This window comes from Anopheles coustani, chromosome X, assembly GCF_943734705.1.
Source record: "Anopheles coustani chromosome X, idAnoCousDA_361_x.2, whole genome shotgun sequence".
Lineage (NCBI taxonomy): Eukaryota > Metazoa > Arthropoda > Insecta > Diptera > Culicidae > Anopheles > Anopheles coustani.
Window position 1 is genome coordinate 8,718,290 of NC_071290.1, and position 121,896 is coordinate 8,840,185.

The 121,896-nt window shown below is 47.2% G+C and overlaps 3 protein-coding genes across 4 annotated transcripts; 2 read left to right on the forward strand and 1 right to left on the reverse strand.

Annotated features, from left to right (window-relative positions):
* Positions 1-4,804: 4,804 nt before the first annotated feature.
* Positions 4,805-7,329, forward strand: LOC131269636 (small ribosomal subunit protein uS8A). Its single transcript, XM_058272100.1, has 3 exons — positions 4,805-4,893; positions 5,489-5,812; positions 6,835-7,329. Exons 2-3 carry the CDS (start codon positions 5,514-5,516, stop codon positions 6,926-6,928), a joined length of 393 nt encoding a protein of 130 aa, XP_058128083.1. The 5' UTR covers positions 4,805-4,893; positions 5,489-5,513; the 3' UTR covers positions 6,929-7,329.
* A 935-nt stretch (positions 7,330-8,264) lies between these two features.
* LOC131268619 (molybdenum cofactor sulfurase) lies at positions 8,265-11,885 on the forward strand. Of its 2 annotated transcripts, none has more exons than XM_058270846.1 (5): positions 8,265-8,329; positions 8,393-8,437; positions 8,588-8,937; positions 9,135-9,789; positions 9,860-11,885. In XM_058270846.1, the coding sequence occupies exons 3-5, from the start codon at positions 8,865-8,867 to the stop codon at positions 11,490-11,492; spliced, it is 2,361 nt and encodes a 786-aa protein (XP_058126829.1). In that variant the 5' UTR covers positions 8,265-8,329; positions 8,393-8,437; positions 8,588-8,864; the 3' UTR covers positions 11,493-11,885. The 2 variants fall into 2 exon arrangements, with proteins under 2 accessions (XP_058126829.1, XP_058126830.1); XM_058270847.1 differs by having other exon boundaries at positions 8,317-8,329; positions 8,393-8,514.
* Positions 11,886-18,876: 6,991 nt separating this feature from the next.
* Positions 18,877-121,574, reverse strand: LOC131269016 (protein encore). The gene is made up of 11 exons (XM_058271325.1): positions 119,906-121,574; positions 117,815-119,203; positions 110,545-110,733; positions 23,355-25,432; positions 22,705-23,271; positions 22,367-22,608; positions 21,911-22,287; positions 20,934-20,966; positions 20,506-20,797; positions 20,298-20,424; positions 18,877-20,218 (listed from the first exon to the last, which is right to left on the reverse strand). The coding sequence occupies exons 1-11, from the start codon at positions 120,182-120,184 to the stop codon at positions 18,997-18,999; spliced, it is 6,795 nt and encodes a 2,264-aa protein (XP_058127308.1). The 5' UTR covers positions 120,185-121,574; the 3' UTR covers positions 18,877-18,996.
* Positions 121,575-121,896: the final 322 nt, after the last annotated feature.

The following is a 121,896-nucleotide window of genomic DNA, read 5'->3' on the forward strand; positions in this document are numbered from 1 at the left end:
TTTCTCACTCCCTTATATCACGGCAAGTCGTATTTGTTTATCTTTTTTTTTATTCATTTATTTATTTACTTATTTACTTTATATTTACTTTATATCATTTACTTCATACATTTATTTATTTATTTATTTTTTTTTATTGATTTACCTTTTATTTATTAATTTTTTTAATTTATTTATGTCGTCAAACAAGTAGACCTACCAAAAACTGAAAGATAACTTATGTCTAGGTTAAGTTAAAACAGTTTAATTGAGGATAAGAATTACCAATGGATGGTTGTTTTGGTATTGATTTTGCCATTGTTTACAGGATGGCAGCTACTAAAAATTTACTTACATCTCTTAAAGAGGTGATTAAAGATTGTGTGATGGACTTGTTGTTACGTGCAAGCTTGAAACACTTCACTTTTATTTATCTTAAACTAGTTTACTTACTTATGAGACTGAGTTACGAATCAATGCATGTACTGATAAGAAACATTTAACTCTTGTTGATATATTTGTATTGGTCAGCTGAATTCGAACTCCACTCCAGCAAGCTCCAGAACACGATTTGTAGGAGTCCTCCAGTGAAGGTTTAATATCATTTTTAGCATCTTGTTTGCTCTGATTTGGACCTTTTTGTGTGTGTGCTCGCACACTGCGAGCATACTGGAGATGCACAAAGTATGCATTTTATTGTTTTATATATCAGTAATTTGTTTTAGGAATTGAGCTTTAATTTTCTATTTTCTGATGTTTCTTAATTGCCGAGACGGTACATAAAAATTTAGTTTAGTTTAGTTTAGGATGTGTACGGTGACCAAACAATACTGCAGTATTCAAAAATCGATCGAACATAGTATTGTATAACGTTTTTAATGTATATTGGAAACTTAGACTACAACGTTTTATAAATCAAAGAATATTAGTAGCTCTTCGTCTTATAACGTTGTTCGGAGGAATTAATGTAAATTTGGAGTCTAGAATGACTATGAAGTCTCTTACTTTCTCTATCTTATGTTCAATTGTAACAAGCTTTATTATACCATGTGTAGAGTTTATTGATTTCTTATTTCTTTATTAACGGCTTTGGTCTCAAGAAAGAGTTACATATTCAAGCGTAAATTCGAGGAGATTTGTAGATGTTGAATGGGCTTTAAAAAGTCCGAGCAGCATAGTAGTTCATTCGTGTTTAGTTTGATCAAAACATGTTTTGTTAATGATGCAAATGTCAGGGGTTTCCTTTTTTCCACGGGTTTCCTTTTTTTTTAATTGTAAGGATGTGACAGCTTCTCTTAAATTGATTAGAAAAATCGGTGGGATCCCATCAGGGCCAGAACCTTTAGAGATAACTTCCACCCTTGCGAACACTCTTCGCCTTCCACGATACGCTCACAACTGATCATTCCACTTTCCGTTTTTCCTTTCAGGAGATAGTATTGGGCACAATGCTGGTATACTACATCGGGTCTATGCCTATTGTTGTGCCCTTTCAATTGGAAACGCTGATACTACACGGCATCCTATCCGGTCACCACGAACCAGTGGTGATCCGCGTCGATGATGACCATCCGTGTTTCGACACCATTCGGATGGATGTCCTATACACCCAAAACTGGCGGGTGCTCATGATCAACCCGGAGCGGCACCAGGCGCACATGCGGTATAGGTTTAGCTGCAACCCGTTCGACTGCGAACACATCAAGCACAGCTTCGGACCTTGGCTCGCCACCGACGATCGCGAACCCAGCGATGAGTAAAGCTCCAGTAAGTACCAAACCAAACCTTTTTTTCGATTCGATCTTATGCATGAGACTACTTTTGAGCTTACTACATATACTCTGTGCAGTTACTGTGAGATCACCATGATTTTAAAAGAGTCTTTTAGAAAATTAACTCCCCCTCGACCATAAATGAATAATAATAATAGTTAATAAACTTTTGCCACAAAATTAATATATTATTGCTCTAATTTAGTCGTAATCGATGGTAAATGTACAAATTTATCCTTAACGAAGCTTGTTGTTGGATTAAAATCAATTCTTATAAACAAATATTATGAAAACCGATTGTGCTAAAAATGTTCTAATACGCTTGGCAGTCAAAGTGTTAACACGTGGTCAGTTTGGATGTACTTTGTTTAGAGAACAAATACCATTGTTTGCTTTTTTAACAAAAAACTACACGGGCTCAGATTAATTTTTCATATAAATGTTAAATTCTAACGAAAGTACCTCTTACTAATAACTATGTAAATTGAACTTTATACATATAACATAGTCCATGCTTACGATGAAGTCAATACTGCAGTAAACCTTGATACCGCTTTTTCTTGGCTTTGTGTTTTGTATTATCGCTTCACGTCTCCCATAGCATGTTTATGAAACTATATGTTTTTTATCTAGAACACATGATGTTCCAGTTTACCTTCGAACAACTTTAGTACAAAAAACCGATTTGGTATTTTCTCTTATTGTTTGCAAGCAGACAGCGAGTGTTACATCTTGATGAAACAACATCACCAAAACCAATGCATTTGTCGTGCTGGCACTTTACTTGAAGCGAGCAGAAGAAACAAACACTGCAGATCAACAATCAATCATTGCAACTGTTGCAAACTGTGCACGAAATAGTACTTATCCATAGCTGATCCAAACCGAACGTGATAGATCTTTTTACTTGTGCCATTTTTTTTTTTTTTTTTTTTGTAACACATCTAATATAATATAAAATGTTTCCCGCATGGGCTTTACCTTGAATCAAATGATAAATATTAGAAACTGTAACACGAACAACGAAAGAATAGATGGATGAAAGAAGATCTTTCTCTAATATGTTATACACTACCGAATAACATGATTAAACATTACGTAAAATCAACTTATTCAATTTTCATTCAACGAACAATTTTAAGTAGCGTAGAGGACTGCTACGGCAACCTAATAATTAAATTAAAATTCAATTTCAACAATTATTACTTGGGAATGGTATGAATTTTATAACAAACATTATTCAATGAAATTTTTCAATTTTTCAATTTTTTCAATTCATTTTTTTTTCAATTTTTATACATAACATATAGGATAGTTTAATGAAATATTTTTATACATAACATATAGGATAGGAGTTCCGGATCTTTGGAATAGTGATAATCATTTAAATGAGTAAATATTGTTTAAAAACAAAATTGTTCAATTCAAAGTCAAGCAGAATTTTAACGGAAACATGAATGACTAAAACGCTGGAGAACCATGATTATTTCACTGAACATAACTTTTTAACAAATTGTGGTGCTATTTCTATCATCATATTCATTAACAACACATTGTGAAGCTTATTTGAAATCAATCGCAGATTAAAACCAAATGAAGTTTTTAATGAAACATTTCCATTATTAACATATGGGAGAGGTATTCCGAATTTTTGTGATAGTAACACACAACCAAACAACATATGTGTGAGTGAATATTTAGCATAAGTGTTTATTGTTCTTTATTACTCATGAACTCATTGTGAAGCGGAAAGCATAAACAGAATCAAAGCCTACTAATCAGTAATTAAATACGATTTATTATTAACGGAGGAGGAGTTGAGATGAGAGAGAAATGAGATGATATACAATATACATTTTCAAATGAACATTACAACATAACATCACATTGAAAAGGGAAAAGCTTAATTGAAATAAATGGCAGATAAATTCCATGTAATTTTTTAATGAAACATTTTCACCACAGAGGAGATAATTGTTGGATAGCTGTAATTAAAATAATAAGCAAAACTAAAATGAGTTAATTTTTTTTCATCACCAAAATAACCAGTTTGGAATTACTATACGGCTGAGGAATCGTTATAGCTTCATTGAATATTACTCATAACGAACACATTGTGAACGAGAAAGCTTATTTCAAATTACTAACGGCTATGTATTTTTTATTAAAACATTTCTATTATTAATATAAAAGACAGGCGATCCGGATCCTAACGATAATACCAAACAACCAAATATAAACCGAAATATTGACCATTACTTTTCAATAATCCTTTGGAATGATATAATTTCAATAATCAACGTGACTCGTAAACAACACATTGTCAGCGATAAATTGAGCGTAAATTTTAAATTGAAATTAAATGACCAAATATCTGCAGTAACATTTCTTGCCATTGAACATTATTTATATATTAGTCTAACATATTATGAAGGGGAAAGCTTATATGAAATGAATAGCAGATGAAGCCATTGTAATGTTTATACTTTTCATTATTATACTCAATATTATGCATAAATAACACATTGATAACGCTACAGATTGAATAAAATCAATAAAAGGTTGAATCCACAAAAAAACAAACGTATTGTTAATTGTTCCGTTATGTCCTTTTTTATCGGTCCGATCTACTACTATCAACTCTGAGAATTTTGAAGATTCACAGCTGAAAAGCTTTTTATTCTATTATGCATCGACAAGAAATTTTAAAAGAAAATCCCAAAAATCTAACCGCGTGACCACATTAGGCGTACCATACCAAAAACTTGGTACGGTCGAGTGACAGCGTACCAGAGCCGATGGTGCGCTAGAAAGAGAGAAAAAACGGTTTTTACCACCTGGGCCGCACCAGTTTTTTGGTATGGTACGCCTAATGTAGTCACGCGGTAATGTGGTCACGCGGTAACAGTAATTTGAAACAGCGTCATCTGTTGGGCAAAAATCATACACTATCCGACACCTGTGAAAAGGTTCATCGAAGCAACCCTACCAAAAGGCGCTTCCGCTTTCGACTGTCAAAATGCCGGCAGTCGACCTACATCTGACGTCTTTAACGTCAACGCGCCAAGCGTGGCAACCGCTTCCTGTTCTTTTACGAGCGAGTCTTCGGCAACGTACGTCGTGTCAACGCGTGCACAGTGAGGTAAATGGATGAAATTTGGAATGAAACTGCAGCTGGCTTCTGGAAGGATGCCGTGCACTCGACGCAGTTGATGCTGGTGCGGCAGTGGCGTGCAGAAAGCGTTTGTTTTCACCCGGTGGTACGAGGAAAATATGCAACCATCTCCAGCGCCCTACGTCGTGTTGTGATGTGCAGCCATCGTTTTCGGTGCTCCGGTACTAGCGTTGTTTACCCGCGTTGGAGAGCAGAAAAATGAGGGTGCATTGGCCCCGAAGTGAGCGGTGTTTCAATCATCCGCACCCAAGGATCATCATCAATCAAAGGCCAGCTTGTCGGTAATGTCGAACGTTGATCGCTGCCGTTGTGGTTATGGTGGTTAAGCGGTGCCGATGGCGGCGGCACGCGATTGTAAGGAAGAAGTTCTCCATCAACAAAAGCATTGCGGCCAACACGATCAACTAAACCCGTAGCACGATATGTTTCTAGTGCCAGTGCCGAATCGTTCACGTACCACCGGGTCGAAATCAAATCACACACCCCACCCAACACTGCTGTCCCTTTGCTAGCAGCACCCATTGGCAAACCTACTAATAACTCTTTTTTTTACCACCCGCAGTGAACTGTAAGACGAGTTCCCAACCATGGTCCGTATCAGCGTGCTAGCCGATGCCCTCAAGAGCATCAACAATGCGGAAAAGCGCGGCAAACGACAGGTGCTCATCCGGCCGAACTCGAAGGTCATTGTAAAGTTCCTGACCGTTATGATGAAGCACGGTTACATTGGCGAGTTCGAGATCGTGGACGATCACCGCTCGGGCAAGGTGGTGGTCAACCTGACCGGACGCCTCAACAAGGCCGGCATCATTTCGCCCCGGTTCGACGTTAAGCTGGACGACATCGAACGGTGGACGAATACGCTGCTGCCCTCCCGCCAGTTCGGGTAAGTTTTCCCATCCTCTGCACGGCCAGTGTGCAGGCCTTTCCGATTCAGTGCTCATTTTAATGTTACCTGGTTTCTCAAAGTAATCTACGCCAGCGCGCACAGGCTTGAAATGTCATTCTTTTTATCTCAAAGAAATGATACTTATATGAGGTAACATTTTTAAGTAACTTGAATCAACTCTAACAACAATGTCAAATTGTGCTAGCATTTGGACTTTTGAAATCATTTGACCCGTAACTGGAAACCAATGACGGGCTTGTGGAAAAATTCGTCACAACCTATAGAATATTTATAACAATCACTCAAATCTACACGACGTACATCAATTCGAATAAGCGTTCGGGATGTCTATGCCTTCTTCATTACAATGTTACCGTTTCCTTTCCATGAAGCGGTAATGATACACGCTTAGGGGGCTATAGAAAAACACATCCACCTTTTAATCCCGGGTCGACGATCGCCCACGTTGGTCCGATTCAAAGGAATGGATACATCGATCTTACATACGAGATGTACGTCATGTTTATAAGCAATTTGCAATTTAGAAGTTTGGTCATTATATGCCTTCTTTACTTGTTTATATTACTGCTTGAACCAAAAATGAGAGGTAGTAATGGTACACTTAGGGGGCTAGAGAATGTTGTGAAAAACACATCCACCTGTTAATCCCGGGACGGCGATAAACAAACCCACGTTGTTCCGATTCATAGGACTGGATACATGACTTGATTTATGAAATGCAATCGACTCAAATACCCGGATAAATATGAATCAATCTTTAAAACCGTCTTTAAGATAGCTGGCCTTTTATATTAGCAAGGGTTTTCTATAGGCCTCGCAACCATGGTATTCGATTGCTTTGACTACGAACGAGTGTGCATTCCGATAGTTAATTCGGTTGTCTAGACTAGAACATTGAAAATTGTGGCTCAATTGATTGTGTTTATATAAATTTGTTTCTTCGTATGCACGATTGTTAACGGTGTCTCTTTTCTCCCATCTCTTCATTTTCGTCACAGATACGTCGTTCTCACAACAAGTGGAGGAATCATGGATCACGAGGAGGCCAGGAGGAAGCATCTCGGTGGCAAGATTCTAGGATACTTCTTCTAACAACCTATCACAAACCCCCGCCGCCTCTGGAGTTTTGCAGAGAGTGTGTGTGTGTGTGTCTGTGTGTTTTGGGCACACGGTGGGAACACAAGCGCGCATTTCACGTCACAATCACACCTTCGCGACTGCCGACCGATGCGAGGAAGAGTAGGAGAAGCGGCTGAAGGAGCCTTGTCCTTGAAGCTAAAAAGGGTTCCTTTCTTCGCTGTTTCATTTCATTTGTACTTTTTTTTTGTCTGCTTTGGTTCCGCCGCGTTTTTCCCCTGCTACGGTGTACCGTACACATTTGAACCGAAACAGCAAGAAACTCGATTACGTTATGAAGTGCAAATGGGCTTAGCATGAATTGATAAACAAAACGTGTGAAATAAAGTGCGCATTTGAACCTACCGTTAAAAGAAGAGCGTAGTGTTTATTTCGAGAAAATGTTGTACTTACGCAACGTCGTAATGTTGCTTAATAATCGTTTTCTTCTCTGCGTTTCCAGTCAACTGTTTTATATTGTGTTATCGAAATATTATCTTCCGTCCTGAAGTGAAAATAAAATAGTTGCTGCTCTTTTTGCCCAATCCTTTGCCACTTTGAAGGCAGTTTAACAAATCAGTGGTTCTAAACATATTGATCAAATATAAATGTCGGATTGTGCGTGTAACAAGTTTGGTAGCTTTTTTAGCTCGTACAGCCTGAAGAATCTACACCATAGCGATTTTCGCATAATAATAGTTTTCCAGCCATACTTACAGTATCCTTTTCCAAAGTGATTGTACCGATTTATTCTATGAAAATACAAAGTTTTGTATGCTCCTAAGCAATATTTTTCGATAAATTTTGTATCTTTTAACCCTCAAAATTCTACTTTAGATGTGAGCGTATAAACTAGCCTATAACGCCTACCCTGCCATTTTCACCGTGTACATGCTTGGAAATTCAGTTCGAAACTGACAGGAAAATGTATACTACAGCTAAATTGCTAAACATACTCTAGAAAACCTAAAATGTCTAGAAATGTATCATCCAACATAGAAGTTAGTGGCCAAAGCTCGAAACAAACCACAATTCAACTGATAATGCTGTAAGTGTTGCTACAATAACTACTGCAGTAGAAACAAAGTAAAAGCAATACAGTAGAGTAGCAACATAACATAATATTCTACTTGTTTCAAGCAACCATTACATTAGACAAATTAGCAGTAAATTTAATATGGCAAACATGAACTATTTAGTTCTATCTCAATTTTGTAAAAATACAGCAACTTGCTTTTCAAATATTAAATCAACTGTCAAAAGTGAAGGGAAACAGAAAGCTACCATAAACTGCCCCCCTTTTTGCACAGATCTTGGTACAAAAGTATGACAGTTTAAAATGTTATGAGTTCGTGTATCATAACATGAAATCTAAATGTAGGTATTTAAACGAAATCTCCAATGTGAAATGCTATTACAAACAAATATTTATTTCTGAAGGTAATCCTCATCAACATTCAAGTGCGGGGCATCAAAGTCTCGAAAGTGAGTATGATCTTTGAAAACAACTATCATTATCTACCTCAGCTACCTATAGCGACAGGCATTGACCGGTGCATCGTGTACGTGGTTCGATTGGAGTTGGAAGATGTGATCAAATATTCACTAAATGATTGTTTTTGTTATTCTTCGCAGCTTACTTGACGGCTTATCAGCCTCCCCTGCTTATTATGTACGAACGAGTTGATTTTCTACGATGATATTACAATTTTGACCATGGGGTGGACGTCAATCTGAAGCGGAAGACAAATTGTGCCTTTTTTTTAAGCGAATCGTTTGTAAACTTAGTACCGATATCGAGGAGGTACTTATATACACCTCTCGGTAATATTTTATCTGAGTCGAGCTCAGCTATCAGGTGACAAGGCAGCATTTGTGTGTGGTAAAATAGTTTATTATCTTGCACCGCGCAATGATGGAGTTCAGCAGCGAGTATAGCACGGAGGAGTTGCTAAAAATTGAGCAGGAATTTGGCCGCCTGAAAGGTAAGAGCAAATATCATCAGTGCTATTTGGATTCGTTATTTGTTCAATGATTTTTTCAAGCAAACTAACCTTTATAAAGTGCCTTCTTTAGTGTAGCATTTTGTTTTGTCTGTTCTCTGGAAGCTTACAGTTAAAATCTTTTTTTTTTGTGAAATTGGTTGAAAAATGACTGATTCTATTTTTAATACCTTCTACAGGAAAATGTTACCTTGACCATGCTGGCACGGCGTTATACGGTGAATCGCAGCTCCGTGCGGTTCAGGAGCTGCTCGCGAGACACCTGTTCTGCAATCCACACACCAGCCGAACGATGGAGGACATGGTGGACCTGGTACGGTACCGTGTATTGCGATGGTTTAACACCCGCGCTTCCGAATACGAGCTAGTGTTCACATCCGGCACCACCGGTGCGTTGAAGCTCATCGGAGAGTCGTTCCAGTTCCGTTCGCCCTCGACCCCGACCGAAACTGCCGAGCCCGGGGCGTTCGTATTCTTGCGAGAAAGTCATACGTCTGTGCTGGGCATGCGCGAGATCGTACAAACCGATCGAATTCACCCGGTGGAACGGACCGACCTGTTGCAGGCACTCCAACGGTCCGGCGAGGGACCTCCGGTTCCGGACTGCCAACGGACGCGCCCCTCGCTGCTTGTCTTCCCCGCCCAATGCAACTTTAACGGTACCAAGTATCCACTGGCGTTATGCGGAACGGTAGAACAGAGTGGATTGGACGGGTTTGACCGGGACCGGTTTCACGTGTGCCTTGATGCAGCTAGCTACGTTTCGACCAGCCCGCTGAATCTTACGCGCTACAAACCAAGCTTTGTATGTGTATCGTTCTACAAAATATTCGGGTAGGGCAACATTTCTATCGTCGAGACGTGTGCTCTTATTATAGTTATTTGATATTTTATTCCATTTTAGGTATCCCACTGGCCTCGGAGCACTTCTGGTTCGCAAGGACGTCGAGCACCTGTTGCTGCCGGGAAAACGCTACTACGGCGGAGGTACGGTGAAAATCGCAATAAGCGGTCCGGGCGGGTTCCACGTGAAACGCGATACGCTGGCGGAGCGCTTTGAGGACGGCACGTTAAACTTTTTGGCCGTTTGTTCGCTGCTTCCCTGCATGGATACGCTCGAGCGGCTGATCGGTCCGTCGCCGATGGACCGCATCCAGCGGCACACGTTTGCGCTAGCGCGCTACTGCCACAACCGTCTGCGGCAGCTCGAGCACACCAATGGCACGCCGGTGGTCGAGCTGTACCACGATAGCGCGTTTGAGGACGCAGACACGCAGGGTGCGATTATAAACTTCAACGTACGGAACGACGATGGCACCTACGTCGGTTACGCCGAAGTCGCCTGCATGGCCGCGAACCACAGCATCTACCTGCGGACGGGGTGCTTCTGCAATCCGGGTGCGTGCCAGCGCCACTTCGGGCTAACCGACACCGACATCCTGCGCCAGTACCAAGCGGGACACGTATGCGGCGACGCAAACGATCTCGTCGACGGGAAGCCAACCGGGTCGGTTCGCGTCTCGTTCGGTTACTGCACGCGTGCGGCGGACATCGACCAGCTGGTGGCGATGCTAGCCGGTTGCTACATCCGCCGTACCACCAAGGGCCCACTGGTGTCGCGTGCAAACATCGCTGCGCTGTACAAGAGCTACGACAAGCCCCGGCTGGTGCAGATTTGCCTTTACCCGCTGAAATCGTGCGGTGCATTCCGCGTCGACCGTGGCGGCGACGATGTTAGCTGGCCGCTTTCGAGCACGGGCCTGCGCTACGACCGTGAGTTCGTGGTCGTTGACGACCACGGCACGGCAATGACGCAAAAGAAGCTGCCCGGTATGTGCCGCATTCGACCGACGATTGATCTGCAGCTCTGCCAGCTAACGCTCGAGCATCCCGACGCTGACGAAAAGATCGTTATCGATTTGCGCTACCCAAACCAGGAACAGGAGCGACACGACGACATGGCGCACATTCAGCTATGCCAGACGAAAGTGTGCACGGATGCGGTGAGCGGGATGGACTGCGGTGATGAGGTCGCCGAATGGATTTCCCTTGCGCTCGGCATTTCCGGCCTACGGTTGCTGCGCCAGTCACCGAACGAGGCCCGCGTCCAACGGCGAACGGCGAAGGAGTTGTCGCTCAACAACCAGGCGCAGCTGCTGCTTGTCAATCGCGCTTCCGTCCGCTGGCTCAGCGAGAAGGTGGACGATTGGGGCGGGCACGAGCAAGCCCCACCGCTGGACGCGCTTGTTCAGCGTTTCCGGGGAAATTTGATCATTGAATCCACCCGCCCGCTGGAAGAGCTGGACTGGCGCCGGCTACTGATCGGCGACTGCCAATTTACGGTCGATGGCCCATGCACTCGCTGTCAGATGATCTGCATCGATCAGGAAACCGGCAACCGGACGGCCGAACCGCTGCGCACGATAAGTCGGGAATTTGAAGGGAAGCTGCGCTTCGGTATCTACATGTCGCATGCGAATCTGGAGCCGGGTGCGATGCTCAGCTGCGGAGACAAGATAACGGGTTTAATAGAGTAGCAAAACATTCCCACTACGTAACTGTTTGATTTCGGTTTCGGACTACTTTGTTTATGCCAAAGGACCATTTCGAGTGGCAAATTGTTAGGCATAGGAAAACGGTGCTAGTTTTTAAAACGTTTCCAACGTTGCTTGAGTAACAAGTCCTGCCTTACTATCGCATAAGCGCACTCCGGGTGATTGGTTGCACAAGAAGCGCTGCACGGCGGCCTTCGTTAGCGTTCTGAACGCTTCTCCACATTCTGCCGATTGTCTGGGAAAGCGTCAATAAATAGATCCCTTACTATGAGCAAAACAAATGTATGTAAGAAGTTTTGTTTTTACTTTGGACGAGCGACTTAACACATTTCATTTAAATAATAAATCGTGGTATGCGCCAATTTTGAGACGCGATATGTATGTTATGTTTTTTTGCTTAATGTGTTGATTCCTTTTGTGTTGAATTTTTACATTTTCCAGCTTTTCATTTGTAGTTTTTTTTTATCTTTTTTCACCTAAATCTTGTTTGCCCCAAAAGGAACCAATTATCCCATGACTTCGTTAAGTTTGGCTCAGCAGTTTCTTAGTTTTAGTTTGCAAATTGTATATTTGATTGTTTTATATAGATAAAAGCCACTCTTACCCATTTTTCCGGCTTTTCCTTGGGAAAATTTTAGTTTTTGGGGAAAAGGAACAAATTATATTAGCGTCACGCAGATACAAACATTCATTTTTATATATTTATAGAGAAGTATATTATAAATTAACGGAAAGAATGATCAATGGAAGAAAAGAAGTTAAATGTTTAATATAGAAGAGGGGATATGGTTTAGCAAGTGGATACCGAGTGCTGTTCCCGTTCGATTGTTCATTCTATTTCTAGCTCTCTTTCATTCGGTGGCAACGATCGAAGATCACCAGCGTTATCAATGGTTATCGATTGTCAATTGGGCAGAACGAGAAAGCATGAGAAAAACACTGGTGGACTGACACTTTTCGACCGACGCGAGTCATGGATTCTGCGGTCTCTAGGGACCGACGTGGCGTGAAAGAAAACCGTCAGTCCCGTCACCGGCAGCCCCCAGCACAGTGGTTCAGCTAGAGCGGCGCTTCGGTCATCCGAATTATATACAGTTTTTCGATTTCAAGACAATAATTAACCAAGAATGTGAATTAGATTTTCCCAATCTGGATCCAACGTTGCCATAGCATTACCATGGTAATTTTGGGCCGATTTTTGGGGTTGACAATTTCAATTTTTTTTACCAAAAGCGATGGATTTCAAGCAGTTTAACTTACCTAACACCCTGTTTTCGGATAAACTGGAATATTTTCGGATAATTTAAAGCTTTTTTTCTACTGTTTTTGGATAAAATTGCAATGTTTAACTTACCGTCATAAATCTTTTTGCATAAAATGCTATATTTCCGGATTATTAAAAGTTGTTTTCCTTACCAAAATAACTCTTTTCGGATAATTAAACATTGGTTAGCTTACCTACTTTCCAGATATTTTCGGATTGAGGAAGATTTTTCGAGCTGAAAAATTCAATTTTCGAAAAATCTATTGTTTTAGGGATTTTCCCGGAGTAAAAACCTGAAAACGATGGTGATATTTTTGTAAAACAAAATGCTAAAATATTATTTAAAAAAATATATTTTCGGATAATCTAAAGCCGTTTTACTTACCTACTTCCCATATATTTTCGGATTGAGATCGATTTTTTGAGCTGAAAAATAAAAACTTGAAAACGATGGTGATATTTTTGTATAAAAAATAAAATATTATTTGAAAAAAAGTAAATTTAAAAAATATTTATACATTTTAGGTTCGGATTTAGATAACATAAATTATATTCGGATTCGGTTGTCAACCAGTGCAATAAAAAGGAGGGAAAACACGTTACGTTGATATAATTTTTCAAATAATTTTATTTTCTTTCTCTCTTTCTCTCTCTCCCTCGCTCTCTATCCACCCGCTCCGTACTCTACGGTCTGTGTATGCTTTTCGGTTTTTCTTTCTTTTCCTTCGCCGAGGTTGTATTTCTGTCGTTCCACGCCTTATTTATTTCTTTGTTTATTTTACGGCGCACAACTTAATCCGGTTTGCTGCAGCATCGTGCAATCCTTTTCGTTACCAATTGTTTTTGTTTGTTTGTTTGTTTGTTTGTTTGTTTGTCGTGTTTGTTTGCTCACTTTTTATAACTTCCTCCATCAGCCAGCATCTGATTCCGCGTACATCCCCTATCATTGTTGTTTTTGTTTTGTTTTACATTTGTTTAAATAATTACGCCCTTTCGTCCCTTCAGTTTATGCTGCAGCAGTCCCTCTCCTTCATGCTTGCTCGGTTTTAGACCTTAGTATTTGCACACCGTTCTCCTACTTGATTTACTTGACTGTTATACTCGCTCACATACACACACACACACATGTGTGTGCAAAACTATTCCTTACGGGGTATCGTTTAATGCTACTTTTACTTTTTCTTTAATCTGCTGCCTCCTTGTTTCCATATTCTAGGAATGATGTAATAATCTTGGCCATTGCTTTTTATGTCCCTATGTATATCTATATATATTTAAATATATATATATATAAACGAACCGAACGTTTGTTGCAAATCGACACCTTCTTCGTCCGGGTATATCCTCCTTCCCCCAGCATTACATATCTCTTCGCTATCTTCTGTGTTATCTGCTCTGCTGCTTTCATTCTGCGTTTGCGAGTTATTTTTCTCTCTTATTTGGTTGGTTTATCCCTTCCTTTCCGCAGCTTCCGTTTTCCCCAACAGGGCACTTTTCCTGGAAGACGTGCGCCTCTTGGGGAACTCGAAACCGAATTTCCCACGTGAGCACGTTCTATGTTTCGCGCCATATGCACTCCCCCTCTTTTGCGAAACCCCCTTTCCCTGTCTTGCAGAAAAGGGGCTAGAAAGACGTGTCTGGGGAGAGAGTGTGTGACTGTGATACATGCACACATACACACGACCAAACACACACAAACATACACGTACACATACCCGTGTGCCAGGTTGTGGGTTGGCTCGTATTTTTAAGGACCCTTTCAAAAAAACGGTTATACTTTGCTTTTGGGTGCCCTTTCTGTCCCATGGACCGTTATTTTCGCCCGTAACTTTTTCCTGGTTGTAAGTTTGTATGTGTATCTGTGTCTGTGGGTGTGTTTAGTGTGTTTGGTTTGCTTCTAACACACTTGTAGTGTATGCTTTCGGGGTTCGCGCTTCTTTCTAATATTCTGTGTTTATGTTTATTTGCTTGCCTTATGGTTTTCATATACTATCGGTCGCTAAACTTCCTTGCTAATCTTCTTCAGCTTCTTCATCTTCTTCTTCTTCTTTGCTTTAACTTACGTGTATTATTCACACACACGCACGCACGCACATACATCGCATACATCCCTTGTGCTGGCGGTCAGCGGTCCACTCTATCACACTCTAATGTTCGTCACCTTTAATCATCTCCTGCTATTTGAAAACTACTCGCTACTCTAGGGGTTACTTTGTTAATTTTCTTGTTTTCTTAATATCTTGCGTTCGTCGCTACTTCTGCGCATCCCTCTGGGTGCCCTCTCGTCATTTGTATGCATTTTTGACTCGTTTCAGTTTTTCTTTTTGAATGTTTCCGTCTACCGTTCGCCGTTCGCCTGTTCGCTAAACTGCTACAATTGAATTGCGGGCGCGTTTCCGGCTCGGTTAAGCCCATCCCTTCGCTTTGGGGATAACATTGTTTTGATCACGATTTTGTCTGCTTTTGGGGTTTTACTGATTTCACACGATTTTGAATATACATCTCCTCGTACCGCCAGCACCTACTGTGTTGTTTTTTTTCGGTTTGATTTTTGATTTGCTCACCATCGCGATCACCTTGTCTGCAGCACCATCATCCGCTCCGTACGCGCTTAAGAAGAACTATTGGCGTTGCTTTACTGATACTGATTGACTCCTTAAGCATAGTGTAATATCGTTTCCCTTGCTGTTGCTGGTTTTCGTGTTTTGTTTTTATGTTTTGTGTATTGCCTTTCGTGGTGACTTGGTATTGCTTTGCTGTATGTTTTCGTTCTTTGGTTGAGATTCTTCCCGAATACCGGACTCGTGTCAACCTCGCCAAGTGTCTGATTGTACCCTTCGTGAACCGCCCACCCATTGGCCAGGCTAAAATGGTTTAACTCAAAACAACGGTTGTGCTGAAACGAAACAAATCGTCACGAAAGTGTAGCTGTGAAATAAAAGTCTGCAAATGGAAAAAAAACAACTGAAAATAAACAGAAGAAATGTAATAAACAACGCAACGGTGGTAGAAAATGTAATCCAAAGTAAGCGAACGGAGCGAACCTAAAATACAACTAGCAAGAGCAAACGAAAAACAAAAGAGTGTGGCTAAAGATTCGATTATATTTTTTTGTTTTACTTTATTTTTATGTAAAAAAAAGAGTCCGCGTTTATGCTGAGGGGGGGTGTGTGGCTTGTAATGTATTTTGCTAGACGGCCCTGTTTTTCTCCCTCCCCCACGGGCCGTTCCCATTCCCTTTCGCGGGAGGACGCGGGGAAAATTGTATTTAACGGTCGCGTCGTACGGTTGTCCCGCCCGTTAAGCTTTTTCTTCTTGAACTAATCTCACCTAATTACGTCTGACGAGCTACCACGCTAGCGTGGGATTTTATAGATTAAAAAAAACTGACTATTGAATAAATAATATTTAGTTAAAGGTAATACGCAATTAAATTAAATTAAACTAACCCTACACATCTAGTTCACACTCCGGCCTCTGACTGCACCTACTAATATGTGCAGCACACGCCGTACTGTTTTCCTTCTCCCTTCGTCTCGCCTTCTATTTACTAATTGCTGCTCAAACACGTCGTGAATCAGCTGCGCACGCGTTTCCGAGCGTTTACACATTTACCTAGTTACTTTTCACAACGTGCTCTTTGATTTTTTTTATACGAGTTCGTATGCCTAATGCGGTTGGTTTCCGTTTGCTTTTGTCGAGCGATATCTTTCCTTGGCAATAATGTTCCATTCCATTTTCTCCCCCCGGGATGCTAGCTAATTTATATTTGCCTGACGGTGCAAAGTTTCCTATCCACGAATCGAGAAGTGATTCGTTCATTTTGCGTTTGAGACCTTAAACACAGACACTCTCTACCGCTGTCCGGATCTTACTCTGAAACCCATCCGGGCGGAAGAGGATGGCCTCCAAGCAACCGTTCCAAACATGGTATGAAACAGACGGGACCGGCATCGAGAGCGTGGGACGGATGTAGGATGCTAGAAATGATGTAGGGATGTTGTTTGCTGTTATGTTCTGTACCAAAAACCCCGTTTACGAAAGCTTCATCAAGTGGCGCGAGAGGGGGAAAGATTGGGAAAAGTTCGGGCCCATCCATAATGTGTCCGCACAAGCCTGCTTGTCAAGACGACATTGAGAGATCACACCTTGATATGAAATGCCTAAGGTTTGTTAATGTTTGTGAGGGAAATGTAACTTGAGATTTGTTTTCAGTGAAAGCAAGTGATTTAAAGAGAATTTAGGAAACCTTTCGGAAACCCCGATAGTCGATTTGTAATTCTACCTCTATTGAATCGATTTACAACTCTCTTATTTCATGTCCTATGTTTTTCAATTGAAAATGTCTCCGTTTTCTCCGTGGTTATACACGACAACTAAAATATTTGGTCCAGTTTCGGTACTTTTCGATATGGGATCAACATTTTTAACTAAAGAGTGATAAAACTAACTAAAAAACGACTCGAAAGCAGTTGCCAATGATGGGAAAAATTTTCAAAAACCATTTTCAGAGCATACATATAAAAAGTAGAGGGGGTAGTAGTAAGGGGACGGCGATCGGAAGGAAGTTTAAACGGTGAGATGAAAGGGCTGACATAGAGCGCCACCGGATAAAGATTTCCGTAAACTACTAGAAGTGGGTTTGCAAAAGAAACTCTCGGTGTTTGTGTTTTGGTTACTTTTATGGTACAGTGAACAAAGGTGAGATGAGCATGCCTAAAGTGTTGCTGGATGTGCCCCAGTCCGAACCCCGGCTGCGTGTCGGGGTTGGAACCATACATACGTATGTATGTATAAAATATAATAATACATAAACAATCTATTCGTCCCACGTTGGACCGAAGCTAGGCTGTACACGATACAAATAAACACGTCGCACGAATTTAAGGTACTATAATACAAATGATCCAACCGCACGAGGTGAGAAGTGAGTTCGATCCCTGCACTTCGCTCGTACACACACGTTCCTATCTTACACATTTCGTTGACCGCACCGTTTGGGGGAACCGCGGTTCGGCGATGAAATAAATGCATTTTGTTTTTAACTTTGTCAGTCCTGCCAGTAAACCTTCCTATCGCTTGTCTGCTGCCGTTTCCGGCTCGTGCACATACCAACACAATCCTCTCTCGGTTTTAACCGTACACACCTCGCCAACCCTGGTAGTGTTTCGCAACCCCTCGGGAGCCCAGATGAGGCGAACCGTTATCATGATGACATACTTTGGAATGTGCACGTTTAGTATGTATCATGTTGTGAGATGGTGTGTGCGTGTGGGAGGATGAGACACACACAATTGTGCACACAATAAGGAGTCTGTAAATGAGCCTGTCGGTTCGGGTCGAGTGTTCGATGTTTCCACTCATCACGGCGTGCGTGAAGGAGAAGCCGCAAATGAAACCGAAAATGAAACAAAACAGAGAAAAGAACGAATAAAACTGTTCGCGTTAAAAATAAGACAGCCTGGTTGTATGGGGGGTGGTGGTGGTGGTGGTGGATGTTTGGCTGGACAGCATAAGCCGGCCTCGATCAGTCCGATACTCGATTAGTTATTAGATCCTAGTTATCGAATAAATACAGTTTCATGTGACTCTGACGGGTTGAACACGGTGGACGTCGTCGCAGGTTGCTGCCGTGACCCTTGGTTGCCGCCGGTGCCTCACTCAGCCATCGATTTTCGCCTCGTCGCGTTGCTAATTGCGCTATGTGCTTTTGATTCCTGATTCGATTTCATATTGCTGTGCTCGATCGTGGCTCGAACCTCGCTTCGAATGGGGGAGAGGGGGGTCCACGGTTCGGTCGGTGTTCCCTTTCCCGGGGGTATACAGATTGGATGACGTGGTTGCCTTGGGTGGAAAGCCGAGAGCCCACCGGAGGTGCTTACAATCTGGTGGACGATGGTGTAAATGCTAGCGAATCCGCTGCGTACTCGCGCTCGAGGCGACAGTTGTGTGGTGTTGTCCCTTTGATTTTCGCTCTAGTGTCGGGTCGTCGTGTCTGGTAGGTGGTGGTATTGGAAGTGAAACACTGCCGGCTCGTTGCGAGCCGGTGCGCGCTGTGCACATAACCTCGTTTCGCGCTCAGTCATCGTCCTCGATGACGATCAGTGGCGTCGTCGTTACTGGGTGCACATTGCTGCTGCCGGTGCCGGTGGCCACACAGGTGGCGATGGTGGTAGTGGTGCCACTACCGCCGAGCTCTACCGAGCCGCCACCCGCCGACTATCATCGGGACTGACAGGTGTCCTCCTTTTTGTGCATATCGATGGAGACGGGTAGCGCGGAGCCGGCTGGTGGTGGACCAGCCGAACCCGGACCGGACACTCCACCTGGGCCTCCACCCATACCACCGGGCCCGCCCGCGCCCGGCATCGGTCCATTGCTCGTCGCGGACGCGGGATGTGTTTGGGCTTTGTGCGGACCGCCGGATGGATCTCGGCCACCTCCGCCACCGCCCGAACCAGCACCGCCAGGCGTTCCGGGTCCGGGACCGGTAGGAGGTCCGCCACCACCACCGGGATTGCCTCCTCCTCCTCCCGCACCGCCACCACCGGGCCCGGACGGCATACGATGGTGGGGCGGGGGCTGTTGCTGCTGCTGCGGCGGTGGCACCGGGCTTGGCTCCTTGCCGCGGAAGTGTGCCGCCGTTTGGGCTGCGTACAGGAGCGACGCCTTCGCTTCCTCCGCCCGATAAGCGTCCATCAGCGGGTTGTAGCGTAGCGGGTGGTGTAGCGAGTCAAGCCGGTAGTCCCGGAACGGATCCGGACCCCAGGAGCCGTGCGGCGGGAAGTGCGTCGGCAGGCCCATCGTCGGGGGTAGCATCGTGCGCGATAGGTGCCCCCCAGGGAGCATGTGCACCGCCGGATGCCGCCCGGTCATGTACGGGTGCGGCATCATCGAGGGATGGTAGCGCGGATCGCTGGCGACGGCCGCCGCATGGCTGCGCATCAGCAGCTCGTCGTCCTTGCGCGGTTCCTCCTTGATCCGGATGTCGAGCTCGGTGCCGTTGCGCAGCGGCGACCGGTCCCGGTTGATCGAGGCGGCCGCGTTGGCGGCTGCGACTGCTGCGGCCGCGGCCGCTGCCTTCGACTCCCGCTGCTGCTGGTGCAGCATCCGCTCGCGCTCCATCTCACGCCGCTCCATCTCGCGCCGTTCCTTCTCCTTGCGCTCGCGCTCCCGCTCCCGCTCCCGTTCCCGCTCGCGCTCCTGCTGCTCCTTGCGCAGTTTCTCCTCGCGCTCGCGCTCCCGCTGCTTCTCGCGCTCCTCGCGCTCCCGCCGTTGCCGCTCGCGCTCCCGCTCCTCGCGCTCCCGCTGGCGTTCGCGTTCCTCCGCCTCACGGCGCGCGTTCTCCGCCACCAGGCCCGGGTCCTGCTTGATCGGTGGCCACCCCGCACCACCCGGCGGCTGCGGACCCTGCTGGTACGCACCGACACCGCGTGGCAACGCGCTACATGGAAACAAAAAGTGTAAGTGTCAGTGATGTACGAGATACGCTCTCAGCACCAGCATTCACGGTGGACACTCACCTGCGCCAGGGATCGTGCATCGCACCCGGCATCTGCGAACCGATCGGAATGTCGCGCGAGAAGGGCGAAAGGCCACTGAACGGCGAGCCACCGTACGGCGAGGCGTACCGACCGAACGGGGACACTCCTGCAAACAAAGCGAACGTAGAATGGTTGAGAAGGCTGGCCGAATGGGCGTCCGTAGCGGCGGTTGCGTGGCGTTCCTCACCTATGTGGCTGCCCGGGGAGCTCATGTAGCTGGGCGGCAGCGGGGCAGAATCGTACGGGCCCGGCCGCCCCGGAAGGCCTGCTGGTGGAAAGGTGGACGAGGGCAGATCGTGCGGGCGCACGAGCCCGGCCGCGGCGGCGGCGGCTGCCGACGGTGGGTACATGTGCGACGGTGGCCGCAGCATCTCCGACGCCGTCTTGATCGAGGCCGCCTTGTCCGGGTTCTGCTTCGCCTGGTGATGGTAGATCTCCCACGCGATCCGCACGTGCATCGCGTTCCACTTGCCCGTTTTCTGCAAAAGTCAAAGAACCAAACGAACGGTTATAACCCCAGTGCCACAAAAGCGCGAAACGCGACCGGGAAAAAACAAACAAACACAAACGGTGTTGCATGGTGGTGGATGGTGCCGGAGATCCCCGGTAACCTACCTTCTTGTTCGGGTCGACCGGTGGCGCCTGTTGCTTTGGACGACGATGAGAAGAAGCGTGTGGGTGATGGATGGTTGAGTGTGGTGGTGGTGGTGGTGGATGATGGTGGTAATGGCGATGATCATGATCGAGTTGTTGATGGTTATGGCGAAAAGCATGGAAAACATTCAAAAAAACAAACAAACAAACAAACAAACAAACAATGTATGAATGAATTGATTAAGCTGCAAACTGAAACTTGATGCTCAGAAGAGAAGGAGGCGCGCTTCTCAAAACAATTTATTAAACTGAAAGGGATCGGCAAAGTAAATGTTTTGCTGCTACAGCGCAAAGCCCAGCGGAAAAGAGAAGTGTCAAAACATTGACAGACCGAGTAGAAAGAGAAAGCTTTCCGATTTCGCAAGAAGAAGGTTATATTTTCAGAAGACTGGTTGATGTTGAGGATAGTGAAAATTTTACACTGATTAACGTTTGCATTAAAAACAAAATAGACAATTTTCCACGACTTTACAAGCAAAAACGGAAAACGCTAGCAACTTTCTGTTAAAAGCAAAATAAAGAGAAGCATTTCTTTTAAATTTAGAACATGTTTGACAACTGTATTATTTAAACTGAATCCACGGTGACTAAAACATTAGCCGGCCAAACTAAAACAGGCCGGCTTACTGGCCGTCGGAATATTTTTTTAAAGTACTTAAAAGATGTATCTTTACAATAAAATTTACTTCGTTCAGTTAACTTGGTAAACTTTTTTCTTATCGTCAATGAAAATTTGTCTATTTTTGTTAATGCAAACGCTACGAACGCAGACTTTTTGATGTAGAGGATAGAGAAACTGATAGACTGATGACATTGTAAATAGTACAAGCAATGAGCTGCGCAATAAAACTCATTAACGGTGATCCGAAATGCAATGATCGTCGATGGGTCGATGAATGTGGAATGTGCAGACGTCACGAGCGGAAAAGGGAACCTACCTTCGGCACGAACGACTGGAGGTGGCTCGGCGGCACAAACTGGGTGGGACCGCTGAGCCCCGGGTGGAGCAAACCGGGCGGGTAGCCGGCGTACGGTGGCATGCCGAGCCCGGTGCGGTAGAACGGCGAGTCGACGGCGCCGATCTTCGGCACGTCCTTGAAGAGGGGCGGCGGAAAGAGGGCGGGCGCACCGCCAGCCGCTCCCGGTAGCAGCGGCTGATGCTGGTGCTGGTGCTGGTGCAGGTGCGTGTGCTGATGCTGATGGTGGTGCAGCTCCTGGCGCAGGTAGGGTGGCCCGGGTTGAACCGCCGTCAGCCCGCTGCGGTCGAGAAACCGGTTGTCCAGCTCGCGCCGCAGCATATCGGCTTGGTCGGACACTGGAAGCAGGCAGAAGAGGAAGAAGAGCATGAGTGTTGCGGTGGGCGTGGAGTGGGGATCGCGGGTGAACGGGGTTACCTTTCGTCGAGAAGAGAGATTCGGCCGAGAATGGGTGCGGATGGGGTGCCGGCGGGGGCTGCGTGCTGGCCGGCGAGGCGACGCTGCTGGACGAGACGGGCACGGAGCTGCCGGCGGAGACGGTCGTGGGCGGGGGGATCGGCGTGGCGAACAGGGGCGTCGGAAAGGACGATGGCGACGAGACGGCGATCGACGAGCTGCTCGAGGTGACCATCGACACCGACGGCAGCTGCTGGTGCGAGCTGGCGCTGGCCGAGGAGGCGGCGGCGGAGGACGCGGAGGAGGAGGAGGTCGGGATCGAGGTGCCGCTGGCAGCGGCCGCCACCGCCGCGGCCGACGGGGAAGGTGGCGTCGGGCGCGAGTGTTGATGCGGATGCGATGGCGGCGGAGGCGGCGGCGGCTGATGGTGGGGTTGATGGTGGTGCGGGTGATGTTGGTGGTGGTGCGATCCGGCCGCCGCGGCTGCCGAGGACGAGGAAGAACTGTGTCCACCGCCGCCGGCCATGGCGGGCGAGTGGGAGTGCGGGTGCGTGAGCGGTACGGTGGGCTGGCCGGTGGGGGCAGCGGCACTTGGCGGCCACCCGGGAGGCACTACCCCGGCGCCCGCACCGGACGCCGACGAGCCGGAGGACGACGATGAGGAGGACGAGGAGAGGATGGTGCCGCCGATGGCGAGCGTCGTTTTGGGGTACGTGAGACTAGAAGAGACGGCCGCCGACATGGCCGCCGAGGAGACGGCCAGCGCAACCGAGTGTGGCAGTCCGCCGCCACCGCCGAACGTTGGCAACGCCGGTGACGGCCCACCTCCTCCACCCGGTCCGGGGCCTCCACTACCGCCACCACCACCTCCGTACGGTGGAATCGTGGAGCCGGGCGTCGAGCGAGACAGGCTGCTGATGTTACTGCTACAAAGAGATCAAGCAAAAAAACCAAGGTTACCAACGAGCAGGGGGAATGGAGGGGGGGGGGGGGGGAGACGATCACTTACCTATAGCTTTCGCGCTCCCTATTCGGACTGTGGCCGCGGGGTGAGTGGGGACGGGAGGAGATGACGATGCTGCCTCCGCTACTGCTGCTGCTGCTGCTGCTGCTACTGCTGCTGCTATTGCTGCCATTGCTGTTGGAGGAGCCGACAGCCGCCGCCGCCGCCGCCTGATGGGGATGCCCGCCCGGGCCGCCATTGTTGGTGGCGTGCGGGGACGGGTGCGAGGAGGACGTCGAGGAGGAGCCAGCCGAATGGTGCTGAGGCGGGACCCCGACACCGACACCGGGTGGGACGAGTCCTGCGGGTGGAGGCGGTGGGCCGCCGACCACGAGCTGCGGGTGATGGTGGTGACCGACGAGCACATGGCCCGCTCCAGGCCCTCCTCCACCACCGGCACCGGGATGAGGCGGCAGCAGGTGGTGGTGTGGGGGAGGCGGCGGTGGTCCGGCGGCTCCAGCTCCGGGCGGCAGATGAAGGCCACCGGGCGGCGGAGGATGTACCGGACCGTGCGCGTGTGGGTCACGGAGCGAGGGGTGCGGCGGCTGCGAGGAGTCACCGGTGGCAGCCGCCGCCGCCGCAGCCGCCAGCGAGTGGAGTGGGCCGCCGTTGCCGGGCACGAGCGACGGAGCCGTGCTCGAGACGATCGTGACGGAAGACGACGAGGACGACGACGAGGAACTGCTGCTGGAGCTGGGCGTGATCGGGCGCATCTTCTGCTGGCTGCTGGCCTGGTGATGCTGGGCGGCGGCTATGAGTGGCGACGGGTCGCGGTCGTTCGGAGCGCCACCACGGCCGTTGCCGGTGGGAGCCGCCGTCAGGGGCGGCTGTAACCGCGCGTCTATCAGCCCCAGCCCCATCAGCGTGTGCGGCATCGGCCCGAGGGCCGGATGCATCCGCGGGGACAGGTTGGGCGAGGTGACCGAGGGCGGCAAGTAGGGACTGTGCTGGAAGCCACCGTACGGCGAGTACAGCGGGTAGCCGGTGTAGCGGTAGTGCGGTGGCAGGCTGCCGAGCCCATTCGCCATCATAATCGAGGGATGATTAGCCGCAGCCGCCGCCGCCGCCGCCGCTACAGCCGCCGCGTGGTTGCCGTTGAGTAGCGTGGCGGCCGTCGGACCAGCCGCCGTCGCCGCTGAGAGCGATGGGACGCCACCGCCGACGCCGGGCACTGCCGGACTGTTGGTGCGCAGGGCTCCAACAGCCGCCGCCGCCACCGATGCAGCCGCTGCCGCCGCTGTCGACGACGAGCTGGTGCTTTCGAGCGAGGGATGCGCGGGTCCAGTTTGGCCGGCGGTGGTGGCTGGCGTAGCCGCCGGAGGCGTGTGCGGCACCGACAGTGGCAGAGAGGATGGTGCCGCACTGCTACTACTACTGCTACCGCCACCCGACGGACCGCTTCCACCAATAGCCGCCACTGATGAGCCGCCAGCCTGTTGCTGCTGCTGCTGCTGCTGCGATTGGTGATGGTGAGGGTGATGACCGCCACTGCTGGGCGCCATCGCAGGATTGCCGCTTGGTCCTATACTATTCGAGAGATTTGCAGCCGCCGACGGCGCCATCAGAGAGCCGCTCCCTGAACCGCCACCGTTCGGTCCGGCAACGCCGAGAAAGCCTGGCTTTAACGAACCACTGCTGGGTGCCGCCGTCAATGACTGCTGCAGCTGCTGCTGCTGCTGCTGCTGCTGTGGCGATGGAGGCAGCTGAGATTGAATGGATGCCGCCGCCGACGGGTGCGGCTGTGGAGGGTTGCCTCCGGCAGCTTGCGGTGATGGCGATGGCGGCGCACTGCCCACCACCGGTTGATGTTGCTGCTGCTGCTGTTGCTTCTGGGAGGACGTGGTGGTGGCGTTGCTGGTCGGTATCTTTGCGGACGCCATCGGCAGCAGCGGCTTGTTGCTCATACCGGCGGCCGTTTGTGGCGAGGCTGGCGGCTGCGAAGATGGTGACACTTGCTGTTGTTGCTGTTGCTGTTGCTGCTGCTGCTGCTGCTGCTGTTGCTGCTGCTGAGATGACGCAACTGCTTGTTGCTGGCCGCCGCCTCCGATTGACGTCAAATGCGTCCCCAGCGGTCCATTCGATACCTGGAACAAAAGAAAGAAAGAAAACGTAGCGAATTAGCAGTGCACGCTCTGCTTGATTGACACGACAATGACATTTCTCTCTCGGTCCCTCTCTCTCCCCCCTTCTCTATCTCTTTCATTCATTTCATTCGACAAGGCTCATCGGATAGACACGCCAGCTGCGAGCTCCTGCGGTATTAGATTAGGAGCCCAACAATGGCGGCCTCAAAATTGGAGCGTCCATCACACGGGGAGCCTTTAATTAGCATTGGAAATTAATTTAGTAGCACGGGATTTATAAACTTCCGTGCGCGCACACTCGCAATTCGGCGAAATCTGGCACTCCCCCCGGGACGTCCTTGCCCCCCTTGCAGCTCGAGCTCAGACACAGTCCACCCGGTGCTCCCTGGAATTATCCGTATCTTTCCCTCTCCGCCAGTGTCGATATATAAATATTTTATTAAACCATACAACCGTGCACCACCAGTCCGTGCGCTGAGTGTGTGTGACAATTTCCGGCCGGCAACGGCATCGTCGGGGGACCCGAAAAATTCACATCCGGCGCAGCCTATAAGAGAAACCGTGCACATATGCATGTATAGACGTGGAACTTTCGGATATCTCAACACGGAGGAGGTTCATTGTTCGGCCGAAATATTTGGTCGGCGAATCAATTGAAATGCACTATGCACATCGATGACGCACACACACACACACACGTGCGGCCAGAGAACTGTACAGAATTAATAAAAAAAAAAAAGAAACAAACAAAGCATTGCTCGTGTTCGGTGTTCTCCTCGGTATATGACATCATGTTTTATGCGCGGACTCGACTCGCTTCCAAAATCCAACCCGGGGGCCGGGGCCAGGGGACCGGACGGTCAATTGCACACGATTTGCATTGGGCTAGTTGCGCTGGTGTGAAGGTGTGTTTATGTGTGGCTAGCGATATAATTAAAATTCCCCACCGCACACACGTCGGTGGGCGTCGGATGTCCGATTTTCACGGAATGTCCAGAGCCATAACCATGCGACGGCTACTGCACGATGCCTCCTCCTCCCAGCCTTCCCTCATCGGCAAAACACTGTGATGATCCAATTGGGAGTTGGGAGTTCGCAACTCCAGCTCCTGCCAGCCCCGGTCGGCAGTATAGCGCACTTAGTTCAGATTAAACCAGGCGCTAATCAATCAGTGCCGCTTCGCTGCGACATCAATAAGCCCCTTTCCCCTCGTTTTCCGGTGCCGGTAGAGCCAATCTCTTGGCAGGTTCCAACATCCACAACCATTTCCCCAAGGCCAACGTTCCAGGAACTACCAAAAACACTCCCTCCCTCTCTCGAGATGGGTCTCAATTTGGAAAATTGAAATAGGTTGTACAAGCTGGTTTTATTGTTTGGGATAACATTATCTGCCGACCCGAGGTGTTGGGGACAAGTGTCCGTACACCGGTTCGGCTGCCTCTTGGTATTCGTCGTAGTCTGCCAAAGTCTGAAAACTAGACCAAGCAGGGTGCAGACAGTGGAAGATGTATTCACCGGAGTCCCATCCCATCTCCGTTCCAGATCCTTCCGAAGTTGGCGTCTCCTCCTCTGGGAACTTACCTGCATTGGTGTTGATGGATAAGGCGGTGGCAGGCTCGGTGGCGGTAGGGCGGCGGGCGCTGGCGACGGTGCCGGCGGTGCCGGACCAGTGCCACAGGGTGGTACCGGCACCGGACTGGCGCTCCCGGCCAGCCCGAGTGGTCCATTGCTGAGCGGCAGCCCGGTCGGAGGGAACTCGGGCTTCCGGGGTGCCCCAGCCGCCGCCGGGCTCGAGGCCGCCGTCGTGGGCTGCGTTTGCGGCGTCGACGCGAACACTACCGACCCTCCATCGGAGCCCTGCAAGTACAAGAACGGACGACGACGCAACGAAACAGGTGAGTGTTAGTGAAACTAGCCTCTCCAGTGGAAAAGGAAACACAAGCCCCAACCGAAAATGGTCAAACACACCATGTCACCCTTCACCCCACTTTTTCAAGACATTCACCCAGAATGCCCGCTAAGGAACTGCGAACATAGGATTAGCCTAGTAATCGGAACCATGACCCTTTTTACGGAATGACTCGGACTCGGAATCAGACTGAACAATCATCCTGAGGGATCTCATCTTTTAGTAGTTCTTTGTTCTTGCTTTTTTGTTTTGTTTTGGATTTGAATCCTTGTGCATGATTCAAAGCTCTGTATGGCGAGTCTTTGACCACTTATTCAGGTCCGACTTTGTTTATACTGGCCGCTTTTGATTCGTAGTGCTTGTTATTAATATTTTTTGTCTGTTTTAAGAAGGTTAGGATGTTGATATTTCCAATGATCCCCGACCAAGTCATTCTTCGTGTGCTTCACAGCTCCCTTGCGAGTTGGATAAAAGCTCTTTCTCTCTTAGGAATCAGTTATAAGCTTGAGATTCGAATCTAAGCTTGGCGATTAGTTGAATCCCTGTTTAGGAATCATATTTATCGGGCGATTAGAGACTCATTCAGGGATTACAACCTCTATTGAGATTTCATATCTCTTTGGCTGGTTATAACTCATTTTTCATGTTGTTGATCACAACACAATTACCACAACTGTCTGTGATTCTCTGTTCAGGATTCAAATTTTTGTGGCGTCTAATAGCTTCTTCACTCTTGAGAATCTTATTCCTGCTTGGGATTTGGATCTCGGCTTGGCGGTTAGATTCTCTTTTACTTACTCTATTGGGGATTAGAGTTTCTGAAGAGGAATCATATCTATTTGGCGATTAGTATCATGTGTTTACTGATTCATTCAATTCTCTTTGGTGTGTTAGAACTCCTCTTGCGTGTTGCAAAACATGCTTTCATTCATTCGCGCTGGATAGACAACCGACTTTCCACGACCGAATCGCGTTCAAAACCCTCGTTTACGTGAAGAAGTCGTGCCTGTCGTCGGACAAAAAACGAAAACAATAAAAACAAACCAAAAATACACGTACATAGAATAAGATGTTGTCCGGGGAAGGAAGACGAAGCAGACCGGAGAACCAGACAAGCGGAGAAGAAAAATGCGAAAACGGAATGTGTATTATTTATAAGTGATAAATTGATTCTCAAGTGGTAAGGGTGCCGCCATTAACCTTTCATGTAGCCAGCCAGCAGCAGCGCCTGGCGGAGCTAAACAAGTCGCGACAGCTAACTCCCGCCCCCTCCTCCCGCGCACCATTGCCCGTGCCAAAGGTGTCACACCGGTCGCGGTAATGAACAGTAAAATAATCCATTAATTATCATAATTACAAGGTAAACGATGATCCGGACACGGACCGAAACATTCGCTGCCGACGGGTATGTGGGTAGTGGTGGTAGTGGGTTTTGTTGGCTGCAGTAGTAACGTGGACGTGGGTTGGATTGGGACTGGAGCAATAAAAAAAAAAAACAACCCGTATTTATAAACCCACCCGGTGAATGGAGGATTGAATGTGTATTGGAAAAGCAAGCGAAAAGGGGAAAAAAAACTGCGCATAGGCGCTACGAGACCGTAACCGACTGTGTCGTCGCCGTCCGCGAGATTTCGCTCCGGAGCGATGATTTACGACGCCACCTACTTCAATACCTAGGGAGCCATTTCTGGCCAGATTTTTTCGCAATCCGCCTCCACGTCGGCGATGGTGGCAACTACGCATCTTAACACATCATCATAATGCTTTTGAGACGCTCGTTTGTAACGCTCTTTTGAACCCTCGATCGATGATTGATTGATTGCGTTACATGCAACTGGAGATAAAAGGACGATTGTTGCATTTCAATTTCAATAAATTACATTATCCATATTTATTGTGTTTATGACACAAATAACACGTGCATTGAAGTTTTAATTCTAAATAGGGTTCATACGTGTACATTAAATTTCCGTACATTAACCGTTTGAGATTGCTGTACTTTGTATTTGTGAAAATTGTTCAATTGTCAGAGATTTTTGACACTTAAATATAGCTCGGATACAACCATTTTAACTTGTTACATTAAAAATAGACTAAAATCGTAACACACAAGTGTCTTGTATTGTGATCTGCTTACATTATTGTGGTTGTATAACCGCACTGTCACTGTCAATAATTTTTGTTGTTAAAATCTTGTCGACAAAATTATTGACGTTCGATCGAGTCGATGCCAAACGTTAGCCAGCAGATGGCGCTGGCGCTTTAAAAAGGACACTGAAGCGGGGGAAAGTTATTTAGAATCTTTCTCCTCGGGTCGTTAACCCCGACAGGATGAGCGATCAGTGAAATAAATTCGGTCATTCGCCACCAAATTTTAAGTCCTTCCACAAGTGCTTAATAAAGTTCACTTAAAAAGGAATCAAAGGTAAAACAAAATAAATAAAAGTTTCATTGAAAGCATGTATTAAAATTCGTCTTTTAAAACATTAATGTACGTAGGACTTATACGTTCTTTGTGAATGCTTTATTGAAATTCTACTTCGAAGTGCATTTCACATAAATAAGGCACACATTGGAGGACAAGTAAAGACTTGTAAACAAGGTTTTTATTCAAATGTATGCGGCCGATTGCTGTACGAAGCGTGAAATTAATTTGCACTAACAATGTATCGATAGAATTTTCTAAATTGTAAATCGAGCGGGATATGTTACGACACAAGGTAAAATGCGAGTCACTTGTTTCGTATGACAACCAGAGGTAGATAACAAGTCCAAGTGTCCAGAAAATGGAAAAGGAGTTCGCTTTAAAAAGGGTCAGCCCGTTTCCTCCCAATTCGTCGCTGGGAGAGTGGGAAAACAACGAACAACGTTGAGGTTTCCTTGCAGCAAGGAGAAAAACCCCGGGGAGGGATAGACAGCGTGTCGCAAACGGAGAGGCAAACAGCGTTAGCGGTGCCGCTGATTAAGTTGGCACAATTACCGCCGGTGTGTGCAAGTGTGCGTTTCCGTCAAAACTCGCGCCACGGCTCATCGTCCCGCGGGGTGTGTTCGTTTCTAATTTTCCCGCCATCGTTAGATGCACACACGTACACACGCACACACGCACGGAGCGTGATGCAGGCACATAAATTCACCGCAACATGTTCGCAAACATGAGGGAGGGAGGGAGGGAGGAAGGGAGGGAGCAGTAAAGTGGAGTGCAAAAATAAACCTCGAAACAAGACACTCCTCGATCTTGTTAAAAGAGAAGTGTTAACGGAGGGAGAAACGGTGGTCTCTGCCGTCTTTTTCAAGACCCCTCCCTTCCCTCCCTCTCCTCCTGAGAGGGGGGGGGAGGGTTTCACGGTGTGTGACATGACTGCTGTGACAAACCGTCTTCTCCCGCCGCGACGTCGGTCGGCGTTCCACAACCAGAAAGTGGCAGGCAGACTGGCTTTGATTGCTCATAATTAAAACTGTCATCTGTCAACGGGTCGTCGGTGGCGGCGGTATGCGTACCACCGAACACCAGGCAGCCGATGGGATAGGGGTTGGGGTGACGGGGGGGTGGTGGAGAAGACAAATCGCGGCAAGCGATTTGTAATTGAGGTTGTTAAACATAGGCGTGAGCGAAAAATTAGTTGACCGCCTTCTCGACACCTCCGACCTCCGCGCCCGATATTGGGTGAGAGGGGAGGGGGGGGGGGGGGGGGGGGTGAGAGAGTGGTGGCGGAGGCAGGCGCAGTTCTTAGCCGAGTGTCTCGACGAGGGCTAATTTATGTGTGTTTTTTTCAATACATCAATTATGAAACATAGTTTTGAAGTGGTTTTTCTTTCTCCGTTTTCCCTGACGTTTTCCCCTCCTGTCATTGTCTAGTAATAGGACACGGGTAGAGTGTATTATTTTTTCAATCGTTACTGTGTTGGATGCGGTGTAAATCTTGCGACTTAATTTAACGAAGCGCAGAAAAAGCTAAAAACAACAAAACACTTCATTACGCCGAAACGGATCGTCGCGCGAAGTGCGGGAGCAAGGCGTGTAAACGCCCGCGGTTGAGTAAATTATTACGATTGCGCGACGATTTGCGGGATGTGAGTGTGAGCTGTGAGGATGAGAAGAAAAAAAAGCAACAACAACAACAACACGGGGTAACGCGTTGTAAATCACCCGCGACACCTCCGGCCCCTCCCGAGTGCTGAGGAATGTCCCTGCGGTTTCTCCTGGGTGACACACACACACACACACACACACACACATAGTGAGCGGTGGAAACGAAGTGGCCAGGAAAATGACCCCCGTTAGCGCTGAATAATCAGTGGAATTAGCTCACCACTGCTCATTGCCATTTGCCGCCCTGGGTCCTTTCGTTTCTTCTTTTTTTTTCCCTCTCTCTCTCTCACACACACACACACACGCCAATGCTCGAGGTAGCACACAATTTGCACCTTTCCGTGCAAACGTTGCGTGCGCAAAGAAGATGCAAATCTCCTGCTTCGAACGGGATGATGAAGAAATCCTGCACTGCCCGCGATTAGGTTACGCCTGCGCCATGTCTGCGTAAGTTGTTTAATTAATGTCTTCCTGTCAGAATTCACCCCTCCCCACCTACACGTCCCACCCCCCGCTCCGAGTTCACTTTTAAGCCTACGGTGCTGCGTATTGATTGCGTATCGATCTGGCTGAGATAGCCCGTCGCTGGGTGTCGCAATAATCGTGTCGCGCCGCCATCACCGCACAGTGGTACAACGTGCCGGCCTTTGGTTCGACACTCCATAAAACCAATAAACTCGTCAATTCAATTAACCCATCAGAAAATCGTCAATGAATTAACCAACACTCATGTAGAGCGAAATTGAACCATTAAAATGTGTTCTAATTGGTCACGTTTTGGATCATAGTCGTGCTAACTCTGGAATGGGTTCGGGAAGCCACCGCATTGCAATTGTATCCAAATTGAAAAAAAAAACTGGATTCGACACTGGATGTGGTTCCGTGGAATTTGAATTGCTCCATTAAATAAGGATTACCCGGATTGAATCCGGATTGATCCGGTAAATTGAGGGTTGAATCGGTAACAATCAAAAATCTCCCAGTGAATCCGATTTGAATCGAATCCGACTCCGATCAAATCCAGGGCCCACAAGATCCGAAACACTTGCAATTAAATTTGAAGAATTTTTACTGAAAAGTGAACTTTACCCAAGATTCATTCAGGTTGATACATGCATATTTGAGGATTCGCATCAGATGAATCCTAATGAATCTTTTTGATGTTTTACTGACAGTGATCAAGCGACCAAACAACCGATACAACCGGATTCGAATCCGGAGCGTTTACCAATCACTCATTTTAGACCCACCATTTATTTCCCTACCATTTACATAGTGAATCATTGGAAAAAACATGTTATGCATAATCGGTGAATTTTGAAAATAAATGCATCGCAATAAAAAAAACCCACAATTAGTAACTTGTTTGTATTATAATTTAATTATTATTGAATAATTTGTTACGGTATGCCCGCAGGTTTAACAGAGTGCGCAGCAAAAAGGCTTGTTTCATGTACCACCCCCTTTCCTCCGGTGTCTGAACATTTGCCCAACCACTTCACCGCGTCCCCCTCCCACATGGGGGAGCTTTGGTTTTCTCCGGTGTCTCGCCTGTCAGCCGGATAATTTAATGTCAGGCTACACATACCATCGTACATGCGTAGTGCATTTGGTTCAACTTTTTTTTGTTTTTTTACAACGCCAACCGGAGCGAGGACAAGATCAGAGATGCAGAGGGAGGAAAAAAAAAACATCGGAAGAAAAACAAACAAATGTCCATGACCACGGTTCGGAGCTGCTCTCGTTGGAAGTTTTATTTCAACAAAATCACAGCATGATATCTGAGAGGGTAGTGGATGGCCAGGTAGGGGTGAAGGAAGCGTTGGGTTTGCACACGGTTGTGCATGCATATCCATTACCACACACACCACATTCCTGCCGTATACGTACATGCGCCCCTGGTAACGACGCCTAAATCGATAGAAATCGATAATACCTTTTAAAAAACATCGATTTCGTTATTACATTACCCACCCCGCACCATTCCTTTTGTTTTTGAACGGTAGCTGCGACCTTCATCACGCCTCGAGGGTCCACCACCCGTAGGACGCCATTTTCCAACCTCCCGGTTGTTTGTTTTTCTTTCTCCAAATCCAGACACGACACATCCTGATATACACAGTGGGTGTCCAGCGGAAGAGGAAAATGACCGCGTACATGATATGTGTGAGTTTGTGTGCGTATGTATGTGTGTGTGTGTGTACGGTCGGTGGAGGAGCGACGCCCCACACCACAGGATCCCGTCCCCCCCCACGGTGCCATCATTATTGTTTGTAAATTGATTTCGCTCGCGAAATACATAAATATTTATTTCGAATGAATAATAATGGTTTCAGCAATTCGATTCAATCCTCGGTGGCGGAGAGGGGGAAGGAAGCGCAGGGCAGTCGCAGCAAGGACAACGACTACTATGGCGATGATAAAGATTATGTTGTAGCGTACATTTCCGCGTACACCGTAGGCTAAGGGATGATGTGTCAGACGGCAAAACGGTGAGTCCATCGGGAGAGGGAGGGAGGGGAAGGACCAGGAACGCAGGGATATACAAATCGTACAACCTGTGGAGCACGAACCCAGAATATCTGGGTGCATCTCAGCCATGAACCATGGATTTCGCTGGTCTGTTCCACTGCAGGAGATCCCTAAGACATAGGAGAGCCCTCTACGTTGCGCCTATAGAGAGTCGTACAAGGCCTGGACACCCCATGCCACACCACGATGGCCTTTTTCAGCGCATGCCTCAGCCTCAGAACCTCCGGGCGGTCCGAGTTCCACAGATGCAGCACCACCGCATGGGGTCTTGGGGTTCCGCCTCCCACTCGCGCTCTTATCTCGCCATCCAGATCTAGGTGAGCAACAGTAGCAAAACGAGGTCCGACAATCGCCATCTGCTGCCACCGCTCCAGTTGTGTTCGCCGTCAGTTCCCGGGGCAGGCTCGTTAGCGGTGCAAGTAGTCCAACTACCAGCCCTTTGCGCAGAAGCGCACGACTACCGGGCCACCTCCTACTCCACACCACCTCTGCACCCTTGCGATCCCGTGAGAAGGAACCAGTTTGTGGTGCAACTGAGATTCGCCACAAGATTGGCACTACAAGAAAGCCAATGGCAGTGGAGGGGGATCACGAAACCGAAACGGTAGTCCCCCGGACCCAACTCCCCCCTCAGTGCTGCCAATCCCCAGGCCTCCTCCTCTTAGATCCTCAAGCTCGGAACGTTCGCCAAAGGGAGTTGCATGCCACCGAGGCGATAATGGTGATGCCTCTGGCGACACGCCGTCGTACACCCAAGGCAAGCTCTAGGGGGAGTTACTCCCTTATACGACCGTACACGCCTGCATAACGGTATACAAGCTCACCACATCGGCGAGGAGAGAAATTAGACCTGAAGTGCCAACACTCAAGGCTTGAAAATTTGAGCTGTAATGTAGTAATAGTAGTCGTATAACTCTATCTTGCAGTCCAAAACAAAAAGGTAAAACATCTCAACAACGTGCTAGGCGAGCATTTCATCGAACCATTCTGTCGTTACTTAAAAGTGGTTCATCCAGTCATTTCTGCAATGACCCAGTTCCGTGTTTTTGTTTTGTCATTCTGTAATTTTGATAGCTCCGTTCCGTTCTTTTTTTTTCAACCACTCCGTTCCAGCTCCCTTTCTCTTCCTTCTCTTTTCGGACGATTAATTTATCTTTACTCTCCTCTTTTTCACGGGATTAAAAGAAACCGTTTGCGCGATGAGTTTTGCAAACGAGTTCGATAAAAAATTTCCCCCGAAGGACGGGGGTTCCAAATAATCGGCGCAGTTCCGACTTCCTTCCGTTGCCGAACCTACTCAATCGAAGGTCTTTGTGAGCGTGATGTTATCGGCAATCGTACACAGGAGGGGGCGAAAATCGACTGATTGAATATGTATCACCGAAGCCTGAACCTCCACGGTCCCCCCCCCCCCCTTTCCCTTCCCTCTCTTACTTCCTCATCTTCATCCTCCTCCATTGTCATCCACAAAGGAAATGCATTTAAATCGTTTTACCTGCCAGACATCGGTTTCTAAAGATTCCAAGGACTATGGAAAGGGGGAGTAGTTGCAAGTGATTACAGGATCGACAGCATTGCGTGCTTCTTCTCGTAGTGAGTTCATGACAGCCTAAGGCAATGGAAAATTCTGGACATTCTGGAGTGGAAAAATGGCGTTCGCGTTTCTTAGGTGGAACGCATCCGTGTGCTGTTTTCTTCAGCTACTACGCTGCTGTGTGTATGGGTGTAGAGAATATTCAGTGAGGAAAAAAAGGCAGGATAGGCAGGAAAGGATCGTGAACATCGACTTGGTTGCACAGTTTTTCTTTTTGTCATTCCATTTCTCTCGTTACTGTTGCCCGCGGAGAATATCACGTTCCCGGATCGCGTTGTGGTTGGGTTGTGACTATGTGCGCGTTTTTTACTCTCCTTTCCATATCTTCCCCTTGCTCACAACCCTCCTCGCCCTCTGCACATCACTCGGCGGCATGTGGTTCCCTCCAGGGAGCGAAAACGAGCCATTTATCGAGCGTTTTATGAACGATTTGATCGCGCGTGCGAGCACATCAACCAGCAACACCAACCCGCCTCGTCATCCCCCCCATCGGTTGGCCAGAAAACACGTCGGCCATGTCTGGCCGTGGCTTGGGCTTGTAGAACAGCGCCGAACCGAACGCGGGAAGGCGCGAGCGCGCGCGCCGATCGTGGATGGTATAATTTATACAGGAATTAATTGTTTATTTACCTTTTACGATACACCTACGACCCCGGGCCGCCGCGACGGGTGGGAAAGATTACTGCGCACACACACACACACACACACTCGAAGCAGCGAAAGAAAAAACTACAGAAATACTGGAATGTGCGCTCGGTTCGGTTCGAAAAAGGCAACCAGCGGAGTGTCAGAGAAGAAGCAAGAGGGCTGCTTTAGTTGGACACTAAATGAACCGGTTGTAAAACAGGATAAGCGACCATTTCTTCCCCCCTCACATCATTCCCTCATCCCCCTATCAAAGGAAGGAAAAAGAGAGATTGGTTCGATTTGCGATGGAGCTTCGGATCGCGCGCTCCGTCAAATCGAGCACAAATCGACAGACACACTCACACACATAAAAGGGCAAAAGGGCCTTCCCCCTTTCCCGGGTCCGATGTCAAATGTCCGCGCTTTCCGCCAGAGCCGGAACCATTTCCGAAACGCGCGCTCCGAGAAGGAAAACGAAACGGCCAACGAAAAGTGATGCACAATCGGTGGTGCCCTTCTTTTCGAACTCACCGATGTCCGTGCCGGAGTCAATCAGTTCCGTTGGTGGCCGGAGTTGATGATGAAATTATCGTTTTCAGCCCCTCCGCTCCCTGTTTGTTTTTTTTTTCGCGCCACGGAAGTGTGAAAAGTGAAGAAATTAGATACTTCGAAACCGCTTCGGTGCGTGCCACTGTGAAAACCACTAAACGAAGAAGGGTAAAACGGGCTGCCTTTTCCGAGCGAGAGAAGAATTTAAAAGAGTAAAACAAAAGCAAAAAGAAAACCGAAGAACAAGGCACAAACAATTTGATGGAAGAAGGAAAGTTTGCAAGCGCGAACGAGTTAACGGGGATGCAACATAAATCAAATAAATAAACTGTGTTTCATTATTTATCTGCCACTACTTAGGAAGCTCCCGAAACGCTGCATCCATCCGTAAAGAAGAAAAACTAACCCCTTCGTGTTTCGCGTTTTGGAGAATTCTTGGAAAATGTTCTTCTTGGTTGTTTTGTTTTTATTGTTTGTTTGGCCAGCGTCAAGACAGCCCTCAGTCGTAAAATTCCAGGGTCGGGGGGGCCCGAAAATCATCATCCTCATCATGCACATCACAGGTTCGGCTGGGTAAGCCATGAACAGAGAGAAGCTACAGCAAAAGCAAACCCCCATCCCATCTCCCCCCCCAAAAACGTACAAATAGGTGGATTTGGTGGAAAACACAACAAAACAAAACTGAAGCACAAAACATACGCACCGAAATCTTTGCTTCCCCCCCATCTAAGAGCTGATTCTCGTGCGCCGAGAGGAAATAAAAAGCAAATAAACATAAAACATCATGCGCGCTAAAAGATGTTTTGGCAATCCTCCCATCATATCCTCCCCCGGGAGGGGGTTTGGCTCCGCCAAAGGAGGGAAAAGTTGCGCTTCGTTTAGCCGGAGCTCACATTTCGTGGCCTGTTTAAAGCATAATAAATATACATCTAATCTCGCACCGTTACCCCCTCAACAAACGTTAGTATGCTTTTTTTTCCACCCTAACGTTGCTTCTTCTTTGCCACTGTAGGCTGTGTAGAGCTGCTAACGACCGGACCACAAATTGAGATGCGATAATCCCTTGGCTTGCCCTTCGCCGGCTGCGAAGCGAACGATAGATACACTTTCCCAATTCCACTACATTGGGATTGATTCCTTCTTCAAGATGTTTTCATTAGGGTGATCGTTCAGATGCTATAAAAAATAAAGCCGTACACCACAGTGTCATAAAAGCAAACGCTGCACCCGTAATGTATCCAACCGTCACTTCACAAGAAACAGTAAAAAATGAAATAAATAAACAAATAACATGAAAAAGAAATGAAAAAATTATAACGAATGAGTTAGAGAGTGAGGGAAAACCACATTAAATACGTTTCAGGTAACGAGAGTAACAAAGCAAACTCTCATTTGTAAATACAAGATTGCGAATCATATAATGGAACTTTTCAATCAGTCGGTGGAATGCTTCATGTCAGTATTAGAATAATACACGTTTACAATTAAAACTGGAAAGTTACAATCATATAATGGAATATGATTATATGACGAGTGAGTTAGAAAGAAAGGGTAAACACCGTTAAATGCATTTCAGGTAACGTGTGTAAACAAAGCAAATTGTCATTTGTAAATACAAGATTGCGAATCATATAATGGAACTTTTCATTCAGTCGGTGGAATAATACACGTTTGCAATCAAAACTGGAAATTTGCAATCATATAATGGAATTTACCTACATGTCAGTTTTATCAAGAGTTCTGTTGAATTTAAAAAATGTCATGTTTCATCAAGACATCGATTTGTATGTTTTTATTACGTCATACTCATGTCAAATACTTTCATACACGGGAAGAACAAGGGAATTAAACTGAATTTCTAATGTAATATTTGCAGTTGATGCTATCTTGTCGCTATTGGCTTCCACAGAATTATAAATGAAACCCCACATCTGTTTGCATTGCTGCAGAGAAGAATTGCATACTTCCTTTAAATGTATGCAACATTCCATTATATGTCTGAACTTCCACCGTTCCACCAACTGGTTCAAGTGTTCCATTATATGATTCAATACCCTGTAAAATAACTCTCAATTTTTCTGTATTTTTCAAAATAAAAAAATAAACCATCGGCGTATACTTTGGTTCCAACCGGACCCAGCGGTTACGACTACGGTTCATAGTTTTTCCGTTTTCCGTCCCTTCTACTGCACTTTTCGCAGCCCATCATGATATCATCATCCTGCGGAACAGGAAGGGCCCCATTACCGTTAACCCGTCATGCGTAACTGAACGCGCTCGACGTCGTCATTGTCGTGTCGTTTGCGAAATGTAATAAAATTCCACGCGAGAAAAACGTCAAGATGGCAACATCGCATGGGAAAGGAAGGGGGGGGGATGAAGAGCGCCGCCTCCGTTCGAAGACTTTTGCTTTTCTCGCTCGCCGCGATTTTCCGCGCGAAAACTCCGAAACCACCGATTGTGTGGGTTTCTTCTCGTTCTCACCCCCCCAAGAAGCAGCGCTGTTTGAGTCGTATTTTGTTTTATTATTTTCCCTCCCGCTCCCTCTCTACCAACCCCCGCCCCGGTAAGGAGCCTGGAGGGCGTAAAATCTGCTGATATTTATCGTATTATGCCATGGAGTAGATTTGCCACACGAGTGATTTAACAACATGATCACTACGCAAACATTTTCCTTCGCCATCACGCACGCTCGGTTTCGTTTTTCCTACTCGAATTATGTTGGCACATGCGTGCGTGGGTGTGTGCGTGTGTGTGTGTGTGTGTGATGGAAGACTTGCTGCTCGTCATCCCCTCGTGGAAGGCAGGGAAAATAAAATCCACCCGGAAAACCACCCGAAGGCAGCAACCAGGAACAAGAAGAAAAGTATGGCCGAGCGGGAGTTAAGTGCGTCGGGCGCAACATCGAGGGAGAAAAAGGGGGTGGGAGAGGGTGATATTTGACAAGGATTTGATGACAGCAATTGTCGAGCGAGAAAGGGAAAGAAACAAAGGTCGCATGCTTCCTTGTCGTCCCCGCCAGCCGTTGGCATGTTTGTTGGGGTGGATTTTTTTTTTTTTGTTCAAGGATCACCGAATTTTCAACAATAAAAGAAAACGTGGTGGAAAAAAGGGGGAAAACTCGGGATCCTCCGGCATAAGAAGATATGATTCGTTTCAACCAGAACACAAGCAAAGAAAGTGCAAATAAACGACGACATGGCGCACACTGCTCCTCGGTGGCTCGGCGTCGCTTTTCCGAAAGCCGGGCGGTCCTTTTTCCTTTAATTTTCTTACTGTATGCGTTTTTTTCCCCCTGCTGATGGTTTCACTGATCCCTCGCCGTTTACTGCGCGAAGACACAATAGCAATAAAAGCGTAATCTGCTCAACGACCATCGGGATAGGGAGGGGGAGAGAGAAAGGCCAGCAACACAAACACATATTATTTTATCTGACATCATCAAATGTTGTGGTGTTCCGGGGTGGTTTCGGCGTTTCCTCAGCCTAGTTTTTTTATTTATTTGCCCAAGGTTACGAATATTTTTGCCTAGAGCAGTTGATTTTATGCCGCTCCAACAGCCGACCTATGACATTGCACAGTGGGAATGTGGCTGGACGAACATTGAAAACCAAAACAAATCGTAACCTGCATTTGTCGAACGAGAATTGGCACTTTGTGTTTTAGAGATCCATGAATCTTTTAATAAGAAATTTATGAATCCCAAAAAATCATCAACTGATGAAAATGTATGAACAAAAACTGGGTACAGGAAACCCCTTGTTTCGGAATTCGTGAAAGATCCATGAAAGATTCATGAAGATTAATTAAGGTTTCGAAAGATTCGTTTGAACTGTTGAAGATTTGAATCCGCAAAGATTCATGAATCCATCTGAATGAATCTTATGTGAATGATTCATATGAATCAATCTCGCCTAAAGATTCATACGGATCAACACTACGCTTCGCCATGAGTAGGTTTCAACTGAAAAAAATGGTTTAGAATTATTGTGAGAAGTTTTCTAAATGTTACTTCTTTTGGATCCTTCTTCTAATCCTCATATTACTTCCGCTCACTAATCTACTCCGAGTTCGTGTGTTTGAGCGAATGAGTTAGCACTTGCCCACTTATATACTAATGTGGCTCGACTACTCCTCTCTCAAGCGGCTCATGCTCTCGCTCATCCAAGGAAAAACTAAGCAGGAACGAAAGTGAGATAGATGACTCCTTCTGCGAGCCAGCTCAGTTCTTACAAATTATACGGAAGATTTAGAACGCGCTTTATTACTCGCTAATAGAGTTCGTCTAATATGATATTCAATTTGCAGCTCTCGTCGACTATTGTGCGTGTGTGTGAATTTATGTCGATTAATCCCGCAGGGAAATGTTGGTTTTATGGTTCCATTCCGGTGGTGCAATTATTCGACGGTGAAGGAAAGTAAACGAAAGGCTCGACAGTGGTACATATATCGCTATCGCGCACGCAAAAGACACATGCACACACACACGCATTTGATATTTGCTCGTTTTTCCTACGGCGCTTTCAGCCGAGGGAGAGTTTTCAAAATCCTGTTGTTGGCCGCCGCTAGCCAAAATCTATTTATGGCTGCATTTTTATGGTCAGTTCGCACACAATGTAACAGAGACATACACACAAACCCCGCGAGGAACGTAAATCGTACACAGGAAACGTCGGAGTTGGGGAAAAACGGGAAAAGCCAATGGTAACAAATCAGGAGCCGACACACGGCGGTTAGAAGAGATTCCTTGAGGAGACTTTGTCGTCACGCCACCACCTTCGGTCTCGAAAGTACCTCCCTGGACCGCTGGACTCGAGATGGAAAGAGATTTTTCCCGCATCGTTTTCGTTTGCTTTTTTGTTGCCATTTTCATTTTTACACTCGACGTGTTTCCTCGCCTCCCTTTTCCGCAGCTCGGCCGAAGGTTGTTTTAGCTTTTTATTGCTACTATCGTGCCCATCACCATCATCATTATCATCGGTGGCGTTTGCAGCCATTTGCTTCCCGCGTCGGAAGGGAAGGTTCTGGGCTCTTTGCTCGTTTATGGCAGTTATGGCTTCTGCTACACACGACGCAGCCAGCAAAGAAAGGCGAAGAAATTCCATAAAATGATCACATTATGCCCTTATTTGGGCCGCGCCTCCCGTCTTTGCCTCGTCCATTTCCCTGCCAACAATATGGCGATATGGGGCCTCTCTATCGAGAGATTCCGCTTTGCGACGGGACATAAATGTGGCGTGCGCGTCTGGAGGATGACGGGTTTTTTTTCCATGCCAACCTTCCCCTCACCGACGATAGGAGGGGAAAAGGAGGGAGCGAGTGGGGTGGGGGGTGAGGTTCTTCGCACATCCTTTTTGTGCACTAATCATACCCGAACCGCCGTCGACTAGGAAGTGAAGGGAATAAAAAGAAAATACTACCACCGGTTCCCACCGGAAGAGATGCTCTGCCAGGAAGAAGATGTGCACCCCTGGAATGATCAACCCCTCTCTCCCCCTCCCTACCCCCTTCCACCGCCTTTTTCCCTGGGGCGGAAGTTTTACAAGGGGATAAAAATGTCGTAAACGTTCGTTTTATTTTTACAGTTTTATAACGCTTAATCTGTCGTAACGACTCTCGGGCCGGCATTAACCGATCGGTGGCCACCGTGCCACTACCGGGGGCAGCTGGTCCTCCTCCTTTCGATGCCGCCGCGCAACAGCAGCAGTCCGGTCCGGTTTTTCCGGGTCCAGTCTCTTCTGGACCACGCTGGACGAATCTGGTAGCAGCGATTCCGATTTTTTAAACAGCAATATAAAAGCAATCAAATGATCTTAAACATCCCGAACCAGCTCACGACCACCCCCGGACACTGAGCTGGTAGTAATGAAGCTTTCGCAGAAAAAAAAAACACAAAAAATACGACCCGGAACGTATCCTTGTCGTTGCGCGCGAGATGAGTTCATCTTCCGCCATTATGGCATCTGCTTAAACCTGAACAATAACGGGAAGGATGGATCATTTGTACCGGGAATCGTTTACCATTTCGATGGATTATTTCTTCCCGAGAGAAACATGACACAAATCCCGTCCTTGCGATATTACAGACGAAGAGAGAGAGGGTGAATTTGAAGAGGTACATTTAGAACTTTAAAGAAAAATATTATATACTAGGTTGGGCAGGGTATTGCTAACGAAGTTTTTGTAGCGATTCAGATCATAGAAGTAAAACAAAAATATAACAAGCGAAATACAGAAATTATTTCCAAGCCACTAATAAGTATTAACGCATTAGACATATTATTTTGAAGGACACATGCTTTTAAAACAGATGAAAGGCTGTTTATGGTACGGAATTACGCTCATTAATAGTGACAATTCCTTTTAAATTCCTATAAGGAACGCGCGAACCCAGCACAATGAACCTAGTGAGTCATGTAGCTCTTGCGCGCGTGAGACAACACTAGTTTGCATACAAAGGTTGTTTACATTTCGATCTGATAGGATTTTGAAATTATTTTACATTTTTTATTACATTTGGTGTATTACGCACTCCGTTTAACCATGAGCCATGCAATACAATCTTAGATAAACCCAGCGGTGTTTGCCAAGAAAGAGATAAGTAGAATTCCACGAACAATGTCTTCGGTAGGAGCTTATTCCATTCCATTATATTCGTTCTCTTTCAGTGACCAGTGGAGAAAAGTGACCTTTCAGAACCACATTTTAATTATATTTATTTTTTATGGTATTTGGTTTGCGTAAATAAAGAAAACATTCCACTGATTGCTCCTCCAGTGCAATTTTATCCCCCGAGGTTTATGGAAACGAGGTGGCACTAAATCATTGCACTTCCAGCAAACTTCAACCCGTCGCAAGATGATTGCGTGTTGACGGTTGACTCTAAACGGTAATGAAGTGATTGCGAAACCGTGCATAACGCGAGCAAGGTTTCGAGAACGGGCCTGAACGTCATGTCAACCCGACACCGTGGCGATGGATCAACCGTTAGAGGGCAACTCCTGGCTGCCAGACAATTCGATGCAGATGTTATGCGCGCGATGTCATGCGATCGATGATATGTAGGTACGCAACTCCCGGTTCCCATTCCCAACGTCGTTCGATGTCGAGATGCTTTGGACTCATCAGAACACCAAAGAGCCAGCGAGGAGCTAGTGCTGCGATGTGCTTTGACAAGTAATTCGTGCAACAATACGGCTCACGAACGCTGAGGGACTCTTCCGGGCTACGGCTAAGCGGCTGCGGTTGCAAAGTGTACATGGATGATGCGAAGGGGGGGTAGTGCAATCCAGATCGAAAGCGCCGACCGACCGACTGTTCGATGATAGAGCGATACAAATTGATGTGATTCCATTTCAATGCCGCCCGTAATTTAATTCACAATCCTGCTACCAGGAACCAGATTCTAGATCCTCAATCCTCAGTTTAGAGTTGAGCGATGGTATTTCAACGACTCCAGGGGTAGGCCCGAAGGCAACCACCATTCTGAGTCGTTACCGATGCTTGCCGGAAACAAAGCAAGTCTGCCTCTGTTCTCCCGAAAAAGGAAACCAGACAACAGGGCTGCGGCAAGGGGACGCTTTATGATTTGCGCCGTTGCGGCATGTACCGATACCCACCAGGACCTTTCTCTAGGACGCTGCCTCCCAGTGTGCACCATTGGCAGGAACAATGGTTCGGAGTACGGAGCTTGGCATACCAACAAAGCACAGGGGACGGACAGTACATGAGCCGAGTGGAGAGACGAAAAAAGAATCAACAGTCACACGACGTCCCCTAGAGAAGGGACTGAAATTTTGCAGATTTTCGCATGTACCAAACGAGAAATCTCCCATTCGACATTTCGTAGAACCAATTTGCCAGCATGCACAATGATGTTTATTCTGACAAACAGGGTTTTAAGTAGAGTTGTGTAAATCGGATTCAGATTCATGAATCTGAATGAATCTCTGCCTTATAAGGGATTCATGAATCTTTCGCCGCGAGATTCATGAATCCCAAAGACACACCAAATGATGTAAAGTCACCAACCAAAAGTCGGTTGAGGGACCACCTTTTTTTTTTTTTTTTTTGGTCTCATTGTCCACGCCTATGACAGAATCGGGGAGATTCATGACAGAACCATGAAAGATTCATGAAGATTCATTAAGGTTTCGAAAAATTCATTAAGCTTTGAATATTCGAATCCGCAAAGATTCATGAATCCATCTGAATGAATCTTAGGTAAAAGATTCATATGAATGAATCTCGCCAAAAGATTCATTAAGCACAACACTAGTTTTAAGGCTTACGTCAGAATACTGTCAAAAGTGAGCAATTGGTTTGGTACACAGAAAGTATATCAGGATTTAAATATCTGAAGAAAGTATTTGTAGCCTATACCTAGGAAGTTCAATGTTTTTGGAATTTGGGGATCAATCATCAGATCTCCAGCTTATATTTCTCTACTTAACATGCTGAGACTTGCACATTACGTTGTAATACTAGGGTAAGATTCTAAAATATAACCACCTTACTACTCTACCAGATCCACTGTGCTGATGACGGTAGCATCGGTGATGACACCTTTTTTGTGCTTATTCCTCAACGCATCATCGGTAGTGGCTTACCGATTTGAGATTTTACCGGACGTCAACAGCGTCGGCACTGTGCGAGAATGTTTTCACGGGCTTAACCGGGCTCTGCTGACCACCCGGGAGGGTCGTCGACGGTGTTCGATGCTGTCAGTAGCAACGCGCCACGGACTGGAGAAACGATGCACACCAATTCCTGTCCCCCTACTATCCATGACAACCAGAAGTGGCAACCTCTTGCGATAGTCAAATTCTGGTGAGCGCTAGCAACCGCAAGCACCTTTCCAAGAGTAGACACACGCGGGTCCGGCTCCTGCACGGTCCTTTCCACCGCACCGTGAATAAGTGAAGGGCAGCTGAATGCTGCAAACAACAACGTTGCATATTTGATGCGACCCAAACCCATCCTTTACATCGGCCCGGAAGGTCCTCGACCTGCTCCGGCACAGTTTCGGCGGAGCTGGGGGGACACAATGATTTCACAATCAAATTTTGAGCTCCTAGAGCTCGAGAGCTCGAACCGGTCCGTCTCCAGCCCCTTTATGCTTCCTGTCAAAGTTGTCATTTTTTTTTTTTTTTTCGGGGACTCGATGCAACGCGACGGCTGGCATATCATCGAGCGTCAAGCCGAGATCCCGACAGAGAAGTACGGCTCTGGCAATGTCCCGCCGTCGGCTATTGTGAATTCATTTAGCAGCAAAATATGACTGACAGTCCGAGCGTAAAAACGAAAAAAACACACACACGGAAACTTTGCGAACAACGGAGGGAAAACACCGTAGAGGTCCTGTAGAGGTTCGTTCTTTTTTGTGACAAATCAAAGTCAGTGCCGTGCCGAAAAGAAATGAATAAATAGGAAAAGCGAAGGGAAAACGCAATATTTGCATACTTCATACGACAACACATGCCGCCGGGCTCCAACCCCCCCGCAGAATGTACAATGTGCAACGTACGCAATGGGGACAACACACACACACACACAAGCCGGTGGCGCTGTCACCGACTGTTCCGACGTACGACGACGACGACGACGATGTCGATTGTCGACTGAACGATATCGCTTTATGCGAGGGAGCATATTTTCCAATCATATTTTCCCCACTCCCCCACCACCACACCTCCAACGTTTTCGGAAAAAGGGTACGACGGTACGGGTTTTTGCTACGATTGAGACGCAAGCAAGCGTACCATTTCAATTTGCCTCCACAGCCGGGTCGTCGTCGTCGAGAGTTGTGTCGACGAGGACGAGGTTCGCCCTTACCCATCCCCATCAGGGGTTTCACATACCGTCGAACGGGAAATGGATACGGGGGCGGTCAGATACCCCTCCTCATTCTCCGCTTTACCGGAAGGCATTCCCACGTAGAGATTGTCAATAGCAATCATATTATCGTTTGGCCGGCGGCTGGCGATGTCCTGTGTGTTGTGTCGAAGCGCTCGCCACTTGAGCCTAATAAAACCTTGCACTCCACGCCGTGCTCTATGTGTGTGAGCGATGGATCGAATACGAGTTTCGACGGTGGAGCAGGGGGAAGAAGACACCTCGGGCACGCAGAGGACGAGATTGTTCAAATATTTATTTATGAGTTTATCTGTGCGCAAAGTCTACGACTACGACGAGAGCGGCACCAATATGTACGGGTTCGGATGCTGCTGAAGAGGATATATATTGCGCTCCTGGCGCTCCGTCCGTGAAAACCCACCGCTTTTCCCTGTTTGTGTTTGTGTTTGTGTGTGTGTTTTTAGTTTTTCTTTCGCTCGTTGGCTTTTCTCCCGCGGCGATTTTCCAACCGATTTCAAACGTCCACCCGTCCGAGACGAACGGGGGAGGGGCGCGGCAAAGGGGAGAGAAAGAAACCAGTCACCAACACCGCTTCCGACCACGCGAAGGGTTTTCCGCGCAGACCAACCAAAAAAAACAAAAAAAAAACCCCCCGTCACCATCAACGGCGGGAAAGAACTTTTTCCGGTGTCTCAAAAAAAGAAAAACCAGGAGGCAGAATCACCGCATCCGCTCCGGTTTACATTCGCCAATCGGAGTTGAAACGGTACGAGACGCAGGGTAGTGACGCGGGAGGCAGCTGAAGAGGGATTACAGAACGCGGGCTGCATATTTCGAGTGCTCCCAGCAGTGGCAAGCGACGAGCGGAGGAGGTGGATGCCGACCCGGGGCCCGAGAAGGGTTTGCCTTGGGCGGAGATTGCTGAGCTTTCAAATTAAATTTTGATTTGTAAACGATATTGCAAAATGCAATCAATAACGTTCACTTAGCCGAAACGATGGATCTGTGCGCGGAGGAGGAGAGGTGCAAGAAGGGTACTCGCGATGCCCTTGCGTCCGGAGGACAATCCGGTTTTATCCGAGCGGAAGCTTCCACTAATAAAATGCGCCATATTGGCAAGTCCAAACACTCCGCTCTTATAACCACGGAATGAAATATGGTTTCGGGATCTTCACCAAACAAAACAAAGCAGGTAAAGCGGAACACCAAGTTCTGTGATCAAAAATGTAGTAGATTCGACGCGGAAGAGCAAAGGAAAACCAAACCAACAGAGAAAAAACCCGTATCCAAACCTTGCTCCTACTCCGACTGCACTTTCCTCCTGCTATCAATGCTTAGGCCGCAGCGCTGGCGAGCAAGCGCTGCAATCAAATTAATATTAAATTAAGCCCAAATTATGTTAAAATCGCCGTAGGGTGTCTCTTTTTTTTTCGCTTCCTGGCTTCCAGTGCAGATTTTCCAGGTCAGAGACATTCACCGCGGCATGCGGCAAAAGTCTTATGGAAAAGGAGGCCACCCGTATATTTAAATAGCTACACCCCGGCCGCCATTTTGTTTCCCAATGTTGGAAGTCGGGGTTGGGGTTCTTAGGTTAATTTGCACTCCGAAATATGCTGCCTCTCTGTGAAGCAGCGGACTCCAAGGGGAAGATGAATAATAGAAAAGGGACGACGTCCCGTTCGGGGCGTCGTTAGGGGGCGCGCTTTGCTGTGAGTTGACTACTTACAATTAATGAAGCTCATCAGTTTGTCGCACGCAGTGCGCAGAATGCTTTGGGGCGTAGAGTAGCGAAGGGCGTTCTAATCTAACCCAGAGTGAGTGGAGGTGACACAGATTTCATAAAACATGATTTGTGAGGTGAGCCATAGGAATCTTCGCTCACAAAGTCTTGTGAGTATCTTACTCGATCGGAGCCAACGTCCTGATCTCGGTTTCATCAACCTGAAGTTCCATGAACACCTCGCTCAAAATACTGATAAATACCTGAGCTAACTCACGCGAAAGTATTATACTTTTCCTCGTTCGAACTGGAGACGTGAAACTAACGATCCTTATCCATAGCTCTGGCTGTAATTTGCAGATATAAACTTTCGACGAACTTCAAGTTAGCAAAAAATGGCAAAGTTTGAAATTTTTCCGATTAAGCTTGCAGCTAACAACGCCATTACAAGCTCTCATATGCATACAGGGGCTGAGTAGTACAGCAGACAAAATTTTCCCACCGTTCAATGGGGTGATGCCACTGGTTCAGGAAGGGGTAACAAGCAGTGGGTAGTGCAGTGTGTTGCAGCTACACACATGCATACAAACAGCTAGCTCCTTCCGGAATAACCTATGAATATGTTGCTCCTACGAAAACCAACGAACATGAGACTTCCAACCTTCTCCGGTTAGGAAATCCTTTATCCCTTCGCTCCCCGAGGGGAATGGTGTGAGAGCGCACATATTAACTGATTACTGTTGTCTGAGCTGCTGCTGCTGCTGCTGCTCCTGGATCGCATCCGTGTCTCACGACAGGAACAACTTTTCCGCTCAACTCCCGCTTACCAACACGCCAGTTTATAGCCTCTGCACACTTTGCAAACAAACCAATTAGACCACTTTCGCTTCATCCGGCCAAGGCCCCGAACGCTTCCGTGCGACGCTAATCCCTGGTTTTCCGGAAGGCAGGAAGCAAGGTTCTACCTGCAAGTTTGGCCTTGTTGGGGTTCGCATTCAAGGAGACGGTGTGGAAGAGAACGTTGCTCGAAGCACGAGCCAAAAAGTGATTCATATAAATAGATAATCTCAACGTACTCCTTGTGTTAAAATAACAATTTGTGTCCATTAAAGTCTACACTCCAGAGACGCTCCAGCGTGGGGAAAACCCGATGGTGTGCCGCACACACAACCCCAAAGGCTACATCTAGCTTTGCTGCATGCACGCTCTCTTCTGGAGAATCTTCTGGATAACCTGAAGGTTTGGTACAAAGGACACACATACACGCGCAAGCGAGTTGGTTGCGAAGTTGGTTCCAACCATGGCGTACCACCACGCAAAAGGAGTTGGGGGTAATTCCCATTCGCACGCTTTTGCGTCCGTAGACACCCGATCGAACGATACCGGGAATAGACGACACGAATAAGCCACTGAATCCCTCCGGAAGAGCGGAACGGAACGGAGCGGAACGGAGCGGCATGGAAGGAATTGATCTCACACACTACAATCCCCATTGGTGTTGGCCACACAGGGGCGGGGGGTGGGAAGGTGTTAGAGTGTCAAATTGTGAAAACCTTTTCGTTTCGCCGAAGAACCCAACCTCTAAAGGACGCACGATAGGGGTGTGGGTTCTTGCCGTCGGTTCGCTGGAGGTTAGAGCTCGGTAGCTCTATGGCGCTCCCCGCAAAGGGAGATCGGGTCTGGTGATGGAGGAAGGGAAGGGTGCGAGGAAGGTGGTGCTTTTCTCTACAGTGAACACTTTCCCTCCGCCAGGATAAAGCGGAACGTCTGCACGCGGTAGTCGAAGTAACCGAACGTAGCGCCGTTATGCAAATCGGTCTGTGATTCGATTTATTTCATTACACTGAGCGATCTCCGAAGGAAACTGTCATTTCGTGTGTCCCAGCCCCCAGGCAGTAGCGGATGACGATGTTGATGATGATGATGATGATGATGATGTTATTGCCGTTGCGATGGAAAATATTGACTCGACAATTCGATCCTTTTGCTGGTCGTCGTCGTCGTCGTCGTCGTCCGTGCGACACCAGGGCATCCAACACTGAAATAGCGAACCCAGTATAGAGCTGCGGACTGGAGGCATTAGGAGCGAGCGGTTGGGTGTAATCTGAACAAATCGGATTCAACGTCGTGTCAGTCTGGAACGTCTACGACGTTACGTGCCGTTCTGCAGCGACGACGACGACGGGATTGCTCGTACGGGGAAACTCCGAAACGAACTCCACTTCAGTCCTTAGTCGAACGGAACGATCGAACCCACCCCGCTCCTTTGAAAACCTTAGTTACAATCGGTCCTCCCCGTAGCCGTGTTGAATGTTGTAATCGACGACCGGAGAAGAGACCAACCGGAAACCACCCAGCGAGTGTCGAACTTTTCCGGGTGCAGCACGGATAAGCAGATCATCGCCAGCACGCGCGCCTCACCAGAGAACCAAGGAGCGGCTTCCAGCTGGGTGCAGGAACGTCGGACCGGGAACGAGTCCCCAATTCCGGGGGGAAGGGAAGTGAATCCATTGCGCAAGGATTGCACATCCGACGTTCCAAGCAGGGCATTAAAGTTTCATTAAACTTCTTCGCCACTCGCCGGCGCTGGGTGCGCAACCGTTCCCCAAATTGAACTGATTTCATTAGGTGTTTCCTCAGATGGAGCGCTTAGGAGAAGCGTAGTTCCGGGAGAAGTATCACAAACAAGTGAAGCAAAGCGAAGCGCGGAGTAACGCAGCGAACCTAGGCGACCGAGACGAACGCAGAACTTGGTCCCGTGCCGGAGCGACGCGGAGTTATTCGTCGTCCGCTTGTTAGCAGCCTCTCTCTCTTCCTGCTCCGAGTCAGCTAGTTCCAGAGTTCCAGCGCGCAGTCTTTCGGAACTCATCGGTGTCGGCGGGGAAAGAAAGTCGGGGTTAGCGGACGGAAGACACTCTGCAAATGACAAAAAACGGCCACCGATGGAAGAAGAAAGAAAACAAGAACTAGAAGAAGAGACAGCCACCGAAAACGGGGAACGCTGAGGACATCGTCGGTCGGGAAAACTTTTCCAACGTCAGCCGCGAAAAAGCTGAACATTGTGTGCTAGTGCACGCGGAAACGCGGGGAAGGAGGGGTTCGCCCGTGCGAGCCCGAGGACCAGAAACGGCAAAAAGGGTCTCGTATACTAATAATTTAATTTGAAAAAGTTATAATGGCTTTTTCATCTAACTTTATCTTTCGGTAATTTATTTTAGCTCGGAATAATTTCTTCGCCCCGACGCCTCACACAAACACACAGGGAAAGTTTGGTCACAGGGGGGAGGGGGGAAGGAGGGCAGAGGAAGGTGTCGCCGACTACTCTGATTCTCTTTCCCTCTCTCTCTCTCTCTTTCTCTCTGTTTATTCCACGATTTTCCCTCTGTCTAGTGCTGTTCGGTTTTCGTCTCGCAAAAGAACACCGCAGGAAGAAACAACCGGGAAAACAGGAATAAAGTCCGCAATAAAACGAGCAATACTCTTATTAAATGCACTCTTCCAGCACCGTACAAACCCCCCAACCCCCTTCCCTTCTTCCAACCGTTTCTTTCGATGAAAGGGAGCGCGCGGAAGAAAAGTCGGCAGATAATTGTGGATGGAAAAGTTTGCTGATTTGAGTTTTCGTCCGAGAACGAAAAGAAAAGAATTTACTGACCGGGACTCCAGTGCAGAGGGGTGGGCCGTAATGTGCACGGGGAGGGGAGGGAGAAGATCTGCATCTTTTCTTTCTGCTTTCCCATTTGTCTTTTTCTTTTTATTTTCCCCGTTTTTTCGCTTTTCCCCCTGCACGTCAAGAAGAAAAGAGTCCTTCCGAGCGAAGCGACTAAGTAGTTACATTTTCGTTTGCAAAATGCTCCGTTTCCCAGCGCTTTCCGGGGCATAAGTTGTGCCATCGTTTTTTTTTTCGCTTTTGTTCTTTGTTTTTCTTTTTGTTGAGACTTTTCGCTTCCCTATTTGCTCGCCGACGGGAGCCCGGAAAAGCCAGAAGCTGGCGAGGACGCTACTATCGCGCGTTACAAAACTACTAGAACGAAGCTTTCCGCTTGCAGGCTGAGATCGAGCTGTGGGAGTGGATTAGCACCCGCTGGTGGAAAGTTGCGAAAAACTCCCATCCGGCAAAGTCCTCGCGCTAGAGTTTCCGAGCAGCGTAGCCGATGTTTTCCACCGCGACTTGCAGCTTTGCGCCCGCCCGGTGTTCTGTCGACATTTTTCGCAAAGAAACTTTTATTGCATTCCTCTCCTTCTTGTGGAAAGTTCGACAATGCAGAATCCAACGACACACACACACACACAAGCGAGAAAGGTTGAAGGTTTGTGCAGCAGCACCGAACCAACGATGCCTTTCTTTTTGCCTAATCTCTTACTGCACCTGTCGTCTTGTTTTCCGGAGTAAACTCAATTTTCGCGTTATCGCGCACTTTCCAGCGCCAGAGGATGCCATTCGCTACGTAAGAGGCGCAGAAGGACAGCTGGCACCGGTGACAACAATGTCAGAGGGTTATTCGAGCCTACGGGAAGCTGGTGGTGGTGGTGGTGGTAAACGCAAACGAGATGCTTTCGCTCGTCGAGAGCGCGTGTGCCAAACCAAACCAGGGACCGGGTAATATTTTCAATTAATTTACACCCCCTTAACATGGGGAGTTTATTGCCGCTTCTCGAGGCGTGAGCAGCGAACGGGCTTTCCGACTTCCCGGCGCGAACGGAGGGAGCAATAAGAAGAGCCAACCCATAAAGCAAAGCGTAAAAAAGGCAAGGTTCTCCCCGCCGCTTCGTTTTCTTCGAGAGGCGATAACTTTTCCCGCGCCACAAAAACAACCCAGAAGATCCCCAAAGTCAAAGAACGCATATTTTAGCCAGCATTATTACATTAAGAAGTAGTTACGCAAGTCCCCGCACCTTCTGGAGGCTGGACGAACGACCGGAACGTAATCCGATGAAGGCATCCGAAATCTGAACCGTTCCGCCGCACGCTTGTCGAATCCTTACCTGTAAGAGAGAAGAAGAAATAAAGTATATGAGAAAATGCTGTGACTAGTTCGGCTATGGTGAGGGAGCAGTTCAGTCTTAAGTCCTAACGTATGGAAGTCTCAAATGCGGGGATTAGGCTTCCCATCCCAAGAATTCCTGGCTGTCCGACACTCATGAACCAATGTTTACCGATAGACTTTTTATTTTCTTTCTCGTGAATCATATTTCGTTATGAAATCTCGTCGCAACACCTATTCTGGATCTTAGATCAACTGTTGCCGATAACAGTGTTAGATTATAACGCAAGTATTTGAGAATACCATGAATGTAGTTGAGCCTGAAATAATGACTTCTTTGGGGATTCAGTGAACAATGTAAAATGCTTCCCAATACGATTGAAATCCAAGGATCTAGATGCACGCCTGTTAAAGGCGAACTTTTTTAAGGCGTAAACAGTACTCGACATAGATCCAATCGCAGCCTTAAGCTTAATTTTTATTTTTAACGTGGCGTGAATTTTGAAAAAAAGACAAGTCTAGTTCCACATTGATGAAAATCAACTATAAATTCACATCCTAAATCAATTCAACAACATGGATAGCGTAAATCCAAGGGGTTTGTGTCTACTGATATCCGATACTTTCCCTTATCCATGCCCGTATGCCCCCGCGCTCGTCCATCTCGATCGGATCGGCGATAATGTTCAAGTAAATTTGCACCAAATCAATTTCCCCATTATACCATCCACCCTTACTCTACTGCTCCACACCTACTCCACTTTTGGTGTCCCTTCCCTACGGTGCTCGCACTTCAATTAACCTCGGATCTCGTCCCGACCAATCCCCCCCCAGACCTAGACTCCGAAAGGGCACAACCGTTTAGCAGTTCGACGAGATTATTTCACGTGCGATTAGCCAATTTATCCACTTAGCCGTAATTACACGCCACGGTTAGCGTCTCGCTCATCAGTCAATCCAATCCAGTGGCGGTACGGTTTTGGCGGAATGAGAGGCTGTGTGGGGCAGACAGGCAAGAGGCGGCGTTTCTCGTCTCGGTTTAACCTTAGCACCGCAGAACCTTCTCACCTCATCCAACCGTCGAGTCAAACTGTTTGGTTTGTCGACTCTATTTGGCCTGCGTTTGCGTTAATGCATCCATACTGGCATCATTAACTCTCCGGTATATTTTGACCCTCTCACTCTCGCTCTTTCTCTCTCCCCCCCCCCCCTCCCTCCTGGACACCGTCCTCCTTGGCCTCTATCTATCGCTCAGGAGCTAATATATCTCTACTTACAGGCTCGCGAGGGTACAGCTTTCTCCTGGTGCTAAAATGGAACCGGCTACGGTGAGTCGACACTTCCTCCTATTCAAAACTGGACGCACTCTGGCCTTCTCTTTGTGCGGTGTGCACAGAAAAACAAACTCCGTTTTGCAAATATTATCTCACTCGTACTGGGTTCGATACAGCGCGGTACCTTCTTAGGGGTGTACACAGCGACGTTCCTCTGCGGTTGCTGGAAACGTTCGGGGTGTGCATTTCAACAGTGGTCCCACATGATACAAAAAAAGTCAAAACGAAACAAACACACACCCAGAGGCCACTGAGGAAGAGTGTTGGCAGCAAACAGGACCATTACGTAAGGTACAACGGCACGGAGAGGATGGCGTTACCAACGGTACGGGTTAAAAGAACATTTCACTGTAGTACGATCGATACCTCCGCTATTGGGAACATGAATGTTGAAGGTCTTGGAGAGGCTCTCGTTCAGGCCTAGATTTTACGTTGCTGACCTTGGGGAAACCCAAACTACGGGCTACGTTCCAAATGAAGCCAGCATAAAGATAAAGAGAACTTGCTGTGACCGAAAGACGATATGTGGATAAATCGGAAGTTAGTCGCTCGTAATGTCAACGAGTGCCAGACTAAGGATTCGATCCCATACCTCTGGCGCGGTGTTGCCTCACGGTACCACTGTGCCAGGGGCATCCCCAGCTCCAGGACTTCTAGATAGTGTTACAATCCATAGGTATCTGATTGTAACTCATTTTTTGACTCACTGATCCTTAGATAAAAACTTAGAGAACTTGGATCAAATCATTCGGAGGAGTAGAGGAGATCGCATCGAATCTTGCACCACAAACACGCACACTCTCGCCCTGCAAGCTTGTTAACAGGGATCCCAGGGCACTAAGCGTCGGTAAACAATGTTGACCGAAGCAATAACCACCGTGTCGTCGATTTCGGCCGGTTCGAGCCGGATTAGGGACGGAACCGCTGAGCGGCTCGGCAGCTCACTGGCCGGCGGGGGCACGCGGAGCTAGTTAGTTAAAGTCACCTGTCACAACAAGTTATGGCCGACCGGGTAGAGTTAAGTTGCCATAACCATCACCGTCCCGACGTCGTGCGAAAACCTGACAGGTGGGAGGAGACGCGACAATTCGGAACGGACCGGTGATGGCCGACTGGTTGGAGGTGCGTCGAATAGCGCAAACACAGCCGATACCGACACTTCGCCCCTCCCCCGAGTAAGACGAGACGCTGATGCCTGCCTGTTGATGCAGCTAATCAACGCCGCAGCAAACGATGAAATGAGTTTATAAACAGTGCCGAGGCAGTGCCAGAAGCAGTCGCGGTGGACAGAGCACACTCACATCGTCTACTCGACGGATTCCTACCTTTCCAACCATCTCCGCCATATCGTTCCCACCCGCTGGAGTGGTTGTTTAAGTTGTCCGCGTGGTGGGTAATAATATTTCATCTCGTCAGCTCACTACTGAACATCGGGCGGAAGCGGGACGAAGAAGTGCAAGAGGAGTTGGGCGTAAGAGCGGTTGTTCTTTATCGTCGGCTCGCTCGTAATGAAGTCAGCAAACAAGTCAAGTCAGTCAGTCTCGACCCCGCAAGCGTCCTGTACGCGTCTATGCCCTTTTCAAGCCACAGTCCTCCGCAGCTTACGAAGTGATATAAACAAACGGAAGAAAGCAACCACCACAGTGACATAAAAGAAACCGTCATGCATGCGGTGAAGGTGAGAGATAGATGGAACGACGGAAGGACGGCGGGAGGACCCTGGCCCCGACGTTGAGAGGTGTGAAACTAGGTTTCAGCTTCTAATTATGCGGATCATATGGAAGCACGGTAGGTACCAGACAGTGATGCCCCGTCGTGGGTGGCAATGGTGACCGTCTTTCGATGTGCGCGTGTGTGTATGTGAATGTCAAGAATCACAGAAGGGGAAACACATGGTCTCTCGTTAGCACCGTGCTAACCGGGAGGTAACATGTCTGTCTATTGAATGCCTGGAAGTACCACAGCTCTCAAATGCTTACCTTTAAGACGAGTACCTTTAAAGTATGTTAGGAAATCTGCTGTAGGAAAGTCGCTTTTCGATCCCAACACGGATACACCTAATCCACGCAAAGGTCGGGAGTTGGGAAAAAGAGCCTGAACTGAGTCAGTGTATGGGCTGAAAAAAGATCCAAACGTGAACCGAAAGATGGCTGACAGCGTGAGGAACGGGGGGAGGAAGGGGCAAAAACATGGGCGCGCTTGCTTGGATGCGACCGGTAACTATTCATCGCAGCGGAGGATTACTTGCCCCGGCACATTTTCACGGTAGGTGAGAACACTCTATACGTTGCTGTCATCCCATTTTCCAAGCTCGTGGCGTTAACTACGCGCCAGTCCCCCGCGGGAGGTAATTTTAAGTGAAGGAGATAGCGGGTAGTCCACGAAACCGACCCGGCCGGTCGACTAATGCCGGCAAACGAGAAAAGTGAGTACGCTGTCGTCGTTAGGGCCGCCATGCCGCCACCTTCGCCTGTTATTAACTCAAGCAAACTGCCTGTCATGTCATGGCTCGCGGAGAAGCCGACGATGTCACGGGCGACTGCTGCTCTTGTTCACAAAGCGCGCGGAATGCGGCAACTGACACGACAATTCGCCGCTCGACACACCGTGGTCGTGGAGGCGCTTGGAAGGAAGGTACCAGCTCGCTGACGCTCTAACAGGGTGGATCATCCAAAGTCGTATCTATGAACCTCTAGCAGCGGCTAGATCCTCGATAATTGAGGTTAATTACTTACTCCTACTGGTTCTTATTGAATGATCCAACTCCTAATACTCTTCCGATGATCGCAAGTGAATTCTCTGAGTTAACTCCTTTGGTCTAATCTAACATCTTCTGAGTAGTTTAAAGGCTTAGTATCCTAATTCGGAGCAAAATCTCCCTCTTTTAAAACATGCTACCACTCATAATTGAATTATGTAACTCTTAAGAAGTATAAACAGCTAACTCTTTTGAATAACTCACGCCAGAATGTAAACACGCACACCTCTCGGAGTTGGGACTATGCGACAGATATCGAATTCGGCATATGCCCCCCTTAGGCGGAGGACAGAAAATAAAACAAACCCCCATTTGCTGTGGGTCTATACAGATACCTTAAGCTGTGTCGGATGAAGCGCCCGGATTATCGTGCAGCAACTTCATGGCCATCGGTATTTGGATGTTCGCACCCATAAAAATCTGGGTGCGTCGTCGTCGGTGCGTCTCGTGCGCGCAATCGTAATCTTTCTCGCGCTGTCCCGCTCCATCGCTCGTCGTATCACTAACTAATCGATTAGTCACGCAATGTTGCTAAACATGACAGGGCGTTTGAAAGCTTGTAGCCCACACGTCGTCAGCCCGCGGCGTGCGTCCTCCACTACCACCTCGCCCCTGCCCGGCGACGGAGGGGGGTCGGTCAAACAGTAAACACAGTCAAGAGTCGCCACGGTTTCCGTCGAGCCGTTCGACGATGGATGGCTGCGCTCTGCGCCTCGAGTGGTGGCAACAAGAAGTGGGCAAAGCAGTAAATAAACAACCGCTGCTTCCGTGGACAAGTGTGACAACACCGTCGGAATCCACTTAGCGTGTGTCGCGGAATCCTCCGGCGAAGAGACGTAACACAAAACCGTGGCGTATAAAACCTGGCACCCCAGAAGAGTGGTTGACTCACCCACGGGGCGGACGCAAAAGAGCAAGAGTCCCTTCGTAAAGGCCCAGCGCTCCTCAGTGGTCCTAGCGTGAGGCTGAAATACGATGGTGGTGATGGGGGGAGATGGTTACCAACTGCCGCAAACCCCGGGACATAAACATTATTTTTTCCCAAACAACGCTCGTTCGCTTCTCATTATATGCAGCTCCACCTAGAGGAGGCCTCCGGGTCCGGCACGAGTGGAGGGGGCGGAATAGTACTGCTTCTGTTTATAACAGATGTAGTAATTGGCGTAAACGACTTTTTATGGCTTGGTTTGGTGGTGGCGTGTTAAAGTCCGTGGCAGGCGTTACACACACGCGCTAGAAGTGAGGGATTATGTTGCCTCGCAGCGGGCTGAGGCTGCGTGCCATTTCGAGCTAGCACTCCACCACGACCGAGGACCCTCCTCTCCACACCCTCACCCTACCCGTGGGTAGGGGGAGCTAGAAAAAATGAAGCGTGACACGAGCGTAACGGTGTCACCAACGTAGCCGCACCACAAGAAGACTAGAAGACAACAACCGACAACAGCGTACGGCCTGGCAGCATCCAATATTTCACGAATGGCTTCGCCGTGTGTGCCTGTCTAGTCCTGTTAGTTTCTCTGGCTCTGGTTAGTCCCTAAGCCCTCCAACAGTTCGCCATCACTTCCTTTTTTCCTTCCCCCAATGTGCTACCTCCCTCTCTGAATCTGAACAACTCTGTTTGACAGGGGAATAAAAAAAAAAAGAAAAGGAAAGTGGCGGTGGGCTGGGGATTTGGTGAACAGAAATAAACAACCTTTTAACGGCCGCAAACCGCGCCCGCGGGGTAGGAAGAGTAAGAAAACAGAAATAAAACGGGTAGCTCACTAGAGCGCCGGATTTCGTTTCGAGTTGAAAAATTGGAAACAAATTGTGTTGCCTGCCTTTCGCGCGAGTGAGTGTCTAAGGGGACACACATTATTGCAGCCGGGTGTCACTTCACGGAAGAGGGGTGTGTGTTGAACGCTGGGTGTCGTTAAAAACCAGAAGCTAAGCATATGACATCAGCTTCGGTGACTCAACAGCGCTAGACGGACGAGGTTCTGCTCATTCTCTCTCACTTTCCCTTAAGCATTTGCTAGTCCTGCAGATTTGAAAATATGGATATATCTTCCAAGCAGAAGAGCAGAAAAAATGCAAGGCGTAGCTGTACTGCCAACTCCTTACCTTCCAAAACCAGCCTGAGTTGATTCGCGCCGGAACGGATGCAACTTGCACCGGGTACGACAGCGATTACAGGGGCCCTGACGTAAATGACACGCTGAAATTATCTTGTTTGCTCTTCCACTCGGGCTTAACACGGGTCGTGCCGCCACCGTCGAGTAGTTTCTCTTTTGCTTCTCACCCGTCATCCTACCTGCAATGCACAGAAGGAGACACACACTCGCACACACCGCCGAGAGCACGACCGGGCGGTATTTTTCGTGGTTCCCATCTGCGCTTGACATCATCCCGACGTCCCAGAGGCGCGCGGCTGTCATGGCGCGCGTAGTACAGGCAGCAAAAATCTCATCATAACACCTCCACCATCCAAACCTCCCCAACGCCTACCCCCGGACGGTGGCATACCGATGTTATCACTCTGTCATGCCGCTGCCATTAGCAGCTGAAAGGACTAGCGTGCGAAGAGCGGAACCTCAACCTGCCTGCTGTCAGCGGAAAGACAGATGGAGCAGGCGCGAGAAGCAAACGACGGCTGCTCCGAAAAACGGGTTTTTGGGATTTTTCGCTTGGCGGCTGCTGATGCTGTGCTGTTTGAAATGCTCAAACACAGCCGCCGGCGTTGCAATGTGAAACTCTGCCGATCATCTCCGCTTGGCCATTGAACCGTAATCACTGCGAGGAATTGAATCGGAACGAAGCGAGCACAAATGTCATCGGAAGGAACAAACCAAGCCGAGGTGAGTTCCAGCGGGTGTCGAAAGTAAACCCATTAGCATAAGAATGAATAAAAGAGTTCCCTTTTGGGAAGACATAGTAGAGCTATAAGGGTGAAAAGGGTAATATAAACCCCTATGGCAGAACGCATCTTTTATAATTTCTTATGACAGATGACTAAAACGCGAAAAACGTTATCATCTTGCAAGAGTGAACGAAAATATAGTCACCCAGTGAGTTTGTTCATCAACAAACACTGATGTTATTTTACTGACCACTCTGATAAGGAATAAATAGTGCAACAATCTTTGTTTTTGTATATGGCCTACATAGTTCTGATAATTAGATTCAATGCTTCAAAATTAGAGTTGTGTAAATTTGATTCAGGTTCATGAATCTGAATGAATCTCTGCCTTATAAGGGATTCATGAAGCTTTCGTCAATAGATTCATAAATTAAGGATTCAGATACACCAACTGATGAAAATTCACCAGCCAAAAATGGGTTGAGGGACCCCTTGTTTCGTGACAGATCTATCAAAGATTCATGAAGATTCATTAGGGTTTCGAAAGATTCATTAAGATTTGAAGATTCGTATCCGCAAAGATTCATATGAATGAATCTCGCCAAAAGATTCATTAAGCACACCACTTTTCAAAATGCATATCAAAATGTCGCTAATTCTGCAGCTTATCTCGCTTTCGAATTAAAAATGTGTTCAACTACGAATAAGAAAATAAAATGTGTTCAACTAAAACGAATTCATATCATGTAAAATAAAGTTGTTGATTAATGAAAACATTGATTTCATGAGTTGAATTTACGTCTGGCAAAATCACATGAAACGCTTGAACTTTTTAAATGATCATAAATGTGTTATTTGAGGAGTGGATGGTACCCTGTTGATTGTAAGAGTGGCCTCGTGTTTCCCCATTTGTTCTGGTGCATTTTATCACAGCACAGATACGGATCTCTCTAAAATTCCCAAAATTCCCAAATCCAAAATAACTAGAAACATTTATTGAAAATTCAGTAGGTTTCCCTACGGGGTGCATATAACCCCAGGAACCCCTAAAAGCATTGTCATTTTCATCAAGTTCTTTTTGATGAATGCATTTTCAAGTGATAAAAGCTGTTCAGTGAAGCCAGTACAAGATCGTGCAATAATCACCCTACTTCGAACGTCTTAAAGTTCATAAGAAGTATTTCATAGCGATTCATTGGAACTTCCCAAAGGCATACCGATTTCAGGGATTTATTTTTATGCAAAGTGTTACTCTGATAATATCTGCGGTTCTCTCGCACACATGTATCCCACAAAGGTGCCTAATAAGCTTAAGGTGGACGATGGAAGATTATCTTCTGCCTCAGCGGATTGAGACATTAGAGACAAACCGTTCCGATGCATCGAACGGTCGAACGAATGTCGTCCTCTGCTGCAAACAACGTGCGGTACAAATCGCTTGGCTCCGTGGTCGGCGAGTGGTCGACTCTTAAACTTTCCCAACTGCAAACCGAAACCCCCAACCCCGCTATCCGCAGCCTCATCCTCCTACTGCTGCTGCTGTTGCTGCGGAATGTCGCGTGTTATGTCGTGCTGCAGCACCACGTTCACCCTCGCACGTTATTGGAGGTGGAGGGACACCGTTGCATGCAATTTACATGTTGCCCTTTAAACCACGACCCGCAACGAAGGCAAAACGATCAGAGTCTGCATCGCCGAGGGAGTGGGAGGGGGGGGGGGGGGACGAAAGCCATCGAATCGTTTTTGCGAAAAGGGCAAAAGTCGGCTCGTAAAATCGCCACCATGCGGGATAAGTTTTACCCGTTGGAAGGGGGGAGGGGGAGGGGGAGGGGGGGGTTGGAGGGGTCGGAGAAGGAGGAGTGGAAGAGAATGCAGGTTATGCGCAACTTCACCAAGGAGCAGCACGGGGTGGTAGGAACAGAGGGGATGGCGGAATGCTGGCGACGTTGCACAAGAGAGACTTTTGCTTGACCTAACCTCACTTTCTCCTTCGAGGCACACAGGAAGGCGCGCACACACACACACACACACACACACACGAGCGGTCTCGGGTCAAGCCGGCGTCGAGCTTGGTGAACCACAGCAAATTAACACCAATTGATCAACCGATCCGTGGGCCATTCATTTTCCGATCGTTTAGAGTCAGGGGTCGGCAATCTTTCTGTACAAATTAAACAGATGGAGCAATCAGATCTTCACGTTGTTAGTTTTCCAAGAAGCCACCAAACCAAAGTTGACATAAAAACCATCACAAAAATGATCATGAAAGATTGGTTGACTTCCATGGCTATTATTTTTTATAGCCAGCTGTCATTAGTTCTAAAAAGTAATTGTTCCATAAATAAATGAAAATGTAACTCAAAAATTATAGTTAAGTTTAATATCAATTCTTTGAGAAGCTATGTTTTTGTTTAGCCTTCAAAACCTGTAGTTGTAATAAATGTTATAAACTCATTTTATTGAAAAATATGCTACTAAAAAAGTGTGCTAAAACGCTTGGCAGTCAACGTGATAAAAGGTGACAAATCTGCATCGGAGGCTCAGGAGCGAATCTGAAGACTCAGAATTTGGCAGAAGGCATGAACTCTGCGTAAATGAACACGTCTTTACAACAAATTGGCTGTTGTGGTTAGATTGAAATCACAACCCCGTCACTGTCAATGTGACAACAGTTGTGGTTCTTTTTGCTTCAAGAAAAACTTCGACAAAATTCATTCCCATATCACTGCCAACAGTTCGATAAATACTCGAGGTAAAGTTTTGGATATTAACTCCATAAAAAGGCTGCGAAATAAAGATACTAAAAGCCTTTAATACGTTTCGCTGCAAACGATTGACATATCTGTTGTCATCTTCTAGCCCGAATATGTTTACAATACAATCTCACAATAAAGTAAACTGTAAAATAGTTACAGTTATTATTGGTTTAAGCGTTAGGCAAAGCCGCCACCCATTATATTGTACGCCGGGCTGTTGTTTGCCGACCCCTGGTTTGGATGTTGGGGTCTCGTTTTACCCTTTTGCTTTTAATCCTAAATTATTCTCTCTCTAAACCGTTCATTTTAGTATCCAAAATATTGTTTTGTGACGTGCCGCTCCCACAGATTCCCCACACCCTGCCCTTCAGCTCATGGTGGAGTAGTTTCCCCCCCTCCTGCCACCCGTTGTCTCCCACCATTGGCTTGCGGTGGCGAGCAACATAGTATAAATAATAGTTATGTACCTTTTTATTGGAAATCAATTACACTACCAATCTCGCTTAAGCCTTCCTTCTGCTCTCGCATGCATGCATGCGCGTGTGTGTGTGTGTGTGTGTGATGAGTGCGCGCGCGCGCCCACAAATGGCATCGATAACTCAATGGCGGTAAGGAGCCCCTTCCTCTCCAAACCGCCACCACTCGAAGGAGTTAATAACGACCGGTAATGTGTCCGATTTGCTTTATCGTTGCCTACTACTGGTGGCGTTGTTCGAAAAGGTTGCAACGAGCAAAACGGAAAGAAAAGACACACAGGCTCCTTAAGATATGCCGCCGCCCCCCTCCCTCCCTCTCCACAGCCCACCAATTTATTTATTTATTTTCATTTTTCCTTCCTCGATCACACTAACGTGTATCATTTCTCGCGTTGTTTCATCTTCGAAGCGGTCTTTTTCAGCGTTTTTTTCTTGTTTCGCGTGTCGCCCGACTCGGTGCAGCAGCCGTGCAGCAGGCGATGTCATAAAAAATGACATTTAAACATGAGCACACCCCGCGGAACGAGCGCAATCTCTTCAGCGCGGACGCTCGAGAGCCTTGCGTTATCTTCCATGTCGGTTTCTTGGGGTTTTTTTTCCGTTCCTTCTTCGCGCCGACGAGACGAGAAAACGAGACACTTTGCACAAATAAGCGAAGAGGACCAATAATCGACGACCTGATCGGCTGCATGCTGCGTGAGGAGCTGGGGGGGATGGGGGGAATGATAAAAACGTTCCGCAAAGGGAGCCCGCGAGGAACTAGTTACTTTTTTTTGTTGTCGGTTTTTTGTTGTACGTTTCTTGTCTCCGAGCGGGGTTGATTTACATTCTCTTTTCCCCCTTCGACCCTCAAGGCGGCAGCAAATAGTGGACGTGGAAAAGATGCACAAAAGAGTGGTGGAAAGACGGTGGAAAATGTGTCCAACTCCGGCCGAACCAACCGAAAAGGGACATCTCTCGAAAGGAAACTAAAAACCAAAAGAAACAAAAACAAAAAAACCAAGTAAAACGAACATAGCGCGAAACCGCTTTTGCACCGTTTTTGCGAAAAAAAAAAACATGGCCACCGACAAAATATGGTCCCCGCGCTCGTCGTTCCGCACGCTGTCCTTGCTTTCTTTTTTTCTCCGCCATTTTTGCCTTTTGCTTTGTTTTTTTTTATAGTTTGGCACACGAGAATAAAGTGGCACGAAAGGACACAAACACACACACACACACATACATGCGAAAACCCGTCTACAGCACCACCGCACAACGCAAGGAACATACAAACTAGCAGCCACGATAAAGAGCTCATTAAATTTAATCACTGCAATATATGCAAATTGCTCCACTTCGCGCCCCATTCCACCGTTTCGCGCGTGAAAGGAAGCGGGGAAGGGGGTGGGGGGGGGGGGGAGGAAGGGAAGGCGCGAGAAAATGCGTCTAGAAGCCACGCTCTCACGGCCGCAGCAGGAAATTCGCTCGGTACGTGGTGGAGCAGTGTCGGACCTATCGGTTTTCCTCCAAGTTTTCTTTCTGATTTTCCCCCCTCCCTTTTTGCAATCCGTTTTTTTTTATTTTCGATTGGACCACAATCCTTCCGGTTGGTTTTGGATGAAAACCCCCCATTTAACAAACGAACGTGTGGTGCGAGTAGAACGTCCAGTAGCCACCCGAGTGGTACGTGAGCAAATTGAATTGTTCAAAGAAATAAGGGAAACCGGTGTTTTATATACTCCCCCAGATAAAAATGGCAACGAAAACATCAATAGACATCTTTTGACACGTTAACTTTTTGCAGCCGGAAACAATTCGCAGTGTCACAGTCGTGTTTGGAGTTTGTTTACATTCCATTTGACGTGTGTTTACATCCAGTATTATGTCACGGGTTTCAGGTGAGAGCATTGACAGCACACCAAAATGATGTGATCGGCTTTACGACACCGTACGGTGTTGCCAGATGGCAAAATATCCGATGCCACCCTGTTATAGTACAATGTTCAATGCGATCAGTTCTGCTAAAATTTGGTTGTCTAGTTTATTAAACCAACGGTTTTGGATAACTTATCAAAATAACTACTTCGATAAAAGTCCACTACTGTATCACTGAAAAGGACTGATGAGGACGTGGACGTGGCATTCAACGTGTTAAACATGTTCGTCACATCATATTAGATGTAAACAAACGTCAAATGGATGATAAGCAACATTCGTGCGGTCGTCAAGGTACATACATCCATTCGCTGGAAAAACAAGATGTTAGGCGAACTTTAGAACTTGTATTTGTAAACAAATTGCGTTAAATCAGACTTCTGTTATCAGTCAGTCCTCTCGTGCGGAGGGGAATCCGGTCTCGGTTGGGACTCGAATTCTTGTGGGTATTTTGAGTGTCTATACACTTACCGGCACCAATAAGATAGTCTACCCTATTTACCCGGGTGTGAGGTATATCGCCCCCTTTTCCACTATTCAAATAATGTGGGATAAAAATGTAATAATGTTGATGACCTGGTGATTATTTCTTAAAGATCCTTTCACAAACCTTCTCCCAGTGGGCGAACTGCGTAAAAATAATTGTACGTAATGCTTTACCTTTTTCTGCCCGCCCCCGGTTCCGGAGTGGTTCGCGAGTCAGAAATAAAAACGATAAGCAGGATTACCATAAAAGTCGTTACGGGAGTGTGGGGGCGGGTTGAAGAATCGCATCGCAAAGAGCGCCGCGAAAACCAAAAACAAACAACAAAATCGCTGCTTGTAACAAATTAATTAACCGTAGCCCGAACACAAATGGCCACAACGCTCTTCGGTCCGGTTCCGCTTAAATCTGCACCCGGAGCGAAACGGAGGATGAAAGGGAACGCCAACCTTCCGACGCCCCCAGGCTCCGGAGCTCGGAACCGCCGATTTTCCGTCGGTTGTGTCAGAAACGTTTCGTGGTATGTGCGCTTTCGTACGTGTGAGGACAAAAAACCGCCAGAGGGAATGGTTTTTCCGCGCGGCGCCGGTTATACGGTAACGATTGTTTTGTGGAAACAACAAGCAGGAGAGCCGAGTGCTGCACGAAGAGGCGAGAAAAGTAAAGTAAAATTTAAAATTCATCAGCAGCACCGATTTTGCTTCGAAGAAAGATTAGAGAAAAACAAAGTGCACAACAAAATGGTACATGACGAGGGTTCATTCTGACCGGAGCCTTATAACTCTCGAGTGCTTCGAAAATCTGCTCTTTTGAAGAGCGGAGAGAGCTAACTAACGACATTTTCACACTTTACGCTCTTTTTGTTCCTTTTACTCCTTTCGAAACTTTTTCTGTTGTCGCTGCTTTTTCTCCTTTTCTCTCATTTAAAAACCAAAGTAACAAACCAAGAAAAAGAACTTGATAAAAGCGCAAGGAGCAAAAAGAGCGAAAGGAGCGAAGGGAGCAAAAGGGTCGAAAGGAGCGAACCAAGTGAGAGGAGCGAAAGGAGCGAAATGAGTGAGAGGAGCGAAAGGAGCAAAAGGAGCGAAAGGAGCGAATGTAGAAAAGGGAGCGAAAAAGAGCGAAAGAAGAGAACAGAAGCGAAACGAGCGGAAATGCACGGAAAATACTTCCAATGGGAGCGAATTTTTCGCTCCTTTCGATGAGCGGAGCGTTCTCTCATCTGTTTCGCTCTTCTAGTATAGTGAGACTACAAGTTTCGAGAGAGCATCGCAGTGCAATGCACATAAAATACCCAACAGTCAGTTCGCTCAATCGAATTTGAAGCGGCGAACGGAGATCGGAATTTCAGCAGACGAAAGTCGGAGTTTGGGTGAAGGGGACGTGCACCACTAACCGACGACCCATTTCGCCACTTCGCACCCAGACTACATTTTGCCGGAAGTCTACCTTCCCCGGCGCTTCCGATGTGCTTAGCGGGTGATGGAAAACAATCACTTTCGTGTGGTTCAATTTCCTTTCCTACCGTCCACACGGCGTCCAACGAATGTTGTTGGCCGTGGACGGCTCGGAAAATCACGGTTTTGGAGTCGTTTTCAATAAATCTGCCACACTTCTTGCCGTCCCCCCTCCTTAGTTGCAATTCGGTGGGAGGGAGTGGAAGCTTTGGTCGGTTTGCAGCAACCTTTTTTCAACGTCGGCGAACGAAAATTTCCCTCAAACATTCCCCCGCCATTTGTTTTGCTTTTCCTTCTCGCCATGCCTCTCGGACAGACATGCGAATCCTTCCCGGTGTCCCGGGTGGGGAATCCTGGCCGTTTTGGGTTTGGTTTATGGAAAAAAAGGAAACCGAAAAAGGAAAACCATCCACAGCACAGTGTCTGCTTTCGGGCAGGGAGGGTTTTCATTCGCCTCTCGTTTTCCCCTTTTCGGTTTGTGCAAAAAAAAACCGGAAAACCCAAACAGAGCAGATGAAGAGGACCGTCATCGAAGCTGCACCTCGACAGACACCCCACCCGACGCCTCAAACGCCTTGTAAATAATGTTTTAAATTATTTAATATTGCTGCCTCGGTATTAAAATATGCAAATGATACAATTGCTCGACTTGTTAGCTCTTTCGCGGTTCTGTTTTGCTTTCCTTTTTGCGTTTTTCTGACTTCGCTCTTTTGCTCGCCTCTGTAAAAAAAAAAGATCTACCGAAGGGCGGCGAAGGGATGGCGGTTTTTCACCCCATCCAAATATACAGAAGCTTTTTATTCTCTCTACTACAAACCGAAAATTCATGAGCATCACATAAATGGTCCAAAAAAAAACTTGGAGGTATTTATTTAATTGCCCCCCGAGCCAGCACCACTTTTTTCCTCTTTATAAAATATTCGTTTCTTTCTATTTGCAATGAAAGATGGCGCCCGAACGGTAGGCACGTACAGCACCCACAATCGCATCAGCTGAAAGTGTGCACGTGAGCCACGAATTTCGTTGCTTTTGCAGGTGCAAGCTGTATCCGGTGGCGCGTGAAAAATAAGGAATTACTCAACACTTTAAATAGAAAATTGACGTTCTAGAAAAAGGAACAAACGCAAGGTTTTTGCTCGGATAGAGGCGGGTGCTAACGAAAACAAATCCGTCTCTGACTTTACCACCTTCAACAACTGTTTTTTTTTTTTTGTCAAATAACATTCATTATAAGCTTTCCACGCAGTGTACTAAACGCAATCAGCTGGATTCGTTCCGTTCACTGAGAATGTTATCACGTAGGTCCAGTTTTTATTTAAAAGGAACGGAACGATTCCGGAATAATTATTTTTGTTCAATCAAATTCGAAAATATTGCATCGTATTGTCTCAACAAGGAGTCGCAATAGGTAGGGTTGGCTAACCCGAACCACACACACACACCCACCTTCTGGCTCTGGTATGTTTTTGACTAAAATAAAACGCAAAACCAAGATAAATACACCACCGATAGGTTGCGGGATGCACATCGTTCCTTTGGTCGATAACGGTCGGGGAAAAAAAACTAACGCGACACTGGCAGCCCATTTTCCAGGTCCTTCATAAATGCCAAAAGCGCAACGTGCGCGACACAACTGGTATACAGCGAAACAATAATAAAAAAAAAAAACCCCTAGAGAAACAGGACGCATTAAAATTTATATTTGCATTCCACAACTCACGGCGTGCGCACAAGTGAACCGCTTGACAAAAAAAAAAACGGTTGCTAAAAAATGAACTGATGCAAGAAAGCGGCTACACAGCGATATCAATTGTTGAACTCGAGCACCCTGAAGCACCACCGCCGCCGTCCAGACCGTGGAGAGAAATTCCTGTTTTTGCTCTTTCTTTTCGGTTGAACTCGAAACGATTCGGAACTATTTCCATATTCCTTTGCGGATTGCTTGAAAGCGACAACAAAAAAAAAGAAATGCAAAGCCTCCAAACGATTGCTTCAGTCCGAAACACAACTCTGCACGTCGACTCCGCACCGGATCCGGATCGGATAAGGGTCCGGACGGGCACGGGGGAAAAAAAAGCCCGGCCGACACAAATCCCGTGGCTGCAATTGAGCAAATAGCGGCACACGCTCGGAAAAACTTCGTTACCAACTCCACAAAGTGAGTCGAACAAAAACAAAATCGACCGTAAACTCGTCCTTTTATTCTCCACCATCTCCCCTCGCGTCACCCTCGCTGAAGTAATTGACTCCGTGTTGGTGTGGTGTGGAAAAAGAGAATGAGAAAGAGAGAGAGAGAGAGAGAGAGAGAGAGAGAGAGAGAGAGAGAGAGCGAGCGGGAGGGAGAAAGAACGAGACCCGACAGGACGAATGAACGCGTTAGCATATTCATGGGTATTTAAATGAATTGATTTTGTTTATAAAAAAAAATAAAGCGGAACAAAGTTTTGCGCTTCCAGACGCTCCGCCGCGACCGACCCACCGCACCCGACCGGTCCAATCACCCTTCTTCCCCCCTTCGTGCCAAAACCCCTTTTTCATCTATTGGTAAACTTCAAACGGTTTGCAAATTGAAAGCAGAAGGAAAAAATACCACAAGCAAAGGCAAAAGGTGGTGAAAATAAAACTGACGGCGCAATGACTAGCGTTGTGCCCATCGGATTCAGTATCGTGAATCGGAATCAATCAATCACGGTAACCTCGACGACTTTAGAGACGCCGCAGATGGAGATTTATCACAGCATTTCAGATACTCTTCAGGACTGATGAACCCAATAATAGCTCGTTTCTTTAGACGACTCACTCACGATTCATGGTAATGAATCACATCGATCGCTCCGGGAAGTACAACACTAGAACGGTGCGGCGTGAATAGAAAGTGAAGCATTCGGGCGAGGAATGTGAAGGATTTATGCGCGTCGATGTACGCTGCATACAAAATCAGGTGACAAACCCCTTTCCCCCCCGGGAGGTTTCGATTTCGGAACAGGTGAGTTTTTGTTTTCGATATAAAAAGGAACCCTCTGGAGGATCGAAAGGACAACCAATTTAGTGCTCACATGGTGGAAATGGACCCGAGGGGAACAGTGTCTAGGCGCAATCAAAGCCTGGACTGGCTGGTGGTGATGGTGGTGGTGGTTCCACGAACGTAAGCGGATTTGGTCGGGCCCTGAAGACCCGCCTCACCCTCTCGGGGTTTACACTTGCAAGCGCGTGTAAAAACTTCTCAACTCCGAACTCGGAAGATCCACTTTCACCCTGAGCTTGGGTGGCATACAGCAATAGAAGCGTACGACCCGGAGGAAGCCCTAGAAGATGAAGCGGCGAGGCGGGGTAAAGAGAGAGAGAGAGAGAGCGTGGTATGTTAGAGGCGAGAACAACAACAGCAAAAAAAAATGTACCAACCTCTAACAAGCAAGCGGCATGTTGAACATCGGTCAAGTGAAACATTGAGCCGCACACAAGGGGGCGGCGTGCTGGCGGCGAGCTGGCGGCACACACCATACCATCACTACAAATTGACTTCAGGTAGAGTTGCAGAGGTCGAGAGCTGAAGGGGAGGTGGCAGGTAATTGCGCGCCAGTAAACGATACTCACGCCCCCTCCCGCGCTTGCACGAATTGCCTGAGGAGCGCGGGGTGTTAAGTAAGCCCTCGTCGCTCCATTCCGTACCTCCAGCGCCCGCCCACCCTCGTCTTTGCGCAGTGTCGCGCAGTGGTGTCGAGTTCAAAGGCTGTCATTTCGATCATCGATAAGTAGTTGTAATTTCGACTGTAAATTGGCCTCCCATCGTGTCATCGCCAAGGGAAACAGGAGACGGTGGAAGCAAAGGCGCGCGGGGAGGCGAAGTTAATCATGACAAGGTGCGAGACATACCCTCGCACTTCCCTTGCACCCACCGGAAGCCGCACGCCGGGGCGGGAGAGTTTGCCGGTGACACTTGCCTACAACGTTGAATGTTTATCCAATGTCCCACACGTTCGCCGTGTCACACCGCTACTGGTTCTTGTAAGTTCTTTTAGAGCGAGGTTCTACCGAATACCGGGATTGTGTTACAAATTTGTGGACAGTGTAAAGACCAGCCGACCAGCTGTATGTTGGTGTACTTTTTGCTTTACAGTAATCCCTTAAACACTACTTTGACTTTTACCGATCGGAGTCCTTACTCCTTCTTCGTCTTCAGGAAGTCGTGTCGATGACTGGATGGAAAGTGAGGAATGACACACAGTCCACCACTGGGAAGGGGGGGAACTATAACCTTCATGCATCGGACACCTGCAACTGCTGCTAAAGTGAGTGGAGTGACGTGCGGCACGCAACACCTTTCAACGCCACAGCGCGCACAGAGGCGGTACAGTCTACGGTAACCATCAATCATATGACCCCACGGTGTGTACAAAGTTTCCCTCCCCGAACGGATCGGATATGCACCAACGTCGACAGTGGCAAACAAATGGCTTTCGGGGCGTGGACGCCATTCCCCGCGTTCAGGGATTCGCTACCACCAACAACCACAGTGTATCACTTTGCAAGCCGCACGACGACTTTATCAATAAACTGCCTGTAGCCGCTACTTACCCACCCCAAAGCTCCAGATCCAGTTGGAGTTGTTTGGAGCCACAGCGAACCTACAAACTGCCGCATGATATGTTCACCAACCGGTCCAGAAAGGGGGTAATGCGCATTAAGAGTCATTGCAAATGTAATTGCTGATGCGCTGATGATGATAATTATACCCCACCGGGATGTGTAAGGTATGTGCCCATGCGATGCGACTGTTGGGGGAGTACTGGAACCACCAAGATCCAGAGTACAGAGTTTGGAGGACGTGGAGGACAGGTTCAAAACAACACCGCAAACGGCTCAACCAAACAAAACAAAACACATCCACTTAGGCCGACGTCTTCGAAAGACGAACAAAACGCTAGCAATCATCATCAGCCCCCATCAGGAGCGAAAGACGAAAACGTACGGCGGGGCTATAACAATAACTGCTATATTGAGCCTCCTCCAAAATGATGACCGGAAAGCGGTTCTCCGCTCCCTTTGGAACACAGCACACAACAACACCGTAGGCGCCGGACGAATGGACTCGAAACGGCTCGAGAAATGGCAACCATCGACCGTCGCCGATGCTTAACTCTACCACGGCACGCAAACATACACACACACACACACATACCACGCTCCTCGCCTTCGCCGCGGCGACAAAGGGGAGCGCTCCCTTGGTTCTTCTCGAGGGGGAATCGAATTAACATTCTATTAAAATAATTAACGTAAATCGTGATTATATACACTTACGATTAAAGGTATATGATTATAAATAATAACGATTTCCATTTCGCGTCCCGGACGCTTGCGGGCGCTTTTCCCGCCGTTCACTGTGTGTTGTAGATGGGAGCGGGGGGGGGGGCAGAGCTGACGTTTGAGCGGGTAAAAACATAACTGGATCTGCCCCTTAAACTCGCTTCAGAGCTTCAGAACTCCAGACATTGTACTATGTCCAGCATTTACAGGATTGCTTCATTAAATCCTCCAGAAGTGTCGCACGGTGTATCACCAGTGAGACAAAATCGCTTGGCAAACAATCTGATTTTCCGAAAATCTAAACATCTGAGTCACCAAGGATAAATGGAAGGCCTTCCTATGCCTTGAAATACAAATTCTACTCAAGACTTGCAATGACTTTCCATGGGAGCTGAATAAGTGAACTCCTTTATACTCGCTGCAGTCTATAGACTTCACAGTATTGTGTATAGAGGGGACGACTCCGTAGAAATGATCAACATGCGGAGCAGCGGCAATAGCGATGGAATCACATTCGACCACCGACAAACGATGTAATAGTAGGGTGCATGCTCCGGTTCTGCACCGACCCGTATCGACTACCGCCAAACCCCCGCCAGCCAAAGGAGTCCCCACAGCAGTACCAACAACCGGAGCACGAGATATCGACCATCATGACTTCGAGGCCCTTTGGTGAAACGATTATTTTGCATTCAGTTCAGGAGGGGTTCTTTATTTCTCTTTCCGCCTTCCAGTGTTGAATCGCATGATCGCTACCTTCGATCGCAAATGTTAAGTGCCAGCAGGTAACTGTTGTTTGCATTTTTTCCGCCCGCCATTTTTTCTCCTCCGTTTTTGTTCATCGACACAGGAAAGACACAGGATACGTCGCTTGCGCTCGGTCCGATCGATGATCACCGGCTGTGATCGCCGCTCGTTCGATCGATCTCGAGCCCCCCTCCCGCTGTTAACAGTGGTGATTAAGCTAAGGAATGGCCGCAGCTGAGTGTAGCCGCACTCACCGACGCAAGAACGACAACAGCCGAAAATGTTTGTAAAATAATTGACGTAACTGGGTAATGGCAACTTAAAGCGGAGAAACCGACAGCGAACAACGAGCGTCATTGAATGAAATTTAAACGATCAATGACGACGATTCGCAAATGCGTTCCCTCCGCACGCAGACCTGTCGATGTCGATTTAACAACGTTACACCCCGACGCCATGTTGGATCGGTCTGATCGGCATCTCTGCGCAGCAATTGTGCCATATTGTGAAAGCGTCACTGTTCCGTTTTGTCAGCTAAACCGATCGACAGATCCTTTGCCATACGGGACGAGTACAGGCAAAGGATCTCAAATTTTGAACTGTATTTTAATAAATAAATTGAGTTGGTAAGTTATTCTACAAATTATAGATCCTCTTCAGCGAAACAAATTATTTTTTCGTAGCTCAATCTATGCTGCAATCAAAATCTCAGATTTCTCAGTTTTATTCTTAGGCACTCTTTTCTGTGAACAAATATAACTTTTTAGAAAAGCGATTCCCACAAATTTGGGGTACATCAACGTAAGGCAGGCATTAAATTAAGCCCACAAATCTTCTACATTTGATGATGAACTTTTTCAAATGAAACATCGCATTAGAACTATGTAACATATTAAAGGATCCCCTAAAAGTTAGAGCCCATGGCGCAGCGGTAGCGCGAGGAAACACTACGCCACAGGTGTGGGATCGAATCTCGAGTCTGGCAGCGTCTTTCGGTAACAGAAAACTCTCTTCGGAGAGAGGCCTTGTTGTCCCGCTTAGGGGATGTCGTGCCTCATAATAATAAAAGTTAGTACCTTGAAATTGAAGATAGTTCAGATTAAAGTATTCTAAAAGTTCTTATCCGACCATCATTCTTATCATCATCATCCAAACCTGGTCACACTGAGGAGGAACTCACACCGATCGAAGGTCTCAACTCAATCCCGTGTTTATAAATTCGTGTGAAAACGTCGGCTCGATATGTCGAACTTGTTTTGCTTCACTCGCGTGAACCAGATTGCAGTGTCACGTCCTTCCGAGAGCAACTCCACCTCACGGGATCAATTTCGCACGCAGAATTCTCCCGCAGAAAAAAAAAGCTAAACTCGAGTTTGAGCTGTCACAATGGCAGTTGACAGTTCGTCGGGCACGCGAGCGCACACACAAAGTGTGAAGGAGGGTTGTGTGTTTCTGGGCAAAACGTTCTAATTAATGTTGCGCGCACACCGGGACAAGCCGAAGATGGAGCAGTACAAACAAACCGCCCCCCCCCCCCCCCCCTCCCCAAAACGGATGGGAAACGAACGAAGGGAAAATAGTCGACGTGTTTCGCATCGCAGCATCGACGTGCACGCATGTACACTCTCTCGTAGCAGCAGATTTGTTGTCGACGCGAAAAAGACGGTAAGAAAACGGGGCTTCGCCGTCGTCCACCCGTCGCTCAAGGGTTTGTCTTTCGCTTTCCATCTAGAGGCAGCTTGCTGACAGTTGCACCGGGGGGGAGGGGGCGGGAGGCAAACGGGGTTTGTCATTTGTTGCACTCAATTGGGAATCGATTGGCATTGCTCGGATGCCTGGCGTGTCATCCACTGTCCGCGGCTCGGGTCCGCACCACTACCAACCAGCGACCGACGCCGATGATGATGGCATTGAGGCTATTAATTGGTTTTCATCAGCGGCAGAAGGCGAAGACACTTGCCCCTTTTTACCCCATCGCCAGGTTCGCACCTTCTGAGGACGCATGACAGTCGCGACGACGCTGATGTGCATGTGCCTCACTATGGGAAGCCGACGGAAATTAAATAATAAAGCAAAACAAAAAAAACAAACACACCAACCAACGCAGGAGGTGGACAAACGTGTACGTGTCCTCGAAACGTCAACGAAAAACCGCGCGACGATAAAGAAGTCCGCACAATATATGGTGCACCTTGTTTCGGAGTGCAACTCCTTGTTGCGCGAGACACAGCGCGCTGCCGCCAGTAGAAGTACCCCCAGAGACACACACACACACACACACATACACCCGGATAAATATATACTTTGTGGGACGACATGATGCAGGGACATGAAAACCGCTGGCCAAAAAAGGCAAAGCGAAGTATGCACCGCGGATGCCTCGTCGACATTGGCAGCATTCCTCCGGTCCATTCCAGGCACAATCTCCCCCCCTCTGCGCACCCGGCTAGGCTTCTTGTGCGACAACCGAGCAGCATGCAGCAACAGCACACATGCGCGCAACCAGCGGCAAACAAAAGAATGTATGGTGGTTTTTATTTCTTCTTCTTCTTGTGGTTCGCTTTGGTTTGCTTCGGTGAAGCTACGGTGGTCGTAGCGGCGCAAAAGGAGCAGTTTACAAGCAACAGTTTGTCAGTAATAAAAATCGTTGACGCTTGAAGAATTCGATGTGATCCCATTTACAATTCCATCCGCGAGGCGAAGCGCGCCAGCCAACAACACCCCCGGGGGAGAGGGTGGAGGGGGGGGATCTGCTCAGCGGGAGGTTCGCCAACTTCGCTGCTGCTGCCGACTCTCCGGTACGTTATCTTGCTTCGCACGCACATTTGGTATGCACGGTGGCAACCATCTTTTCACAGCACGACGACGACGTCGACGACGACGACGATTCGCGGATACATCGCATCTCCGGTGGGTGTTTTTTTTTTTTTGGGACTCACCGATCGCGTGGTAGCGACCATCGCTTCTACCCATCAGACCTCCCTTTGTACAATCCCCCAAAACCGCCTCTCGTCCCATCTTCCAATTAAGCAACCATTAAATCAATTCTAATGAAATTCTGCCCACGAAACAGAGCACAGACCAGGGGTGCCCGCCTGGTGGAGGCAGACAGATAGTTCCACCAACCTCTTTGTCTCGCAGAATAGGACATGCTTGCGCTCGGGTGAGTGGTTTTGTTTTAAGCAAGCAGTGCTCAATTAATACGGAGCTGAAGAAATCGAGATCCAGAATAAAGAGCCAAGACATTCGGGAGCCCGGACTAGAATTGGTCCGAAGCCTTCTTGCATGGCAATGGTTCCAGATCTTCCAACAAATTGTATGTCAAACAACACGTTCGTTGATCCTGCAAGAATCTAAACCCGCTTTGAGTTCCTTAACCAAATGAGCTCTAGGATCTGTGTCATATTAATTGTACATACGGGATGTGTGGAGAAACGCACGCGAATTCCAGAATTAGAAATTAAGACTTTCAGGAGTCCGGAGAAGAATTGGTTATTGGAATTGATTGGAATTATCCCCAACAAGAAGTTCTGAATATCAACAGACGAGAAAGGCAAGGCCTAGTTTCTATTCGGCCAACGTTCGTAGCTACCAAGAATAGCACTATGCATGACTTCTATGCAGTGCAAGCACCCTATCATGATACCAACAAAGAGATATAGCTGGACGTACCCTACCGGCGCTTCTCTGGGTTTCTCGTGGTTCTCCCATGGAACGGACGCTAAACTATGCAGTCTAAGTTGCTGCCCGCTCAAAGTTCCGGTCCCGTAACGTTGCTAACGCCCTCGAAACCGTATTCTCGCACTCATATATGCTGCCAGTTTCCACGGTCCACTCCCGTCGAGGCTGAAATGGCCGGCTATTAATTCATCCGCCGCACACACTTAGCGAAACTAAACAGACCATTAAGCCGTTACAGTGCGATGCAAACATCAGAAGTCGGGGGGAGGGGGGGGTCCGTGGTTCCTGGCAGGAAACCTTCCATCCCCTTCGGAGGTCGGTTACTGCGGGGATGCGTTATGGTGATCGGTAAGAAGGTGTCGACGCGGAGAGCACGCGGAGTATCCGTCCCGCAAACGACGCTTAGGTACCAGATCATTACAGAGGGGTGCTTGTGGGAAAGGGGGTGAGTCCTGTACCGTCGTCTATTTGTAAATAGACTAGAATGGAACTCGTCGCATGCTCGGGAGATACATCTTCCTACACCGAGTACCTTCAATCTCTTGCGCGGGATTCGTTGCCGTCGTCTCATATAGAAAACCATGACACCCGTCTTGGAGGTACCAGCGAAACAGAAGCCAAGAGTCAGAGCTGCTCGGTTCCTCCACCTCCCCTCTCTCCCGCTTCCCCAGACGTGGATAAATATTTAAATTTAAATTTCTGGATTACTTTGCATAATAATACACCTATTAACACGGCGTGCACAACCAGCGGTGCAGACATAATCGCTGCTCGCCATGCGTGCGCGCGCTGCTGACAAATGACGTCCACAACACCTTTGCCCACCTCCTGGGGAGCAGCTGATGGTGGTGGAGTGGCGGTGTTGGTGCTTCTAGAGTTGCCTCTTGTCTCATATTTTAGTGTCGAACAAGCTGCGCACAATCTTTCCCCCTCCCCTTGCCGCGGGGCCTCACACCCTCCCTAGGGGCCGGCAACAATATAGCCTCTATATAGCGTGCGGAGAGCCAACCTCTCTCGCCGGTACGACGAGAGTGTGGTAAACATAGGGTTTTTACCTTGCCCGGTTGCGAGTGTCTTGCGGTCACGTCCTCCTGTGTCCAACCCGGATGATGATATGCGCTAGTTACCTGGAACGTAGAAGGAGCAAAGCAAAAGAGATGGGATGAGCAATGAGAAAGATAACAATCGCCAGCCCTTAAAGGCGTATCTCAACTACATATAGGGGGAAAAACCTGGTTGAACAAAGTTGCCAGAAGAACGGCGAAGGGAAGTGAAGAAACTCATACATCGTATCATATGCATCAAACCGGGAAAACAGAATAAAAGGGGTTCTATCCCGCCCCCCCCAACCTTCCTTCGTATGCATATCCTCCCCAGTCACCGTGTGGATTGTTTCCGCTTCTGAGTTTCCTTGCTGCCGATCCCGAGCAAAACGGGATTATTTCGGAACACAGTAGTATCCACTCGAAAAACCGTATCACACACCGAACCTTCCTTCATCCCTCTTCCCATCCTTCTTGCCCGAAAAAAACCTCCCGGCTTTGGACTAACTTTTCTAATTTCTGATGACGACCGAGAGCGCCGTCACGCCTGAAGCAAGTCGAAACGAAAAAATCCTACCGTATCATCCTCTGATGCCGGACAGTGCACCGGGTACTAGAATAAAAACACACACACACACACACACACACACTTGTTTGGGAAAGTGTGCGGCACAGAATCCCGAGATTGGAAAGGACATCAGCGTTCTGTGGAGCTTCCGGTATAGTGGCTGGTAGACACGTTAGAGCTCTCAGCTGCCGGGCGAAAAAACGGATATCAGCTGCCGGTGATAGTGCCTGTGTCTGTGTGTTTGTGTGTGGGAGAGTGTTTGTAGCTACGTTAAAACCGTTCTGAATGGTGTGCGTTTTTTGTTTCTGCGTTGAACAGAGCGTAAAACTAACAGCGAAAAAAAAGGGTACTAGACGCAGAGATATGCAGAGACGACGCGAAAAAATGTCTATATCGCAACGGAACTCGGGAAAAAGGTGAACACACTCGTCTCGCGCAGTGTGCTCGGTTCGGACATGCAGTTTTCCTGCTCCAGCCCAGTGTGTATGTGTGGGTGTATGTGTGTGTGTGTGTTTATCTCTACCGGTACGATCTGTTAATCTCGTTCGCAACTCCGTTAAACCCTCCAAGCACTCGCGCTTTGTTTCGTCAGGATCGCGGGATGGCACATGCAGCCAAACTCCCACAGTCTGTGTGTGTGTCGTGTGTGTGTGTAGTTGCTTCAGTGTGCTCTGATACCCACCGGTGCACGTCCAAGCCAGAGGTCCAACGCTCCCGACACCGCCACCGGGTTTTCATTTTCATCGTCCAGGACCTTCTCGCCGACAGTATGTTAAGGATTTTGATTGGATCGGGAAGCGTCACTCACCGAGCACACACACGCAAATGGAGCACACCCGGGGGCACCACTCTACCTCCACCCGTGGCCTTTTAGGGCATCGCTTGATAATTTTTTTCCCCGTTTGTTTTTCCTTGTTTTTCCATCCAGAATGTTTTTCTTAGTTTGATCCATCCTCTGGCCTTCCTCTTCCCAAAAACCCGAAACCGAACGAATTGCCAATATGGCGTATGTTCTGGCAACCGGTACTGTCGGGGTAAATGTTTTCCTTCCCCTTTGTGTGTGTGTGTGTGGTTCGGGAAATGGTTTTTCCGGCTGCCCAGAGAGTGGATTTTTCGCAACACTCGTGGCTTGGTTTTTCTGTTTTGGAGGCAGAAAAAAAAACTTGGGGCGAAAAAACAAATCCCTTTCGGTTCGCGTTTTGTTTTTTTTTTTTTTTCAACGGAGAACAAAGAAAAACATCACCCGACCTGGAAAGCAACCACTCCACCATTCCTCACGCGAGGGGGGGGGGGGGGGGGCGTGGGAATGTTTCCTTCCTTGCTTCACCATCACCCTAACACACTCTCGCTTCGATCGCAATGCTACCGCCTGCTGTCTGTTTAGTATGTGTGCGTGTGTATGGAGGAACTTTTTTAATTATAAAAAAAACTTTTCCCTCGCTGCAACGCGCGCGTGTCCTTTTCCGCTCTTTTGATCGTCTTCTTCCCGGCTTTTCCCGCTCTTTCTCTTTCGTTATCACTGCACCTTCGTTTGTATTATCACCGCACCAACCAGTAGGCAACATTTCTGCAATATTCAGTTCCATTCTCTCAGTTCTCTCTCTCTCCTCTCCTTGTTGATTTTGGTGGGTTTTTTTTTGTTTTGCTCCGAATCATTCAGCCACCCCGGGATGCCCTGAAATCACTGACTCGTCAGTCCGCTTTTCCCGTTCGCTACTATTTATGCTTGTTTTAACTTTGCCCGACGACGACGACGACGACGACAACGACAACAGCACAATCCAAACCGTTGGGCGCAATCGCGACCGAACAACGAAAAGCGGAAAAAACAAGCAAAACAAAACACAGGCGAAAAAAAACCCCCAAACACACACATACAGAGAATCGGACACGGAAAACCTCCACCTGCGGGATGGGGGTTACCTTTTAAGGGGGAGGAAAATCCTTTTCGGAGAGCAACATGAGTGAGCACCCTCCACTCCCTTCCTTTCCTAAAAAGTTGCTTCACGTACAAACAAACTCAAACTCGACTGCTGAAAATGGTGAAGCTGCTGGTGAAAAATCTTCCGAACCTTTTTCCCAAGCGTTTTTGACAAAAAAAACCCACCTTTTTTTTCAACCGACAGGATAAAATGCCGTTGTTGCATTTTGCTTTTCACGTTCTCGGTTCACGTTTGGGTTGCTGTGCATTTGGGAAGAGTTTTTATTTTGTATGTTTCCGGTGCGTTTGTTGTTCTTGTTCCCCGGCGGACATAAGCCTGTAAAGGTGCGCGCTGCCGAAAATCCAACTCCGGAGCTACGCAAGACCATTCTCCCACCAGGTTTGTTCCCAGTCTTTTTGCATACAACACAGTTTTTGCATGTGCAGTCATCGATTTCAGCACCGTAGATAAGTTTGTTTTTAACACAGACCATGTCGAAGCATTTTCCTTTGCACTCTTGATTAGTGTTGGGTCAGGAGCTAGAGAGCTGTTCAGTTTACTCCACCTTACGTTAGCTTAGTAGCTCAATGCAACACTCAGGATCTTTGAACCAACGAGCTCGATACTAGAGTTGTGACTTATGACTTAAGATTTATTCCGATTGATTCATTCTTTGACCATTCGAATCTCAAACCATTAATCTTTTTAAAAGTTCTTGAACTATAATGAATCTTTAACGAATCTCTAATGAATATTCATGATTCTTTGATGGGTCTTGGTTGGAAGAGCAAAAACAAAGGGGAGTCCACTAGTGTTGTGTCTTATGAATCGTTAGACGAGATTCATTCATGTGATTCTTTCACCTAAGATTCATTCATATTGATTTATGAACCCTTTGGGATTCGAATCTTAGCACTCAGAATCTTCATGAATTTTCATGATTCTTTGCTTCAAAAAGGAAATTCAGAATCGCTGAACGAGAAATTCATAAATTGCATGGGTTCATGATTGTCATTTTCCGAAATTTAGAAGCAAAGGGTCACCCGGAACATATATGACTCGTTTTATTAACTATAGTTCCATTCGTTAAAGGGTGGGCTAACTATCAATCAAAAGAGTCGACACTTACGGAGCTACATATTGATTCCGAGTCCGAAAACTCAAAAAGAGCTACCGAATAGGAGCAACCGGAGTATCATGGCAAGGAGTTGAGGACGAAGATAACAATATGGCGTCAATTGTTTGGCCTGTCCATATACTCCTTCTCCCCTTCCTCCTCTTGTCACAGCCCCACATCACAATCGGGATGTGAAACGATGAGAATAAACAAACAAGCAAACACTACTTCGTTCGCTGCAATGTTCGTTTTGAATATAAAAAATACAGTAACAATGTAAGTACTATAAACAACTCTTCTCTGCGTTTTTGATTGTCGGGACAAAATTGGAAGCAGAGAAAACAAAAAGTCATCCGAAGAGAGACAGCAGGAAAGCACAAGGCCAAGGCACCATTTTATTACGTTTTTTTCTCATTCTGTCTCCCATTCGCTTCAACTTTTCACCATTATGGCTCGTTGCGGAAAACGCTGGCGGGTTTTCTGGGCGAAAGGGAACCTCTATCTGCTGGCTTCTCCGTTTGCTGTCAGCCCGCAAAGGGAAATTGTAGGGAGAATCAGCTGCGATCGGTTGCATGGAGTTGAGAAAAATTACACCAGCAAGAAAAATTATAATTGCGGATGAAAAGTTCCATTTTCCAGCAGCAAACTATTTCTCGCCGTACGACGTTGAATCGAATGGTATAAACAGGACTCTACTTTTCACCGAGGACAACGAACATATTACCAAACATTGAAAGAAAATTGACCGTAATCAGGGGTGGAAAAACATGGCGGAAAATGTATTTTGGTGCTCAAAAGGGACAAATATAGCGTATAGAGGAACGAAAACGAGCGTGGCAGCGCACGAAACGAAACCACCAATCGGAATGCCGCCACAATTTTACCCTCCGCACACAACACATGCACGCGTTAAATCATTTCACAATCAATCAACCAATCGATCAATCAATCTCGTTCACGCTCCACCGAACAAAAGGCCGGAAAAACCACCCCCGAACCAAAAACCGTTAATCGAACCCCCCCCGCCCAGGCACTATGGGAGGCCCTGTATGACTCCTGTACGCCTACCACAAACACACACACACACACACGTGTACGTGTACGTGTGCACACCACCCATTACCAATGTACCATCCTCTCTTAAGCGCGTTCATTAGATTTTGACTCCCAACATAATTGAATCGCTCGACATTATCAATTATGGACGGTTGATCATTGTTTGCTGCAGGACATGACCGATACCGTGTTTGGTGGCGAAGGAGGAGGGAAAAGAGGGGGAACGGAGAAAGGCATTAAGAACGAGGGCTAGAAAGATGGAGAAAGCCAGTGAAAAAAAACCTAAGAACATCGTCCGAAAACAGCGACAAAAAGGACGAAAATGGAGGAAAACGTAGACCTTGGCGCGGAAGCGGAAAATGGAAAAGCGAAAACAGAAACACGGTGTCTTTATCGTCGCTCCTGGCCCCTCCACCAAAACCCAATTCCGATGGGACTCGAGAGCGAGAAAGAGAGAGAGAGAAAGAGACACCGGTGCGGTCGCGAGTAATTAAACTCAAACAGGCGGGAAATTATGTTGCACGAAATTAATTAAATTTTCACTCGATTATAGATTATTCCGCTTGCTAAAATTTTCGCAGCTTCCCCCTCGTTATCTCCCACCCCCCCCTTTACCTAGCGGGAGAGCGAGAGATGCTTAAGGGGCTAATTTAGTTTTCATTTGCTTTGTACAGATTTATCCGCTCTAGATAGGAATAAACACTGTGTCAAATTGCGATAAGTGCACCTTATTTTAAACATAAATGTAAGTAACCTAAAATTTTATTGAATAGATCTAGTGGATAACATCAATCTACATACTAGTACATCTATTGTATAGTTGACGTCTTGAACACTTTAATCAGTTAGTGGAATGTTTCAAATTGGTACTGGAATAATACAATCCCACTCTGGAAGTTTGCAATCGTCACATGGAATGTTCAATTCCTCCTTGGAGTAATGCAAACAGATGTAAAACAGAACAGAACCTTGGATAAAACTCTACATCAATTTGCATTGCTCCAGAGAACAATTGTATACCTCTAATGCATGCAAAATTCCATAATAATAACGTTATAACTTCCAGAGCGAGCTTGTATTATTCCCGTAGCGAATTGAAACATTCCATTATATGATTCGAAATTCTCTATGGAACCGTATCGCAATCCTTTATTTTGGTTTGATATTTTATGGGTTTTTTATGTAGCCCTTTCCAATATTAATATGGTTAAAGTTTTGCTGATCTTTTTACAAAATTAGATGTTTCTGCTACGGTTAATTTATTGTTCATGGTTCAAGTCAAAATGATCTGAAATCTAATTGCTGTTAAACTCAGTGTATACTCAAATGTATTTTGCTACCTTGTTCACGAGAACGGACATGTCCGTCTTCGTTATGCTGAAGCTTGTTGACATGTCCGTCCACAAAGTGTCAAGAACTGTCACTTCTGTTTTGAGCACTCAATAGTTTAGTTTAGATGTAAACAGCTCAGTTTAATTGGTGAATAGTTTAGAGCTCAGTTGGGAAACAATGGTACATTTCGTTCTGGAGCAGTTTACAGTGGAAAATTAAATACTTTAAAATACTTTGTTGGTCAACAAGTACGCTGACGTATAAGCATTGTAGTGTATTGTCATTAATAGGCATTAAATGCAGCTCTTACGACCCCTGCATTCCTTTTATAAGACTGGATATTTCTCTAGACTGTTTTTTATTTAATTTCTAACCCCTTCATGCCCCCTCTCGCCCAAACTGAGAGGATTAATGTCTAGTGTGAAAGCGACAATCTATGTGTGTCAAATTACCCCTTTTTGAAAGAAAGCGAAAAAAATAATAAACCAGCCGATTAGTTTGCCAGTTAGAAGAAAAACACAAAAACAACAAAACAGTTTACCGTGTTCCATTGTCTGGCTTCCCCTCGCAGCTGTGAAAAAGGGAAACCGCTTATGAATCTCAACGAGCTGTTTTCGGCTGACTAAAGTCGATTTGTCTTCTGTCCCCTCGAAAAAAAACGTAGTGGCATACATCCTTGCGCACATATCCTTTTTGCTTTACAAGAATAAGGTTTCCGCGGGCCGAGAAATGACTTCTTCCGGTGCGGAAGGGTGTGTCGAGTCTCTACCGGATCTCTTGCAAGGAAATGTCGTCCTGCGATCCTCGATCGCAACCCGATTGGAAGAAGAAAACAAAACAAGAAACCCCCTTTTCTTAGCTGATTTCCGTTTCCCATCCACACACACACACATACACAGAAACACTCGTCGTGTTCTGGAGTTTTTGTTCCGCGGAGAGGCTAAAGGAAAAACCAAACCGGAGTGGCCATGAGCCACAGTGCGCTCACGATTTTGTTCTGCGTGTGTTGGTGTGCGTTGGCCCTTGTGCCCTCCCGGCGTGGAGAACCAAAGCCAAAAGACGGGAAGACCCTCCTTGAAGACGATGATCGCGCTCGCTGCTTGCGTTTCCCATTCGATACGCTCCGATGACTCCTTTTTCTTGCGGTGAACCTCCCGCTGGAGTGCGCTCACGCGAAGCCGTCGTGCCCATGGGGTGCCGTCGTCGCACAGTGCACCGGGCACCGGAGGATTGTGGCATCTTCCCGATCGATATAGGTACACGAGAGAAAAATGCAGACAAAGTCCATATTTTCGCGTGCTTTGTAGATAATAATATTCCTCTAAACACATTTATTTAAAAATAAGAAATTTAAAAAAATGACAGGTCATTTTTAACAGAAACAAATTCGATGAAAAATATCTATTTACAAAAACGAACCCTCATTAGCCCACAGTGCGTGCGGCGGTAACAGCATCTGCATGACGAACCCTACGCCGCTTCCGATGGCCCAATGCGCAGACGGATATCTCGGAGTCGCCAACAGATCGTGAACCTTCGATCCATTCACACACACACACACACACTTAAGAAAGTTTACTTCTTTTAGTTTTACCTCCTCGTCGCTCCTCAACAAACGGAACAACACGCAAGCAGAAGAAACTCTACAGCGACGATTAGCATAACGAGGCGAGGCCAACTCACTCGAAAATGGCACGGCGAAGCAGTTCGTGATGCGTTCGTGAATGCATTCGACAAAGTTTGTTTGTTTTTTGTTTTGCTTTATTTTGCATTGTTTACGTTAAAGCCCGTTAAGCAAGCAAACGAATCCCTAACGAATAACAAGCACATTTTACACAACAAATCGAATCGCGATGGGGGGAAAAAACAGTGTAAAATAACAGCAACACACGCACACATACACATAAACTGCACAAACCGAACCGTGAAGGGATTTGTGATGGTCGTTGAGCGCGCATAATGCTACCGAAAAAAGCGCGTCAAAAGTAAAACAACATAAATACATAAAAATATAATTAGGACAGGGGGAGGGGAGGGGTAGATTTGGTTACCCGGCGTTTATTTCCCCCTTTAGCCCTTACCCTTTTTATTCTTCTTGTATTTTATGTTGTTATCTTTCGGTTTTCCGCTGGCAGGGTTTCACTTTTCTCAAGGAACTACCGACCGGCACGTTGGGAAGTATGGCATTATCGTAAGCGGCCAATCGACTGTTAAGTAGATGTTAGAAATAAGATGTGTGTGTGTCGAGTAGGAGGTGGAGGAACTCTTAAAACAAAACCAAAAATACCACAAAACAAACGTCAGTATTGTTCTGCGTTATTTATATTTTCCATCTTGATAACTTTAAAAACAAATATTTTCCACCGATGGTATTTTCCTTTTAGCCGGGGGAGAAGAACTCTAATTATCCGCGAGACACGGGCCGAAGCAAGTGATGGAGAAGGGGAGGGGGAGCTAAGCTGGCAGACAATCTGGGCAAACGAATGGTCCTTAATCAAACACGAAAAATGTTCGCTTCGCTAAGCTAAACCCAGCGAAACGAGTGTTTTGGGGTCCCAAAATATATGCGTGTGAGTCTTTGGGTGTGTATGTGTATGTGTATGTGCGTGTGAGCCATTTTTGAGTGATTTCTCTTCGGTCAAGTGCTCACATCAACCCTCTTTGCACGCAGCAAAGTGCCAAAACACGGATTGTTGTGCACTGGAGAGACTCAAGTAGATACTCTTGACACCTGTTTGGCGTCTTCTCCTGCCGAGAGGGAGAAACCATAATATGCTTCTTGTAGCGCGTTATAAGCTAGAAATAACATCAGAAGCCACAGACAAACTACTACCTGGCGCCTTTTTGCCGGTTCTCGAGCCAGAGAAGTGCACACTGGGTGTGTTGGTGGCCTTTGGCGTTTGCATTTCATGCATTTGATTTAAACAAAGTTTTTTAAAACGTCAAAATAACTTTCAGATTCGTTTTGCTGTCCTCAAATGAATTAAATAACTTTGGTTGTTGTGCACGGTCATGCTTCCCTATTGTACACTCTATTGTCAAACGCCTGGTATTCATTTTGTCTACTGATTTCAATTTTATCCCTATCAAAAAAATTTTTTATTTTTTTAATGTAAATTTGAAGATACTAAAATAAATGAAGGTACTAAATCTTAATGGAGACCTTCATTACCAAGGAAATGAAGATACTAAATACTAAAACCATGTTATAGAGCTGCCTACAAAAATGCAATAAGCCAAAATTATGAACAAACTAAAACTTTGGTACAAAATTGGTAAAATTTGAATAGTATACAAACAAATAAAACAAGAGACATTTAGCAGTTATAAAAAAAAAATTATATCCCCGAATTCAACACTTCTGTGTTGTGACAATGTGATTATCTAGGACAATTATTTTGATGTTTTCTGCAAGAGGCGAAAAGTGTAGCGTTAGACACAAACTCAGAAGCGTTAGAGACAAAAGGTTCGAGTTCAAGTTTAGTAGCACGAACTGTAAATTACAAAAATCAAACTAAATTAAATTTTAAATAATTCTCATAATTGTATTTCGTAAGAATTTCATCATCCGGCAACATTTGGTGAGAAGTGAACAATCACAGTTTTATGACCGTAAAGCTTTAAATTAGTTCATCGGTTCCCCTTTCGCAGGACTTATGTGACGATGCCCGCTTTTATTTCACCCTAGAAGGTCGTCGTGTCGCGATGGAACCGCAATCAATTAAATCCGCTCAAAACCAGTTAACCTCGATAAAAGGAAAATCTGACCACTTAGCACCCACTGTGCGAGCGGACGAGAGAGCGGAAGATTCTGCACCGCGCAACGAAGGGGGTAATTAACGGCCGATCCATTTGCACACTAAATCACCGCGCTAGGCTTCGAAAGAAGCGCCAGAACCGCACGTGGAAGCAACAGCACAGCATTTTCCACTTGCTTTTCCACCCGCCAAACACCGATGAGTTAATAGTTTAATGTCTCGGCCGGGTGGTTTCAATGTCGGCGCGCCACCACATCCACCATAAAAGCCTCCTTCTTCTCGCTTCCCCGATGGGAGGGTAGGTGTGTGTGTGTAAGTGTGTGCTTAATCTCGAAAACCGCAACAACGAAAACGGAAAGGTAAAAAAAAACGGCGCACAAAACATTTAAACGAGCCAAAGCTCAATCAGGGAACGGCACAGGGCGAAGAAAAGTGGCTGCCGCTTGGGCCGGAAAGGGCGAAAGAAAGAGAGAGAGGGAGTGAGAGAGCCAGCGAATGATTAATCACGATTGTATGCTAATCGCTACAAACCTGTTCATGCTTAATCATACTAATAAAGCATTTGTGACTAATGGGGTTGTTGTGCGGACACCGTTTGTCGGCGGGGAGGAGGTTGGGAGTCGATGGAAAGAAAAGCGAATGAGACGAGAACCTGGCCCAAACCAGCCGCGCGAAACACCGAAAAGAACCGGTGAAATGCAAAATAAAGCTGATCAGGAGATGATTTTCGGCGTGTGATTTGCGTGAGTATGTGATTTTTGGTCTCTGCTAGTGATGTGCAAACTGAGTCAGAGTGAGTGAGTGAGCCTATTCTTCGCAATGAGTGAATTGATTCAATTCGCCAGGCTGATTTATGTTGACTCAGACTATGTCAGAGTGAGTGAGTGAGCCAATTCTTCGCAATGAGTGAATTGATTCAACACGACAAGATGATTTATGTTAACTCATTCATGATTTGGCTCAGGGAGAATGTACAATGGAATACATGGGGATACCAAAATTAACGAAAATAACAAACCCGTGGTCCGAGGACAATTAACATATTTATCTCATCACTTTAAAGTTGATAATTTCAAAATCTCCATCATCTAATTCACTCTCCCTGAGCCATTACATTCTCACTGAATTGATACATTCTCACTGAGCCGAATCATTCTCACTATATCAATTCATACTGAGTGAATTAAAAAATTGACTCTCTATTCCAACTCACTCACTCTGAATTAAATCACGTTATTGAATCATGATTCTCATCACTAGTTTCTTCTCCTTCTTCAAAATACAAGCGAGCCGGTATCTCAAAGCGCGTATATGTGAGACTTTTCTTCCCTCCATCTTCATCATCAGTCTCAGGTTTCCCACCTCGCAGTCGAACAGAGCTGGTTTGCGGCTTATAGCTCGACTTAGCTACAGGTTTTTTCGCCTCGCGAGCACCAGTTGTAATAACACCGTCTCGGCCGGCTCGTGTTGGTGTTGACAGATATTTTAACTGCTACCGAGCTGAGACCCGTCTCCTCCATTTACCTATCCCTTCACCTCGTTTCAGTGTACTTCAGCTTCCCAAGACGCGCACGGGACGGGAACCATTTTACTCTTCCGCGCATTTTACCCTGGCGTATGATCAATGTTCGTGTCTTTCACTCCATCTATCACTCGTGCTCTTTTTTTCTCTCTGTTAACCTATTTCCACCTCCCAGTGGAAGGATGTCTACAGGGTGTCTTTTCGCTTCCATCTTCCCATTGGACCAACGCACAACGGGATAAGGTAGAACAACCAAGTGTACATTTAATTTTCTTTTTTGTATGAATTTCCCGAAAACATATTACAATTCTTGTAGCGGCTCAAATGAGAAAATTGTATTTACCTTCTTAAAGTGTATCTTTTCAATATGCTTCAACAAATCCAAAGAAAAAATCGAATTCGTTCTATATTGAGTAAACCACAGGTATTCCAAAATTGCATTAAACATTTCAATATATAAAAAAGATACTTTTTTTCACTTTTTTAACTTTGACATAGCACAGCTACAGCATTAAGCAAAGTAACGAATTGATATTAAGACTTTTCCTTAGTTAGTTATCGAACTATCGTTGATGCTTGCTAGCATTAACAAATAAACACTTTGATGTTTTCCACAATGTCCACCTATTATCCCACCGTGCCGTAGCAACGCGACCGGCCGCCTCGGCGCAAACAAATTACCCAAGTACGCCGAGTGCGGCATTTTACGGTGGCAGAGTTTAATTTAAACCTTCAACCTTCGCGGGGATAAACCCCGTGGCACGAGAAACGAATGAGCCAATATTTATGTTTCCTATTTTCGCACGCCCATAACACACGCACACGGTGTCAAAGGACAATTATTGCTGATAAGTATTTTGCTTGAAAATAAAACAATAAAATAACGAGAAAAACAAATAAACAAAAAGGTAAACCCCATCAGCAAGCAAAGGGAAAAAAAACAAAGTAGACGTCAAATTGAACAGGAAAGTAACAAAACAAAAGCCACTGCGCACAGTGCCGAGTGTAGTAATACGAAAAATCAACAACACAAAATGACAGCGCGCGCGGGCAAACATGAATCTTTTCGACAGCCGACCGCTAATGATGCGATAATGAAGTGCAAACTATGAGAGAGCCGAGCGAAATTTATTACACAATCCATCCCCCCCACCCCCGACACCCTTCTCCACCGCAAACTTCAAGCCCGCGCTGTTAGGGAAATGCTCGCACAGCACACCCTTGCCAGATGGTGTGGTGGGTTCTTCTCCAATCGACTTCGCTTCCCTTTTTTTCTTCCTTGCGTGCATTTTGCTATAGGATTTCTAGCAGTCGGAACGATTTTAAACATCGGTTAGGGCAGCAGCGTAAGATGGTGGTGGTGGTGGTGGTAAGAGCCTCTGGCTCAAATCTTACGCATTACTTCTCGACAAATGGTGTCTTACGAGGGAAGCTAGGTCGGCAGGAACAAGCAGGAAAGTCCCCGCTCAACACTAATAGGCTTTAAACGAGCCGCGGAACAACAGTTTCGAACCCCTAGTATTCAGCCTACCGATACGCTGTTTTGTTACTCCTGCAGCATCCGAAACCCGCACACACACACACACACACGCAACGTCCCTCCTGCCATTTAATAAAGTCGTCACTGAGGCGATGGCCCTGCTCACCGAAATTGGTAGGCAGCCTAAGAAGAGCAGGCGGGAACGTTCTCCATAGAACCGCCGATCGTCCTTTACAGCGATTTGTTTCGCCCTCTTCTGGAGCTGCCTTGCTGGGAGGGTCGGGGATAAACAAAGGAGTCAACCCCTCGTTTCGAAGGAAGGGACTCGCACGCTCTGCTCGGGGTTGTGCTCAGATTTATATCGAACAAATCATGTTTGGTTTTGCGTTGCCATTGCCAACATCATCATCATATCATCAATTACGGTTAATTCCCCGCATCACCCCGAGAGAACCACTCGGCTTTATATGTGCGCTGTATAAGCTTGGCTGTTTGTGTATGGATGGCTTTCCTTCGGCACACACACACACACAGACTGGCGGCACTTAAGTTCGGTTCCGGTTGAATCCAGTGGGAAAAGCGCACACGGGCCGATGTTGAACAGATTTTCTGTGAACTGTTTTCAGCCTCTCTTTTGCACGCCGCTATCATCAATCCAACAACCTACGTGAGGATATACCGCCTTGCAAAGGGTGTACGCTGTGTGTGTATGAAAAGAGATAGAGAGAGAAAGAGAGCACACGCTCATCCTATTATCCCTATTATTATCGCAAAACGACTCCCAGGCGTTTGAACGTTTGCCGAAAACGTGAGGCCGTGGTGTAAGAACCTGGGAATCTCCAGATATGCCTCTCACCGCCTCCGGTTTGATCCGTTTTAGGCTTCATACACCAGGGGTGGAAGGAACACCTCCTGAGACCGGAGGGAACCTCCGTTGCAACCGAGGACAAATGTCAATGCAGACAAATTGCATCCAATTTTTGGGGACGCTACACTACGAGGCACCCCTTCCCGCAGTTCTTAAGGTATAAGGCGGATAAGTCAGTAAGTTTAATTGAGCTTATTACTGGACACATCCTTTGTAGGTCGTTTTTGAAAGAGTCATCCGAAGAATTAATATCTTCGACCTTTGATCACTCATAGGAGTTCTTAAGGTAAGGCGGATAAGTCAGTAAATGTCATTGAGGCTATTACGGAACACATCTGAATCCTGCTTGTAGGTCGATTTGGAAAGCGACACCCAAGGAACGGATATCTTCAGCTATACCTCTGGATATTGGATGACTCTGACCAGTCCTCAGTACTCCTATGGTGAGTAAACCCCTTTGATATCAACTTGTGCTATTGGAGACACCTTGTAAGAGACGCTAGATATCGACTGTATCCTTCTGCGGAAGACTACTGACCTGATGGAGCGTCGCGTTGGCGCTCGGTTGTGGCGATGATGGTGCTTGGGCAGACGCGGGTGGACTCTTGCTGGTGATACTCTGGCCACCACTGCTAGCCGTCGTAGGGCTCCCGGTGGCGGCCGGGATCGTTATTGCACCGGTTCCGATGGCGTTCTGCTCGCCCGGGACCACGAACGACACCACGGCCGTCGCCGCCGGGCTCAGGCCAACTGTCGCCGGAGCGGCCGCCGCCGCAGCCGCCGCTGCCGTGGAGCTGACGGAAGAACCGGAGGAACCCGCACCACCAACGGCCATCGTTGTTGCGGCGCTAGCGACACCGCTTCCACCAGCGGATGGAGCACCGGTTCCACCTGCACCGCCACCACCGACACTACCGCTGCTGCTACTGCTACCGTCACCTCCACCGCCACCGGCTTTGCCCAGCTTTTTGGGGCTGTGCGGCCCCGCAGTTTCCTGCGGGGTGCTGGCGGACGGTTCGACGCGTACTATGATCGCTATTTTGTAGGCTTTTGGACCGAGACCTCCGGAGCTCGATCGACGTTGGTTCGTTGCTGGGAACTCACGGTGCGTACGCTACACGTACGTCAAAGGAACACTTTCTCTTCTTCTTCCGACTCCGAGTTTGACAATTACAACAGGATTCTAGCCCAGCCGCTCATATGGAGGATCGGCTTATTTCGCCCTACCCTGGGCACTATCTCGCCACCTACGACTGATGACACTACGACTGCGACAATTCTGATTGAAGGCTGCAACTCCAAGGCGTTGGGATTTCTACAAACTTTCCTCCTCAATATGGCGAGGCTGCTCCCTCAGCCACCTTACAGTACACACCGCTGTACTCGATGGTGCGTCTTCCTTTCTGAGTTTGATTGCGTGGCCCTACGTGAAGCCGGAGGGGGTTGATTGATGGTCTGTTGTGCTTCCAAGCGCGTGCAAGTCGAACCAAGGAACTCACTTCGGGCCGTAGGGCCAGGACACAACATTACACCGGCGTGTGTCGGCTGTCCAGCAGTAGTAGCCTGCCACTACCGACGGTGGCCGGAACGGACGCATTTTATCGTCAACAGCTTGACGATCGTAGCACACTGATTAAACCATGGATCACAACGCACATCACATATCTATCACTTGTACGGAGTAAGAGCACACAACCAATGGCACCTTTGAGACGGACACGCTAGAGGATCACACAGATCCGATAGAATCGATCGGAATCGATCGGAATCGATCCAGAATAGGTTAGGGAGATGTACTCTCGCACTGGTCAGCGGATGGACTGCCGGTGTCACGAAATGCACCTGTAGCATATATATATAAAAATATATGCACAGGGACGCTCGCCGGGTGTCCATTCGCCACCCCATTAAGCTCCCGGTCCACCGTGACATGCACACACACACACACTCCCATGCACACATACACACAAACACACATACCGTGCATACACCAGGGCGAGCGATGCTAATACTCTTTTATAGCCAACCTCGTAACAAACTTTTAACAACCCTAAGCACGTCCACAACCGTCGCTTTTAACGATCGATCTATAACCGATCGATCCCCGCCTTAGTGAGTTGCGCGCGGTGGGTTTGGGGATTATATTCTAATGGATCGTGTCGTTTGCATTCGATCGAGTTTTTATTGCGGGTGGAGGTTAAAGGCGGGGATTTGCGAGACAGACATCGCTACAGCGGGGCAAAGGGAACGAGAACCAAGTAGAGGAAAGGAAAAAAAAAACAGCTACCAATCATGGAGTTCTCGGGCGAAGGGTAGTAAAATTTTGCGAAATTAATGTGTCCCAACCCTCATCCTCCTCAGAGGTATGGCACAGAGACGTCTGAGGCAGGATTCGAGACCCTGGGACGGTTCTGGTGGTAGGTAAGATGCAGTTGTCTATACTCGCTCGCCCATTGGAGGGGCACGTTTCTTTTGCATCGAAAGGTCACAGCCGAGTTTTGACGTTTTGCGTGAGCTGACAGGTCTGTCACCATTCAGACATTCACCGAACGCGCGTGGGTGATGCTCTACCATCACCACCGAGGTTTGCCAGGGAAGACAACACATTTCATTTAAGGATGCAACCGAGCGCTATAATGCGCGAATGCACAATATATCGAGTCCAGTTTCACTCCGCGCGAGGGACATCAGCACACACACACACACACACACTTCAAACCCAACCAGCCCCATCGTGGTGTCGGCTAACGCGTGCGCGAACGAGCGGGAGACCGCGCGGACACAACGCAAACGGCAACAACAAAAACATCGCCAACGGTGACTTTTCGTACGATGTGTGGGAGAATGGAGAGGGGGGAGCGGAGGGTGCCACCAGGGTGAACCAACGCGACCGTGGGTACGCGGAACGCGAACAGGCGGAACAGGTGAGACACAACAGTCGGCACAAGAACCGCGCGGAACAACCAATCGAACACACGACGACGCACGCCACAGCGCGGGCAACACACTTACGCACATCCACTTCGTTCGGCGTCTGAACTCACAATGAACTGCCGTGGCGTGCCGGCGTCGTCGTCGTCGTCGTCGTCGTCGCTGCCGCTCGCCGACAGCATCGCACCAGTACGTAGATAAGACGCGCGAACGAGGGTGAGCAAGGATGTGCGGAAGCAGTGTACGGCGGCCACGGTAAACATCAGAGCCTCCGCGATTCCGTGGGAGCAGATGATGGAGATGGGTTTTAGGGAAAGTTTGTCTCTCAGCTCGCGCCGAGCCGGCGGACGCTCGAACGGGAGAATATAAACACGTCCTCGCGCGGACGATGATGCTGCTTCTCGCGTATCCGCGATGTGAAGGCGAACAAGAGCGAGCGCGAGCGCGACTTCTCGGATTTCGAAATTTCGCATGCGTTCTCGCACGGAAGCCGCTGAGAGAGGGAGAGTGAGAGCGCTTGCGCGGACAATCTCACGCTCACTTGCTCACTTTATTCGGCTCCCTCTCTGCTTTCTCACACGTGGACTGCAAGGGAGAGAGATCGGCAGGATAACGTCGCGTGAGACAAACGTGAGCGGTGTGCAAGAAACGCGCGAAACGCGTGCAAATATTACGGCGTATCCTTTTGCACGCGCTCTCCCAACTTTGTTTACTCCCTCTTGCGCTCTACTATAGGGGACAACGGGGCAAATTGCTCTTCCACAATTATATTGCAAAACAACACATCTTGAAAACATTAAAAAAAAATTGGTTTTACTTGTCTAATTTACCGATCTACGTATGACAACTGGAAAATGTTGCTGCAAATTCTGACAAATTGAAGAGAAGATTGAATCGAGATGCAAAACTTTTCGAAATTGCCTCTCCTACCATGAGGCACTTCATGAGAAAAGGAATGAAAATGCAATCAGTTTGTAGCTATGCTGAGATATATGAATATGCATGGCACTGCTTTTTTGAAGTTGATTTTCAGTGTCCGACTAAGAACCTTTTTTTCATGTTATTATTTTTAGTTTTCTATTTAGCAGTATACAGATAGAGGTTGTGATTTCACTTTGTTTTTTATTAAAATGATTATAACAACGAATAGTTGTAATTTGAGCTGGCTTGACCATAAACCAGTAATTCTTTTCTAGTAAAAACAATGTTTATATGTGCGTTGACGTCGAAAATTTTCAAAGCTATGTTTCCAATAAAATATTCCCTACAACCAGGAGACATTTTGACCCCTTTCTCTCCTATCTGATGTTTTCTTCTATTTGAACTCCAGCGAGAACCGGTTTATCAAATGCAAGGAAAAAAATAATCATCAACCAAACAATCGGCTCAAGCCGCATGTTGTTTGCGGGATCACACTGTCTCGCTACATATTTTTTATTTATTTATTTATTTTTTAACGCAACCACTCTCTGTCACCTCTCTTTGCTTTCGCTTCCTCTCTCTCGCTCTCCGCACGTTGCTCTCCCAAATGCAAATTCGCTCTCTTCGCATCCTTCAAGGTAAATATACGCTCGGGGTTTGCTTGCATGATCGCCCATGCAACGTGCAGCGAAAACAGGGAAAAATGGACACACACACAAAATCGGCAAACAAAGGACCCTGAACTTTTTGGCTCGCACTTTTGCCACGTCGCCGCCTCGGAGGCCGGAGCGACGAGAGCGAGAACGGATGAGGTCCAGTAAAAACCGGGATGAAAATGAAAATACCTTAGAGTGAGAGGGAGAGAAAGCGCGGGAAAGTTTATGTGTGTGAGAGAGTGAGGGAAAGAGAAAAACAGAAGAGGAAAATCGGGAATGCGTTATCGAGCAGGAGTACGAAAGGAGCCAAAGACACGGTTGCACTTTTCGTGCAGCATTCAAATTGCGCCTGTTCCGGCCAAGGTGGGGGGGGATGTGGGAGGAAGGTGGTGGAAGCTTTTTGGAAGGAAAACTGCGCAAACGCCGCCCTTGCTCGATGGAGCACGATGAAAATGTAATGGCCGATCGCTGTAGACAGGTATACACAAAGGTAGAGCCGCCGCGCGTGAGACACCAAGAGTTGTGGCTGGTAGCATTTCCAAATGTTGTCCAGACGATGGGGGGTTCAAACACATACACACACAGGCACAGCAAGCCTCACACTTTGTGAAAACTCATCCTCCCGCTGTTGAAACACATTCCTTGAACCTCCTGAACCACCTGGAACAGGGAATTGAACCTCTGATGGATTCCGCGATGAATTCCAACGATGCCAGAGAGAGTTCCACAACTCCTATGTGAAGTGTTCGACGGCATCCGATATAAATTTATTCGTTTGCGCCAGCCGGTGTTTACTTTGCGTTCCTTCACGTTATGTTTTTGTTTTGAAAAGCAACATGGAGCCAAAAATATTGCAACCTAGCCGTCGGCGAAAAGAAAATACACATACAGCCACACGCTCCACCTATGCGGCTGCGGCTTTGCGGCTGGAGAGGGATGTCGCCCGGGATGCGTCAGTGGGGTGCTGGCGGCTGCAACTCCATAGAGAAAAAAACAAAACAACCGGGTGAACAAAAAGGACCGAGCAACACATTCAAATTTGAGATTGCGCCGTTGAGAGCATTTCATCAAACCGTGTATTTCGTTTTTGCTTGCACAACTCGCCGTCTCGTTTCGCTTCGCAGCACGAGCCCTTTTTTCCCTCGGTGCTGTGTCCCCAACCTCCGCCCCCCAAACGTTTGATTCTAGTTCTGAGGAGAGAGGCTGGAGCGCGAGGGAAAACGTGACGAAAAAGATCTCACAAAGGCTATCCTCCGCGTCCTGACCCCCCGCCAGCCAGCGCAAAGATTCTCAGCCGCGCGCGCGTGTGTGTGTGTGTGTGTGGCTCTCTTTCACACATTTTCAGCGGAAAGTTTTCCTTGCTCAGACAGTGCCGACAGCCTCCAGGGTGTATTTCTTCCGTAAGAAGCGCCTCCCCATCCTTAACGTTCCTATCCTCTCGACGTCGGTTGATGCCCAACAGGACATTCCACACCCACGCACACACCGCTCTGTTCGCCACATTGCCTGGTGAAGGTCAGAGTAAGGCGGTAGAATATCCAACCCCGAGATATCCCTGGATATTCGTCGTTCTGCAAAAGTGTACCAGGTACGGCAGTTTAGTTTGTAGAGGAAGTTCTAGCCTCTTGGAGTGCACTGATGGAACCGCTCTGCAGGAACTTAGAAGATTGGGTTTGAAGTGTAGTTGGAGATGAGGACTTCCTACAGAGAAGCTCTCGGTGGAGCTAGTCGCACACAAAAGAAGTGGTGTCACCACATAAGGTTACGATTGATACAGTCCCGAACAACGAGGAGCCTATGTCGTAAGAATCGACATGAGATTTTCCAGACGACTTTCACGAACCCGTGGATCCTGGGAACCGCTTCAAATCTTGGTGCTTCAATCACAATCAACTCTTTGTGCTTTGGAAGTAGAATTCCAATGAGAGTTCAATCGCCAGACCTCACGCCCTGACGTAGAAGTCTTGTTTAGGAACAGTTTCACACGCAGGGCGCGCAGTTTAATGCAGTCAACGGCCAGGGACCTCCTCGAAGAAAGCGGCAGCATCGGCTCTCCCGCAGCGCTTGACATCCTCTGCGCCGCGGGAAAATCATTAGCTACATCGTTGCGTGCGTTGCCACAGCCAAACATGCCCGAAAACGGCCTCAAATTTATAGCCTACGGTTGTCACCGCAACCAGAACGCCCTCGTCCGACTCTCGGAAGACGATTGGTGTAGGACGCGGTTAATGCCGCCACCGTTCCGACTGCGTTCCGGATGACCGATGGTTTACGAGCCAGACATCCTTTTGCCGACGTCGTAGCGTCCTGCGTCGATGCTGTTTGTTGTGGTGTGCAAACGCACATGTGGTAATCCGAGCCTGAAGCAAACCCCATGCCGTGGTCGACGCCTTTCACGCCAAATTAGCCGGTTGTTCTGGGAAGACCGGGAACCGTACTGTTCGGAACGTTCGCCGTGAACGCATGGCACGACAGATTTTATTGCTTCCAGCTGCAGGAATAAGTTACTGGTTTCCGCTATTCACGCGTCGTTTGACGGCGACCGCCCTCAAGTACCGCCATCCCGCCGTGTGGTGATCTTGACACTTCATCGAAAAGATGTCGGCCGAAAAATCCGTTTTCCACCACACGCGAAGTCGTAATAATTGACCCAGGCGCTCTTACCAGGATGTTGCATATCATCATCGATGGGGTTTGCGACTTTTCTTTCCCGGCGGGTCAGAAAAAAAAAAAGCAAAACCCCAGCCCAGTCATAAAAACATTCCACGCTAATTCGACGCGAAATAATACGAAAAAGATGCAGCAGCAACAACAAAAAAAAACAACGCGAAACGAGAAGTGGCAAGATAAACCCCGTTCGAGAGATCGACCCTTTGACAAGCCACCGTCGGGACCGAAGGCGATGGTTTGATTTATTGGACAATAAATGTTTATCCTTTTCATTTTATTATTTTATTTTATTTGCTTGCTTTGTTGTCCAAGCAACAGCAAAACGATAAAAGAAAAAAAAAAAACGCACATAGGAAAACAAATCTGACAATCCTCCGTTCGCGGTCAACAGACGGCTCACAGCGTTGTCACACGTACAGTGTTTTCCACCACAATTCATTAAACACATTCCTCGTCGCACCAACGAGATTCAATCGTTGAGACATTGCGCTCTCTATCTGTCATTAGCAAATTAATCAAAGCCTGGTTAGGTTATCCCCACAGAAGGTAGGAAGTAGAATATGCAGAGTCGTTTACACGGTGGCAGTATTCGACAGATCTTTGCTGCCATTTAGAACTTTCTTTATAGTATTTGAACAACAAAAAAATATGCATATTTTTCTATCCTTTAAAAGGCTACTGTTAAGTGCAATGACACTCTTCTAGCTTTATATTTTTATTGCTTCAAAGCGAAAAAGCTATTATTACTAAAAACTGCTTTTTCTGAGTAATTGTTAGAATATTGAGATACTGGTGTATTGAAAAGTATCAAAAAAAGGTTTACGCGTAACCCAAAATTGCTTTCAAATAAAGTTAATTTTGTTTGCGTTTAAGATGTTTGAAAAACAAAATTGCAAAACACTACATATGCTCGGAATAGATCGGCGGTTATTGTTGCATTATCGGCGCCGCCAAAATAATTTGAACACAATTGAATTTTTGAGCTTGAAGAATTGATTTTAAGCAAACAAAACCAGCATGGTCTTCTGAGGAAATAACTCTACAGCCGGTACATTAAATATCTGTGCATTTTTGTCCTTCAACATCGAACCATTTAATGAACAACTTCTTCTTCTTTTTCTTCTTTGACATACCGACCGTCTTTAATTAACAATAATGTGCTTACTTGACTAGTTGTCTTTTGCGTACGTGGTTTGTCGGTCCCTCTTATACAGGGAAAGGTTGGGATCAAAACAATTTGTTTAAATTCGGAATTAAACACAATGTCAACTGTATAAACACTATAGCCTATTCTCCACTACCATCTTTCATTACAAAAATCATGAAAGTTCATAAATATTGGAAAATATTTAACGATTTCCGATGCAATTTAATACCTTTTATCATAAAAACAGAGACCAATAGTTTGCTAAAAACAACAACTTTTCAACTCACTGCTATCGACTCACACTGGCATTACCAACATGCCCGGAGAGCTATAAACGCGCTTTAAGCCACCCTCTTGCAGGCATTGGGTGCTATTCCGAGCCGAGATTGGCGTAGATATAGGGAAAAAGATTATGGAATGGAACTGTCAGCGACCTCCGCTAAAAATTCATTTCCGAAACTGGCATGGGAAACGCTGTAATAAAAATATTGATGAACGCGCAGAAACAGCAGCAGCCAGCGGATAGCGAGGAAGATTTTATAGAAAATGTTTTATTTCAACACATCCGAATACCCAGCCCGGCTCAGACGCGCGTACAGCGAGATTTATGAAGACGTTCGGCATTCCGTCCGCAAAGCGGGAACGTCAGTATCGAAAGTACCCATTTGCGGAGCCGTTTGCGCGTTGCGAGGAGGGTAAATATATAAATATATAAATTTATGCAAAAATGTCATCCCACCTACGATCTCTCAGTGGAGATGATTGCAGAGAAGAAAACAACCGCACACTCTCAAGTTGTCGCCAGAGGTCTGATGAACTCTTTCGCGTGCGTAAAAAAAACAATGCGGCGAGAACCAGAACCGAGTCCGAAATAAAAAAAAACGAAAAGCACGGAGAACAAGAATTGAAACAGAACCGAAAAGAATGGGCCGAGAAGCTGGGCGGCGGGCGTTGTTGAACCCGCCAAACCTCCCGAGGGAAATAAAATATGTAAGCCATGCACATAAAATTCAAATCTCGACCATGAAAAACCCTGCCGCCGAAAGAGGTGCCCCTTTTATCGTCCGAAAGCGCACCGGCGAAATGAGAAAGGAAATACAAAACATTAAAAGAAGGCGATGCCGGTCGTGATGAGTGAGAAGAGGAAGAGGGAAAGAGTAGGAGACGGGGTAGGGGTCTGGTGTTTTGATAATAGAATCATAAAACTTTAGATTAAAATTAACTACCGCACACCACGGTTGCGCTTTTACGATGCAAAAACGATGCGGACGGATGATGATGCTGATGGTGATGGTTTATTCTGGCTTTCGCTTGTCTTTTTGGGGTTGATTATTGGCTGGGTACCCGCTGCACGCGGGGGGACAATGGACCGGAGTGGTTGGCGAGGTGCAAGATGGATGCATCATCCATGCCAAAAAGAAAGTCCCAATGGAGTAGTCGCACGCGAAAGGCGGGAAACGAGGAACGAGTGACAAATTGTTTTCGGAGCAAGCGAACGTAGGAGAAGAAAATGGTTTGGTTGTTAACCTTCTCCTCGGTACGCGGACAGCAAGCAACACCAAGTTTTGCAATGGCTGACAAATGTTTGCAAATGTTCAACAACAAGCTAACATTGGCTCGTCAAACTGCGCATCCAGATTGATTCTGCTGCTACGGTTTGAGGTTAGGGTTGAGGTCCCCCGCCGCGGCTGTCAATTAATTAATTACACCGGAGCGTAATTTAGATTGTTTTAAACGAGTTTCCGAGATGGCGAAGCAGGTCGCGACATAGCACGACGAGCTGATAATTATACAACCCCCTCCCCGCATCGGACAGCAGTGGGGGGGGGGGGGGGGGTTTAACATAAGGAGCTTCAGGAGCTGCCAGTCTCGTTGGACTACCCTAGCTGCTTCGTAGATGATGAGGTACATTAAATCCTTCAGGTAAACGGGGGAATTCTGGCCATATGAAGTTGAGGTAAAGCACCGTGGTTGCTGAATGGAGTGACAAACACTATACATAGTTCTCCCCGATAAACCTGCTCCGGTAAGTGTTCATAAAGTCAGGCAAACAGGTAGCCATAAACCCATCCGACAACGGCTGATTAGCGATACGCGGCAAGGTGGGACCCTGTTAGCAACCAAAAACAGGAACGTCACTCGATCCTTTTTCGGGAGCCTGAAGGAGGGGGGGGTTCTGCCTGTAGACAGCTCGTCATCATGCCAGTTGGCGGAAGTACCGGCTGTATCTCGCCTGTGCACAGTAAACTCCCAAGAAGGGACGAGAGATTTTTGTACGACGAAGTAAGTATCGCCATGTCCACAACGTGCCCCTAACTGTGTGTTCGAGCGTCTCTCGAGGGTGTTGTTCCAAGGTTACGCGCGTCGTGTGCCTTGAGGATCGAAACCTCGACGTGGAAATAAAACCTCCGGCACCCAGACGTGTGTGCCACCTGGATCAATAAGTGATGCCGCCATATAACACCCCAAAGAAACCAGACTTTGATAGGGGCCTTCTCTCGGTGGAGCACGTCAGAGGTGCGGCCACCTGTTCACACCTTCTCGTCTGTATATCGGCGAGGTTGGAGAGTTCGGTAACCAATTGGAACAAACCACGTACAACATCAAGCCGGTGGCGGGCTGTTGAGTGCGTCGAAGGTGTTTTCTTGAGGGCCTCTTCTCCTCTAGAAGGATCCATCCTACGAGGAGATATCGAACATATCCAAACACGATTACTTCCTGCTGCTTTACCAGAGGTGGATTAGATCCCAGGGAGTCTTCGGACCCCATGAATCTCTTTGTTAAAGGATTCAGGAACTTGGAAATTGATACAAAGAGTCAATCAAGGATTCATAGATCCGAATCTGAATTTCCGATTTCCAGAAGGAGGAGGGGTTCAACCCATAAATTTCTGAAAACTTTGGATGCATGTAAAAAGTTCTGAACAACACATCCCAGAGTGGGGTTTGAACGCACGGCGTTCGGCGTACCGTGGAGAGACTCTACTGACTGAGCTACGACGGATGATAAGAGTAACCCGGTTAATCTTCGTATAAGAGAATCGACCCCAACCGGGGTTCCCCAAGGCTTAAGCGCTGAGCGGTGACCTCTCAGCAGGTGACGCGCTTAACTGTTTATTTATCTCTGGCCATCCTTTTAGCGGGCATATTTATCGGCTCTCGCCTGGGCAAATCTATCGTATCCCCTCTCCGATCTCTTCCCCTCCCCGATCTTCTTCCATTGGCGTCGCAGCGGAGTCGTTAATGAACGTTTTTATTGATACTTTGCACAGTTTTACGAGCAGCTAATACGCAGATATGTACACACAATCTTCCACGCATCGCAACCACCATCGGGTTTGGTTCGGTTCGGCCTCCTGTCGGAAGGGTCGCTCACGGCACGAACTCGCGGAGGGGTGCAATAAAAAGCCGCAGCCCGCAATCCCGCAAAATGCATTTTGGATTTGCATCCACATTTCACGCGCGCGCCCGCGTTATAGCAGGTGCCGATGAGTGCATTTATTGCAACTGCATCCATTAACGGGGCCAGCCTGCGGTAGGCGGGGGAGAGGTACTAAAAATATTGTCTCTCACACCTCAAGCAGAAGGCGCAGAAGAAAAGCAGATGCAGTGAAGAAGCAAAAGAAGCCACAGGGAGCCAACCCGAGTCATGGTTTTCGCTTATTGAAGAAGCTTACTGACTTCTTGAGCGTAATGGTTTGCATTTTACGATCTTCTGCCTCACCTACACCCGCTCTCTTCCCCTTTCACCCAGCGTTGGTTGGTTGTGGGTTCCATTTTTACGATCACGGTGCTCTGGCAGTGCGCGGCTCCGTGGTAGATCCTCATGGATGGAATGGTTTGCGCTTAAAGTTTATGTTTTCTTACGCCACATTTTCTCCGCTTCCCTCCCCCCCTTCCACCCCCATCGCGACCTTTCCCTTTTCCCGCTTAAAGGGTGGTCTACCGGAGTTGCGGAGTGCGCAGATTGAGTGGATTCCACAACGGGGACGTGGTCGTAAAAAACGGTTTCGGAACGGATTGCCTCGTGATTTTTCATTGCCTCTCTTCGCTCATGCGATTTTTATAATAATATTTCCTGCCATTTATTTTTATTGTTATTTTATTTATTTTCATCTATATTTTATTTTTCAAAAAACCAATGGTTAATCGACGCAATGTGGGATTGCGAATTATCTTAACGTGCCCACACCAACGTAGCAATGGGGAAAAAACAACAACAACAACCTGCGTCGAATAAAAAACAAAAGCAAGATTTGACAAAAGGCAATAAATTCCCCCACAAAATGGAAAATCGATCACGGCAAAGGCGGAAATGCACAGGTTAGAGTTCGTTCCGCTGGTCAGCCGAAATAGTTGAATGGGAAAATTTCTAACCCGACCGGAAACCAAGTAAAACAAAAACCCCCAACATCGTGGTACAAACGTCGAAAGGACGAAAAGGAACAAGTTGATGGGAAGCAACTCGGAAAAACCCCATGGAGCGGAGCTCTCCGGGCAGGACAAGCGTAAGGATTATGATAATTGAAAAACAATTTGTCTGCTGCCGCACACGGGGTGCTTTTTTGTAGTGCGGACAGCGGAAAACGAGAAAATGAGTTCCAAGTGGAAAAACTGCAGCACCGGAAAAACGGGGAGGGAGGGAGGGAGGGGTACCTCAACCCAAGCGACCGCGATTTATAGTCCAGTGTGGCTCAGGATTTGGGTAGTAAAATCAAAAAAGGAAAAAAAAAAACCTGGCAGCCTGCTCCAATGGGCGGCCTATTTTCCCAGGGCTCACAAATTTGTCACGAAACAAAATGAAAAACAATAAGAAAATGCCCGCCAAGGGCATTGCCGCACTTCCTCGCAACAGGAAGTGGGGAGAGAGAAAAAAAACCGAACAAGCCGAAATTGAAATGGAAAACCGCATAAATTATTTCAGATTGCATTTTAAATTCAGACCCATTTTATTGATCCACTGTTCCCCGCCCCTTCGTCGAACCACGCCTGTATCCTCACGCTTTTCCATCGTAATTTTCACAAAACCTTCCATTGAGATGTCATCTGCGAACTTCGGGTTTGGGCCTTCTTCTGAAGGCTGAAACAAAAGTTGTGAATAATGTTTGGAAATAACTCCACGGAATCTGCCGTTCTTAACAATCGTTTGGTTGTGTGCTTAGCTTCTTCTTACAGTAAGCCGTCCCTATTTTCCCTGCGTTGACGTGGAGATGAGATTTTGACTAGCAGATATTGCTAGTGAGTAGAAGTTTCAAATGTTTGTGAAGAAAAAAAAAAACGCAAGCGACCTCTAAACACAGAGTTGTGTGTTTTATCGAACATATTTTTTTTTTTTCAAACCAGTTGCAAAGTGACGTAAACGAGGGAAAACGGAAAACGACGCACGCCGCAACGTTGGTACAAGTGTTTGCAATAAAAAGGGGCCACTCGGAAGGTTGATCCGGTCGACAGAAGAAATAAAAACATTAAGGTCGGGAAGGAAAAGACATTCAAAACCGAACCACACGCCGACGACTGTTGGCGACTCGTTGACGGATTTTATTTAGGTTATAGAGCGAACGCGCAACGGCAAGGGGTTTACTGCTTTCACACACGTCCCGGACCTTTGGCCTGGGGGGGCCTAAGATGATGGGAAAAAGCAATTAAATCACCGCACACACCACTCACACTGGCTCAGTTTGGCGCTAGTGACGCGCAAAACCCCGCAAAACACGGTGGTGCACATGCATCGGGGTGTCATCAACAGCATATGAATATCCATCCACACCGGATGCCAGTGTAAGCCGACCTCCTTCGCAAGTCGCGTTTGGGAGCAGAACAGCAAAACTAATAAAATCGAAACCGCTCAGAAGGTGCTCCAGGGCACGCGCACTGCGAGTTCCGTGCTCGGGAGATCAAAACAACCACACACTGCCGGAAAGTGAGAAGTAGCCGATAATTGAGGCAATTACTTAAATTTAGCTAATATACGCACACCTCCCGAGTAGTCGAAGCTGTCGCTGGTAGAGCAGCGTATGTTTCAGGCAGACATTCGGAGAAGGCAAGGGAACGTGCTCACCAGCCATGCGGCGCTTCCCGGAACCTATTTCTTATTCCTCGAAAAACTCGGAACGTTCCTATAATTTAAGAAATACTGCAAGTAAGACAGTGTAAAACATCTGCTAGGAAGGAAGGAGTTTGCTTGCGGTTAGAAACAGCGCCATTTATGAGTTTGATCATGTCCGTCATCCTGTGTTGCGGCCAACTTGTTGCATATGGGCATTTGGTTCTCCGTGCTGCCACTAGAGCCATGTATCCAATCTGGTATTCTTTGGTTTTAGAGGTAGTGCCGTAAAACAAAGTAAAACCAGTAAAGCACTCTTCGCTTTTAGCGTCTTTCTGCAATTCCACGTTTGAATAGGCTCTTGGTACACAACAATGAGTAGCCTCTGAATGACATCGGTGCACCTCTGCATGGTGCGTAAGTCTTTCGTTGTTCTTTAAGGCCAGGAATTTAAAATGACTCCAGGATTCAAAGAACGAGTTGCACAATCTAAGGCACTGATCATCATCAGAGAGATCCAGACATAAGGAATCAGCTAACTGAGACATATTCTCTTAAGAACAAACGCGATCTAAGGCATTTAAGTTCTTAGTCCTATATAATTTGGTACGTCTCTAGGTCAACATGAGGACCTTTCTATCGCACCGCAGGGTGTACCTGTTCCAGACCAGGGAACCATGTAGATCACTAATGTTCAATTACAGTAAAAGTCGTTGCACCCATGTATCCTATCATAGCTTATCTATAAATCTGGGATCCACATACATTCCGATTATAGCATTTCAGTTCAAACCAGATTCAGATATTTGAGACGTATGATGTACTCTGATCAGCCCAGAACTGCGAACCTCATCATAAATGTTCGATTATAGTAGAAGTCATTGCACCATTTTATCCTGTCATTTAGGAAACATCGATGCATAAGGCTTCCGATCGTGAGTATTTCAATTTCAGAATTGGGAACCATGTTGATCATTAATGTTCAAGTATAGTTGAAATCGTTCCACCGGTTTATCCAATCATAGCCCAGCTATAAAACTCCGATGCATAAAACTTCCGATATTGGTAATTTCAGTTCCACAACCGGGAACCATGTTGGCCATAAATGTTAAATTATGGTAGAAGTCATAGCCCTAGCGTGTGCTATCGTAGCTCATCTATAAAACTTCGATACATAAAGCTTCCGATTTTAGCAATTCAGGCCGATTTCATCTTGGCCACTTCAGCTGTATCCAATACTCGGGCCAGTACAGAACAGCGAACCTTGTTAATCGTTTATGTTCAATCAAAGCTGAAGTCGTTGCACCAGCTCATCCAATTATAGCTCATCTATAAAACTTTGCAGCACACCAGAATAAAGCTTGAAGCGGTCCTGACCTGGGAACCATGCCGAACAGAAACGTTCAATTATAGCTGAAGTTACTGCACCAGTTTTTCCTACCGAAGCTGAACTACTAAATTTCGATGCAGCTTCCGATCTTGGGCTATTAGGTTCAACCTGATCTTATCCATTTCAGTTGTATCGCATAATCTGCGTGATCGGCGACCCCCTGCGAGGCATATTGATCATAAATGTTCAAATATAGCTGAATTGCACCAACCCATCCTATTATAGCTCATCTATAAAGCTTCCAACCGGAGCATTTCAGTGTCACATAATTTTCCAGGCTCAGACCCGGAAACCGTGTTGGTCATAAATGTTCAATTATGGTTGAAGTCGTTGCACCAGCCTGTCCTATCATACTTCATCTATAATACTTCGAATCGATCTTATGCACTTCAGTTTTATCACATACTCTGATCAGTCCAGAGTTGAGAAGCATGTTAATCCGAATGGTTTAATTATAGTTGAAGTCATTGCACCAATTTATCCTATCTTGCTTGAACTAAGAAATTCCCAGGGAGCTTCCGATCTTCGAGTGAATCGTGTTGATAATAAAAGTGCAATTCGATGTAATTGCACCAGATTATCCAATCTGTAAGTAGCTCATCTATAAAACTCGATGGTTAATGGTTCAGGATTTCATTGTGTAGAATGTCGCGTCTTCAGCACATCTCTTGCATCGATACGTTGAGGTGATGTATATCTCTTGCCATCAGTGTTTGATGAGATGAACGAACTTACCCCGAAAATATGGCGCATTTTGTATGCCGCTTTCGCGGAATTACCATCCACTGGCCGGGGGTTTTAACATGCAAGCCAAGCCACACCAACAATCAAAAAGGGTACACGCATTAACGGGCGGACCGCTGCTGCAGTCATAAATGCAGATTCGTCAGACAAAGGCCCATAAAAAAATGGGTAGGTTTTGGTACCTCCTCCGAGCAGGATCTGTGCATTGTTACTCGCCTTCGTGCCCTGGCATGCACGCTCATCGTGAGCAGGACTCCAAAGCGACACCTCGACAAACAACCCGACTCCCGGATGGTGGGGGGGGAGTTTAGGTCGATCGTAAGATGTGAACGGTCTCCCCCTCGCCGAATTGATTTATGATCCTGTGCAAAACGCTTAACCGAAGCCCGGTCGTAAAACTGTGGCCCGGTTTAAAACTGCTGCATGCATGCAACAAACAACGCCAGCACGTCGAGGTCCGTTCCCTTTTCCGGTAGGTGCACCACCAGGTCCTGCCCCGGTCTGTCCTATGGCGGCACGTATCCTTGAGGCGGCAGATCATTTGGGTGACAACAAAAGCTGCACGAAACGAACACGGAAAAATCAAAACAAGAAATCGACGGACGAAGCATCCGTTCGCTGTTAATAACAGGGTAAGGCACGAGCATAAAGTAAGCTCGTTTATAGCCTACCGGCGCTCGCCCGCCCAACAACCTAGAGCGAATGGTGTCGTCCTTTCGCACGCTGCTCTTTTTTTTATCGCCTGTTAAATGCTGAACACGCACTTAACCAATCATTTGGCGAGCAGGCAAAACCCAAGAAGAGCATTAAGAGTACTGGCAAGGCAAGCGCAAGCATCGGAGGTTTTATTTTCGATAGTAAACATCATGCTCCTCCGGGGTACCGAGAGATCCTCTTGTGAATGTATATTTTAAGGTGCACATCACGGCCAAACACACCGTGCTTGACCTCTCACTCCGTCGTTCCGGGAAACGGGGTGCAACACAGGGTGTCATCATATTTTTTTATGGCAGCCCAGCTGGCTGGCAACCCATCGAGGCACCCCCTGGTTAAATAGTTGCTGACTTGTGAAGCACGCCTCCAAACCCGTTAACCGGACGGTGTTTGTTTTGTACAGGCATCCCAAAGTACCAGCTAAAGAAAGGGATAGAGAGAGCGAGAGGGAGAAAGAGAGACCGAAAGGAATATATATCGTCGATACTCATCTCTGGTTTTTACGTAACGGCGCCATAAAGAGTCATCACCTGATATGTGTTGCAGTGTGTAGCAGGTGTTGCCGACACACATTATGGCGATAGCTGTTGTGGTACGGGATTCGAACCCAAGACCCTCGGGATGCCAATGGACAACGCTACCCTTCGGCTACGGAGCCCCATTCCGTTGCCATCGTTCTAGTGACAAACAGGTGCTATATAGATTTCATACTGACCCCCGTCATTGGCGAAGCATATTGCGGAAAACAAACTTACGTGACCCGGATGCACACACACACACAAATATACACGCCCATCCCACGTTCTTCTGCAACTAATTTAACGCTCGAAATTAGCGATTAGGAAACCGAACGTCATGGATGGTTTTTTTTTTCTTCATCCATTTATTCACGAATTGCGCTTCGCTGGAGTGGAAGCTGACACTTTTCACACGTTCGCGAACGGGCGAGAAAATTAGCCGAGTGGTGGTCTGCACCGAAAGAAGCGGGCTACCGAGCGGAAAGCGGGAAAAGCAGCAGCGACCACCTCACACCTGTTCGATAATATGCCCATCACAGAGACGGGGCGCGTCTGAGCACGCAGCATCCTTCGCTGCAAATGCGACAAAAGTCACACAACGGTCCTAGGTGGTGGTGGTGTTACCGTCGATCTCTTATACCCCCTCCCGAGCCCGGGCACGGAGAAGAACGCAAGCACGTTGTTCTAGCCTTGTGTGCCAACATGCCCTCTTCCTACTTAGCGAGGTGAAAAATCGCGCATGAAAATGGGGCCAAAGTGCGCACAATAACATCCACACGCGGGAAATAACAGTGCATCGCCGTTAGCTGGACCTACTGGATGGCCATCCTCGTCGATAGGCAGAGTATATTAACCCATCATTATCATGGTGCTGCAAATTTCGACAGCTACCGATGCAGGTGAATATTTCCGCATTCGCGAGAAACACCCGACTCTTCTCTACGCACCATGTTCAACCAGTTTTTCAGCGAGAGAACCCCGTCGGAATTCACAGACATCGTTTAACGCCTCTCCCCCTCCGGGAGTGGGTTATGATTTCCCAAAGATAAATAACGGAAGCACCCGGTGCAGGTCTCCCGAGGTTCGTAATGGTTCCACTTACCTTATCGTCTTCTCCTTCGCTATCACAGATATATCCTTTGCCGGAGCTGCAGCGACTGCTGGCGTCACTGAGCCGGTCCCGCGAACTGTCCGGATCCCGCTGGGCCACGGACGACGTCGTCAGCCGCTCCGAGGCGCGCCCACTGTCGTCCGACGTGCCCGGATCGATGATCGAAGGTAGAGAAAGATTCTGTGGAGAGAAAAAAAAGGAACCACGGGAAAATTAGCATCAATGGCAAGGTTGGAAATAGGAAGGCGTCAGCCAGCCAAAAGTATTTATTTCTGCTGGGAATTGACCTAAGTAAAGTAACCGGGGGGTTATCCCCCCGGCAAGGAAACCAAATTTTCCTACCAGGAATCCGTCTTATGTATGTATAACGCTTGTTTCATAGTTCCGAAGCAAAACAAAATTGAGAAAAATCAATACACTATAACATTGAGGAGCAGTTCGTCATAGTTTAAAAATAAACATAAGACGAAAAACATTCAAGTGAAAACATCAGTACACTCAAGATCAATTCCTATTGCCAGCATAATTTGGCATTGGGGTTTAAAACCAATGTTTATTCCCTTTTTCACGGAATCCCTCAGTACCGTGTATCTTTTATTTTTTTCATTCTCAGTTTCCCTTGTTCAAAACTGCGTCAGTAGAGAAAACTTTTTGACATCTCACGGTGAGGTGAATCACATTTAAATTCAATCAAATAACTTTCAGTAGAAACGGGACTCGGGCGAAGGTGAACAAAGAGCGAAACCGCAGACATGAAGAGGAACCACAGAGCAATGTGGAGTGGAAATAACGTTACTTCCATAATAATCATCAATAAATAATAATCAATAAACAAATATTCTGTGCAATAAACGCAGGATCGAAAACCTACAGCTATGTTTCAAAACTGTGTACCTATTATACAATTGGTAAGTTACACCTTTCAAAATAAATGATAAAAAAAGAAGATAATGTTCAAAACATTTTGTGTAAGCTAGAAAACACTCTACCGGAACGCGTACTGCTTCAAATGATGAGTTTCAATCATCACAAAATGATAACCGTAAGTGAAAACAATTTTCGTCACAAATTGAGTTTGTGATGTTTGTCACATCACAATATAGTTTTGGATCCTTTAACAAATCGGCCATTTTTATGTACACAAATATAAATACAGGCGACAGTTACTTTGGTGAAACTATTTTAAAACAACATGATTAAGATAAACCCTTCATTCTCGGTTTTGCAACAGCCTGATGAAAAACCACTAACGGTAAAATGACGGCATTGTTGACAAATAAATGTTGGCAAATAAACAGCTGTCAAGGAACTGACAGATGCGCAGGAGCTAGGTAGCGAAAGCAACCTAGGTCCCGAGTTTAGCACGAAAGTAGTTGCGACCTAGGTACAGAGTTGATAGTAGGAACCCGATGCCAAAGGATAACGGGAATCAGCTGGGGGGGTCAAAGAACTGGCGGTCACCGGGTCAATCGAGAACGCGAAGAGCAAACGTGCAAAAGCATGATTACTTCCCCGATTGTTCTGCTTTAGTACGTAGTCATGAGAAAATGCAATTTTGTGTTATTTGTGTTTCGCAACCGTGTAATAAACCCACCGCTAACAGTGCGTTTTAAACATTTGCAATTCATCGGGGCAATGTTCACAGATGTGCACTCTTAAGGGGACTATGTTTACTTGATGTTGAGCATCTTTTATTCCCGAATGACTCTCCCGTTAACGCACCCTCGAGAGTAATAAAATGCACTCACCGAAGGAAGGAAGATTGCAAAAACAAGGAAACAAACCAAACGCCGTCGGAAAATGGTCCCTCCCTCTCCCTCTTTTTAGCACACCAACCACCAAATGGAAAATGGAGACGCTCTACCGACCGGAGTTGATTATTTCATAACCTAATTAACGCCACGCGCGGCTTCACTTCCCCGGCCAAGTGCCATTGTTGTTCGATGCAGTTTCGGTTTGACTCGCCAGCAACTCTTCCAATCAATTCGAAACCGGGCAGATCGCGCCCCCTCCCGCATTTTATTCCCCCCGGAAGAGGATAGAAAAGGGGGTTGAAATAGGAGGGGGCGATGTCGGGAAGCGCGGTGGACACGGTTAACTGGAGCTATCAATTAGTGCCCATTAAAGGGATGTTATTATTTTACAGGCGGCCCATAAACCCATCGTCGCTGCGTCGTTCGTTGTTCATTCGCCGCGTTCGATTTTCTGCAACTTGGTGTGCGTGTGTGTGTGTGTGCACTGCGCTCGATTGTTTATGTGTATACGGTGTCGGGTTTCACAAAAACCAAATTTATTATAATCACAAAGTTGTTTAAAAGTCGTACGCAGTACCGAGTGAATGAGCAGAGCTCGGATGCATCATTATTGGACCACGGCTTTGCTAATTAGTAGGCACAACAACAAACAATACATCTCCCTCGCCAGCCCGAGCGGGGGGGGGGGAACAAGCGGGAGGAGGCGGGAAGGTGCTAAAGTTCTTCTTCCGGAGGCTTTAGCTGTCAGCGGGCTTTTGCTGACGATTATAATTAATTACTCTCGGGCGAGCATCGTCGTCGTTGGCGTCGTCGTCATCGATCCTTCATACGTTTCCTTTACATCCTGCGACACACACGCACACATGCAGGAGCGAAACGCAATCTGTAAAACCGCGAAGCTGCGCTAATCGTATCGCTATTAGTGAGTAATCTCTAACCAACCAGTCTTCCGCATCACTATCTCTCTCTCTCTCCCCCCCCTCTCGTTATCTGCCTTTTCTGAGCCCTCCAGCACAATCCCCGCTTAGGGGTTAAGCGTTATGGAAATTGGATTAATGAAAGAGCATGACTCCCCCCCCCCCCTCCCAATCCGATCCCCTCCACCATCCCCAGTAGTGCATCTCCGGTGACCCTCGGGAGGCGGAGGTTAATCGGATCGCATTCGATGCCGATGCACACCATCTGGAAAGTACCGGGAAAGGCAACAACAAACGATGGTTGTACCCCCGGGGGATAACGGGAGGGGTAAATAGCAACAAAGAGATAGGGAGAGAGGGAGAGAGTGACAGCAAAAAAAAAACAATAAAAACGAACAAATAAACAAACATACGAAATAATAAACAAAACGCAAGCGTAACCATAAACGCCGGAGGCGCGCAACGACCGTGCCGTGAATCGATATTTTTAGACAGCGATGTGTACGCGTGTGTGTGTGTGTGTGTGTTTTTGCGTCCTGCTCAATTGCATATGCCGGCAAGATCTTCTTTTGCGCCCGAGCGCATGCATACTGGTCCTTCCGCACAAGTTTCGTTAAAATTGTTATTTTTTGGAACAACTTCGATACGCGTTTGATAAGTTTGTTTCTAACACCCTTATTAGTCGATGGTTTTAGAAAAAGAAATTTACATTTAATAGCATTTCATAATTCCTTTCTGAAAATTGGAAACTCGAATTTGTTTACGTTTTGCTCTATTAGTTTAAACGCATTTTGTTCTTTCCTCCACGTAGAACAATACGTTCATTTCAATACATGAAAATGATCAAATAACTGCACAAACAATTTTTGTAGAATTTTTCGTTATCAAACGAGTGAGCGGAAATTTTATGTCAAACCTGCGCTGTCAGAGCCCATTGACACTGGCCCATCGAAACATTGTAATGAACTGTCACTTTGAGCAGAAGTGATAAATTTTATTTAATTGCAATGAAAAATTGTATTGTAAATGCCTTTGCTAAGGCTGATTTAGAAAAGATTAGGCTTTGAAGAAAAAAGGCATCCTGCTGAATCAAAATCGAGTAATTGTGAAGAAAATAACGTAAGCGTGATACAATTCAACAAACAATTAAAAAAGGTTTATGCATTTTAAATAAGGGCTTGATTACATGTTTATACATGTAAATAAACGATATCAACAATGCACAAACACGATATGGGAATTATAAAACAAACTTTTTAATTACCACTGCCCTAACCACCGATAACGGTGTACTTGTAGGTATACCGCATGCTTAGCAACACTCGCTACAAGCAAGAGCTAAATAAGATGAAGCAGTATGTAACCAAGTGAAACACATTAATTTCACGTAGTGAATGAAGAAATTGTTTTTTGAATTGATATGTTTGATATGTGTTGAGCATCGGTATTTGCAAACCACTGCAAATTATATCAAGAAATGCCATCAACATTGATTTCCTAAAATTTTGTACATCTTCTTTTAATTATTATCAAGTGTTTGAACAAGAACACTGTTGTTCGTTTATTGTCATTGATTGTTCATATTTAATAAAAGATGAGATAGCCCCGGAATGGGTCGAAAAAAACGTCCCGTATTTGTTCTGTAGCAATCCCAAGCTGTTCAGAATGACAAATTGGTTGCAGTGTCAATCTGTACCATATGCTTTAATTGATCTATAAAAATAGTAAAATAACGCATCCATCAAATACGTTAATCATTCTGTAATTTACATATTTTCCCGTACAAGTGCCGACGATCAAACTCACGGGATTTTTTTCGCTTTTACTTCACATAGGTGTGGTTTTAGTTGTTTTTATTTTCAGTGGTTCACACATGTTACTGCAAACGTCTCGCTTGACGCATATTTTGTCCATCCCGATATTTACGACCAGCGTCGCACGCAATTAGTCTCGCGTTTAACAACCTTTCTCTCGGCACGCAACCACACGGTAGAGAATATGAGAACGAAGTAGGGCCTTAAAAATGGCAACAGAAAACCCTCAAAACTGCACATGCTGGCCAGATTGCAGTAACGCTCCAGCAGCGATAAAACAATACGAAAAGCGTCGAAGAGGACAGCCAGGGCCATGCACCAAAACTGCAACAGACGACACGAACCATGAACGACCGCAGAGACGGCCGTTGAAATTTGCCAAACTGTCGTGGAAAATGTTTGCCTTTTTACCCCCACCAGCAGCAGCAAAGAATCCAACCAACGAAAATGGTAGAACATTAAAAAATAAACCATTTCGCAAACCGGCTAAAAAACAAATCAAAACCCGAACCCACCAAACGCGACCAAACACAACAAACACACTGGTGAAGTATGTGTCTGTGTGTCCCTAGGGGTGGTCGATTGCCCAAGTCAGAAGAAGCAAAAGTCCCGTAACTAAAACATCGCGAAACAAACGGGAGAAGATGGCAAAAATGGTTAAGGGTGGGAAAGGCCGTGGAGTGGTTAACAAAAATCAGGTTATCACCCTGGGACAACGCCAGACCGTGTCCGGTTATCCGTCCGATCCTTGCCTTGCTGGGACTGTGGGTGTGTGTTTCACCCTTGCACTCGGTAACGCGGCCCTGCGAACTGGTGTCTGTGTCGTACGAAAATAATTAACGCACCTTCCCGATCCTGTCGGCGGCATCAGTTTGCCACTCAAAGGGGATATATGGACCGATTTTATGGGGTGACTTTTTATGTGGGCATTTTGCATTCATTCACATGCGCAACACACACCCCCCACACACACACACACACACACGCAAACGGTAGATCAAAAGAAATGGCAACCGAGCGCGACCGATGCTCGGGTCGACGATCTGCAAACCTGCAGAAGGAGATCCTCCTTTGCTGTTCTGCCGGAGAGGCACGTTGGGGGCTCTCCTCCACACGCTCGTAAAAACCGAAACGATCCTGCCGGAACACACAGGCCGAAAAATCGAACGACGAATGCCAAACCATCTCAGCTGGGCGCAAAAAGAAGTTTGCCAAAGAGTGGAGGAATTGAATGAACAATACTTTCTAGTGAACAACCCGCGTCTCACCATTCGTGAATCCATTTTTTCGCTAGCCGATGGAAAGACGCTAGTAAACCGTGTCCAATGTCTAGGGCATAAAAACGTCAAGTAATTAATTATCGTTTGCGAGTGTTATTTCAGGCCGCTTTTGAAGCAAATCTTATCGCGAATGGGTTTGGCCTTTTTGCACGATGGTGATGATCATAATAACAAAATAGACCTTCGAAATAGATTTTCATCGGCGATAGGAGCAAAATGTTGTCAAGATAATTGATTGGAGTAAGTCAACTTATCAATTGACATTAGTGAAGTTTTTCTAAAACTACATTTTGATAGTCTTACTTGTTTGAATATGTCGCTGGCCTTAGTTTATTCGAGCTTAAGCCATAACCGACAGAAACATTGATATTCTACTGTTGCTGCCGATTTTGCTGTCTTGGTTTGGCTTTAACATTATTGGAATAGATAATGAGTTTAAAGGTTTTCTCAAATACATTCGATTGCAAGGAATCTTTCTTCCGAAAGCGGGAGAGCAGTATTTGAAAGAGCTCCGTGTTGTTGAAACATATTATTATTTTGTTGTTCATTGTTGGAAATAGAAATAAACAAAACTACGGAAAGCACCATCAGAATTCCAATCAATATTCGATTGTAGATTGATCTTCTCCGCTTAGCAACTACGACCATATGTCCCGTCTCTTACAGAGTGATCGAACGAAAGAAATACTACTTCGTTTATTTACGTTTTTGATAAGTTGATTCCTACCTGTCGCAAAGATTACACATGCGGTTATAGAGCATGAAATCCAACATTGTTTTCGATAGATCGAGTAGCGTAATTCGATTTGGCTTCCAATCGGTATGTTTGTCTTTCTTCCATAAACGTCATAGTACGAAAAAAACCACATCAGCTGAACTCGAAAGACACGAAGTGGTTCATTTCGGGGTCAATCTGCCTTTGCCAATAAACTATCGTCCTTCGTTGGTTTACAGTTTTGGCCATAACGGTTGCAGTAATTCGCATGATAACAGTCAACTTTATGCTGCAGACAAACGAAATGCTACTCTAAAATATGTTTGCAGAGCAATTTTAGCTGTCGTTCTCGGTTTTTGAAGGAAAAATAGTCCAAATCAATCCTGTTTGACACCTACGTTACTACCCGCATGTAAGAATGAACATTTGATGCTGGTAAAAGGCAGCGCGCGGCAGATTCCAACGTGCGGAAGTGGTTGATTAGGTAAATATTATGCTCATCTGTTCCAGAAATCTATCACATCACAACGCCAATCCGCGTCCATTTTCAAACTCCACCGGTTCGTGTACGGTTTACTTCCGACTCAAAAACCTCGTCTTTGTAGCGGCTCCTCTAACGTTCGTGATCTCACGCACGGATTTAATTACTCCTGAACAAAGTCCTAGTCACTGAGGCGTAACTCGTTCCTTCCCAAAAAAGGGACGTCCCGGCAGTTGGCGACAAATGAGCCCGAGCTAGTGCTTTGCACAAAACAACACCGACATACGTCCGGATACTTACATGTGCCGCTGACAAGTGATGGTTATGTTGATGGTGTTGTTGATGGTGCGGATGTTGCTGTTGAAGATGCTGATGAAGATGATGGGTGTGTTGCTGCTGCTGCTGCTGCTGCTGCTGTTGCTGCTGCTGATGATGATGGTGTTGGTGATGAAGTTGATGGTGGTTTACGCTGCCGCCGTGGTTAATCGTACCGCCACCGGTCGGCAACGTGCTGCCCGGACCGGTGTTGTTGCTCGTACTATTGCTACTACCGCCGCTGCTGCTGCTACTGCTACTGTTGGTGCCGTCCGTGTTGCTACCGGCGCCCATTCCGGAACTGGCCCCGTTCACAGCGCCCAGCTCGTCACCGCCGTTGCCGGCTCCTCCGCCAATAATGCTGGCACTGCCGTTGTTACTTAAAGAAATGCTGCTGCTACTACTGCTGCTGCTGCTGTTGCTACCGTTGATGCTATGATTATTACTGCTACTGTTTACGTTGATACTACTGCTTCCGGTGCCGCTCGGACCGGTGCCGGTCGCATTGGTGGTACCGCCGACGACGCTGTTGCTTCCGGGCACCTTCTGTGTCGTGGTGGTCTGCGTCGCCGACGGATCCGGAGCACCGTTCACGCTGCCACCACCGCTATTGCTGCTTCCATTGCTACTGTTGCTATTGCTTGGCCCTGAACTGCTGCTATCACCGGTTGCCGCCGTCGTTCCCGCCGTCCCATTGCTCACGACTAGATGGTTCAGGTGGTGGGGATGATGGTGCAGGGGAGAGGAGTACGCCGATTGTTGCTGCTGCTGCTGCTGTTGCGGCGAAGGCGGCGGTGGATGATGGTTGTGGTTGCTGTAGTGATGGTGCAGATGGTGGTGGTGGTTGTGAAGGTGATTATGGTGACTGTGGTTGAGCAGATGGTTGTGGTGATTGCTGCCGGCGCTGCCACCACCGTTGGCGGCATTCAGTAGGCCTCCGTCGGGCGTCAGGCCACCGTCGACAACACCGGGATTGTTACTACCGGCACCACCGTTCCCACTGCTGGCGTTGTTGGTGGACACCGTGGTCCCGCCAACGCCGCCCGCCGAGTTCCCATTGCCACCGGCCTGTAGCGCCGGGTGGTGCAGGGTATGGTGCGGCGGGTGATGCAGCGGATGATGGTTACTGTTGACACCGGCAGCCTGGGACTGGCTGTCGCTGTTGATACTGTTGTTGTTGTTGCTACTACTGTTATTGTTGAGGCTGGCCACCGATAGGCCGTCGACGAGCGCCACCTTATCCGCACCGGCCAGCTTGGACAGCGTGGTGTCGATGATTTTCGGTGGCTTCTCCTCCTGCACCATGACTGTCGTCAGTTCCACGATCGACGACAGTCGCTTCTCATTGCGCTTGTTGGCGATTTTGATCGCAAACTGTTGAACGAGGAGAAGAAACAAAAACAGAATATATTAGACCACATTACCAAAGGATTCGGCATGCTACTGGTATACAGCGCTGCAAAGCACAGCACAGTTTTCAGACGAGTGAACTGCACACCTTCCGCAATACCTTCAACATTAACAAAGCGGAAGTTCTTAGAGTTTAAGTGAAATTCTTCTCAAATCGACCACAGGCTCCAAAAACCACCTCTTGCAATATCAGAGAGAACACTAGGCACATCAACATCAGAGGAACCTTTTGGGATATCCGAGAGGTCTAGTGGCTTGTCAATATCTGAGATACCTTATGGGATATCTGAGATGTCCTTTGGAACTTCAAAATCTGAGAGACCTTTCCGAGGGATATCCGAAAGGACGTTTGGCACATCAAAATCTAAGGTAACTATTGGGATATCTGAGAGATATCTAGGCACATCAAAATCTGAGGAACCTATTGGGATTTCTGAGATGTCATTTAGCCCTTCATAACCTAAGGTACCTTTTGGGATAGCTGAGATGTCCTTTGACCCTTCAAAATCTTAGCCAGGTCTTTTGGAACATCAAAATTTGAGGAACCTATAGCGGTATCTGAGAGGTCCCTTGGCCCATCGATATCTTAGGTACCCCTTTGGAATATCTGAGAGGTCTCCGTGATTGTGGGGATTCCATCTGCGAATGCCGCTTTGCTCAACCTACCTCGATATCCTCGTACGTTTTGAACGCGAGTATCGCGAACCCGTCGATGATGTCCTCCTCGAGCACGGGTGACGGTTCCTTCTCCTTGCGTTTCCGGCGCACGGGAGGCCGGTGCGGTTTCTCCCGGCTCAGCGGCCCGCTGTCCTCGTCGGCACTGTCGTCCGGATCCCGGTTACCGGTTGCGTCCGCGGCCGCATCCTTGTCCCGCTCCGCGATCATACGTTGGGCCCGCTCCCGTCGTCTGTTGCGCTGCTTGCACTGCTTCACATGTATTTCCATGGTTTTCCTCCGCTCAGCCCCGGCAGCGCTGCATTCTTTGTTGCATTGGTTGCTGCTGTTTGTGCTGTTGGTGGCGGCTGTGGTGTCGGTGGTGGTCTTGTCGGTCGCGTAGGCAGTTGACCGACAGGGCGACGACAACGAGGTGGGACTGCTCCTTCTGCTCCAGCTTTACAAGCCACTAGGTGAGCACGCAGAGCAGCTTCTTTTGGAACACAGGACACGGGCAGTGCGCTGAACCGAACTTGGTTGGTTCAGGTCACGTGCGTGCACACTTACACACACACACACACACACACTCACGCGCACCAACACCCGGAAACGGAAACACGGAACGGTCTACGCAATCACGGTGTGCGCTTACGCACCATGTGTAGGACACCGACGCACATACACACACCCCGGGTGACACACGCGCGCGCACACCTACACACTGGCCGGGCCTCCTCCGGCGTTGGCTCTGGGGCGTAACGAACTCACGCCAATTAACACACACACGCCCGTGCACACACACACACACATGGGCGCGCGTGCACCCGGCGTACACATTCACCTGGAGGCTGGCACCAGGGGGGGGTGGGCGAGGGGGAGGTTGGGGAAGGCGGGATTTCAAACGCAGGGAGGCACAACGAAGCCCTTCCTCTGCCCTTTCGCTCTACTTCCTCCTCCTCCTCCTTCTTCTCTCCTTCGTTGATTCTATTTTCTTTTTATTTTTCGCACACACCGCTTTGCCTCCTGTGCCCTTTTCGCTTCCTTGCTTCACACGCACACGCTGAACCTTCTGCCGAGCGAGTCGCGGGCGACGGCCGGTCGCAGCTGTTGTCGATGGCTCTGCAGAAGGTGATGCAGCAGCACTTGGCGGCGGAGGTGGCGATGGTGATGGCGACGGAGAGGGCGATGATGTTGTTGTTGGTGGTGCTGGTGAAGGTGGTGGTGGTGGCGGTGGTGATGATACTGTTGCCGGTAGCGATGCATAAGGATGGTCGCTTTCGCCGGTGCAGCACGCCGGAACACGGATGTACGGAGATCTCGAGCTTCAGAGCCTCCGTTTTACTATCCGCCTATTACCACCACCATTGGGCACAGCTCGCACCAGTCGGGAAGAGATCGTAGAACAAGACGGTGGTGTTGGTCGGTTGGTTGATTGGTTGTTGCGGTTTTGCGCTGGCGGTGGTTGTGATTGAGGTGATGATCGGAGGAAGCTGCAACAATATCAACAACAGCACGCCACTGGCTGCGCGCTTGCCACACAAAGGAAACGCACTTTCCTTCTCACGCAAGCACGCACACACATAGACACGCGACGCACAACAATTGGGACCGCTGCAAAGGATGCACACGGCGCACACACTTGCTTGCACTGCAGCTGCTCGGCACCAACACCGAGCGTGAGAGTGTGATATTCTCCCTAGGAGACAGTGAATGATGATGTGATGCTCCAGCGGGAAACACTAGCAGCCCGATTTTCCCCCAACGCTAAGCGCGACAAACAATGAAACGACACGCGCGCATTAATACCCGACGAACACCCACGGACGCATGCACGCACGCACGCACGCACGCACGTACGTACGCTCGCGGGCGCGCACGCACGCACGCACACTAGTTGCCCTCACGCAATGGCAAGGATTCAGTGCCCCAGGCCGTTTCGAGCGAAGGATTCGAGGTGGATTGAGCGGGAGGGGGGGTTTTGGCAAGCGAAACTGAAATTTTCC

Coding starts and splice junctions, on each gene's coding strand:
- LOC131269636 (XM_058272100.1), top strand. CDS start 5,514: ATGGTCCGTATCAGCGTGCTAGCCGATGCCCTCAAGAGCATCAACAAT. Junction 5,813..6,834: donor CTGCCCTCCCGCCAGTTCGG/GTAAGTTTTCCC, acceptor TTTTCGTCACAG/ATACGTCGTTCTCACAACAA.
- LOC131269016 (XM_058271325.1), bottom strand. CDS start 120,184: ATGGAAATACATGTGAAGCAGTGCAAGCAGCGCAACAGACGACGGGAG. Junction 22,288..22,366: donor ATCTCTCTTCTCGACGAAAG/GTAACCCCGTTC, acceptor GCCTGCTTCCAG/TGTCCGACCAAGCCGATATG. Junction 20,219..20,297: donor ATGCACGATCCCTGGCGCAG/GTGAGTGTCCAC, acceptor GTTTCCATGTAG/CGCGTTGCCACGCGGTGTCG.
- LOC131268619 (XM_058270846.1), top strand. CDS start 8,865: ATGATGGAGTTCAGCAGCGAGTATAGCACGGAGGAGTTGCTAAAAATT. Junction 8,938..9,134: donor GGAATTTGGCCGCCTGAAAG/GTAAGAGCAAAT, acceptor TACCTTCTACAG/GAAAATGTTACCTTGACCAT. Junction 9,790..9,859: donor TCGTTCTACAAAATATTCGG/GTAGGGCAACAT, acceptor ATTCCATTTTAG/GTATCCCACTGGCCTCGGAG.